General features: G+C 39.1%; 4 protein-coding genes and 16 non-coding genes across 21 annotated transcripts; 7 read left to right on the top strand and 13 right to left on the bottom strand.

Annotated features, from left to right (window-relative positions):
- Nucleotides 1-8,142: 8,142 nt before the first annotated feature.
- Nucleotides 8,143-9,069, bottom strand: LOC136151649 (olfactory receptor 2M2-like). Its single transcript, XM_065912945.1, has one exon. The coding sequence runs from the start codon at nt 9,067-9,069 to the stop codon at nt 8,143-8,145; it is 927 nt and encodes a 308-aa protein (XP_065769017.1).
- Nucleotides 9,070-21,235: 12,166 nt separating this feature from the next.
- On the bottom strand, nt 21,236-22,180 carry LOC136151234 (olfactory receptor 2M3-like). The gene has a single exon (XM_065912180.1). The coding sequence runs from the start codon at nt 22,178-22,180 to the stop codon at nt 21,236-21,238; it is 945 nt and encodes a 314-aa protein (XP_065768252.1).
- Nucleotides 22,181-34,127: 11,947 nt separating this feature from the next.
- LOC136151637 (olfactory receptor 2M3-like) lies at nt 34,128-35,125 on the bottom strand. Its single transcript, XM_065912930.1, has one exon. It carries the CDS (start codon nt 35,123-35,125, stop codon nt 34,187-34,189), a length of 939 nt encoding a protein of 312 aa, XP_065769002.1. The 3' UTR covers nt 34,128-34,186.
- A 10,454-nt stretch (nt 35,126-45,579) lies between these two features.
- On the bottom strand, nt 45,580-58,466 carry ZNF322 (zinc finger protein 322). 2 transcript variants are annotated; one of them, XM_065912028.1, is made up of 3 exons: nt 58,172-58,466; nt 57,300-57,388; nt 45,580-49,925 (listed from the first exon to the last, which is right to left on the bottom strand). In XM_065912028.1, exon 3 carries the CDS (start codon nt 49,741-49,743, stop codon nt 48,535-48,537), a length of 1,209 nt encoding a protein of 402 aa, XP_065768100.1. In that variant the 5' UTR covers nt 49,744-49,925; nt 57,300-57,388; nt 58,172-58,466; the 3' UTR covers nt 45,580-48,534. The 2 variants fall into 2 exon arrangements, with proteins under 2 accessions (XP_065768100.1, XP_065768101.1); XM_065912029.1 differs by having other exon boundaries at nt 58,316-58,466.
- Nucleotides 58,467-64,689: 6,223 nt separating this feature from the next.
- TRNAA-AGC (transfer RNA alanine (anticodon AGC)) lies at nt 64,690-64,762 on the top strand. The gene has a single exon. It is a non-coding gene; the product is annotated as a tRNA-Ala (tRNA).
- A 566-nt stretch (nt 64,763-65,328) lies between these two features.
- TRNAA-AGC (transfer RNA alanine (anticodon AGC)) lies at nt 65,329-65,401 on the top strand. The gene has a single exon. It is a non-coding gene; the product is annotated as a tRNA-Ala (tRNA).
- A 5,760-nt stretch (nt 65,402-71,161) lies between these two features.
- Nucleotides 71,162-71,234, top strand: TRNAM-CAU (transfer RNA methionine (anticodon CAU)). The gene has a single exon. It is a non-coding gene; the product is annotated as a tRNA-Met (tRNA).
- A 1,198-nt stretch (nt 71,235-72,432) lies between these two features.
- On the bottom strand, nt 72,433-72,505 carry TRNAA-AGC (transfer RNA alanine (anticodon AGC)). Its single transcript has one exon. It is a non-coding gene; the product is annotated as a tRNA-Ala (tRNA).
- A 454-nt stretch (nt 72,506-72,959) lies between these two features.
- TRNAV-AAC (transfer RNA valine (anticodon AAC)) lies at nt 72,960-73,032 on the bottom strand. Its single transcript has one exon. It is a non-coding gene; the product is annotated as a tRNA-Val (tRNA).
- A 2,294-nt stretch (nt 73,033-75,326) lies between these two features.
- Nucleotides 75,327-75,399, bottom strand: TRNAM-CAU (transfer RNA methionine (anticodon CAU)). Its single transcript has one exon. It is a non-coding gene; the product is annotated as a tRNA-Met (tRNA).
- Nucleotides 75,400-77,396: 1,997 nt separating this feature from the next.
- Nucleotides 77,397-77,469, bottom strand: TRNAA-AGC (transfer RNA alanine (anticodon AGC)). Its single transcript has one exon. It is a non-coding gene; the product is annotated as a tRNA-Ala (tRNA).
- Nucleotides 77,470-80,062: 2,593 nt separating this feature from the next.
- On the bottom strand, nt 80,063-80,135 carry TRNAM-CAU (transfer RNA methionine (anticodon CAU)). Its single transcript has one exon. It is a non-coding gene; the product is annotated as a tRNA-Met (tRNA).
- Nucleotides 80,136-85,483: 5,348 nt separating this feature from the next.
- TRNAM-CAU (transfer RNA methionine (anticodon CAU)) lies at nt 85,484-85,556 on the bottom strand. The gene has a single exon. It is a non-coding gene; the product is annotated as a tRNA-Met (tRNA).
- Nucleotides 85,557-87,074: 1,518 nt separating this feature from the next.
- On the bottom strand, nt 87,075-87,147 carry TRNAA-AGC (transfer RNA alanine (anticodon AGC)). Its single transcript has one exon. It is a non-coding gene; the product is annotated as a tRNA-Ala (tRNA).
- A 2,372-nt stretch (nt 87,148-89,519) lies between these two features.
- Nucleotides 89,520-89,594, bottom strand: TRNAM-CAU (transfer RNA methionine (anticodon CAU)). The gene has a single exon. It is a non-coding gene; the product is annotated as a tRNA-Met (tRNA).
- Nucleotides 89,595-93,510: 3,916 nt separating this feature from the next.
- TRNAR-ACG (transfer RNA arginine (anticodon ACG)) lies at nt 93,511-93,583 on the bottom strand. The gene has a single exon. It is a non-coding gene; the product is annotated as a tRNA-Arg (tRNA).
- Nucleotides 93,584-105,038: 11,455 nt separating this feature from the next.
- Nucleotides 105,039-105,132, top strand: TRNAI-UAU (transfer RNA isoleucine (anticodon UAU)). The gene is made up of 2 exons: nt 105,039-105,076; nt 105,097-105,132. It is a non-coding gene; the product is annotated as a tRNA-Ile (tRNA).
- Nucleotides 105,133-110,671: 5,539 nt separating this feature from the next.
- TRNAS-GCU (transfer RNA serine (anticodon GCU)) lies at nt 110,672-110,753 on the top strand. The gene has a single exon. It is a non-coding gene; the product is annotated as a tRNA-Ser (tRNA).
- An 8,393-nt stretch (nt 110,754-119,146) lies between these two features.
- Nucleotides 119,147-119,218, top strand: TRNAP-CGG (transfer RNA proline (anticodon CGG)). The gene has a single exon. It is a non-coding gene; the product is annotated as a tRNA-Pro (tRNA).
- Nucleotides 119,219-125,793: 6,575 nt separating this feature from the next.
- On the top strand, nt 125,794-125,875 carry TRNAS-GCU (transfer RNA serine (anticodon GCU)). The gene has a single exon. It is a non-coding gene; the product is annotated as a tRNA-Ser (tRNA).
- Nucleotides 125,876-127,319: the final 1,444 nt, after the last annotated feature.

Genomic DNA, 127,319 nt, shown 5'->3' with positions numbered 1-127,319 from the left:
TTTTTAATTGGGTTGTTGTGATTATTAAACATACAAATCACAGCGTCTAGACAGAGCATTTGACTCATTGAGGAACATATAACCTATTATTAGATAGGATTATATCCATAAACTTATCATATGTAAATATGTAATTCTAAAACAGAGGAAGAGGAGGAAGAGAGTATTTTTAATGTCATTGCCTATATAGTATAGTAAAATAACTATAATTAATAATCTGTTGTTGCCAGGAGATATTAGCATTTGCATTTATATACTCTTATTTGTGCACCATTTTTAGTGACTAAGCAGGATTACTACGTATACAATAATATAGATGATGAAATTCCAGTTCAGAATAATTGGTAAATAATTGAAAATAATTTATACATCACAAATATTTAATTGTGAATGAGAAAGTAAAAAAAAAAAAAGACAGAATTTTAATTTATGTTTCAGCTTGAAAGGGCAGTAACTTGAGATTTCTCTATCCAGAGAAGGATTTAACTGAAGCTAAAGTCCATTAGAAGGACCTATCAGTATTTTATTCACCATTGTATATTCTTTTTTTCTTAAAGAGGGTCCCTCATGGACTTCCCTGGCAGCCCAGTGGTTAAGACCACATGCAGGGGATTGCAGGTTCAATCCCTGGTCAGGGAACTAAGATCCCACATGCCAGATGGTGCAGCCAAAAAAAAAAAGAGGGTCCCTCAGTGTTTTAGAACTTTCAAGCCCAGCCAGAATTGCCCTGTCCTTGCTCTCATCTATTTGTTGGTAGAATGCATATGCAATTCTATTATCCAGAGACTGCATCTCCTGCTTTGATGTTGGACTGTGGCAGGTGACCCATCATTGCACTGTGGGTATCATTTGCAAACAGTGTCTTTCCTGTTTTCTTCTACTGTCACTCTCCTTGCTCTGGTGATTGCATGTGCATTCTAGGTTGCCCCTCCTTTGCTATTCTGTGGTGAAATCAGCATTCGTGTGTGTGATTTGTGGGAGGAGAGGGCCATAACGTGCTTTGGTCTACTCTACTTAGACACTAATACTAATTTAGAGCCCTGATCAACTTAACCTCGGCCTAAGATTCCTCATGCCCTTTGAAGATCAAAGGTTCCGTGTGCTGCAAAATGCACATCCCCAGGTACCACCAGACCTACTGAATCAAAGCTATGTTTCAATAAGCCTGCAAGCGATTTGGATGCTGGCTAATGTTTGAGGACCACTGCTGTAGTCCATCTTCCTGCTTCAAAGAGGACCTTCTCTTAGTATTTCATATAGAGATAAGCTGGTCTCTTTTGGAAAGGTACACTACTTCTGAAAATTTCTTCTGTTTTCCCAGAAGCATCATTCAACTTTCTGTTAAGTAAGTCTATCACTTCCCATCCCCTGGGTGAAATATTCTCTGATTACTCTTTTTAATACCATTGAGTTATGTCCCTCTCCTCTTCAAAATCTTCCACAAGTTCCAAATTCTCAGAAGAACAAATAGCAACTATTTATATTGAGGCTTGGGCTACTGCACCAGAAGTTATATCCACCATCTCAGGAGGTTTCTTCTCATAATTTTTTCATCACAAACTCTGACAATTCTACATTCATCCATATTTTCTGATGTGAGGTCTCAACATACTTCCTTCATGAACAGTATGCTTCATTTTTCAAGCCACTGCAACATTTTCAGTTTGTTCCTTTATTCCACCTCTAGAATCATGGCTTCATCCCATGAACTCTATTGCATTTTGATAGACAATGTGCTCCCAACTCACTAAACTCAATCATGTGGCTCCTCCTACTGTTCTTTCCCAAAAGTAATGCACTGTGCTGATCAGGGACATCCATTCTGAGATTAGACATATCTGAGTTTCAATCACTGCTCTACTGCCAACAGTGATACTATCAAGATTTCTCTATTTTTTAAAAAGAAAATCTATAGTGAGACTAATATCTGTCTCTCAGGATTGTTGCAGAGATTACAGATTACTTCTATAAATTACTCAACATAAAGCTTTATCCAAAATATGAATTCAGAAAATAAAAGCTTCAGCTATCTCAATCATTAACACTATAATCACACTTTTGGCATTTAATCATATTATATTTGTTACACTACCATAACAAGTTATCAAAAACCAGGAGTACTAAACAATCAAAACTTACTGTCTCACAATTCTGGGCTAGAAATGTCACTTCAAGGAGTCAGCAAAACTGGTTCTTCCTGAGACCTACAAGGAAGAAACAGTTACATGCCTCTGACCTAGCTTCTGATGGTTGCTGGCAATCTTTGATACTCCCTGGCTTGTAGAAAATAACCCTGACATATTCCTTCATCTTCACATGGCAATCTCGCTGTATTTGTGTCTGTATCCATATTTCCTCTTTTTTATAAGGATTTAATCATTTGGATTAACACTCACCCTAGTGACCTCCTGTTAACTTGATTACCTCTGTAAGGACCGTATCTCCAAATAAGGTCACATTCTAAGTTATTGGGATTTCGACATATAAAATTTGAGAGACAAAATTTGATCCATAAAACAGATATTAATTTCCTTTTTAATTTTTATCCTATTATTTTGTATAATGGCTTTTTCTCTAAACTAGAGTTCAGTTCAGTTCAATTCAGTCACTCATTCATGTCTGACTCTTTGCAACCCCATGGACCACAGCATGCCAGGCCTCCCTGTCCATCACCAACTCCTGGAGTTTACTCAAACTCATGTCCACTGAGTCGTGATGCCATCCAACCATCTCATCCTCTGTCGTCCTCTTCTCCTCCTGCCCTCGATCTTTCCCAGCATCAGGGTCTTTTCAAATGAGTCAGCTCTTCACATGAGGTGGCCAAAGTATTGGAGTTTCAGCTTCAACATCAGTCCTTCCAATGAACACTCAGGACTGATCTCCCTTAGGATGGACTGATTGGATCTCCTTGCAGAGTCCAAGGGACTCTCAAGAGTCTTCTCCAACACCACAGTTCAAAAGCATCAATTCTTTGGCACTGAGCTTTCTTTATAGTCCAACTCTCACATCCATACATGACTACTGGAAAAACCATAGCTTTGACTAGACAAACCTTTGTTGGCAAGATAATGTCTCTGCTTTTTAATATACTGTCTAGGTTGGTCATAACTTTCCTTCCAAGGAGTAAGCATCTTTTAACTTTGTGGCTGCAGTCACCATCTGCTGTGATTTTGGGGCCCAGAAAAATAGTCAGCCAGCCACTGTTTCCCCATCTGTTTGCCACAAAGTGATGGGACCAGATGCCATGATCTTAGTTTTATGAATGTTGAGCTTTAAGACAACTTTTTCACTCTCCTCTTTCACTTTCATCAAGAGACTCTTAAGTTCTTCTTCACTTTCTGCCATAAGAGTGATGTCATCTGCATGTCTGAGATTATTGATATTTCTTCTGAATCTTGATTCCAGCTTGTGCTTCATCCAGCCCAGCATTTCTCATGATGTACTCTGCATATAAGTTAAATAAGCAGGGTGACAATATACAGCCTTGACGTACTCCTTTTCCCATTTGGAATCAGTCTATTGTTCCATGTCCAGTTCTAACTGTTGCTTCCTGACCTGCATACAGATTTCTCAGGAGGCAGGTCAGGCGGTCTGGTATTCCCACCTCTTTCAGAATTTTCCACAGTTTATTGTGATCCACACAGTCAAAGGCCTTGGCATAGTCAATAAAGCAGAAATAGATGTTTTTCTGGAATTCTCTTGCTTTTTCAATGATCCAGAGGATGTTGGCAGTTTGATCTCTGGTTCCTCTGCCTTTTCTAATACCAGCTTGAACATCTGGAAGTTCATGGTTCACATATTGCTGAAGCCTGGCTTGGAGAATTTTGAGCATTATTATACTAGCGTGTGAGATGAGTGCAATTGTGCGGTAGTTTGAGCATTCTTTGGCATTGCCTTTATTTGGGATTGGAATGAAAACTGACCTTCTCCAGTCTTGTGGTCACTGCTGAGTTTTCCAAATTTGCTGGCATAGTGAGTGCAGTGCTTTCACAACATCATCTTTCAGGATTTGAAATAGCTCAACTAGAATTTCATCACTTCTACTACCTTTGTTCATAGTGATGCTTCCTAAGGCCCACTTAACTTCACATTCCAGGATGTCTGGCTCTAGGTGAGTGATCACACCATCGTGATTATCTGGTCATGATCTTTTTTGTGCAGTTCTCCTGTGTATCCTCGCCACCTCTTCTTAATATCTTCTGCTTCTGTTAGGTCCATATCATTTCTGTCCTTTATTGAGCCCATCTTTGTATGAAATATTCCCTTGGTATCTCTGATTTTCTTGAAGAGATCTCTAGTCTTTCTCATTCTATTGTCTTCCCCTCTTTCTTTGCACTGATCACTGAGGAAGGCTTTCTTATCTCTCCTTGCTATTCTTTGGAACTCTGCATTCAAATAGGTATATCTTTCCTTTTCTTCTTTGCCTTTGTAATGTCTCTGCTTTTTAAAATGCTGTCTAGGTTGGTCATAGCTTTTCATCCAAGGAGCAAGCATTTTTAAATTTCATGGCTGCAGTCACCATCTGCGGTAATTTTGGAGCCCAAGAAAATATAGTCTGTCATTGTTTTCATTGTTTCTCCATCTATATGCCACTGTTCTCTATTTCATGGCAAAACTTGTTCAATAAGCTTTTTTAGTTCCTCATATTTTTTTTTTGTCAGTTGACACTTTTAGGTTAAGATACTAATAAGCCCAGAATATGCTTGTTCTTCATTAAATAGCTTTCACATGATGCATAGGCTTGCTGCCAGAGATATTTTGCTTTACTATAGCTAAGAAAAGGAGCAGAATTATTTGCTAACTCATAAGCATATAACCTGAGAGGATTAATGAGATAATGAAGGGCTTTCCTGTTTGTACCACTTTATTACTATTATTTTGGGGGAAGTATTTCAAACATTCAAGTGAAAGAATTAGTCGCTCAGTCATGTCCAACTGTTTGTGTCCACGTGGACTGTAGCCTGCCAGGCTCCTCCGTCCATGGAATGCTCCAGGCAAGAATACTAGGGTGGGTAGCCATTCCCTTCTCCACAGTATCTTCTCAACCCAGGGATCAAACCTGCGTTTCCTGCACTGCAGGCAGATTCTTTACCATTTGAGCCACCAAGGAAGCCCCCAAATGGCCACACATTGTCTTAAAATAGACATCACTAGTCACTATTGATCTATCTCTCCTTATGCAGTAGTGATTCAAACATTCAGTTTCACTCAACAATCATTAAGTTCTTATTTGTCTCTCTGGTCCACTTCCCCTAAAAGTTCCTGCCTGACCCTAGTCTTTGAAACTCAGATTCAAATGCCTGATAATAATCATCAATTGAACAGTTTGGGGAGATGTGTTAGTTCCTCCAATCACCAGGAAATGTGAAATCATATATTATTTCCTTGAGAAGGATCTATGGGAGGAGTCTCCCAGTAAATACTCAGAAGCTCCAATAGCACTATAAATAAGAATAGTTGGACAGTTCCTCCCTATAAGTGACAAATGAGGGGTAGGTGGAGGCTTACTAAAATTCTTCCTATTCATTTCATCTCAGTCCCCAAGTACATTAAGCTCCTTTGTAGCTAATTCAGAATATTGAGCAAGTTGCTTTGTAACTGGGCTTTGTGATACCTGATCCACTGGTGCATAAAGGATCTATGTTGATGATCTGCAGATCCTCTGTCAATTCTATGGAAAGAATATTTGAGAAGCTCCTCATGCTTTACTAGGCTTTGTAGACTTAATTCTACACAATGGAACACAAAAAATCGCCATGGGATCTGAGCTTCTGCTTATTGGATATTATCTGACCACTATTCATAAAATCATGCCTGGTCAGTAGAGTCCTTTGTCCATGGAAATATCTCCCACTGTTATTTCTAATCTTCAGAGAGTGGATACCAGAAAGCCTTTGAATTCATTGTAATTGTTATTTGTAATGATGTAGAATGTATATCAACCCAAATATCCATCAATAGGAGCATGCAGAAATAAGTTGATATTATATTTATCCAGTGGGATATTCTACAAGTGTTTAAAAATTCACATGAGTGAACTTGATTCAACATGCAAGTTGAAGAATTATGTGTAGAGTATAATAACTAATGTATCAAGTATAAATATCATCTAAATCACATTGTATAAGTTTTATGAATATGTTCAGCAAAATATAATATCATTGCTGGAAATATTTAACCACAAATTCAAGTCTGTGATTATGGCAGGGAAGGTAAGAAGTGAATGGTATGATTGTGCGGAATTACACACAGGGCATCGACTCTAGCTGAAATCTAGTGTCATTAAAAATAAGAAAAGAAATAAAGTCATCAGGTTAAGATAAAATATCTTCTGTGTGGGATATCTGCATATTTATTTTATCATTCCTTTTTTTACCATGTATAATTAAAATATTTTAAAATGCAAAACACTTTTCAAAATAATAAATTAATGCTATGAGTAACAATATATTTCAATACTACTATTTGCTATTTTAGTTATTTAGTGCCTTTGAAGCTTGATTAGCTGTTTCGTGAGAATTATATAGAGTTGCTTTCTCATCTTTTTTTTTTTTTTTTTTTTTAGTTGGAGGTCATCTTTTTTTTTTTTTTACATTACTATTTATTTATTTTGCTGTGCTGGGTCTTAATTGTTGTGCACAGGCTCAGTAGTTGTGGGATACTAGTTCCCAGACCAGGGATATAACCCATGCCCTCTGCGTTAACAGGCAGGTTCTTAACCACTGGATGACCAGGGAAGTCCCTACTGATTAGTTTTTAAAAAGAGAAACATCCTAGTCTGACTCAACATATTCAATGACATTTATTGTAAAATCAGTTGATGGAATAAATGATCTCTTATGATCTAACTGTGCAGATGATTATTAGATTATTTCCTATGTGAAATAATCTAGATTCATCAGAATAAAATATTTTTAATTCCAAATGCACATATATTTGTAGTGATATGATTTCAAATTTACACAGTTAGATTAGGCTCATATGAGGCAACATTTGTGTCACAACAGCCCTAGTACATGCCCTGCTATTGTATTAATTAGCATGGAATGCTTACATGTTAACTGGTTTTCCAAGCATATTTATTATCCTTAGACTTATTTCTCTGTCAAAAGTCACCAAAGTAATCAAAAAACTTTCTCATTTTGAGCTTGCTAATCATGATAATTTCTACCTTTCACTAGTTGGCACTTTGCCCTTTGGTCCCAAGAAACCATGTAAAGTTTTATACCTTGCCAATTAGGTAGTTACTTAACTAGACTGCCTGGATCTTCAACTTTGCCACGCTCATTAAAACTTTTCAGTCCCCACAAGACACCACATTTAATGAGTCCCTGAACACTTTTTTTTTCTAAAGTAATAGTACCTATCTCCTGAGCTTGAAGCAGAGACCAAAGTTACCTGTAATCACCTGTCTGAAATGGTGGTCACCCCAGATGATGTCAGAGAACATCAGAGAACTCAGAATTAATTTTGGATTATAACCAGGCATCATGAAACTTACAAGACTTATAATATATACAAAGTGATGATACTGTATTATCTGCCAAAACTCTGGAATATAAGTGGTTCCACTGTAAGAATTATTCAGATGTACAAATGCTCAGTGTATCAGGGAAGTCAAACAAAAGAAAAAAGCCTTCTCTGTCAAAATAAGTAATATTTATTATAGGACAACCTTTTTTTTTTGGTAAATGAACAAATATGTGTGCCTCTCTGGTTAGCCTATATTTTGAAAGAGCTAATAACAAAATGAAACAGGCAAATGCGGTAGCTAACTCAGTGCATAAGTCATTATAGAAGCATTTCAATAAGATTTTGGATTTTGAAAATAAGGAAAATCATTTAGGACAATTTTGTTTATTATTTAGTTCTAGAAAGGGGAGTGAAACTTTATTAACTTAATTACTCACTTCTCAAGAATTTCATTGAGTACACTTAAAACCAAAATGAATACACAGTGAAAGCAAAATATATCAATTCATTGAATGTATACCCAGAGCCTATCAAGTCTGATGCCTAATTTAGGAAAATAGTTTATACACTTTTTGCTGAATTGCTTTTTTAAATAAATGAATTTAAAGAGAGAAGAGTTAAGACAGAAAAAAATTTCCATAAACCACTAATCCATTTTATTTCTCTAGATTACCTCTTTCCTAGTACCTTACTGAATGCTTTGGCCACATCTTTGTTCCGGAGACTGTATATAAGGGGATTCAGCGTTGGAGTGAGGATGGTGTAGAAGGCTGACACTATCTTGTCCTGAGTTGGGGATCTATTAGAAGTGGGTCTCATATATATGAACATAGCTGCTCCATAATACATCCCCACAACAATAAGATGTGAAGTACAGGTGGTGAAAGCCTTGTGTCGACCCTCCCCAGAACTCATGCGACTGGCGGTGATGATTACACGTGTGTAGGAGATGATGATGAGTGACAAAGGGACGAGGAGCATTACTACAAAACAGATGAAAATAAGTGTTTCGAATGTGGAAGTATCCGTGCATGAGAGATGTAGGAGTGCTGGGACATCACAGAAGAACTGAGCTATTTCTCGGGATCCACAATAGGAGAAAGACAAAGTAGCAGCTACATCAACAATGCCATCAAAGGCACCAAGGAACCATGAAGAGGCAGCCATGAGCCCACAGAGTTTCCAGTTCATGAGAGTGAAATACTGAAGAGGGTGGCAAATGGCAGCATAGCGGTCATAGGCCATGACAGCCAACAGGAAGCACTCTGCACCAAATAGGGACACATAGAAAAAGATCTGGGCTTCACATCCTGCTAGAGAAATGGACTTCGTGCCAGACAGGTAGCTGTGGGCCATCTTGGGTACAGTGGTGCAGATGAGCATGAGGTCCATGAGGGAGAGCTGGCTGAGGAGGAAGTACATGGGGGTGTGGAGCCGCGTGTCCATGTAGATGAGGAGAACCATGAGAGTGTTTGCCAAGAGCGCCATTGTGAAGATGCCCAGGACCAGAGAGAAGAGAAAGATGTGAGTGGGCGTGTACCTAAAAATTCCCATCAAGATGAAGTCAGGGTTGAATGTCTGATTCTCCCATTCCATGATGAATATTTTCTGTATCTAGAACCACAAGAAGTTATAAACATTAAATATCTGAACAATTATTTATATACTGTCTACTCTATGTGCAGCACTCTGGGAAACCAACATACATGATTTGTCAAGACTGGGAAAGACTGAGCAGAGACTTTTGCAGTCAGGTGGAGTTAACCACACCCAACCTCCACCATCCTGCTCTGACAGGTTATTTCTATATCTTCTTATTTTTCCTTTACATAGTATAAATAACTTTTTAAAAATAATTTAAAAAAATTATTAATGATTTATGACCGCCCTGGGTCTTTGTTGCTGCATCAAGGCTTGCTCTAATTGTGGCGAGCCAGACGTGCACTTCGCTGCAGTGAATGGCCTTCTCATTGCAGTGGTTTCTCCTGTCTCAGAGCAGGGGTTCTAGGGTGCACAGGCTTTAGTAGTTGCAGTGCATGGGCTCAGTAGTTGGGGCTCATGGTCTTTGTTGCCCTGTGGTATGTGGAATCTTCCCGGATCAGGGATAGAACCCATGTCTCCTGCAATGAGAATGTGGATTCTCAACTATTGACCTCCAGGGAAGTCCCAGGAAGAGAGCATTTTTAATGCCATTGCTTATATAGTAAAGTAAGATAACTACAGCTAATAACCTATTATTAGTTGTAGAGATGTTACATTTGCATTTATGTAATTTTATTTGTGCACCAAACTTAGAGCACAAATAGGATTACTGGTTATACAATTATACAAAAGATGACCCTCCAGTGCAGAATAATTAGTAAATAATTTCAAGGAATCTCTGCATTATGAATAGGCAACTTAGTTGCAGATGAGGAAATGAAAAGTCAAAATCATCATTTATGAAGAAAGCAAGATGGGTGGAAGGTAGAGGTAAAACAAGCATTTATGTCTCAGTTTGAGACAGGTAGTATCTTAAGACTACTTTTCACATTCACCAAAATGAAGAAAATTTTAGAAGCTATATAAGAAGGTTCAGAAATTATATAACCTGTGAGTCTGCCAAATTCTTAAATCAGTATCTAATGGGGCAAAAGAAACAACCAAATGTCTTATATGTCTATCAGTGTCAGAGTGAGCCGAGACCAGTTTGTTGTGTTTAGGGAAAAGAGGAATTGTTTTACAGAAGATTAGACAAAAGCAAAGTAAACAGCGACAGCTTTTTATGTTGTTGAAACATCAAGGAAGAGGTTCCATGCCAACCTCATGACATAATTATTTTGTCATTAAAGGAAAGGTCTTCTCTCACGCTGCCCACTGCTGCCTCAACCCAACTGTGTTTAAAAATTGGACAGGTTTCATGCTTTTACTCCCAAATGCTGCTGAAGCCAATTTTTCAGGCAAAGAGGTAACACATTTTTAAACCTCCTCATTCTCATATCTCTTTTATGTATTTTCATCCTTACCCAGAAGAGGATTTAACTGAAGCTTAAGTCCAACACAGGGACCTAGCAGTTCTTTATTCAACATTGTGTATCCTTTATCTCTTAAGGCACTCACTGTTTTAGATATTTCAAACCCAACCAGAACTGGCCTTCCTTTGCTCTCAACCCTTCATTGGTGAAAGGCCTGTGCAAAATTCTTTCATTCAGAGACTGCTTTTCTTGTATTATCTCCTTAAGTTGTAAAATATTAAAATTCTATTTCTCTTTTTATTGTATTCATAAGAAATATGAGCATCTAATACCTCTCATTGTGTTACTTCACCATCATTTCCATAGAAACATTGTCTCTGCTGATACCATTTATTAGAATATATTTTCAAAAGATTGTACTGATTGTCTATCAATTTAAATATTATAACACCAGTACAACTTTTGTAATTTTAAGCCTATGCAAATCTTAGGAGCACTATTACTCTCTTTTTGTAGAGAGAGGACTGATTTTCTATAGACCTCTGTGCTGAAGGGGTAACTGAATTGTGAAAGCTGGTTACATAAGTGGAGCCTGCAAATGAGAAAATTAGATGCAGACATTGTAAGTGGAGAGTTAACCATTAAGATGGACTTACAAATGTAAGAACTTGTGATCAAAAACTAACCTTTAAAATTTGCTAGGGAGCTTTAAGAAATAACTGATTAAAACATCTCTGCATGGTCACACCTGCAAAACTAATCTTGCAGTAATATTAGTGGCCAAAGAAATTGTGGTTCAATAATTTTCAAGAATATCGTAGGCTGTCTTCAATTATATGAATAGTAACATATATTAGTACATAAAATCTAATACACTCAAAATTTTAAGTTGTCTTAGCTCAATCTTTTGTAAATTATTTTGCTTTCTTTCTCACAAAAGAAAATTCTTACCAAACGCTCACAAAATGCTTTCTGCTATGTAATTCTGAATTAAGGGCCCATGTGTCAATGATCATCAACAACACTATCATTAAACACTACATGGCTATGCATAATTACTTCATTAGAGTACAGAATTAGACTGAACTTAGCTATATTCCTACTTATAAGAGGAGGATGCTTTCAAAAATAAATTAAACACGTGTATATGTAAAAGGAAGTAACAGAGAGGAGGAACAGAAAGTATCTTCCTCTGCTGAGGAAGATGACTGGATTAGTTTAAGTGAAAGTGAAAGTGAAGTCGCTCAGTCGTGTCCGACTCTTTGTGACCCAGTGGACTGTAGCCCACCAGGCTCCTCAGTCCATGGGATTTTCCAGGCAAGAGTACTGGAGTGGGTTGTCATTTCCTTCTCCAGGGGATCTTCCCAACCCAGAGATCAAACCTAGGTCTCCCGCATTGCAGGCGTACGCTTTAACCTCTGTGCTACCTCTGAGCAAAAATTGACACTTGTGAGGAAGAACAGAGGCGAGGCCACATGGAGAGCACAGATAAAAATTTAGACACAATCAGGGCATACCAAGTATGAACAGGTCAATTCCTCTGTGGATGCCAGACTAACTTGTATTTTCCCTTAGTTACAACCCAGCTACACCATCCTCCAGTGGAACACACCAATAAGCCTGCCACAAGATAGGTGGATTTTCATGGCACATAAGCATAATGTAAAGATGGTTAGAAAGTACTCATTTAACACAGTGAATCTCACAGTGTGATCCCCTCACCAAGTACTAGCATCACTATCACCTGGGAACTTGTGGGAAATTCACATTCCCAGGTACCACTCCAGACCTACTGAATCAGAAATATGTCTCAATAAGCCTCCAGGTGATCTGGATGCTGGCTAATGTTTGAGATCCACTGCTGTAGTCTATCTTCCTGCTTCAACAATGACCTTTGTATGGTATTCCATATACAGAAAAGCTAGTAAATGTTGGAAGACAAACTTCTATGTCTGAAAATTTCCTCTGCCTCTCCCAGTATCATTAAATTTCTAATAAAGTAAATCCTTTATTTTCCACCCTGTGGATACAATATCCCTGATTATTCTAATAACTTTCTGGCACACTTCTTATCAGAGACTTCCATAGGTTCCAAACTGTGAGAAAATCCAGTGATACCTATTTATTTTGGGATTCAGGATACTGCAAAATAGGTTTCCTCTCGTTTTTTAACACAATCCCAAGAATTCTACTCTCTTATCCCCAGACATTTCTAATGTGAGATCTTTGCTTAGGTTACTTCTCTCTAGAAAAATAAGCTTTGTTCTCCAAGCCATTTCCAGCTTTTTCAATTTACTCCTTTATTCTAACTCTAGAACAACCGCATCATCCTCATTAAGTCTACTTCATTTTAATAGATAATCTGCTCCCCATTCACTGAACTCAGTCGTATGGTCTCTTTTACTGCTCTTAGAGCAAAGAGCTGAACTGGGACTCTGAGACCAGACAGAATGTTTGCTCTACTGCCAATAGTGATATTATCAGCAACCTTCTATTTTTTTTAAACAAAATTCTATAGTAACTAATGTCATTTCTCAGGATTGTTGCAAAGATAATAAAAGATAACACAACATAATGCTTAATTAAAATACACGCGCTCATAAAGTATAATATCTTAATCATTCAAATATCTTAATCATTACCATTGTTATACTTTGGGTATTTAATATCTTGGTGTTAGTCTGTTAGACTACCATAGCAAGGTGCCAAAAACTAGGAGGACTAAACAATCAAAACTTACTGTCTCACAATTCTGAAAGCTAGAATTGTCAGATCAAGGAGTCAGCAAAACTCCTTCAGTTCTTCTGAAAGTTGCAAGGAAGGATCAGTTCAACGCTTCTCACCCAACTTCTGGTGGTTGCTGGCTATCTTTGGTATTCCCTGACTTATAGAAAATAACTCTGATGTGTCCTTCATCTTCACATGGCAATCTCACTGTGTCTGTATCCAAGTTTCCTCTTTTTGTAAGGACACAAGTTATTTGAATTAATACTCAGGCTAGTGAACTCCTGTTAACTTGGTTACCTCTGTAAGGACCATATCTTCAAGGTCACATTGTGAAGTACAGAGAGTTCAACATATAAATTTTGAGGCAATTCAGCCCTTAAAATATATATTAATTTCCATCTTTAATTTTATACTATCATTTTGTATAATGATTTATTCTCTAAACTGGAGTATAGGCCTCCAAAATGTATTGTCTTACATTTAAAAAGTACTATTTTAATCAAACAGAATTGTGCTTTATACAGAGTTGAATATGTGCTTCTTAGAGGGAAAAAAAGTGCTTCATTAGTGAAACAGATTCATGAAACGATTCTCTGAATGAATTTTAACCTAGTATACATGATAGAACAGTCAAATTATAACAATGCCTGTGTTCACCTAACACCCTTTAAAAAGAACCCAAGACATAGTCAAAACTAATATTACTCAAGTTTTAATATGGGATGAATTAAGATAAGATGGAAATATACCTATTGCTTTGGAAGTATCTAACACAGTATAGATTTTCATCCATTTCTGCTTCATTGAAACCCAGGAAGTGCTAGAAATTTTGTGATTTAAACTGTTTTCCAACCTTACCTTCTGGTGTTTCCCAGGAAAATACAAGAACACTGACTGAGTAAATAAAAAGGCTTAAATCCTAGGGTTTTTTTTTTTCCAAGTTAAATTTCTTTGTCCACAGGGACTCAGTCCCTTGCCTTTAATTACATTGATGATGTTATTTGCAATTTTTCTGAGGTTCTCAATGTAATTTTTCCTGTTTCCAAGATAAGCTTTGTTTCTTTTTATACCAGGTAGTAGGGGGTGATCTGTTTCTTTCATCATCATTAATGTAGATTGCTTGAAATATTCACCTATCTAATGTCCGGCTTTTAAAATCCTAACAATTTCTCATGTCTCTATCCAAGTGGTTCTCAAATTTAGATACTTATTAGAATCTTTTGAAGAGATTCGAAAATGTTATCTAGACCAGACTTTTCTAAATTAGAATCTAATTAAATTAGAATCTCTTTCGAAGAAGCCAGGCATTGTTATTTTCTGAATCTCCCCAGTTGATTCTATTGTGCAGGCTCTACCTTTCGCAAAGTTAACAATGCCATCTTGGTCCTTGGAATTCCACTGTTCTCTATTCCATGGCAAAGCTTGTTCAATAAACTTTTTTAGTCCCTCATATTTTTTTGGTCAGTTGACACTTTTAGATTAAACTGCTAATAAGCCCAAAACATGCTTATTCTTCTTTAAACAACATCCATATAATGCATAGGCTTGCGGCCAGAGATATTTTACTTTATTATGGCTAAGAAAAGGAGTAGAATTATTTCTTAACCCATCAGCATAGAGCTTGAGATAATTTACAAAATAATGAAGGATTTTCCCTTTTTGTACCATTTTATCATTATTATTTTTTGAGGGAATATTTCAAATGATCAAGAATGACTGCACATTGTCTTAAAATAGACATCACCTGTCACTATTGATCTCTTTTTTCCTTTTGGCAGTAGTTCTTATTTCTCTCTATTTATGACTCTCCCTAAAATTTCCTGCTTGACACTAGTCTTTAAAAGCTCCAATGCCTGACTTATCATCAATTGGACAGTTTGGGAAAATGTGTTAGTCCCTCCAATCACCAGGAAATGTGGAGTTGTCTCATTTCTTTGAGAAGGACCCATAGAAGGAGCAGTCCAGTAAACACCCAGAAGCCCAAGTAACACTATGAGTAAGGATAGTTGGAGAGCCTCTCCGTACAAGTGACAAATGCAGGCTTACCAAAATTCCACCTACCTTATTTTATTCCCCCCCCCCCAACATGATTAAGCTACTTCATAGCTGATTCAGAGTATTGAGCAATTTGCTCTGTCACTGGGCTTTGTGATACCAGGTCCAATGGTGCATACAGGGTCTGTGTTAAATGGAGATGCTCTATGGAGCTTCTCTCCATTTTCAGGGGAAGAATACTTGAAGAGAAGCTCCTTACTCTTTACTGGATTTATAGAGACTTAATGTTGCACAATGGAACACAAAAAAATGCCCCTGTGACCTGAGTTACCCTTTAACTGCTGAGTATCCTCTGTCCCACTATCCATAAAATCATGCCTGCTCAGTAGATTCATTTGTCCATGAAACTATCTCCTACTGTTATTTCTAGTTTTCCGAGAATGGACACCAGAGAGTCTTTGAATTCATTGCAATTATTATTTTATAATGACATAGAACATATAGCAACCCAAATATCCATCAATAGAAGTAGGCATGAATACGTTGATGGTATATTTATTCAGTGGGATATTGTATAAGTATTTAAAAATTCATGTGAATAGACTCGACATATCAAAGTAAGCTAATTTTAGAAAACAATGTGTGAAACATACAAGTTGAAGAATTATGTGTAGAGTATAATATCTGTTGTATCACATTATGTAATTTTTATGAAGACATATACATTCAGCAAAATATAGTACCATTGCTGGTACTATAGTTTTTTCATCAAAAACTCAAGTCTGTGATTATGGCAGGAAATGTAAGAGGTGCATGGTATGATGGTGAGGAGTTACACAAAGAACATCAACTCTAGCTGGAATCTCATTTCATTAAAAACAGGAAAAGGAATAAATTCATCAGGTTAAGATAAACTCTCGTATGGGAATCTGTCCATACTTCTTATATCATTTTTTTTGTACTATGCCTCATTAAAATATTTTAAAATAATAAAGCACTTTTTAAAAATAATAAATTAATGCCAAGAATAACAATATATTTCAGTTTTATTGATATTTGCTAATTTGTTATTTAGAGAGTTATGAAGCTTGATTAGATGATTCAGTTGGTTACTGAGAATTATACAGTGCTGCTATTACTGGCTTTTAAAAAGAGAAATATTCTTATCTGACTCAGTGCATTCAAAGAAGTCTAATGTAAAATCAGTTGATGAAATAAATAATCTCTTATGGTCTAGTGATTAAGATGATTATTATTTTCTATGTAAAATATTCTAGATTCATAAGGAAAAAAGCACTTTCAATTACAAATGTACGTAAATTTGTAGTGATATGATTTTCACTTTACACAGTGACACAGTACAAGGCAACATTTATGTCACAACAGCCCTAGCACTTGCTCTACCATTATATTAATTAGCATGGAATGTTTATATGCTAACTGGTTTCTTAAGTGTATTTATTACCCTTAGATTTATTTCTCTGTCAAATATCACCAAAGTAACCAAACAATTCTGTCCTTTTGAGTTTGCTACTCAGGACAGCTTCTACCTTTCATTAGTTGGCACTTTGCTCTTTGGTCCAAGGAACCACATAAGGCTTTATACTTTTCCAATTAGGGAGCTATTTAGTTGGGGTCTTCAACTTTGCATGCTCATTAAAACTTTTCAGCCCCCACAAGACACCTCATTTAGTGAGTCCCCGAATAATTTCTTTTCCTAAGAATAGTACCTCTCTCTTGAACTTGAAGCAGAGAGCCGAAGTTGCTAGTGATCACCTGTCTGAAATGGTGTTGCACTCCAAATGATATCAGAGAATAGCAGAACACTCAGAATAAATTTTAGATTATATGGAAACATCTTGAAACCTACAAGATTTGTCATATATGTTACAAATCTGATTACGAACTATATAGCTGGAAATGACTCTGCACAACCTCATTTAATAGACAGGTAAATTTACAAGTTCAAAGAGGAATCTTTAAGCAATATTATATTGGATCAGAATAAGAGTGACCCCTATAGAAACAACCAAGTTTAATTATGTTAGACTGTGTTGACGTTCTCTCTAACTTTGAATACTGGTGTGGTAAGTTTCCTAAATTTTCAACCTATCTTTGATGTGTTTATGTAATCATCATAAATCTGTGACTTTGATGATAACCATTTCATATCTCTGGACCTCGACAACTACACCTGTTTAGTGATGGGATATAGAGGTCTTTTTCAGCTTCACTATGTCATAGTGAAGAAATAGTCACTTTAAAGTTATCTTAATGGATTCTGAAAATTCTAACACTTGCATATTTGTTTAACCTCAATGGAGATGACAGTATTTATGCCAATCCTCAAGATCACAGGTGAACAGTGCAGACAGGGCCTACCACCACCCACCCTCAGATCAGAGTAGCCTGGAAGAAATCTTTTCAGAAGCCACTGTGAAATAAATACACAATTATGACTTTCATAATATGAGCCCCTCCATTATCTCAATTTAATTGCCATGGAGTTGGATTAAAGTGCACTGGGAAGACCCAGAGGGATGCGATGGAGAGGGAGGTGGGAGGGGGGATCGGGATGGGGAACACATGTAAATCCATGGCTGATTCATGTCAATGTATTGCAAGAACCACTACAATATTGTAAAGTAATTAGCCTCCAACTAATAAAAATAAATAGAAAAAAAATCGAAAAAAATAAATAAATTAAATAAATACTCTCAAATAAAAAAAATAAATAAATAAAGTGCATGCTAGGAAAAAACTGTCATATAACATAATAGCTGGCCAAGGGATCTCTCTGCCCTTTGCTATGTTCATGGATAACTTCAGCCCTGTACACTTACCTCTCCTGGTGAGGAATCCCTATAAGACAGAAGAGGAGGAGAGAGAAAGCAAAAATTTTCCCTGAAAATTTAGAGGCACACTTGGTCTAAACCGTTCACCTAACATCCTCTCTAGGAAGAACTGTTTACTGGCAGAATTTATTGTCCCTCACTAAAATTACTGAAAAGGAGATGTTTAGCCCTCTCCTCATTCACACTAAGGTTCTCTGTAGTCTCACCGTAGCCCAGCACTTGTCCTTATTAGTGACCCACTAGTACCAGCACTCCTGCCCAGGGAGTGGAACAGAGAAAAGCAGGTAAGTAGGGATTGAGCTACTCTAGGGGCAAATATCCTCCCATGTTTAATCCTTTTTCTTGGAAACCTGGATATATTTACTTTCTGGGTCTGTAACTATCCAGATGCTTGACTTCACATAAGTTTTCAGGGGAACAGTGGTGGCCCTCAGCGTATTCCTTATGGGTTCCACTGCCCGCACCCAGCAGAGTATCCGTACCTTTTGGTACAAATAAATGTTCGTTTCGAATCTGCGACGCAGGAGACCTGGGTTGGATCCCTGGGTCTGGAAGATCCCCTGGAGGGATCACAAAGAGGAGACTGAGCATGACAGCCTGCTCCAGTGTGCTTGGTGGGAAATTCTCACGGTGATTCAGCATGATGCATGATTAGAATCTGCGATGTCAGTCAGAGTTTCTTTTTGATGACAGAGATGAAGCAGTAAGTCCTGAAACTGATTAGTGGACCAGAAACGCACTTAATGAAGTCCTTCTTGGGGTCCATTTTTCTCATCATGAAGGGTGGTCAGTGAGTTTGTACAACTCAGCTCATCACTCATCATTATAATATGTACCAGATAGAGTTTCACTCAAACAATGTTAGCTATCATTATGTGAAATTAGATATGAAATAAATAGTGCCATCACCCTCTTCTCCATTTATTCTTCTTAAGATATGGATTCCAATAACTCTTGCAGAGTACTGAGTGCCTTTAGTATATGCAACCAGGCCAACTTCCATTTGAATATAGATAGCTGCTTTAGCATCTCACTGATACCTAATTTAAACCTTTGTTTACATGTATACAAGGTCCAAATATTTCTGTGGTTTTCAGAAATTAAGAGTATGATAACATTGTGCTCACATAAATAAAATTTACAGGTTGTAGCAGCCACTTCACATATAAGCAGTAATTAATTGTATATGATACTTTTTCTCAGGCAAAGGCCATGAAGTCAATATAAAAAAAATTAAAACTATAGTATGTTTTTCATTAATAATATATGATATCTCAGAAAGTTATATATTAAAAAAGAGAAACAGATGAAAGATAGAAGAAGGTTTAAAAGACTTATTTTGATCATGTGACCTTATAGTCTCAATCAGAAAAGATCTCATGTCAAGAATTCTATTTTGGCATTGTCCTTTTTGGTATCTTGGGAAAAAATTCTACAATTCCTTAAATATTAGGGAAAGAACTGTGAAATATTTATATCTTTCAAAATTAAAAAATATTTAAGAATATTTCATGTAGGTGTCATCATTTCTGTAAGGATACACTCTCAACGATACTCATCACATTCTTGGAAAACTCAACAATCCCCTTTTCCATTTACTTGTCTGTTTCATATGTTAAGGTGGTCAACGAAGGGCTGTAATAAGAGTACATATCTAATCATAATACTCTCAACTCCACCCACATGTAAATGAAGCCATGACTTTTTTCCCCCCTGTTTTTAAAGTAAATTAATACCAGTGTCTTATTTTTAAATATGTCTTTTTATAGCAACTCCAACTATTAGGTGTAGATTAAAGAAATATATGCAAGTTCCATGAATGAAATCCCAGTCTTTATATGGTTTATTCAATTTCCTAGGTAGAACCAATGTTATAGAAATCTGGTCTTCTATGGACACAAAAGTGTTTCACTTTGAGTGTTGTTACCTGTCCCAAGATGAGGAGTTTCTACTGGATTTGTGTATATTCCTTTGGGAAGACCATGTAGACTGTCTCAGAGTGGGAGATGGGGTTTCCACCAAGGCTATCAGAGAGACCAGTCAACATTTTCATTCAGTTAACATCATGTTCATCAGGAAAACAAAGAAAAAAGTAGGCAGCTTCTGTGACAATAATATTATTACACCTTTACTGCAATAACTACTAAATTCATGGAAACATTTCTACATGCATTCAAAGGGTAATGTTCTGATATGAGGAATAACAATATTCCCATCATGTTTCAGTACATAAATATGATATAGATCATAACTTCTGGGTAAGACTCACAGCCCTGGGATTTCATTATACTATAGTGGATTTTTAAGATACCAAAAAAAAAAAAAAAAAAAGGAAAAACCCTATAAAATATAGGTTGATGATACTGCATCATCTGTCAAAACTCTGGAAATAAGTGGTTCTGCTATAAGAAATCTTCAGATATACAAATTGCTCAGTGTATTAGAGAAGTCAAACAAAAGAAAAAAGTCTTTTTGGCTAAAATAAGTAGTATTTATTATAGAATAATATTTTTGGTAAATGAGCAAATATCCATGACTTTTTGGCCAAAATAAGTAATATTTATTATAGAATAAGATTTTTGGTAAATGAGCAAATATCTGTGACTCTCTAGTTAGGCTATATTTTGAAAAAACTAATGACAGAAGCTCCAGTGGTGCAATCGGTTAGCACTCGGTACTTATATGAAAGAACTAATGACAAAATGAAACAGACAAGTGTGGTATTTAACTCAGTACATAAATCATTGAATAAGAATTTCAATAAGAATCTGGTTTGTGAAAATAAAGGAAAGCACTTAAAACAGTTTCATTTATTATTTAGTTCTAAATAATTTATTTCAGATTTATTTCATCTGTTTATAGATATACTCCTATTAATAGAACTGTTATTCACTTATAAATTATTATAAATATAAAATAATATATTTTATATTATTATAAATTATAAAAATTATTATAAATTATAAAAATACAAATAATTATAAACTTAATTATTCACTTCTCAAGAATTTCATTGAGTATATTTAAAACAAAAATGAATATTCAATGAATGCAAAATATATCAGTAAACTAAATGTGTACCCAGAGTTTATCAACTGTGATGACTATTTTAGAAAAATTACACATTTATGCATTTGCTGCTAAATCTTGTTATTTTTAAATGAATGAACTTGCCAGAAAGAGAGAGACAGGAGTTATGAAAGAAAAAAATCCCTGCAGCCATTATCCAATTTATTCTCTAGATTTCCTCTTCCTCTTCCCTAGTACCTTACTGAATGCTTTGGCCACATCTTTGTTCCGAAGGCTGTATATAAGGGGATTCAGCATGGGAGTGAAAATAGTGTAGAAGGTCGATACCATTTTATCCTGGGTTGGGGAACGATTAGAATTGGGTCTCATATATATGAACATAGCTGCTCCATAATACATCCCCACAACAATAAGATGTGAAGTACAGGTGGTGAAAGCCTTGTGCCGACCCTCCCCAGAACTCATGCGAATGATGGTGATAATTACACGTGTGTAGGAGATGATGATGAGTGACAAAGGGAGGAGGAGCATTACTACACAACAGATGAAAATAAGTGTTTCGAATGTGGAAGTATCCGTGCATGAGAGATGTAGGAGTGCTGGGACATCACAGAAGAACTGAGCTATTTCTCGGGATCCACAATAGGAGAAAGACAAAGTAGCAGCTAACTCAACAATGCCATCAAAGGCACCAAGGAACCATGAAGAGGCAGCCATGAGTCCACAGAGTTTCCAGTTCATGAGATTGAAATACTGAAGAGGGTAGCAAATGGCAGCATAGCGGTCATAGGCCATGACAGCCAACAGGAAGCACTCTGCACCAAGGAGAGACACATAGAGGAATATTTGGGCTTCACATCCTGCTACAGAAATGGACTTCCTGCCAGACAGGTAGCTGTGGGCCATCTTGGGTACAGTGGTGCAGATGAGCATGAGGTCCATGAGGGAGAGCTGGCTGAGGAGGAAGTACATGGGGGTGTGGAGCCGCCTATCCAGGTAGATGAGGAGAACCATGAGAGTGTTTGCCAAGAGCGCCATTGTGAAGATGCCCAGGACCAGAGAGAAGAGAAAGATGTGAGTGGGCGTGTACCTAAAAATTCCCATCAAGATGAAGTCAGAGTTGAATGTCTGATTGTCCCATTCCATGATGAATATTTTCTGTATCTAGAACCACAAGAAGTTATAAACATTAAATATCTGAACAATTATTCATATACTGTCTACTCTGTGTGAAGCACTCTGGGAAACCAACATACATGATTTGTCAGGACTGGGAAAGACTGAGCAGAGACTTCTGCAGTCAGGTGGAGTTAACCACACTCAACCTCCACCATCCTGCTCTGACAGGTTATTTCTATATCTTCTTATTTTTCCTTTACATAGTATAAATAACTTTTTAAAAATAATTAAAAACAATTATTAATGATTTATGACCGCCCTGGGTCTTTGTTGCTGCATCAAGGCTTGCTCTAATTGTGGCGAGCCAGAGGTGCACTTCGCTGCAGTGAATGGCCTTCTCATTGCAGTGGTTTCTCCTGTCTCAGAGCAGGGGTTCTAGGGTGCACAGGCTTTAGTAGTTGCAGTGCATGGGCTCAGTAGTTGGGGCTCATGGTCTTTGTTGCCCTGTGGTATGTGGAATCTTCCCGCATCAGGGATAGAACCCATGTCTCCTGCAATGAGAATGTGGATTCTCAACTACTGACCTCCAGGGAAGTACCAGGAAGAGAGCATTTTTAATGCCATTGCTTATATAGTAAAGTAAGATAACTACAACTAATAGCCTGTTATTAGAGATGTTACATTTGCATTTATGTAATTTTATTTGTACACCAAACTTAGAGCACCAATAAGACTACTGGTTATACAATTATACAAAAGATGACCCTCCAGTGCAGAATAATTGGTAAATAATTTCAAGGAATCTATGCATTATGAATAGGCAACTTAGTTGCAGATGAGGAAATGAAAAGTCAAAATCATCATTTATGAAGAAAGCAAGATGGGTGGAAGGTAGAGGTAAAACAAGCATTTATGTCTCAGTTTGAGACAGGTAGTATCTTAAGACAAGTTTTCACATTCACCAAAATGAAGAAAATTTAAGAAGGTATATAAGAAGGTTCAGAAATTATATAACCTGTGAGTCTGCCAAATTCTTAAATCAGTATCTAATGGGGCAAAAGAAACAAACAAATGTCTTATATGTCTATCAGTGTCAGAGTGAGCCGAGACCAGTTTGTTGTGTTTAGGGAAAAGAGGAATTGTTTTACAGAAGATTAGACAAAAGCAAAGTAAACAGCGACAGCTTTTTATGTTGTTGAAACATCAAGGAAGAGGTTCCACGCCAGCCTCATGACATAATTATTTTGTCTTTAAAGGAAAGGTCTTCTCTCACGCTGCCCACTGCTGCCTCAACCCAACTGTGTTTAAAAATTGGACAGGTTTCATGCTTTTACTCCCAAATGCTGCTGAAGCCAATTTTTCAGGCAAAGAGGTAACACATTTTTAAACCTCCTCATTCTCATATCTCTTTTATGTATTTTCATCCTTACCCAGAAGAGGATTTAACTGAAGCTTAAGTCCAACACAGGGACCTAGCAGTTCTTTATTCAACATTGTGTATCCTTTTTCTCTTAAGGCACTCAATGTTTTAGATATTTCAAACCCAACCAGAACTGGCCTTCCTTTGTTCTCAACCCTTCATTGGTGAAAGGCCTGTGCAAAATTCTTTCATTCAGAGACTGCTTTTCTTGTATTATCTCCTTAAGTTGTAAAATATTAAAATTCTATTTCTCTTTTTATTGTATTCATAAGAAATATGAGCATCTAATACCTCTCATTGTGTTACTTCACCATCATTTCCATAGAAACATTGTCTCTGCTGATACCATTTATTAGAATATATTTTCAAAAGATTGTACTGATTGTCTATCAATTTAAATATTATAACACCAGTACAACTTTTGTAATTTTAAGCCTATGCAAATCTTAGGAGCACTATTACTCTCTTTTTGTAGAGAGAGGACTGATTTTCTATAGACCTCTGTGCTGAAGGGGTAACTGAATTGTGAAAGCTGGTTACATAAGTGGAGCCTGCAAATGAGAAAATTAGATGCAGACATTGTAAGTGGAGAGTTAACCATTAAGATGGACTTACAAATGTAAGAACTTGTGATCAAAAACTAACCTTTAAAATTTGCTAGGGAGCTTTAAGAAATAACTGATTAAAACATCTCTGCATGGTCACACCTGCAAAACTAATCTTGCAGTAATATTAGTGGCCAAAGAAATTGTGGTTCAATAATTTTCAAGAATATCGTAGGCTGTCTTCAATTATACGAATAGTAACATATATTAGTACATAAAATCTAATACACTCAAAATTTTAAGTTGTCTTAGCTCAATCTTTTGTAAATTATTTTGCTTTCTTTCTCACAAAAGAAAATTCTTATCCACACGCTCACAAAATGCTTTCTGCTATGTAATTCTGAATTAAGGGCCCATGTGTCAATGATCATCAACAACACTATCATTAAACACTACATGGCTATGCATAATTACTTCATTAGAATACAGAATTAGACTGAATTACCTATATTCCTACTTATAAGAGGAAGATGCTTTCAAAAATAAATTAAACACGTATATATGTAAAAGGAAGTAACAGAGAGGAGGAACAGAAAGTATCTTCCTCTGCTGAGGAAGATGACTGGATTAGTTTAAGTGAAAGTGAAAGTGAAGTCGCTCAGTCGTGTCCGACTCTTTGTGACCCAGTGGACTGTAGCCCACCAGGCTCCTAAGTCCATGGGATTTTCCAGGCAAGAGTACTGGAGTGGGTTGTCATTTCCTTCTCCAGGGGATCTTCCCAATCCAGAGATCAAACCTAGGTCTCCCGCATTGCAGGCGTACGCTTTAACCTCTGTGCTACCTCTGAGCAAAAATCGACACTTGTGAGGAAGAACAGAGGCGAGGCCACATGGAGAGCACAGATAAAAATTTAGACACAATCAGGGCATACCAAGTATGAACAGGTCAATTCCTCTGTGGATGCCAGACTAACTTGTATTTTCCCTTAGTTACAACCCAGCTACACCATCCTCCAGTGGAACACACCAATAAGCCTGCCACAAGATAGGTGGATTTTCATGGCACATAAGCATAATGTAAAGATGGTTAGAAAGTACTCATTTAACGCAGTGAATCTCAAGGTGTGATCCCCTCACCAAGTACTAGCATCACTATCACCTGGGAACTTGTGGGAAATTCACATTCCCAGGTACCACTCCAGACCTACTGAATCAGAAACATGTCTCAATAAGCCTCCAGGTGATCTGGATGCTGGCTAATGTTTGAGATCCACTGCTGTAGTCTATCTTCCTGCTTCAACAATGACCTTTGTATGGTATTCCATATACAGAAAAGCTAGTAAATGTTGGAAGACAAACTTCTATGTCTGAAAATTTCCTCTGACTCTCCCAGTATCATTAAATTTCTAATGAAGTAAATCCTTTATTTTCCACCCTGTGGATACAAAATCCCTGATTATTCTAGTACCTTTCTGGCACACTTCTTATCAGAGACTTCCATAGGTTCCAAACTGTGAGAAAATCCAGTGATACCTATTTATTTTGGGATTCAGGATACTGCAAAATAGGTTTCCTCTCGTTTTTTAACACAATCCCAAGAATTCTACTCTCTTATCCCCAGACATTTCTAATGTGAGATCTTTGCTTAGGTTACTTCTCTCTAGAAAAATAAGCTTTGTTCTCCAAGCCATTTCCAGCTTTTTCAATTTACTCCTTGATTCTAACTCTAGAACAACCACATCATCCTCATTAAGTCTACTTCATTTTAATAGATAATCTGCTCCCCATTCACTGAACTCAGTCGTATGGTCTCTTTTACTGCTCTTAGAGCAAAGAGCTGAACTGGGACTCTGAGATCAGACAGAATCTTTGCTCTACTGCCAATAGTGATATTATCAGCAACCTTCTATTTTTTTTAAACAAAATTCTATAGTAACTAATGTCATTTCTCAGGATTGTTGCAAAGATAATAAAAGATAACACAACATAATGCTTAATTAAAATACACGCACTCAGAAAATATAATATCTTAATCATTCAAATATCTTAATCATTACCATTGTTATACTTTGGGTATTTAATATCTTGGTGTTAGTCTGTTAGACTACCATAGCAAGGTGCCAAAAACTAGGAGGACTAAACAATCAAAACTTACTGTCTCACAATTCTGAAAGCTAGAATTGTCAGACCAAGGAGTCAGCAAAACTCCTTCAGTTCTTCTGAAAGTTGCAAGGAAGGATCAGTTCAACGCTTCTCACCCAACTTCTGCTGGTTGCTGGCAATCTTTGGTATTCCCTGACTTATAGAAAATAACTCTGATGTGTCCTTCATCTTCACATGGCAATCTCACTGTGTCTGTATCCAAGTTTCCTCTTTTTGTAAGGACACAAGTTATTTGAATTAATACTCAGGCTAGTGAACTCCTGTTAACTTGGTTACCTCTGTAAGGACCATATCTTCAAGGTCACATTGTGAAGTACAGAGAGTTCAACATATAAATTTTGAGGCAATTCAGCTCCTAAAATATATATTAATTTCCATCTTTAATTTTATACTATCATTTTTTATAATGATTTATTCTCTAAACTGGAGTATAGGCCTCCAAAATGTATTGTCTTACATTTAAAAAGTACTATTTTAATCAAACAGAATTGTGCTTTATACAGAATTGAATATGTGCTTCTTAGAGGGAAAAAAAGTGCTTCATTAGTGAAACAGCTTCATGAAAAGATTCTCTGAATGAATTTTAACCTAGTATACATGATAGAACAGTCAAATTATAACAACGCCTATGTTCACCTAACACCCTTTAAAAAGAACCCAAGACATAGTCAAAACTAATATTACTCAAGTTTTAATATGGGATGAATTAAGATAAGATGGAAATATACCTATTGCTTTGGAAGTATCTAACACAGTATAGATTTTCATCCATTTCTGCTTCATTGAAACCCAGGAAGTACTAGAAATTTTGTGATTTAAACTGTTTTCCAACCTTACCTTCTGGTGTTTCCCAGGAAAATACAAGAACACCGACTGAGTAAATAAAAAGGCTTAAATCCTAGGGTTTTTTTTTCCAAGTTAAATTTCTTTGTCCACAGGGACTCAGTCCCTTGCCTTTAATTACATTGATGATGTTATTTGCAATTTTTCTGAGGTTCTCAAAGTAATTTTTCCTGTTTCCAAGATAAGCTTTGTTTCTTTTTATACCAGGTAGTAGGGGGTGATCTGTTCCTTTCATCATCATTAATGTAGATTGCTTGAAATATTCACCTATCTAATGTCCGGCTTTTAAAATCTTAACAATTTCTCATGCCTCTATCCAAGTGGTTCTCAAATTTAGATCTTTATTAGAATCTTTTGAAGAGATTCGAAAATGTTATCTAGACCAGACTTTTCTAAACTCATTAAATTAGAATCTCTTTGGAAGAAGCCAGGCATTGTTATTTTCTGAATCTCCCCAGTTGATTCTATTGTGCAGTTTCTACCTTTCGCAAAGTTAACAATGCCATCTTGGTCCTTGGAATTCCACTGTTCTCTATTCCATGGCAAAACTTGTTCAATAAACTTTTTTAGTCCCTCATATTTTTTTGGTCAGTTGGCACTTTTAGATTAAACTACTAATAAGCCCAAAACATGCTTATTCTTCTTTAAACAGCATCCATATAATGCATAGGCTTGCTGCCAGAGATATTTTACTTTATTATGGCTAAGAAAAGGAGTAGAATTATTTCTTAACCCATCAGCATAGAGCTTGAGATAATTTACAAAATAATGAAGGATTTTCCCTTTTTGTACCACTTTATCATTATTATTTTTTGAGGGAATATTTCAAATGATCAAGAATGACCACACATTGTCTTAAAATAGACATCACCAGTCACTATTGATCTCTACTTCCTTTTGGCAGTAGTTCTTATTTCTCTTTCTTTATGACCCTCCCTAAAATTTCCTGCTTGACACTAGTCTTTAAAAGTTCCAATGCCTGACTTATCATCAATTGGACAGTTTGGGAAAATGTGTTAGTCCCTCCAATCACCAGGAAATGTGGAGTTGTCTCATTTCTTTGAGAAGGACCCATAGAGGGAGCAGTCCAGTAAACACCCAGAAGCCCAAGTAACACTATGAGTAAGGATAGTTGGAGAGCCTCTCCCTACAAGTGACAAATGAAGGATAGATGGAGGCTTACCAAAATTCCACCTACCTTATTTTATTCCCCACCCCCCAACCTGATTAAGTTACTTCATAGCTGATTCAGAGTATTGAGCAATTTGCTCTGTCACTGGGCTTTGTGATACCAGGTCCAATGGTGCATACAGGGTCTGTGTTAAATGGAGATGCTCTATGGAGCTTCTCTCCATTTCCAGGGGAAGAATACTTGAAAAGAAGCTCCTTACTCTTTACTGGATTTGTAGAGACTTAATGTTGCACAATGGAACACAATAAACGCCCCTGTGACCTGAGTTACCCTTTAAGTACTGGGTATCCTCTGTCCCACTATCCATAAAATCATGCCTGCTCAGTAGATTCATTTGTGCATGGAACTATCTCCTATTGTTATTTCTAGTTTTTCGAGAATGGACACCAGAGAGTCTTTGAATTCATTGTAATTTTTATTTTATAATGACATAGAACATATAGCAACCCAAATATCCATCAGTAGAAGTAGGCATGAATAAGTTGATGGTATATTTATTCAGTGGGATATTGTATAAGTATTTAAAAATTCATGTGAATAGACTCGACATATCAAAGTAAGCTAAATTTAGAAAACATAATGTGTGAAACATGCAAGTTGAAGAATTATGTGTAGAGTATAATATCTGTTGTATCATATTATGTAATTTTTATGAAGACATACACATTCAGCAAAATATAGTACCATTGCTGGTACTATAGTTTTTTCATCAAAAACTCAAGTCTGTGATTATGGCAGGAAATGTAAGAGGTGCATGGTATGATGGTGAGGAGTTACACAAAGAACATCAACTCTAGCTGGAATCTCATTTCATTAAAAACAGGAAAAGGAATAAATTCATCAGGTTAAGATAAACTCTCGTATGGGAATCTATCCATACTTCTTATATCATTTTTTTTGTACTATGCCTCATTAAAATATTTTAAAATAATAAAGCACTTTTTTAAAATAATAAATTAATGCCAAGAATAACAATATATTTCAGTTTTATTGATATTTGCTAATTTGTTATTTAGAGAGTTATGAAGCTTGATTAGATGATTCAGTTGGTTACTGAGAATTATACAGTGCTGCTATTACTGGCTTTTAAAAAGAGAAATATTGTTATCTGACTCAGTGCATTCAAAGAAGTCTAATGTAAAATCAGTTGATGAAATAAATAATCTCTTATGGTCTAGTGATTAAGATGATTATTATTTTCTATGTAAAATATTCTAGATTCACAAGGAAAAAGCACTTTCAATTACAAATGTACGTAAATTTGTAGTGATATGATTTTCACTTTACACAGTGACACAGTACAAGGCAACATTTATGTCACAACAGCCCTAGCACTTGCTCTACCATTATATTAATTAGCATGGGATGTTTATATGCTAACTGGTTTCTCAAGTGTATTTATTACCCTTAGATTTATTTCTCTGTCAAATGTCACCAAAGTAACCAAACAATTCTGTCCTTTTGAGTTTGCTAATCAGGACAGCTTCTACCTTTCACTAGTTGGCACTTTGCTCTTCGGTCCAAGGAACCACGTAAGGCTTTATACTTTTCCAATTAGATAACTATTTAGTTGGGGTCTTCAACTTTGCATGCTCACTAAAACTTTTCAGGCCCCACAAGACACCTCATTTAGTGAGTCCCCGAATAATTTCTTTTCCTAAGAATAGTACCTCTCTCTTGAACTTGAAGCAGAGAGCAGAAGTTGCTAGTGATCACCTGTCTGAAATGGTGTTCCACTCCAAATGATATCAGAGAATAGCAGAACACTCAGAATAAATTTTAGATTATATGGAAACATCTTGAAACCTACAAGATTTGTCATATATGTTACAAATCTGATTATGAACTATATAGCTGGAAATGACTCTGCACAACCTCATTCAATAGACAGGTAAATTTACAAGTTCAAATAGGAATCTTTAAGCAATATTATATTGGATCAGAAAAAAGTGACCCCTATAGAAACAACCAAGTTTAACTATGTTAGACTGTGTTGACATTCTCTCTAACTTTGCATACTGATGTGGTAAGTTTCCTAAATTTTCAACCTATCTTTGATATGTTTATGTAATCATCATAAATCTGTGACTTTGATGATAACCATTTCATATCTCTGGACCTCGACAACTACACCTGATTAGTGATGGGATATAGAGGTCTTTTTCAGCTTTACTATGTCATAGTGAAGAAATAGTCACTTTAAAGTTATCTTAATGGATTCTGAAAATTCTAACACTTGCATATTTGTTTAACCTCAGTGGAGATGACAGTATTTATGCCAACCCTCAAGATCACAGGTGAACAGTGCAGGAAGGGCCTACCACCACCCACCCTCAGATCAGAGTAGCCTGGAAGAAATTTTTTCAGAAGCCACTGTGAAATAAATACACATTTATGGCTTTCATAATATGAGCCCCCTCCATCATCTCAATTTAATTGCCATGGAGTTGGATTAAAGTGCACTGGGAAGACCCAGAGGGATGGGATGGAGAGCGAGGTGGGAGGGGGGATCAGGATAGGAAACACATGTAAATCCATGGATGATTCATGTCAATGTATGGCAAAAACCTCTACAATATTGTAAAGTAATTAGCCTACAACTAATAAAAATAAATAGAAAAACTTTTTAAAAAATAAATTAAATAAATACTCTCAAAGACAAAATAAATAAATAAAGTGCATGCTAGGAAAAAACTGTCATATAACATAATAGCTGGGCAAGGGGTCTCTCTGCCCTTTCCTTTGTTCATGGATAACTTCAGCCCTGTACACTTACCTCTCCTGGTGAGGAATCCCTATAAGACAGAGGAGGAGGAGAGAGAAAGCAAACATTTTCCCTGAAAATTTAGAGGCACACTTGGTCTAAACCGTTCACCTAACATCCTCTCTAGGAAGAACTGTTTACTGGCAGAATTTATTGTCCCTCACTAAAATTACTGAAAAGCAGATGTTTAGCCCTCTCCTCATTCACACTAAGGTTCTCTGTAGTCTCACCATAGCCCAGCACTTGTCCTTATTAGTGACCCACTAGTACCAGCACTCCTGCCCAGGGAGTGGAACAGAGAAAAGCAGGCAAGTAGGGATTGAGCTACTCTAGGGGCAAATATCCTCCCATGTTTAATCCTTTTTCTTGGAAACCTGGATATATATACTTTCTGGGTCTGTAACTATCCAGATGCTTGACTTCACATAAGTTTTCAGGGGAACAGTGGTGGCCCTCAGCTTAGTCCTTATGGGTTCCACTGCCCGCACCCAGCAGAGTATCCGTACCTTTTGGTACAAATAAATGTTCGTTTCGAATCTGCGACGCAGGAGACCTGGGTTGGATCTCTGGGTCTGGAAGATCCCCTGGGGGGATCACAAGAGGACGACTGAGCATGACAGCCTGCTCCAGTATGCTTGGTGGGAAATTCTCACGGTGATTCAGCATGATGCATGATTAGAATCTGCGATGTCAGTCAGTTTCTTTTTGATGACAGAGATGAAGCAGTAAGTCCTGAAACTGATTAGTGGACCAGAAACGCGCTTAATGAAGTCCTTCTTAGGGTCCATTTTTCTCATCATGAAGGGTGGTCAGTGAGTTTGTACAACTCAGCTCATCACTCATCATTATAATATGTACCAGATAGAGTTTCACTCAAACAATGTTAGCTATCATTATGTGAAATTAGATATGAAATAAATAGTGCCACCACCCTCTTCTCCATTTATTCTTCTTAAGATATGGATTCCAATAACTCTTGCAGAGTACTGAGTGCCTTTAGTATATGCAGCCAGGCCAACTTCCATTTGAATATGCATAGCTGCTTTAGCATCTCACTGATACCTAATTTAAACCTTTGTTTACATGTATACAAGGTCCAAATATTTCTGTGGTTTTCAGAAATTAAGAGTATGATAACATTGTGCTCACATAAATAAAATTTACAGGTTGTAGTAGCCACTTCACATATAAGCAGTAATTAATTATTTATGATACTTTTTCTCAGGCAAAGGCCATGAAGTCAATATAAAAAAAATTAAAACTATAGTATGTTTTTCATTAATAATATATGATATCTCAGAAAGTTATATATTAAAAAAGAGAAACAGATGAAAGTAAGAAGAAAGTTTAAAAGACTTATTTTGATCATGTGATCTTATAGCCTCAATCAGAAAAGATCTCATGTCAAGAATTCTATTTTGGCATTGTCCTTTTTGGTATCTTGGGAAAAAATTCTACAATTCCTTAAATATTAGGGAAAGAACTGTGAAATATTTATATCTTTCAAAATTAAAAAATAAGAATATTTCATGTAGGTGTCATCATTTCTGTAAGGATCCACTCTCAATAATACTCATCACATTCTTGGAAAACTCAACAGTCCCCTTTTCCATTTACTTGTCAGTTTCATATGTTAAGGTGGTTAACGAAGGGCTGTAATAAGAGTACATATCTAATCATAATACTCTCAACTCCACCCACATGTAAATGAAGCCATGACTTTTTTTCCCCCTATTTTTAAAGTAAATTAATATCAGTGTTTTATTTTTAAATATATCTTTTTATAGCAATTCCAACTATCAGGTGTAGATTAAAGAAATATATGCAAGTTCCATGAATGAAATCCCAGTCTTTATAAGGTTTATCCAATTTCCTAGGTAGAACCAATGTTATAGAAATCTGGTCTTCTATGGACACAAAAGTGTTTCACTTTGAGTGCTGTTACCTGTCCCAAGATGAGGAGTTTCTACTGGATTTGCGTATATTCCTTTGGGAAGATCATGTAGATTGTCTCAGAGTGGGAGATGGGGTTTCCACCAAGGCTATCAGAGAGACCAGTCAACATTTTCATTCAGTTACCATCCATGTTCATCAGGAAAACAAAGAAAAAACTATGCAGCTTCTGTGACAATAATATTATTACACCATTACTGCAATAACTACTAAATTCATGGAAACATTTCTACATCCATTCAAAGGGTAATGTTCTGATATGAAGAATAACAATATTCCCGTCATGTTTCAGTACATAAATATGATATAGATCATAACTTCTGGGTAGACTCACAGCCCTGGGATATCATCATACCATAGTGGATTTTTAAGATAGCAAAAAAAAAAAGGAAAACCCTATAAAATATAGGTTGATGATACTGCATCATCTGTCAAAGCTCTGGAAATAAGTGGTTCCGCTATAAGAAATCTTCAGATATACAAATTGCCGAGTGTATTAGAGAAGTCAAACAAAAGAAAAAAGTCTTTTTGGCCAAAATAAGTAGTATTTATTATAGAATAAGATTTTTGGTAAATGAACAAATATCCATGACTTTTTGGCCAAAATAAGTAATATTTATTATAGAATAAGATTTTTGGTAAATGAGCAAATATCCGTGACTCTCTGGTTAGGCTATATTTTGAAAAAACTAATGACAGAAGCTCCAGTGGCACAATCGGTTAGCACGTGGTACTTATACGAAAGAACTAATGACAAAATGAAATAGACAAGTGTGGTATTTAACTCAGTACATAACTCATCGATTAAGAATTTCAATAAGAATCTGGTTGGTGAAAATAAAGGAAAGCATTTAAAACAGTTTCATTTATTATTTAGTTCTATAAATAGGAGTATATCTGTTTATTGACTTAATTATTCACTTCTCAAGAACTTCATTGAGTATATTTAAAACCAAAATGAATATTCAATGAATGTAAAATATATCAGTAAACTAAATGTGTACCCAGGGTTTATCAACTGTGATGACTATTTTAGAAAAATTACACATTTATGCATTTGCTGCTAAATCTTGTTATTTTTAAATAAATGAACTTGCCAGAAAGAGAGAGACAGGAGTTATGAAAGAAAAAAATCCCTGCAGCCATTATCCAATTTATTCTCTAGATTTCCCCTTCCCTAGTACCTTACTGAATGCTTTGGCCACATCTTTGTTCCGAAGGCTGTATATAAGGGGATTCAGCATGGGAGTGAGGATGGTGTAGAAGGTCGATACCATTTTATCCTGGGTTGGGGAACGATTAGAATTGGGTCTCATATATATGAACATAGCTGCTCCATAATACATCCCCACAACAATAAGATGTGAAGTACAGGTGGTGAAAGCCTTGTGCCGACCCTCCCCAGAACTCATGCGAATGACGGTGATAATTACACGTGTGTAGGAGATGATGATGAGTGACAAAGGGAGGAGGAGCATTACTACACAACAGATGAAAATAAGTGTTTCGAATGTGGAAGTATCCGTGCATGAGAGATGTAGGAGTGCTGGGACATTACAGAAGAACTGAGCTATTTCTCGGGATCCACAATAGGAGAAAGACAAAGTAGCAGCTAACTCAACTATGCCATCAAAGGCACCAAGGAACCATGAAGAGGCAGCCATGAGTCCACAGAGTTTCCAGTTCATGAGATTGAAATACTGAAGAGGATAGCAAATGGCAGCATAGCGGTCATAGGCCATGACAGCCAACAGGAAGCACTCTGCACCAAGGAGAGACACATAGAAAAAGATCTGGGCTTCACATCCTGCTACAGAAATGGACTTCCTGCCAGACAGGTAGCTGTGGGCCATCTTGGGTACAGTGGTGCAGATGAGCATGAGGTCCATGAGGGAGAGCTGGCTGAGGAGGAAGTACATGGGGGTGTGGAGTCGTGTGTCCAGGTAGATGAGGAGAACCATGAGGGTGTTTGCCAAGAGCGCCATTGTGAAGATGCCCAGGACCAGAGAGAAGAGAAAGATGTGAGTGGGCGTGTAACTAAAAATTCCCATCAAGATAAAGTCAGGGTTGAATGTCTGATTCTCCCACTGCATAATAAATGTCTTCTTTATCGAGAAGCAGAAGAAGTCACAAACGTTGACTACCCGGGTTATTATTTATTCATCATCCTCTCTATGTGTGGTACGCTGGTAAACCAACATACATGATATGGTCAGGCTTGAAAAAGAATGAGCAGAGATTTTGCAATCAGGTGGCATTAATCACACTCAAGCTCCACCACTGCCAACCTACATGTCCTCTGACGAGTTACTTCTCTGTGCTTTATTTTACTTCCTTTACAAGGCAGAAATAACTTCTTAATTGAGTTGCTGTAATTATTAAATAAGATATCAATGCAAACCACAGCATCCAGACAGAGCGTATGACTCCTCAAGAAATAAGCATTTTGAATGCCATTGCCTATATAGTAAGGCAACTAATAATCTGTTACTTCTAACAGATATCAACATTTGCATTTATATAACTTTGTGCACCAGACTTAAAGATCAAACAGGACTGCTAGTTAAACAATTGTACAGAAGATGAACCTCCAGTGTAGAATAATTGGTAAATCATTTGAAGTAGCTGATGCATCATGATTAGGTGACTTAGTTGTAAATGAAGCAGTAAAAAAATAAAAGTTATCATTTATGAAAAACAATAATATAGGTGGAGAGAGGGGGGAAATTTATCATTTATGTCTCAATTTGAGAAAGGTAGCATGTTGAGATTTCCTTTCACATTCACAAAAATGAGGAAGCTTTAAGAAGGTGTATGAAGGTACCCAAACTCCATAACTTGTGGTTATGCTAAATTTCATTAATTAGTATTTAATGACACAAAAGGAAGAAAGAAATGTCTTGATATATGTCTATCAGTGTGAGTGAGCCAAGACCAACTTGTGTTTAGAGGAAAATGGAACTATTTTACAAAGGATTAGACAAAAGCAAAGTAAACAGAGACAGCTTTTTATGTTGTTGAACCATCAAGGAAGAGGAACCCAGGCAACCTCGTGACATGATTTATTTCATCATTAAAGGGAAGGTGTTCTCTCAGGCTGTCCACCATTGACTCAACCCAACCATGTTTAAAGATTGGATGGGTTTTGTGCTTTTACTCCCAAATGCTGCTGAAGCCAATTTTCACTGGTCCTGGTCTAAATGTCTCTGGCTTCTCTAGTGCATCTCCAGCCCAAGAAATTTTTCAAGCGAAGAAGCAGGATATTTTTAAAACCCTTTATTCTCACTTTACTTTGTTTCTTCATCCCTACCTAGAGGAGGATTTAACTGCAGCTTAGGTCCAGTTCGAGGACCTAGCCGCTCTTTATTCATCACTGTGTATCCTTTTTTTCTTAAAGTGGGCCCCTCAACATTTCAGATATTTCAAGTCCAGCCAGAAATATGAGTATCTATTATGTCTCACTGTATTACTTCACCATCCCTTCCATTGGGCAAATATTGTCCCTGCTGCAACATTTACTGGAATATCTTTTCAAAAGATTGTACTGATTGTCTATGAATTTAAATAGTATAACACCAATACAACTCTTGTAATTTTAAGTCTATGCACTATTACTCTCTTTCTGTAAAGATAGGACTGATTTCCTACAATCTTCACCCTGAAGCGGTAGCTGAATTGTGAAAGCTGGTTTGTTAAGTGGAGCCTACAAATGAGAAAATTGGATGTGAGCATTGTTAATGGAGAGTTAACCGTTAAGATGGACTTGGTGTACACCTAAACGAGGAGAGCTTTATGTAGGAGTGCCAACACCCGAGGAGAAGCCTTAATCTTCTGAGTCAATTTGATTGTTGTCTTAGAGAGAAGTACCAGTTTAATTTTTTGGCTTCCAGGTATGCCCTTGGCTGCCAATTTCTCTGCATGATGAGTAGGGGTGGGAGAGAATGGTGGTGGGGCTGATTAGAATGGCGTTCTTTAAACAGATCTTCAGTTAATGTCTTTTCACAGGGGATCTTTGAGTATGATTCAGGACTGCCTCAGTTTCTGGTTTGTTTTGTTCATCAGATATCCATGTGTTTTGATCCTTCCATGTATTCCTTGTAATATTTAGCTTGCTGATCATCTCTTCCTCCTTAATCATTGTCCTCACTTATTTTTTCTTTTCTTTTTAATTAGTTTTTATTGGAGTATAGTTGCTTTACAATGTTGTGTTCATTTCTGCCTTACAAGAAAATGAATCAGCCTGACATGACATATATGCCCTCCTTTTTTGACTTCCTACCCATTCGGTTCACCACCCGTTCAGTTAAGTAGTGTTTCCTGCGTTATACAGTATGTTCTCATTTGTTATCAATTTTATACATAGTATCGATAGTATACATGTGTCAACCCCAATCTCCCCGTTCCTCTCACCCTACTTTTCCCTTTGTATCCACTCATTAGTTCTCTGCAGCTGGGTCTGTTTTTTTGCTTTTCAAATAGGATCATCTATACCATTTTTCTAGATGCTTATTGCTACATACACTCCTTAGTATTTTGGGCTGGAAAACTCCTAGCACTTTCTCAACACAGTTCTACAATATCATTTATCAAATTGCATTGTTATAATTATTATATATGTATCTTTGGATACAAAGGTATATGCACATGTAAGTTCTCATCTGGGGGAGACATACATACATTGTTGCCAGTGTCCTTATCCATTTCTTTATTCTATTTTCTGAAAATATTTATAACCACAGTCTTCCTTCATTCTTTAACTGTACATCTAATCATAAAAAGCAATTTTAGGTTTTTCTCTTTTTTTTATTCCCAAAGAATCAGTCACATAGTCATACAAATTTGTTATTAAACTTACTCTCTCAGTGACTTCCCTATTGGGTCAATGATTAAGACTCCCCGCTCACAATGCAGAGGCCATGAATTCTGTCCCTTGGTCCAGGAACTAAGATCCCACCTGTCCCTGGCTGATGCGGCTACTGAACCTACGTGCTCTGGAGTTCATGCGCCACAACTAGAGAGAAGCCAGGACATTGCAATGAACAATCCAGAACGCCACAACTAAGACCCAGCGCAGCCAAAACAATAATTAATTAACAAGAAAAAGCAGCTCTCTCATTCATACAAAAGCATCTGTTCTTATAGTCATAATCCAAATCCTAATTATCACATGTTAATAGCTATTGTACAAGCTAATTAATCTTTATTCTTTTTTTTTAATTTTTAATTTTTTATTTTTCAGTGGGTTTTGTCATACATAATCTTTATTCTTGAAGATTCTTGAGTTTCCAGCTCATCCTGCACATAGATATTAGTGGCCATTATTGTACTTCACAAACTCCAGAAACTTCAACTTAACATTCAGAGTGTTTAAGGATGTACTCTATTAACTAAATAAAATTTAAATTTCCACAGAAAATTTGTACTTAGTTCAAGCCAGCATATTACTGGTAATTATATATTTTAAGCAACAGTATTGAAAACATAAAATATGGCAAAAAGGCAGTTGGCATTGTTTTTCAATATTATACCAAGGCATTGTTTAACAAACTCTGCCAAGAATTTAATTCAAGAATGAACCCATGTTTGTATATGTGTCACTATTCCTAGGAACATATAGTGTTTCTTCATCCTTTACAAATAAAAGAATTTGTGATCAAAAACTCATCTTTAAAATTTGTTGGGAGCTTTAAAAAAGCAGATTAAAACATACTCTTTGTGGTCACACCTGAAAAACTACATCTTGCAGCAACCCAAAAAACTGTTGTTGAGTAATTTTCAGGAACATACTAGACTGTCTTTAGTGATACAAATAGCATTACAAAGGGTTTTCTATGGTGTGTGTTAATCACTCAGTCGAGTTCAACTCTTTGTGACCCCAGGGACTGCAGCCTGCCAGGCTTCTCTGTCCATGGGATTTCCCAGGCAAGAACACTGGAGTGGGTTGCCATTTCCTTCTCCAGGGGATCTTCCCAATCCAGGGTAGTGCACTCAATAATCTTAAATTATGTTAGTTCAATGTTTTGAAAAGTAGTTTACTTTCTTTCTCACAAAATAAAATCCACTTTCAGATGCTCACAAAATGCTTTCTGCTATGTAATCCTGAATTAAGGGCCCAAGTGTCATTGATCATTACAAACACTGCATCATTAAACACTACATGGCTATACCTAATTACTTCCTTAAAGTACAGATTAGACTGACTTACCTGTATTCTTACTTAAAAGAGGAGGATGCTTCCAAATATAAATTAAATACATATATATGTAAAAAGAAAACTGTAGGAGGAACAGTGAAAAACCTCTGCTGAAGAAGATGACTAAATTAGTTTAAATTTTGAGCAAATATAGATACTTGTGAAGAGGAGAGACCACATGGATAGCACAGATAAAAACAACATGATCAGGGCATACCAAGTAAGAAGCGGTTGATTCCCCTTGGGTGCCAAGGGTAAGTTGTATTTTCCCTTAGTTATAACCCAGCAACACCATCCGGCAGAACGCATAAAAAAGCCTGTCCCAGTACAGGTGGATTTTCATGGCATGTAAGAATGACTTAAGATGGTTAGAAAGTCCTCACTAAGTGCGGTGACTCTCACAACTTGATCCCCCAACCAAGTACTAGCATCAACATCACCTAGAAACTTGCAGGAAATTTACATTTCAAGGCACCACCCCAGTCCTACTGAACCAGAAATATGTTTCAATAAGCCTCCAGGTGATTTGGATGCTGGTTAACCCCTGGTGGTTCAGTCGGTAAAGAATCCGCCTGCAATGTGGGAGACCTGGGTTCGATCCCTGGGTTGGGAAGATCCCCTGGAGAAGGACATGGCAACCCACTCCAGTATTCTTGCCTGGAGAATCCCCATGGACAGAGGAGCCTGGCAGGCTACCTACAGTCCATAGGGTCGCAGAGTCTGACACGACTGAGCACATAATGTTTGAGAACCACTGCTGTAGTCCATTTTTCTGCCTTCAACGATGACCTTCTCATGGTATTCCACACAGAGAAAAGATAGTACATGTTGGAAGACAGACTGCTATGTCTGAAAATTTCCTCTCCCAGTAGCAACATTAAATTTCCAAGAAAGTAAATCCTTTAATTCCCATGCTCAGTCACATCCAACTCTCAGTGACCTCATGGATGGTAACCTGCCAGGGTCCTCTGTCCATGGGATTCTCTAGGCAAGAATACTGGGAGTGGGTTGCCATGTCCCCCTCCAGGAGATCTCCCTGACCCAGGGGTCAAACCCAAGTCTCCTGGGTCTTCTGCACTGCAGTCAGGTTCTTTACCCACTGAGCCATCTAGGAAGCCCACCTTTTTCAGTATCATTGAGTTATGTCACTCTCCTCATCAGAGACCTCCACAGGTTCCAAACTGACAGAAAATCTAATGACAACTCTTTCTTTTGGGGTTCAGGATACTGTGCAAGAGGTTACTTTCACCATCTCAAGAAGTTTATTCTCATTGTTTTTTTTTTTTTTTTTTAAAATACTATTTTAAAAAAACAATCCCTGAGAATTCTACTCTTTCATCCCCAAGTATTTCCAATGTGAGATTTTGGCTCAGGTTACTATGCTCATGAAGAATAAGCTTTGTTCTCCAAGTTGCCCCTAAGTTTTCAGTTCATTCCAAACTCTAGAACAACTACATCATCCTCATGAAGTCTATTTCATTAATAGACAATGCTCCCCACTCACTACACTCAGTCATATGGTCTCTTCTACTGCTTTTAGAGCAGAGAGCTGAACTGGGACTTTAAGATCCCACAGATCTGTGGTTGAATCACTGCTCTACTGCCGACAGCACTATTATAAGGAATTGTCTCTAAAAACAATTCTATAGTGAGACTAATATCATCTCTCAGGGTGACCATCTTAATCATTACCATTATTACATTTATGGAATTTAATCATATTGTATTTGCTTGCTACACATCCGTAACAAAGTACCAAAAACTAGGAGGATTAAACAATCAAAACTTACTGTCTCACAGTTCTGAAGGCTAGGCATGTCAGATCCAGGTGTCAGCAAAACTGATTCTTCTGAAGACTGCAAAAGAGTCAGTTTCATGGCATTCACCTCGCTTCTGGTGGTTGCTGACAATCTCTGCTCTTCCCTGGCTTGTAGAAAATAACCCTGACGTATTCCTTCATCTTCACATGGCAATCTCACTGTGTTTGTGTTTTTTTCCTAATTTCCTCTTTTTACAAGGATACTAGTCATTTCCATTAACACTCACCCTAGTGACCTTATTTTAACTACATTACCTTTGTTAGGACCACATCTCCAAATAAGGTCACATTCTGAGGAACTGGGACTTCAATATATAAATTTTGAAGAACACAATTCAATCATTGTGTTAATTATTTGATGTTAACATAAATTAATTCGTGTTAATTATAATGAAATTAAAATATATTAATTTTCATCTTTATTTGTATCCTATTATTTTGTATAACTAAACTAGTTTTAGGCCATCAAAATGTCTTAAGTTTTAAAAATACTATTTTCAAATTATTTTTAAATACTATTTTAATCAAACAGAACTGCACTTTACATGGGGTTTAATATGTCCTTTCTTAGGGGAAAATGTCTTGAATTAATTAAATAGTTCCATGAAGAGATTCTCTGAATGAGTTTTAAAATAGTGTTCATTAGATAACAAGAATGCCTTATATACATCATATCCTTTAAAAAGAACCCAAGGCCTAGCCAAGACTAATATTATTTAAATTTTAAATATGGGATGAATTAAGGTAGGCTAAGTTAAGAAGAAAATATGTCTACTGATTTGAAAGTATCTAACATAGTATAGGTTTCCATCTATTTCTACCTCACTGAAACCAAAAAGGTGTTAGAAATTTTGTAATTTAAACTTCTTTTTCCAATCTTACCTTCTAGTGATCCCCAAGAAGATACAATAGCTCTGACTGAATAAATAAAAAGGCTTACATTTCTAAGTTTTTTTTTTTTCCCCTAGTTAAATTTCTTAGTCCACGGGGATTTTGTCCCTTGCCTTTAATTACATTGATGAAGTTATCTTCATTTTTTTCCAAGGTCTTCCAGGTAATTATTCCGGTTTCCAGCATAAGCATTGTTTTTTACACCAGGTAGTGGAGAATGATCTCTTTCTTTCATCATTAATAATATAAACTGCTTGAAATATTCACCTAATGTCTGACTTTAAAAATCTTAACAATTTCTCATGCCTGTATGTCAGTGGTTCTTAACCTTAGATACTTATTACAGTCTTTTGAGGAGATTCAAAAAAATGTTTTCTAGGATCAGACCTTTCTGGATTCATTGAATCAGTGTCTCTTTGGAAGAAGTCAGGCCTTGCTATTTACAAAATCTTCCCTGTTGATTCTACTGTGAAGACTCTATTTTTCCCATTTAACAATGTCATCTTGGTCTTTGGATTTTGTTCTCTATTCCACAGCAAAACCTGTTTAATAATCTTTTCTCAAGTATTCTATTTCCTTTGTCAGTTGACATTTCTAGATTGAGCTACTAAAAAACCCCAAACATGCTCGTTCTTCATTAAACAGCTTTCATATAATGCATAGGCATGCTGCCAGAGATAATTTACTTTACTATGGCTAAGAAAAGGAGCAGAATTATTTGCTAACTCATCAGCATAGAGCTTGAGATGACTGCTGAGACGATGAGGGATTTTCCTTTTTGTACCTCTTTTTAAATTATTATTTCTTGGGGAATATTCTAAATGTTCAAGATGGCCACACATTGTCTTAAAATAGACATCATCAATCACTGTTGGTCTCTTTTCCTTTAATAGCAATGATTTAGATATTGGGCCCTCACTCATCAGTCATTACATTCTTAGTTCTTTCTTTGTACATCTCCCCCTAAAATTTCCTGCCTGACCCTAATAGAAATCTTCAAAAGTTCTGATTCAAATGCCTAATATTCATCCTCAATTGGGCAGTTTGGGGAGATGTGTTAGTTCCTCTGATCACCAGGAAACATGGAGGCATATCATTTCCCTGAGAAGAACCCAAGGAGTCAAATAAGCACTCAGAAGCCCCAGTAACACAATGTGTAAGAACAGTTGAAGACCTCTTCCCTGTAAATGACAAATGAAGGATACATGGAGGCTTACCAAGATTCTACCTACTTCATTTCATCTAAGTCCATGAAGTTACTTTGTAGCTGATTTAGATTATTGAGCAAGTTGCTCTGAAACTGGGCTTTATGATACCAGATTCAATGGTGCATAAAGTATCCATGTTCAGTAAAGATGCTCTATTGAGACTCTCAGTTCTCAGGGAAAGAATATTGGGAAAAACTTCCTCACTCTTAACTGATCTGTATAAAGACTTCATGCTGCACAATGGAACACAAAGAATGGCCATTTGAAAACTGCACTTCCCTTTAAATATTGGTTATCATTGGCCCACATTCCACAAAATTGTGCCTGCCCAGTAGACTGCTTTATCCATGGATATCTTCCACAGTCACTTCTGATCATCAGAGAATAAATACTAGTGAGGCTAGTGATGGGAAATGAATACTTAGAAATGGAGGCAGTATAGATTTTAAGCTGATGAATTCTGGAATGGGGGAAAAAGGAGAGAAAAACTAGCATATTAAGGGCAACCTAAACTTAAAAAAAAAAGACAGGGAATAAAAGGACATCTGCATTTTTTTGATGATGTGAGGGGAAAATGTTAATGAAAGAAATAAGTGAAAAATCCAGAGAGAGGTAAACAAGGAAGGTTCCAGAGGTTATTGGAGAGAATGCGCTTGGCATGTTAAATGAGCCAGGATATTTATTGCTTCAGGAGAAGAAAGGCAGGAGAGAGAGATTTGAAGTGGTCAGGAGGGCTCTGACTACCGGAGGTTTTTCTCCGTGTAGTCGACGACCTTATGGGGATGGTGGTGGTGGCTGAATAGGGATGGAGAATGAGGCCTGAGAGTGTGGGCTTATGACATTGACAGAGAAGCCAGGTCACGGCAGCAGTGACAGTTCCATACAACTCCTTTATCAGGCCCCTGCCCAGTCAGAACAACTGATCTGGTTTAAACAGCCTGTTGGCAAACCACGATATGGCCCTACTGCCCCCAAACAAACTGTCCTCATGTGTTCCAAAGCAGCACCAACTTCTCCACCTGGGAGACAGACTCCTCATTTAGAAGAGGTGTGGGATTCAACAGTGAGGAGGTCCACTTAGAATTCTGTATAAAAGACTTCGCTTTCTCAGGGGTATTAATGCAACTTTTCGAGCCAGAAAATCAAGACCAAGATTCTCGGGTCCAAGGGGGTTGCAGAGAATTTGAAAGTGGGTATAAAAGATAAAACACCAGGAGCTACTCCACGAGCCTTCTCTTCTCTGCATTAATTACCAGTTATTTGATGTAATCAGTCACTACTGATAGTAGGATCTCTATATCTCTATTTTTAGTGTCCTCTGCTGGGTGGAAAAGGATTCTTTCTGCAAGGGTTAACAGCCTTGCAGGCTCCCTCACTTTTAAGTTCAAGTCTCCATTTGGGTAGAGTAAGGACACAAGCTAACGTTCGGGGCGTGAAACAAGCAAGCTTCAGTTGCGTTACAAATCCACCCCACCCCCGTCATCCCGGAAGCAATGTGAACTATTTCAACTCCAGTGGCACGTGTGTGTCCTGGGAAGCACCTTTCCCTTCTGCTACCCCAGAGACAGTGGGGCACCATCCCTCCTCTACTTACTTGTAAGGGATATGACTAGTTTTTTCCAGAAATATTTCTCACCACAGCCCAGCATCACTTTAAGTGGGGGGGAATAAGCATGAAGGCCACAGGCCTTGAAACTTTAACCATTGTCCCTTCCCCTTTTCACCAATCCAAACTTCAGACAACCCAAACTGTCTTAACTCTTCTCCTTTTCCCACAGTGAGAACCCCTTAAAACGCTAGGACCTATTCTGTGACAGAGCAAATAGATGTAAACTGGAGCAAACTTTATAATGGGAGGTACACCAATGCCATCATTTTTACCATCTTCCACAAATGAGAAGACAAGGTGGGAGAAGGTAGAACTGGAGTCATATGTGGATTCTACTTACTGGGTATTTAAAGTTCAAAAATTGTCCTTTTGAGGGTGTAGCTTACTCCCCTAGGCAGTTTTGCTGGTTTCTGAGTTTTAGCCCCACATATGTTTAGTTTAAGCTATTACTCCTCCCCGCACTTGGTATGTAATGCAGTGGGGAGGCTCCAATAGAATCCAAAGGCTACAGCAAAGACAGTAATCCCTTCCAGGTTTCCATTCACTCTCTTAACATCAAAAATTCCCAGGATCCTATTTTTTAAAAATTCCTGGAATTCAAATAATGGTCCAATGGCTAGTGTCACCAGCAGGCCTAAGGGTCACATGAATATCCACTTTATTCTTTTTCCCTGGCTTTATTGAGTTGTAATTGACAAATAAAATGTAAGGTATTTAAAGTATACATGATGATGGTTTAATATATGTACACACGGTAAGGACTCCTGAACATCTGCTTGACTGTAACACAAATGTAGAGGAAACGCTTTTTCTTAGTACAGTGGAGGCAAAGATGGAGTTTTCAGAACAATGTTTTTATTTAAGAATTAAGGGAAAACAAAAACATTAAAGCATAGGAATACACTGACTGAATACAAGTGTCTTGTTTGGTCTGAAATCTTGGTAAAGTTCCTCTAACTACTTACCTGAGGTAGATTTAGGTTGGCACTGTCTCAAGAGAACCTCCCTCTGTTCCAGAAGTTACCTTCTAGTTTTGGTTACAGGCTCCCAAGTGGTCCTCTCCAACCTCAGGTTATTCTATATGAGTAACACCAACACCCTTTTACCCCCATGGTTAAAAGCCCTCAGACCTATTTCATACCCTCAAAGTTTTGGCTGAGGGATGGTCCATCCTTAATTTACTTAAAGACTAGAGACAATTACCAGTAAGATTAGTTGAAAGGGGCAGGTCATTGCCCCACCAGAGTTACAACTGTGCCCTTCTCCAAGTTCTAATGACTAACAAGTAGCCTTAAGGACTAATTTTTATCACCACCAAGCCATACATCCAATACTATTTTAAGAATTACAACTGTCAAACATATACTAGTGATAGGCATGATTTTCATCGAAGAGAAACAAATATATCTTGTGTGTTTTATCACACTGAGCAAGTTTTTATGGTGTAAGAGCTAATGAAAATTACCAAAACACATCAGATCAAATAAACTTCCAGGATTTGTTTTCTAAAAGAAAGAAAAAACAGCCTAGAGTCAGATTCCTTATCACTATGAGTTATTCCTCTGACCCTAAGATTATCCAGGTCACCAACCTGTCATTAAGATCAAACCTTGGAGCCATACACAAGGGGCCGTGTAGCAGCTGGCCACCCCCATGAGTCCAATCACCAATGCTGCCTAGGGTTCAGGATCTGCTAAGATAAATCAGAGTATTTATTCACCATTCTACAGTCCCAAATACTGGAGGACTCTTAAGTATTTATATTAAATGTCTTTTAACCCGAGGGAAGGGGAAAAAAAAAACCTCACAAGCATGCATTTATAGATCCCTGGATTAGAGTATTTCTGGAGAATGTTAATCATACTAAATTGGAGATAAGTGCTTATCCTGAAACCTCTGATGAATTTGCCAACTCCCTTTCCCTTCTAGCATTTAGAACCCTACTTTACAAGCCAAATGTACACCTTATATTGTGGTGACTTGTCTTTCCCCAGAAATAAAAAAGTATTCTATTTCCTTGGCAGAACCAAAATAAATGAAAGGTATATCATGAGGCTTGGATTTGCTGTAAACAGGATGTTGGGGGGGGGGGGGGGACACCAGCTCTTCAGTCAGGATTCTTAAAATCAGTCATTTCTCCATTAACAATGTATCAGTATGTGTTTTACTCTGTGCGACTCAGACTTGAGTCTTTCTGTCAGCGTTCCCTTAAACATTTTGCAAGGAGTTGACTGATTGTCTCTTACCATTGAAAGAAAAGTGATAAATGAAGTCACAAAAATATGGCAACAAGCAAAATCATAATGATCATCCTGGAATTTGCAGTTCTGTGTTGATAACAAACAAATCTCTAAAGCTGAAATTGCAAATACCATTAATAATCTGAAAGATATTTTAGGGCGAGGACTGAGGGCATGCCTCAATTCACACCAAGTGAAATGCTGAGCATTCTGCCTTATTGTGAGGCTGGTCCTCCAAAGGGGAAATTCTGGGGAGTGTTTTGATTTAGGATAACTACTCCCTAGCTGTTTGGTTCTTTTCACAAGTAGCAGAAGGTTCCCATGCTGGTATCAATACACTAGTCCCCGCTCTACCCAAGAATTAGAAAATCAACAGAGGTAAAGTCAATGTACTTCTTTTCCCAACAGTAACACATGCCACACTTTCTATCTCAATTACAGTCCTTTCTTTTATTGGAGTTCCAAATTTTAAAAACTGAAAGTAAAGCAATCATTCAGTGGTTCAGATAAAAGAAAAGCATCTTTACCTGAGTAACCCATCAGGCCTACTCTGACCTGCCCTAGCTCTTCCCAGAACAAGTTTCTGGGTATCTAAACAAAACTGTTTGCATGTCGACTCCATTAAAAGTCATCTCTACTACAGGGGTCAACTAACTATGAGAATAGTTCTTCTCATACCTGTTAAATGTACACAGTTCACAGTTAGACCTCTATAGAGGTCTACAAAATGCTCTCCAGAGTAGTTTCTTTGGGGCCCAATAAGGTAGAGATTTCCTGCAAGGATTTTTTTTTTCTCCCCCAGACTTAGGGTTATTTATAGGGTCTTTCACTTATACAAGTTCCCTGGTTACAAGAACTGATCATTGACAGAAGTTTTCTCATTCAGAGAATTCATAAGGTCCTTCATCAGATTTTCTTTTTTTGGGGGAAGGGGGGGTTGCAAACCCAAGAAGGCTCTTCACTTAATGCTTTTGCCATATTCAAGGCAAATACACAAATTATCACCTGTATGGCTTCTCTGATAGGTAATAAAGTCACAGTTATGTTAAGAGGCTTTTTTCACAACTGCTGGGGTTTCTTTCCAGTGGGGCTTTCTGATGTCCAATGAGGCGTGCATACTGTCTGAAGCACTGTTTCACAGGGCATTAAAAAAATATCGTCCTCTGATCTGAATTCTCTTGGAATGAGGAGAGGTGGGCATTGCCAGAGAGCTTTCTCACATTCACCGAATTTGTAAGTTTCCCACCTGTATAAATTCTCTTGTGGTGATCAGGCATGAGGTTGGACTGAAGGTTTTCAAAAAACTCAGGGCATTTGTAAGGTTTCTCACTGGAGTGATTGATACGGTTCTGTAAAGACAGCTCTCTGGTCAAACCATTTCTCAAGTTCCTATAACTGCAGATTTTCTGGTCCCCAATAAAGTCTGAGCTCTGAGGAAAATCTGAGATTTGCTTTGAGTTCTCCATTTTAAATGAGTTATCTTACATTGTAAATACATCTTTTTTTGTTTGTTTGTTTATGGTATAATAACTTCTTGTCTGGTCAAGACATCTGTGAGGCTTCTGATACATGGGGAGGGCTGAGCTCAAGATCTTTCTCAGCCACATTACAGATATATGGTTTTTCACCGATGTGGATTGTCTGATGTTGAAAAAGGGCTGAGCTCTGGTGAAAGCTTTTATCACAGACACTGTATTTATAATGCAGCTCCTCTGTCTGAGTTCTCATTTTCTGTTGGGCAACGAAGTCCATGCCTAGGAGGAAGCCACTCTCACATGCAGACCACTGATGTGGTTTCTCTTCCATGTGAATTCTTTGATGTACAATAAGGTCTGAACTACAGCTGAAACTCTTCTCATATTCAAGGCATTTAAAAGTGTGAGTGTGAGTTGCCTGGTGCCTGATGAGGTTGGCACTCCGGGTAAAACTTCTCATACATTCCAAGCATTTATACGGCTTCTCACCTGTGTGGACTCTCTGGTGTACAATAAGGTCTGATTTCTGGCCAAAGCATTTCTCACAGGCACCACACTTATAGGGCTTCTCCCCAGTATGTACTCTTTTATGAACAATGAAGGCTGACCGGTGTCGGTAACTTTTCTCACACTTATTACATTTGTAGGGTCTTTCACCAGTATGAGTTCTCTGGTGGCTAATAAGATCGGATTTCCCACTAAAAGCTTTTTCACACTCCAGACACTTAAACGGTTTCTCACCCGTGTGAGTTCTTCGGTGCCTTATGAGGTTTGTACTTCGGCTAAAGCATTTATCACACTCACTACACAGATACGGTTTCTCGCCTGTATGGCTTCGCTGGTGGACAAGCAGATCAGAGCTCTGACCAAAATTCTTGCCACAGATATCACATGTATAGAATTTTTTACCTGCATGCGTTCTCTGGTGTCCTGAAAGGGCTAAGTGGTGCCAAAAGCTCTTCTCACATTTGCTACATTTATAAGGTTTCTCATAACTGTGGATCCTCTGATGTGAAATAAGATCTGAGCTTTGGACGAAGGTTTTCTCACACATATCACATCTATAAGGTTTCTCCCCAGTGTGGGTTCTCTCACACATAATAAGAGCTAAGTTTTCACAAAAGTTTTGCTCACGTTCAAGGCACTGGTATATCTGATCATCTATTTGAGTAATCTCATGCACATGAATAAAAATCTTTTTACCCTTCTGAGGGCATACATGATATATTTTCCTTTTTTGAGTTCTCTGATTCTCTCTCTCTTCTGAAGTGTACATTTTCTATGGCTCTCTCCTAGGGAGTTTTCCACTGGTCTTCCTGACCCATCATTTTCTTCATAGCCATTTTCTCGATAAGAACTCGAAAGATACATCTGTTTTAAGCCTTTCAGTCATGAGTAGTTCCTCTCTACAAGTTTCCAGCATCACATGCACTTATTCTTTATGTGGTATTTACAACCCTGTGAGACAAAGAAGAAATATTATTTATATTTCCATAACTAAAATGCTCAAAATTAAAATTGCTGTAGAAAAGACAGAATTTCTGCATTAAATTCCACAAGTGCTCTATGTTTTACAGGGGTTGAAAGCAGCAAGTTTTTCTCTAACTAAAACAAATCAGCAACACATACATGGAAAGTACCAGGAAGAACTGTTCTTTAATCAATTCAAGTGATCTCAAAATCAGGATTCCTCCTCTTCCCTTGGTTCAACTGAATAATCAAGACATCTAATAATTAATATGCCTGCTCTTGAGGAAAACCACCCAAAAGGGACTATGAATACCTGTGCAGTCCTTTCTGTAGAACGTTTGGAAGGAAATGGTAAATGATTATTAGAATTTTCAGTGTAAAGAGAGAGAAAAGTCTCTTTTACTATCACCCTAGCTGTGTGATGTCTGGCAAGTTTTTTTTTTTTTTTCCTGGTAGAACATTATTTTTACTCTATTTTTTTTTTCATCTTTGCCATGTTTATTTTTTTTTTTTGATCCTTCTTTTTTTTAAATTTTTTTTAATTTTTTAAATTTTTCAGTGGGTTTTGTCATACATTGATATGAATTAGCCATAGAGTTACACGTATTCCCCATCCCGATCCCCCCTCCCACCTCCCTCTCCACCCAATTCCTCTGGGTCTTCCCAGCCCACCAGGCAAGTTTCTTAATCACCCTGTAGCTAGTTTTTTCATTTATAAAATGGATGAATGATGGGAGTTACCTCACATCATTGAATTGAATAATAAGTTAATCAGTATTTCATGGTAAGCATTCTGTGTTAGCTCTTATAATAACTATTATTATGACAAAGGGATCTAAGATTCTGTTTTGATATGATCATAAGAGCACAAACCTTGCTCAAAAAGAAAAATGACTGTAGCTAAAAGCCTGGGCTTCACACCTGTCTTTAATGTCAGGCTTTTCTTTGTACAGTGAAGGGATATGAAACAGGTTTTCTTGTTTTTAGAGGGATGCACATGTACTGAAATACCCAAAGACTAAGCATCTTAAAGAAGTCCTTATACACAGAAAGATCACAATTATATAATTCTCCTTTACAACATTATTGAAAAGGGCCCTGTGCTCACAGTCCAACCACTCTACTCCTCCTCCACAGTAAGACAGACAATCACATCTTCAAATGACTGGGAGATTAAAAAGGAGAGACAGAAAGAAGAGAGACATTGAGGTCTTTCTGCTGTTGTCTTTTAGTTGCTAAGTCGTGTCCAACTCTTTTGCAACCCCATGGACTGTAGCCTACCAGGCTCCTCTGTCCATGCAATTTCTCAGGCAAGAATACTGGAGTGGGTTGCTATTTGCTTCTCCAGGGGATCTTCCTGACCCAGGGATTGAACCCTTGTCTTCTGCATTAGCAGGCAGATTCTTTATCACTGAGCCACCTGGGAAGCCTGAGGTCTTTCTACTCAGGCCCTATCTTCTGTACGGCTACACCAGTAGATAAGTTAAAGATTCAAGCCCAACAGGAAATACAGGAATATAGACTAACACTAAGGAAAAACAATGGGCTGATTCAAGGGAGAAAAAGATAAATGTAATAAACGATTGTATTTATCAACTGTCAATAATATACTAAAGAAGAAACATGAGAAACAGGGGAAGAAACCCCATTTTCCATATCCTTCACACTTACTTTTTTCAATGATCATTTCATGTTTGACCTTCTCATACATTCAAACCCCCTCCTCTGTCACCTAAGGAACAAAAACTGATGACTGTGCTTTCTATTTTACTGAGAAAATCAAAGGAAGGCAAAAAACAATAACATAAAAAATACTTGCACATGCTCCCACCACAACAACCAACCTCTTGCAAGTGTGGTCATGCACTCCATCTTTCCTTCTGTTACCATGGATGACAAACTGCCCCTGCTCACTCTAAGGACAATCTGTTGGTCGGGGTACTGGATTCCACCCCTTTTTCACAAGGAACATCACTCCTGCAATTCTATCCTCTCTCTTCTGCAATACCAATTTGTTCTTTTTCCACTGAGTCATACTAATCAGCAAACTAGCCGTTCCCTCTCCTAAAACAACGGCACCAAAAAGAAACTTCTCTCAACCACTTCATCCTCAAGCTACTCTCACTGCTTTCTCTTTACAGCAAAATTCCTCAAAAGAATCCCTCTCCTAAAACAACAGCACCAAAAAGAAACTTCTCTCAACCACTTCATCCTCAAGCTACTCTCACTTCTTTCTCTTTACCGCAAAATTCCTCAAAAGAAATCAATCTGTTCACTGTCTTTAATTCTTATCTTAAATCTTATCAAGGTTTCTGGAACATACTCCAAATACTCACTTTCACTGCTCCAACAAAACTGCTCCTATTAGAACCTACAAGCCCCTAAGAAATCTGACTCCTAGCTGTCCCTCTGACACACTTCCCTGCTCTTCTCATTTGTACTGCATGCCTGTCATCTTGCTCTCCTTGCTTTTGTTCAAACAACCCAGGTTCACTTCCATTTCAAGGTCTTTATCCTTGTAAGTCTCTCCCTGCTAAAGTGCTCATCTTCAAGGCTCCCTTTCTCATCTCACTCTAATCTTTGATAAATTGTCATATTCTCAGTAAGGCCATAACTGACCATCCTATTTTAAATTGTGACACATCTCCATCCCAGATGACCTACATATGTTAACACCTTTCCTCTCGTTTCATGTCTTACTTTTCTCCATAGAACGTAAGCCCCTTAAAGGACAAGGATTTTAGTTCATTTCATTTGTTACTCTTTCTCTAGCACCTGTGACAGTGTCTGGCACGGAGCAGGTATGTTCACATATAATGAGGTACTCTGTAGCTGTGAAACAGGATGAAGGTGACTTTTCTGAACTGATGTGGAGCAGTTTTCAGGATAAACTGTAAATTTTAGAAAGCACTGGTGTAAAAAAGTATGCTACATTTTTGTAAGAATGAAGTAGAAATTTAAAAAACTACACATGGATCTATTCATTTGGTCAAAAAGAAACTTAGGAAAGAGAGTCATACTCTTCTTTAGTATATGTCTTTGTGAAACACACATTTTAACTTTTTAAACTGTTACATTTCACATATTCAATAAATAAATAAACAGAAAAGCTAGGGGAGAAAATAAAATAGAATTCAAATAAAAACAAAGAAGTCTGTATTTCAAATTAATAATAAAACTACCCAGGAGGGGGAAAATAACTCAAAAAATTCTGTAATACAGTATTAGAATTATATAAACTTAAAGATAAAAAGAACTATAAACAATTACTGAACTGTAATTAGTAGGAGTTTTCCCCCATGTTGGTAAAGGTTCACTACTTAATGCATAGACTAGGAATGACAAAATAAGTAAATATAAAGGCAACCAGATGTCTCACTGTCAGATGAGGGAGTCAGAAACAGAAAAGAGAAAGGCTAGAATGAACTCTATATCTACAGTGTTTAACTGGAATTAGAAGTATTAGTAGGAAGTCAAGGTTTTGAAGTATACACAGAAAAAATAGAAATGTTAAAGTTTTTTTTTTTTTGGTCTCCTAATGTCTGTTGAGAGATCACAGAAACAATGAAATCCCAGTAGTAAGTAACGAGCATACCAAGCACTCAGATTTTGGTTTCTAAACACCATTTCCCACTCAAAGGAACCAGGGCTCACTGGGGAAATGGCTACTTTCATGGTTTAGAAAGTACAAGATGAACCTGGAACATCTTGTTGTTCCAGAAAACAAGGAAGTGCTCAAAAAGTGGTGATAATATGCTAAGAGGACCAGAAGCCTCACTGAAGGGGCTGCCACTACACAAATCTGGAACAAACGACATCAAAATAAATACAGACAGTAATAAATTAGAAATACAGTAAGAATGGATGAATCCATACTCATTTTAAAAGTGAATAAATAGTAAGGGAGAGGGGAAAGTTTCTTCCTTTATTAAAGCAGCCAACAATTAAATGTAGAAGAAATGATGGAATTAAAAACATCACATGTCTAATCAAAAGAAGAGTAATAATTGTTTCAGGCAAAAATACAGTGGATGAAAAGTTTTATGAGAATCAGGATAGTTACACAATCAGAATATATCTCCCCACTAGACATTTAATAATTACAAAGACACAAAAAAAGTAATTTCACAGAAACCTGGAAGATGCCATCTTAACTAATGATCAGTTAACATCATCAATAACAAGATATAAAATTGTCTCCTAATATGACACAAAGAGATGAACAGAACATTAAACATTGTACCTGGAATCTCATTAGGAGGAAACACTAGACAAAGCCAAATTGAAGAAAATTCTGCTAAATAAATGGCTTAAACTTAAAAAAAACAGTCAAAGTTATGGAAGACAAAATCTGAGCATATGTTCCACAATAAAGACATGACAATTAAATGAAATGGGTGATGGTGGATTGGATCTTGGACAACAAAAATAACTTGTTTTTCTTTTCCTAAAATGACACTAGTGGAACAACTGGCTAAACTCGAATACTGTCTTGAGATCAGATAACAGTATTATATGAAAGTTAATTTCCTAACTTTGATAACTGTAATGATAATAAAAGAGAATAGACTTGTTTTTAGGGAATAAAAAATTAAGTATTTAGGGCAGACTTTTTCAACTAGCATTCTATGAAAGAATGAAGCCCTATGGAAAATGATTTGAGTAACTATTTTTTCAATTCTCCCAAAGATGCATTTAGCTAGTAGCACTACATGGGAGAGAAGTTAATTCATTAAATATCTATGACTTTAGGATTCAATTCTCTTAGGCTTAGCATGTCTTAGGACTTTAGGGCTTAATTCTCTCATCATTTGAGATGAGGCATTATGTCTGTACTTTCAAAAGGTTCAGAAAAAAAATGTACACAAAGGTACATGTATGTACAGAGAAGTAAGTAGACAGGCTCATATAACAATTACAGTAAAATGTTAACATTCAGGGACTGTGGGTGAAGGGTATATGAGCATTCTTATATTATTTTATAACTTTTTGTAAATATGAAATTATTTCAAAATTTAAATGTATCTTATCTTGTGTTTTAAAAACATCTGAGCTGAGAGTTGGTATATTATGCTAGCTGAAGTTGAATGTTCAAACCCTGGAATCAGATTTTGGTTCGAATTCCCACTATGTTCTTTTATAGCTATGAGAACTTGGGTTAAGTTACTTCCTTCAGCTTTTATTTCCCTTTTGATAAAATAAGAAAGATACTATTACATGTCTTAAGGAGTTGCCATGAGAACTAGGATACTGTCAATAAAGGACCTGGCTCAGGACCTGGATGCTCAATTAACAGATGCTCAGTAAATGGCAGATCCTATTATTTTCTTAATTCCATCTTCAGGGTCACAAAAACCCTAATATTTCTTGAGGTCATCCTCTGTGCCTGTCTCTTACGCAAAGCCTTGTTCAAAATGCATTAAAATAATTAACTAAATAATAAATAATGAAATAACTCAATCAGTTAATGATTAATATGAGGATTATGCAAAAATGAGAAAAAAACATTTACAGAGAAATGTTAGAAGGAAAAGGAAGACTTCAGAATCACAGCTAAGTAATACTCTGCAGTCATGTCAACAGCTACTATAACATAGTGGTTTTCCAGGAGTTCTCTTATTAAAATGTGTACTACTGTTAAGGTCAATAGGAGAGTTAGAGTATAAACATACAATTCTGAGCATGGTCATAGCCTGGGAAATGAATTATAATATTCCCTGATTTTATCAGTTCAGGGTGTCATATGTGCCCTAAATAGCCAATAATTTGTAGGGCACCAAGGAAAAAAATTAAAAATAAGGAAACCATCTTCTTATTCATATTTGAGTCTTTGAAATGGATGTCAGCACCTAGAAAATAATATACAGTCTGGCTGTCAAAATTTAAAGTAAATCATGATACTTTCCTAGTGAAAAATACTGTAACTGTTTCTACCACATTAACAATAAAACCTAAGGTTCTCACTGCACCACCTAATGTACTTTTTCTGCCTCCCATAACACATCAGAATCTTTACACTTGCTCTTTACACTTTACTCCTTGCTTTTCACCCAAGGGGTTTGCTCCTTTGACTCAAGTCTATGACAGAAAATTATTTCCTCAAAAAGAGGCCCATCTTGGCAACTTTAACTAAAATAGCTATGTCCCCTTAGCATGTATTTCTCTCCATAGCACTTATCATCCAACTTTGTGGTATTTTATATCTGTTCATTTGTTTCTCTCTCCTATTGGAATTAACTTTCATTATGGTTAGGACTTAAGTCTTTTGTTCACTGCAATATTCTTAGTGTCTAGAATATGTCTGTTGAATGAATGAAAAATATGAACGAATATCAGAACCAAAAAAGAGTCATCATCATCCTCTAAGCCTCAGTAGCAATCCAGGCTAGGCTAACAGCCCTAGCTGCTCCAAATGGCAAACCAAAAAATATCCTTCAAGTCTCAGCTTCAGAGTACCCTTTGCTAAGAGGTTTCTCTTACCTCATCCTAGGAAAAGACTGGTTCTCACTTCATGGCTAGGATTGGAGTGCACAGAACAGGCAGGCTGGCAGTAAAAGTCCAAGCCGACAGGCTGAGTGTAGAACTTCAAAGACCAGGGCCATCCTTACAGTTAAAGGATGTATGGGACAAGCAGATTAGTCAATAAAGCGCTATCTATTAATGCTTAATAGACGTCCCTGGTGGCTCAGATGGTAAAGCGTCTGTCTGCAGTGCTGGAGACCCAGGTTCAATCCCTGGGTCAGGAAGATCCCCCAGAGAAGGAAATGACAACCCACTCCAGTACTCTTGCCTGGAAAATCCCATGGACAGAGGAGCCTGGTGGACTACAGTCCATGGGGTCACAAAGAGTTGGACATGACTCAGAGACTTGACTTGAATTGATTAACGCTTACTGTATCAGGCCCCAGGTTAGGGATTATCTATTTTTCAATGATTACATGGATTATCTCATTTCATCTTTCCAAGATTGTAAAATAGGTATTAAGAGCAATGTTTGTACCTTACAGATAGAAAAATGATGCTCAGGGAAGTTAAATAACTAAGAACTCACAGCTAGTAAATAACAGAGCCAGGATGTAAATATTCATCTTCTGACTCCAGGGCCTGCACTGAGTATACTGTCTTTTGGGGGCTGCAAATCAATCATGAAGGAATAATTAAAAGCCTATGGTGAATAAGCATGTTGGAAAGGAGTAGAAAATACACTATCATTGGTAGGCAGGGTTACCTCAGGAGCTAAGAAAGAGTCATGTATCTTCTTTCCAAGTATCTTCTCCCATTCCTTCCTGTTCTCCAGTTTCCCTCACTTGTCCCTTAAAACTCCACCATTTATATAGAAACACAGTTTGCTATGCTACTTACCATAACAAGAAAAACTCAAGACTGTCTTCCTTTTGGCTCCAAAAGGTCTCCAGTCCATAGTTATTAACAATACTCAATTCTTCCCTCTCCTGAAGGAAAAGTAAAAAATGTAGAAATTTAAATTTTTTGTGAAATTTTTAATTTTTCTGGCGCTAGACATCTAAATATTGGTTCTCTTTACTTCCCAGTCTGGTCAGTATCTTTCAATCATAACTTACCTCTTCCCACTTCTCCTCACATTGTTTTCTCCCAGAGAGCTCTAAACAAAATAGAGTGTCCTTCTGGGTAATGACTAACTTCATAATAAAGCCCTGAATCCTGTTCTACTTGTTTCAATTTTTCGCCTCTGCTAAGTGTATTATCTCAACTTCTGAAGTCAACGACCCATTCTTCTACCACTATAAACCTCCAGATGCAGTTGATAAGTGCATATGACACAAAGTTGTATACAATGCCGGTTTCCAATAATACTTATGGGATGATTAAACCAGATTCTTCTGCATACAGACTGGATGAAACATGACCGACCTCTGCCTTAAAGATGGGGATGGGCGGTGGGTGGAGAACTCCATTCAACGTCCTTGTTTTTTCTTCCCCAGAGTGAAAGATACAGATCGCTTAGAAAAGTGCCCGGCAGTGTTTACTATTATTATCTCCAGGAACGATAGTACTATGCTTCTCCTTTTTTCAACTTTTCATTGACCGCCTTTCAGTCCGCCCTCAGGGGGGTTTCCAGACCCTGCACCGTCGCGAGGAACAGAGGGTGCTCCTACCAGGCAGAGGCCGAGAGGTCTCCAGTCCCGCCGAACCCCTCCACACATCCCTGGGCCTCGCAGGCCGTGCCCCTCCCAAGCCCCGCGGGCCTCGCTTACCCCGGCTGCAGCCGGCGCCGCCCCTCCGCCTGGGAGGGCACTTCCGGTTACTCTCCGGACACTCGGGGTTTGGTTTTCCCGGCGGCCGCAAGCTCCGGACGGTGAACCTAAGGGCCCACCTTCGGGAAAAGAAAGAAAGCAAACCTGGGAGGCCGACGAGAGCCAGGAGCATCCTTCTTTGCGCGGCTCGGCGAGGGTAGCTGGGGCCAGGCCATTCAGTATGCGATTTAAGGGCCAACAAGGCCAGCTAGCTTCCCGAGCCCTTTCAGCCTGGCTGGGAAGCGGCCGGCGCAGCTCCGCCCCCGAGAATCACATGATCTCCCCGGTTCCGCGACCAGGGCGCTCCATCCCCGGCCTCTGGGCCAATAGGGACCGAGCCTTTGAAATGGGGGGCGGGGCCCTGGGGCGCCTGCGCCGCAGGGCCCGTGGTGGTGTTTCGGGGCGGAGCTGAAGAGGACTCTGCTTAAGGGTGCTTTCTGACTCGGCGGAGGTGTGCGGGGTAACTAGAGGGCCCCAGTGCCAGCTTGTCTCAGAAGCAACCCTGTTTATATTACGGTTTCCGACTTCTGTTCTCTTTCCTCAAGGCTGTTGAAAGAGAACTGTAGGCCAGAGAAGCGTCACAAGAGATGGATGCCTCCGACCCTGGGGAAAACAGCCGGGAAGGATCTGAAAGAAATTGAGGCTTCCAAGACACAGTGGAAGCGTTCCGTCACCTAAGATGTGGCCAGAGAGATGGATGAAATGCTTTAAAGAGGGGTAGTGTTGGCTTTGTGTGGGTACAGTAAACTGCAGAGGAGGGTAGAACTGCTGTGATTGTAGGAGGTTTCCCAGTCCTTTATGATTGTGCTCCAGGGCTGGAATCAGTTTTAAGTAATCACATTTTCGGGTTGGAGCAGAAATGAGTTTTCTTTCAGATGGAAGTAAATGTATCTATAGCTACATCTCCCCCTGCTTTGTTGTTCAGTGAAAAAAAGTTTCCTAAAAGCCCTCAGACATCAAAGGGGAGGATGAGTACTGGGAATATAGAGAACAAAAGCCTGGATGATGTGACCAAAGACTTGAATTGGGAGCACAAAACTGAGATTAGGGAGTGGTGAGAGCATCATCAGGGTCTTAACACTCTTCAGTTCAGTTCAGTTGCTCAGTTGTGCCCCACTGTTTGCAACCCCATGGACTGCAGCACGCCAGGCTTCTCTGTCCCTCACCAACTCTGGGAGTTTACTCAAACTATATCCACTGAGTCAGTGATGCCATCCAACCCTCTCATCCTCTGTATGCCCCTTCTCCTCCTGCTTTCAATCTTCCCCAGCATCAGGGTCTTTCCCAGTGAGTCAGTTCTTCACATCAGGTGGCCAAAGTATTGGAGCTTCAGCTTCAGCATCAGTTCTTTCAATGAACACACAGGACTGATTTCCTTTAGGATTGATTGGTTGGACCTCCTTGCTGTCCAAGGGAAGCTCATGAATTTACTCCCACACCACAGTTCAAGAGCATCAATTCTTTGGTGCTCAGCTTTCTTATAGTCCAACTTTCACATCCATACATGGCTACTGGAAAAACTGTAATTTTGACTAGACAGACCTTTGTTGGCAAAGTAATGTCTCTGCTTTTTAATGTGCTGTCTAGATTGGTCATAACTTTTCTTCCAAGGAGCAAGCATCTGTTAATTTCGTGGCTGCACTCACCATCTGCAGTGATTTTGGAGTCCCCCCAAAATGAACACTGTTTGCACTGATTTCCCATCTATTTACAATGAAGTGATGGGACCAGATACCATGATTTTAGTTTTTTGAATGTTGACTTTAAAGCCAACTTTTTCACTCTCCTCTTTCACCCTCATCAAAAAAACTCTTTAGTTCTTCACTTTCTGCCATAAGGGTGGTGTCATCTGCATATCTGAGATTATTGATATTTTTCCTGGCACTGTTGATTCCAGCTTGGGCTTCATTTCTCATGATGTACTCTGTATATAAGTTAAATAAGCAGGGTGACAATATATAGCCTCGAGATACTCTTTTTCTTATTTGGAACCAGTCTGTTGTTCCACGTCCAGTTCTCACTGTTGCTTCTTGACCTTCATACAGATTTCTCAGGAGGTAGGTCAGGTGGTCTGGTATTTCCATCTCTTTAAGAATTTTCCACAGTTTGTTGTGATCCACACAAAGACTTTGGCATAGTCAATAAAGCAGAAGTAGATGTTTTTCTGGAGCTCTTGCTTTTTTGATGCTCCATCGGATGTTGGCCATTTGTTGCTAGAGCGACTTTGAGGAGGCCAAGGGCAAAATGAGAAGCCACAGCAAGACAGTAGGAGGGGCGAAATTGTGTTTAGAATCAAACCCCATACCCTCCAGAGACACTGAGAGGGCTCAAACATACAGTAACACTCATACATTCAAGGTAAACTAATTATGTTCCTAAATCTGGAATTCTTCCCCAGAGGAGCTGCAGCTTAGTTTTATGTTTGTTTATAATGAAAATTTCTAAGTAAGGCCCAAATATTCTATACAGAGCTTTTTAATATTTGAAATCATTTTTAATAACTTCAGAGTATGTGATATATTCCAGACATTGTTCTCATTTTACGTGATTTGTCTCATTATTGTGTTGAGTCACTAAATCACGTCCAACTCTCTTGCTCTCCCCATGGACTGTAGCCCGCCAGCCTCCTCTGTTCGTGGAATTTCCCAGGCAAGAATACTGGAGTGGGTTGCCATTTACTTCTCCAGGGGATCCTGCTGCACCCAGGGATAGAACCCTTGTTTCTTGCATTGTAGGCAGATTCTTTACCACTGAGCCAGCAGTACCTCCTATTATCTCTTTAACTTGTAACAAAAATTCCATAAGATGTTTGTTACTATTTTTCTTTTAGGAGGAAACTGGTGCAGGAAGAGATTGAGTAACTTGTCCAGGATCACACACTTAGTAACTAGTGAAGCTGAATTATGAACAGTCATACCAGAGCCTGTGCTTGCCAGGATTGTGTATATGGCTACATCAATAGTAGTGACTGTGTTGTGGTGAGATATTGAATTCTGTTCTCTGCATTGTGTATAGGAAGGTCTCAGTGTGTTGAGTCTCAGTGTTGATTTGAACTCTGTAGCTTTTTCTTTAAAGATACAAAGGTGCTCATTTTATTCATTGTTTCATTTACTCAACAGATGTTTATGGAACACTTCCAATTCACCAGACAGCAGACTGAATGTTAGGAATTTAAAGGTAGGAAAGACTCAGTTCCATTCCTCTGAGGCTTCACAGCACCAGGTGTCGCATGGTGTGACAAAGGTGGAAGTTACATAAAGTAGTGTGGGAACAGGGAGAAGCGCACTTATCTGAGAAAGGGTCAGAAATGACTCTGTACAACGTGGGACTTGAGGTGAAGCTTGAAGATTAGAAGGAAGGAGTTGAAGATGGGGCTGGAATGGAGGATGGGAAATAGGTCAGAGATTTTCTAATGTGATTTCCATTCATGAATTTTATCTTGTAGGAAATGGGAACCCATTCATAGAATAGTTCAGTTATTCCCAAACTTAAAATCTTTAAAAATATGATTTTGTTTTAGTTTTAAATACAGAGAGTGGCAAAACAGGAAGCCTGGAAACCAAGATAAAGAATAAGAAGGAGCAGCCAGCAAATTAGGAAAACGAACAAAAATAGGTCACGACAATCAAGGGGAAATTTCAATTAAAAGGTTGTTGAGAACAATGTCAAATATTATGAAAGATACTGGATGAGATAGCACCAAAGATTATTGGATAAGGTTTACATGATAATTACGATCCTCTAGGTGCTGTTTTAAGCACTTTATAGTATTAGTTCACTTAATCATCCAACAACCCTAAGTGTTTAAGTCCTCACAGTTAGCCCCTGTTATAAATGAGGAAGATGAGGTACAAAACTTGGGCCAAATCATGCATCTGATAAGAAGCAGAATGGGATTTAAATTCTGGGGGATCTGGCTTCTAAGTCTGTGCTTGTTACCACTACTCTATTCTTTCTCTCTAAAACGGCTCTGTGGAGTTTAGGAAAAAAGAGGTTTTCGTCTTTAGTAAGGGCAGCTTCTGTGGAGTGTGGTGGAAAGGGAAGTAGGGAATATAGGCAGTATCATCATCTTCTGAAGCATCTTTCAGAAGCTTCGCTATGAAGATGAACAAAGACCATCTCTAGCAAAGAACACAGGACTTAAACATTGGGCAGGGCCTGAGGCTGCACGGTGCAGGAGATTTTAATACGTTGTTAAAGGAAAAAAGTCAGTAGAGAGGTTGAGGATCCAGGAAAGGGGTATTTGATGTAGAGAGGCAGGAGACAGGAGAGGCTGGCAACTGCAGTACAAAGAGAAATTAGTCTTGAACAGAAGATATCAAAGATCAAAGCAGAGAAATGTATCTGTATTGCTTTGGTCTTGTTCAGAAATGATTAAATCCAAATTAAAAACCAGTAACCTGATGCTGGGAGGGATTGGGGGCAGGAGGAGAAGGGGATGACAGAGGATGAGATGGCTGGATGCCATCACCGACTCTTGGGCATGGGTTTGAGTAAACTCTGGGAGTTTGTGATGGACAGGGAGGCCTGGTGTGCTGCGATTCATGGGGTCGCAGAGTCAGACACGACTGAGCGACTGAACTGAACCTGATCTGCCTCCTGAGAAATCTGTTTGCAGGTCAAGAAGCAACAGTGAGAACTGGACATGGAACAACAGATTGGTTCCAAATAAGAAAAAGAGTACCTCAAGGCTGTATATTGTCACCCTCCTTACTTAACTTATATGTAGAGTACATCATGAGAAATGCTGGGCCGAATGAAGCCCAAGCTGGAATCAACAGTGCCAGGAGAAATATCAATAACCTCAGATATGCAGATGACACCACCCTTATGACAGAAAGCGAATAATAAGTAAAAAGCCTCTTGGTGAAAGTGAAAGAGGAGAGTGAAAGTTGGCTTTAAAGTCAACATTCAGAAAACTAAGACCATGGCATCCGGTCCCATCACTTCATGGCAAACAGATCGGGAAATAGTGAGAGACTTTATTTTGGGGGGCTCCAAAATCCCTGCAGCGTGAAATTAAAAGATGCTTGCTCCTTGGAAGAAAAGTTATGACCAACTTAGCATATTAAAAAGCAGAGACATTACTTTGCCAACAAAGGTCTGTCTGGTGAAAACTATGGTTTTTCCAGTAGTCATGTATGGATGTGGAGTTGGACTATAAAGAAAGCTCAGTGCCAAAGAATTGATGCTTTTGAACTTTGGTGTTGGAGAAGACTCTTGAGAGTCCCTTGGACAGCAAGGAGGTCCAACCAATCAATCCTAAAGGAAATCAGTCCTGAATATTCCTTTGAAGGACTGATGCTGAAGCTGAAGCTCCAATACTTTGGCCACCTGATGTGAAGAATTGACACATTGGAAAAGACCCTGATGCTGGGAAAGACTGAAGGCAAGAGGGGAAGGGGACAACAGAGGATGAGATGGTTGGATGGCATCACTGACTCAATGGACATGAGTTTGAGCAAGCTCCGGGAGTTGGTGATGGACAGGGAAGCCCGGTGTGCTACAGTCAATGCGGTCGCAAAGAGTTGGACACGACTGAGCAACTGAACTGACTGACTGACTGAACTAATGTATTTTTAGAAAATAAATCACCATGTTTTTGCTTCAACAATGTCAATAGGATAGCATTGCTGTTCTTCACCTCCTGATTTCCTAGGGTATCTCAGCTTTTTCCACTGAAGTATAACCAAACAAGAGGCGAATGAACAAATACCTCAGAATGGCTTCTCACAGTTGTAAAATTCATTTGGGTGTCTCATTTATCATTAAAATTTATGCAGTTTTCCTCTATTTGGGCACTGGAAATAGGAATTAAAAAAAAAATCGGTTCCTATCATTAATAAATCATAGTTGAAAATGAAATAGGTATTTGCTTAGTTCATGAAAAACCTGTGAGACAAATTACTAATTTCCTCCCCCACATTCATGGTACTAACACCAGTCAGTGGTGACTTTTCTTTTCCACTTTACAAAAACTTAAGCTCAGGTGTCTTACAATACCCATTGTCTGTCAGTCAGTCAGGATGGATTTTGCTTTGCTATCCCTGTACATGAGACAGTCAGTTCAGTCGCTCAGTCGTGTCCGACTCTTTGCGACCCCATGGACTGCAGCACACCAGGCTTCCCTGTCCATCACCAACTCCCGGAGCTTGCTCAAACTCATGTCCATCGAGTCAGTGATGCCATCCAGCCATGTCATCCTCTCTCGTCCCCTTCTCCTCCCACCTTCAATCTTTCCCAGCATCAGTGACTTTTCCAAGGAGTCAGTTCTTCACATCAGATGGCCAAAGTATTGGAGCTTCAGCTTCAGCATCAGTCCTTCCAACGAATATTCAGGACTGGTTTCCTTTAGGACTGACTGGTTTGATCTGCTTAAGGACCTTGAAATTTTCTGAAGTTCAGGCTGCTCAGAAGAATAAATAAAGTGGGGATGGGACTCTGAAAAGCTAGAGGATAAAAAACACAGGCATGAAGGTGGGGAATTAGCTCAAGTGGTAGAGCGCTCGCTTAGCATGTGAGAGGTAGTGGGATCGATGCCCACATTCTCCAGTTTTGACTCCTTTAACTAAGGAGCTCCAGCTGACAACCACAAATCTTGCAACCTATACAAAGAAATGAGAAAAGTAGACACACATTGCACTCTCCTCACGGCAAGGATAAGACTGGTCCTACTGCCTTTTTTGGTATGTGTATCTACTCAGTTCAGTCACTCAGTTGTGTCCGACTCTTTGTGACCCCATGGACTGCAGCACTCCAGGCTTCCCCATCCACCACCAACTCCCGGAGTTTGCTCAAACTCATGTCCATCGAGTCAGTGATGCCATCCAGCCATGTCATCCTCTCTCGTTCCCCTTCTCCTCCCACCTTCAATCTTTCCCAGCATCAGTGACTTTTCCAACGAGTCAGTTCCTCACATTAGGTGGCCAAAGTATTGGAGCTTCAGCTTCAGCATCAGTCCTTCCAACGAATATTCAGGACTGGTCTCCTTTAGGATTGACTGGTTTGATCTCCTTAAGGACCTTGAAATTTTCTGAAGTTCAGGCTGCTCAGAAGAGTAAATAAAATGGGGATGGTACTCTGAAAAGCTAGAGGATAAAAAACACAGGCATGAAGGTGGGGAATTAGCTCAAGTGGTAGAGCGCTCGCTTAGCATGTGAGAGGTAGTGGGATCGATGCCCACATTCTCCAGTTTTGACTCCTTCAGCTAAGGTGCTCCAGCTGACAACCACAAATCTTGCAACCTATACAAAGAAATGAGAAAAGTAGACACACATTGCACTCTCCTCACGGCAAGGATAAGACTGGTCCTACTGCCCTTTTGGTATGTGTATCTACTCAGTTCAGTCGCTCAGCTGTGTCCGACTCTTTGTGACCCCATGGACTGCAGCACGCCAGGCTTCCCCATCCATCACCAACTCCAGGAGCTTACTCAAACTCATGCCCATTGAGTCGGTGATGTTGTCCAACCGACTCATCCTCTGTCATCCCCTTCTCCTGCCTTCAATCTTTCCCAGCATCAGGGTCTTTTCTAATGCATCAGCTCTTCGAATCAGATGTCCAAAGTATTGGAGCTTCAGCTCCAGTCTCAGTCCTTCCAATGAATATTCAGGACTGAATTCCTTTAGGATTGATGACAAATTTAACTCAATAGGATATGAGCTAGAAAAAAATATCTGTACAAAGTTCCATAAGAATGTTGAAGGAAGTGGGTTATTCTGTCTAAAGGGATCAGAAGAGACTTGACAAAAAGAGATAGCAGCCTATGGCTGTTAGGATTGCTTTGTTCCACAAAATATTTGGGAAACCAAGTTTCTTCCAGTTCACTGTACACTATTCCTTCTTCAGGCTGAGGAATAATATCTTTAGGTTAATAAAAAGCTTTTGTGCTCTCGTTGATGTTTGTTGATGTGTTTAAGACAAGAGAAGCCTTCAAAATAAATATAGAAGAAACTTTGGAAGTGAGGATAAGAAAAAACAAAGAAAAATCAAGTAAAACATAATACAGAAGTATTAATAATTTGTGACTCAATAGATTGTTTTGTAAATTAATACATGTCTCTTCTTTTGGAGGACAATTACATATTAGCTCAACATTAGCCTACTCAATAATCTAGGTACACAACTGAGATACAGTTTCAATTTACTCATTCAATTAGTCATAACATACATGTACATAATGTACATAGCGTACATGTGGGCTAAGTCACTTCAGTCGTGTTTTATTCTTTGCGACACCATGGACTGTGTCCCACCAGGCTCCTCTCTCCATGGGATTCTCCAGGCAAGAATACTGGAGTGGGTAATCATTCCATTCTCCAAGGGATCTTCCACACCCAGGGATCAAAACCACATCTCCTGCTTTGGTAGGTGAATTATTTACCACGGAGGCACCTGGGAAGCCCCTCAGTTAATATATATCAGACACTAACTGGGAGGCTATACTTGTAAAGGTCATCATACCCTGAAGTTGCTTTGAATGAAAGAAATGGCAGTTTCAAGACAGATATGACTGTAGACTCCTTTGTATTCCCTGAAAGAGGTGTGAATCAGTTCTTTATGGTCCCTGTAACAAAGCCACTGGGCTGAAGAATTCACCTGCCAATGCAGGAGACAGGGGTGTGATCCCTCGGTGCAGAAGATCCCCTGGAGAAGGAAATGGCAACCCACTCCAGTGTTCTTGCCTGGAAAATCCCATAGACAGAGGAGCCTGGTGGGCTACAGTCCATGGGGTTGCAAAAGAAATGGACATGACTTAGTGACTAAATGATAACAATAAACAAATTACCACATACTTTGCCAACAAAGGTCCATCTAGCAAAGCTATGGTTTTTCCAGTAGTCATGTATGGATGTGAGAGTTTGACTATAAAGAAAGCTGAGTGCTGAAGAATTGATGCTTTTGAACTGTGGTGTTGGAGAAGACTCTTGAGAGTTCCTTGGACTGCAAGGAGATCCAACCAGTCCATCCTAAAGGAAATCAGTCCTGAATATTCATTGGAAGGACTGATGCTGAAGCTGAAACTCCAATACTTTGGCCACCTAATGTGAGGAACTGACTCATTGGAAAAGACCCTGATTCTGGGAAAGATTGAAGGTGGGAGGAGAAGGGGATGACAGAGGATGAGATGGTTGGATGGCATCACTGACTTGAGGGACATGAGTTTGAGCAAGCTCCAGGAGTTGGTGATGGACAGGGAAGCCTGGCGTGCTGCAGTCTGTGGGGTTGCAAAGAGTTGGACACAACTGAACGACTAAACTGAACTGAACTAGTGGATTAAACAATACAAGTTTATTGTTTTTCAGTTCTGTAGTTCAGAAGTCTAATTCAGGGCACACTTGGTTAAAATCAAGATGTTGACATTGTTGTGTTCCTTTCTGAAGAATTTGCTTCCTGCAGCTCTTGGCTCATAGACTTCTTCCTCCATCTCCAAAGCCTGCAATGAAGGACCATTTTCTTCGCATGTCACATCTCTCCAAGCCTTATGTCATTGCATAACTAAGACTATAGCTGGAAACCTTCTCTACTCTTAAGGACTCATAGGATTATATTGGGCTCACCAGTGTATTCCCTCATCTCAAGGTTGTGACCTTGATCACATCCACAAAATCCTTTTTGCCATTAAGGTTTACATAAGATACACATATATAAGGTATATATATATATAATAAATTCACAGGTTGACTGTACAGATCACTGATGTCAGGGGAGGACTCTGACTGCTTGGAGGGAAACAAAGATCATCATTATTGCCAATCACCAGAAATAGAAGTCCAGTCTGCTCACTGCACCCTGCTATCAGAGTCACCATGGAAAATGCAACAACACAATCAAGCATAGGATAGAATAAAACTTTACTTCCATAGAGAAGAGACAGAGAAAGGTCAGCTTTAGTATGTCTGTCAGCTCCCCATGTCTAGCAGGTCCCCACAGCAGCTATGCACACCCCTCTCATGCCACAGTAGGACCACAAGCCCTTCCTGGGGAGTCTGAAATGCTGGAAGCTGTAAGCAGGCCTGAGGGTCATTGATGAACACGTAAGCTTAAGAAAAGAATACATATTAACTATGTAACAGGGAAATAGATTCTCACATAGGGCTATAACCCCGACATAGGCTATGTGGGCTGTTTATCACTTGGTCAGGATGTGTTTCAGGCAGAAGGCCCATTCTTATCTGACCAAATAGGGACTAAAAGACTGCACAGAAGACTGCCTTTCTCATCGCCCCTCCATTCTACTGAAACAATAGATAAAGCATGTCCAATCTGGTAGGACCCTTGTTATTGTTTAGACACAAAGTGTTGTCCAACTCCTTTGTGACCCCATGGACTATAGCTCACCAGGCTCCTATGTCCATGGGATTTCCCAGGCAAGAATACTACAGTGAGTAGCCATTTCCTTATACAGAAGATCTTCTCAACCCAGAGACTGAATCTGCGTCTCCTACATTGGCAGGCAGGTTCTTTGCTTAAGCCACTAGGGAAGCCAGGTAGGAACCTAGCCTACCTCAAGGTTGGAAGGTAGTCTACCTCATAAGTTGGGTCCAGTGGGTTCCCGAAACAATCTGGCAGTTCACTGGCAGAGACTTTCTGTCGTTTTGAGAGAGCACATTACCAGGATCACCAAGAGAAATAGATGCAGGATTATGGCCAGTCCCCCCTGGAGCCTGTTACTCAACTATGAACCCCAACTGCCAGGGCTGAGGCAGCTAGAGAGGCCAAAGAATGACATGGCCTTTAGGTATGACATCTAAAGCTCAAGACAAAACAGCAAAAGTAAACCATACAGAATTCGAACCTGCCACTTCACACACCCATAAGAATATTCAATGAAATAAATGTCTATATGTGGGGGAAAAAGAGCTAGGGCAAGGTTGAAGATAAGGTTCATTTCCTACGTGAGGTCACTCCTTCAAGATTTGGAAAGCTCTGTTTTATCTAGAACATAGAAAAAACACAGAGGAATAAAATGAGGAAACAGGGAATATGTTCTAAAGGAGAAAACAAGATAAAACCTCTGGGGGTGGATGGTTGTAACAGTAAGATGGAGATAAGTAATTTACTTGATAAAGGGTTTAAAGCAACGGGTCGTAAAAATGGTCACCAAACTTGGGCGAATGGATGAGCACAATGAAAACCTCAACAAAGAGATAGGAAATATAAGAAAGTACCAAACAGAAGTCACAGAGCTAAAGAAAACAAATTTGAAGTGAAAAACGCACTAGAGGCTTCCATAGCTGGTTCTTTTCCCGGAGCGTATAGTCTCTTGCTCCCTCTTGTGTTTATCGATGGTATTGCAGGCTCTGTGGTGCGGCCTCAAGCTGTCAAACTCTCCTTTGTTCTCAGGGTCCCCCAAGCATCCAAAGTATGAGAGTTTGGTATGAGCGCTTCTAGTCAAGTGAGAAAGAAGCCAGTCCCTTGGGCAGACTGCCCCCAACCCCTGAAAACCCAGAATGTTTGGCATATGTTACATTCTTCCCTTTCCGTCCGAAGAGTCTGATCTCGCTGAGTTTTGTCAACTTGGAGGAAAATCTGCAGTGGGTAGAAGGCCATAGTTTTGTTTTTCCGTTTCAATGTAGCTGTTCTGGCTCTGCACTACTTGGAGGGTACTGCGACTTCCTAACTGGTTTCTGGAGAGCTCATAAAAGCTTTTTGAACCATATACTGATGTTAAATTGGTGTCTCTGTCAGGGAACAAGTTCTGTGGCTTTCTATTTTGCCATCTTGCTGATGGTCGTCCCTTCTCAGCAGTATAATTTAAAGCTCTAGAATTTATACATATTCATTTTAGGAAGCTTCCTCTGATGGTAATAAAATATGGCGAGGTTTTGTTACTATCTTCTATATGGATTTAATTCTAAGCAATAAGTTAAAGTTCTATTTAATATTCAAACATTTTCAACACTTGGCTATACCTCCATCAATTTCTTTCTACTGACTATCAGGGATGGTCATCTGACTGAACACTGGCTTGTTTAGTGACAATTGTGATAATTTCTATCTACAGGAGAAGAGATTGGGTAGGAGACCCATGATTTAAAAAATGAATGCATAAATACATGAGAATTTTTTACCTATAACTTCAAGATTTATAGAAAAGATTCAGGAAGTCCTATTCACCAAAAGCTGGGACTATAAAAAGAAATCCATAGCCAGTTACATCACAGTGAAACTGTAAAAGAAGAGGAGAAAAAGGAGAGGAAGAAGAGGGGCAAGAGCACCAAGATGACACTAATGACTAACAACAATTCTCAAAAAATAGAAGAGATTGCCTGCAAACGTGACACTGTTAGCTAGAAAATAGCTAAGGTAATTTTCAGATTGAAGAAATAAAATAACTTTTCAACTAAAATCACACTTAGTGACTCCATTTTTGAAGAATGATAGTGATATAAAGATAGCATGAGACAAAAGAAAATTTGAGAGTTTATCCCACAGAGACCCTCAATAAAGGAAATCTCAAGAATATACTATAAAAGGAAGGAAATTTTCATAGATATATTCCTCCCTAAATATTTTCAGAGACATTGCTCTAGACTTTTTGGACAAATCAGTAAACAAAAAAGACAAAGAATTTGCATTCTATTAGACTTACAGTGCAAATCATGGTGAGAAAATGCGTAGACAAAAACATAGGTAAATCCAAACAAACATTAACTTCTTGAAAAATAATCCCAAGTTGTACTTTGGAAAATATGGTAGAACTAAAATACTGAGCAAAAAAAATTACATCCATGTTTCAAGGTGTGAAACTTTTTCTGTACATTCACCCAATTACTATTTGGTGAGAGTCTATTATTTCAGAGAGAAGACTCTGGACGGTGAAAATGTGGCTGTTAACTCTGAGGGACCGATGATCCAGATGAACAGAAAACAAGAACAGCACCAGCCAGAGGGCAAGCACTGGCTTAGATAGTTTCTTTACAGTCTGGCAAAGAGGTTGCGTTCAACGCCTTCTTAGCGCAGTGGGCAGCGCGTCAGTCTCATAATCTGAAGGTCCTGAGTTCGAGCCTCAGAGAGGGCATGGCTTTTGTTTGCTTTTCCTTAGGCGTGTTCATTTTCCTTGAGTCTGTTTTTGCATTCATTTGTCTCTGGGATGCAGTTTGCTCTGCTGTGAAGTATCAAGGCGTGAGATTGTGTCAGAGTTTTCTCACGATATCCGTTTCGGGTCCCCATTTAGACGAGCACTCCCGCAATGTCTGTTTCTCCGGAAGTTCTAGAGATGCTCCGCCTTGACGGCAGTCACACTTAAGTCTTCAGATTAGTCCCGAAAAACCAAGGAGGGCATAAAACTTCTAGTGCTGAAATAACCACGAGCTGAAAATAGACTGTCGCGGCGAATTGTACTCCACTAACTTCACTGACCGGTGCCTGCCGGGTCTATGCCGGCATTCTCCGCCTGCGCGTCTCCTTGGGCCCTTGGTCGGCAACCGCAATTTCCCAGTTGACTACAGCTCAATACAGATGTAGAACACATTGACTTTTGGAGGGGCAGGGAGAGTCTTTAATTTTTTTTTTTTTTTATGAGCCCGAAGAAGACAGAGAAATATTGGACATTGAAATATTGGACGTGTGATAAATCGGATCTTTCTGATTCCCCACCACCCCTTGTATGGTTTCACACATGTCAGAGCTGGAGATATCTTAAGTGACAAGCCAACTTTGTAGCCAGTGGAGGAAAATAGTGGAAGAGAGATGAGGGGTCTCGAGCAGGCCGAGATGCTCAGAGGAAGGAAGTCTGTGGGAGGCTGAGCTGGTCATTTTCCATCTTAGCAACTCGAGGTTGGTTGTTGTTCAGGATCAGAGCCACTCATTCACAGCTCGTGGCTGCATCCAGAAGTTAACTAATAACTTCACGTATTTGCTTCCTATAGGGTCTTTCCCGAGATTTTTGGTTACTTGGGGCACTCGGTTTCAGCCCCTGACAAGAAAGTTGAGGCTTTATTGACCCTGCCCTGCCCTGCGCTTCTCAGGATTGGGCCGCCTTGCGGCCAAGTGCATGAAGAAACGGAGGGGAAAAAAGAGGAATTGGGGACATCCCTTGAGATGACCCAGCTATTCTGTAGCAGAACACAAGTCATACGTTGGTAGCAGATGTACGAACCAGTAGAGCCATCGCTATCTTGTCTTGTCCTTTCCCTAAGAAGAGTCTAAAGTGTCTAATTTCTAGAGATTTCTTTCTGGAGATTGGAAGATTGGAGCGCCTCTGTTGAGAGTAAAACTGGAAGATGTGGGCATCGATCCCACTACCTCTCGCATGCTAAGCGAGCGCTCTACCACTTGAGCTAATCCCCCACCGTGAAACTCTCTGTTTCGCTTCTCCCCCCACCCTCCAGTTTATCAGCACACCCTCTCCATTATTCCTTCTTCTGGGTGGTCCAAACTTCAAGAAATGTCAAGCCCATTAATGAGAGTTAGAATTTGGGCCAAGGGCACACCGTCTCAGAGATGCCCCGAGGGAAGAGCGCAATTGGTACCTATTTCTCTGCCAGGAAAGGAGAAAGTAGCCATAGGATGTTTGGCACTCCAAAGGTTCCCGTTTCAGATTTTCTGGGACAGAAGAGAACACGTCCCAGTTGGGAGCAGTCATCCAGAACAGTCAGCTAATGCGACGAGATTATCTCAGGATGATTATCTGTTTCTTAAAAATAGGGCCCAAACAACAAAAAGAAGTGGGTTGATAACTCGTTCCTTTTAGGGGAGGCGGTGAGTTGACGTTTTCCTGGATGACTGAAAGTAAAATAGTCATTGTTTCCGCCCGGTTTCGAACCGGGGACCTCTCGCGTGTTAGGCGAGCGTGATAACCACTACACTACGGAAACTCACATCATAGCCCGATTTTGAGATAAGCAGTTCATGCTAAGGCGGCTCATGAAAGGTTTCACATCTACATCATATAAGAGAATAACCAAAACAAACAAACAAACAAACCCTGTTACAAATAAGACCTATCAAAAATAAGAAGTGAGATCCTATGAAAGAGAAAAAAAAAAAAGAAAAAAAAACGAACATTGAGGTGTGAGGATAAAGAATCAACAGGGTGGAAGGAACAGTCAAGATGGTAGGAATTCCTATGTTCAGAAATATACCTGTGTAGTTGGAGTGGAGTGTGCTAGTGTGTGTGTGTGTGTGTGTGTGTGTGTGTAAAATAGACATGGAGAGAAACACTGATTGAAAAAGCCTAGACACATGAAGGTACATTGGGGAAAAAATTGGGGAGGCTTAAGAACATTTGAAAAACATGCAGGCATATGGCTTTAAAATCAAAATATTCTATGAAACTTTTTTTATTTTGAATGCCAAATAGGTAGGAAATGGAGAAAATAGAATTAGAAAGAAAAAGAAGTTGTAAGATCTTAAAGGATTGAGGTTTATTCTTTAAGCTCTGAGATTAATAATAGCAAGAGTCCTTCTGTACCTGTGGCCTAGTACACTAGCTGGCTCGGAATACATCCTTCATAAACACAGAATGGACAAAGGCATAGGTTCATGAGAGGAAAGAGAAAGATTCTGGAGAGCTGTGCGGGAAGGATCTACAGTATTTAAGCACATATCAAGATACTGGGTGTAGAGATTTGAAGGAGAAGAAAGAGTCAAAGCGTGTAGAATACTTGAATCTGCGGGGTAAACACAAGTGATTGTGAATTAATATCTGATGCATGGAAGATTAAATCCTCTCATTTGTAATAATAGTGAATTAATAAATGAATTGGTCTGGAGGAAAAGACTAAGTGCAGGGTTAAAGGAAAAGGCTACATTTTAATATAGAAAAAAAAAAAAATCAGCTTTGTGCTTCTGGTTTTGCTCCAGAGAGCCACACGAACTGAAAAAAAAGATGGTTCAACTATTTTAAGCTTCAATTTTCTCTGTAAAATGGGAATAATGATATTTGGATGAACTGCAAAGCTAAATCAAACAACTTGCATAAGATTAATAAACATGTAGTATAATTTTTAGCACCCAGTGCTGAAAAAGGAGTTTTTTTCATTTCTCTTCATTCTTTTGTATTCGGTATTCCAAGTCCCCAGTGGTGGTCATTCATCTCTCAAAGGGTCAGAGAGGCAGCAAATAGCAGTAACTAGCATGGTGCTTTTTGCAGCACCTTCCCTGAAGGTGCCTCCCTTCCTTGAACCTTTAAGTGGAAGCAACAGCAAGGTCAAATCTGCAGGAAGGAAGCTCTGGACAAGCTAACCTTCAGAAATCCAACTCTGAGTATCATCTTGGTAATGTGTATAAGAAGTAAAACAGAGTATCATTTCTCTTTCACATTTTAAAGGAAAATCAACTGGGCAAAGTTGGAATCCCACAATCCATAATCACATATGTCACCATATTGTCTCTGGTCCCCAAAGAATAAAGTAGTTTCAAGATATTTGATTATCCTGAAAAGGCTACTACACCGTCTACACTGTCAGCAGGCCGGAAGTGACCTCTGTCTCCGCTTTCTCCCTCCAGCCTCCAAGCTCACAGAATGTTAGAGATAAAGTGTAAGAACCCTCACAAACCACATTAGTTAAATCTTCAAGCTCCCTGCATCCTGCCACTCTAAAAGACGTGAAAGATGGAGGGATGTAGCTCCACAAGGAAGGAAATTTGGAGATTTTATTCACTCCTGATTCACTGCACCCAGAATAGTGGTGTAAACAAGAATTATTTGTTTCATAATTTTACATCTTCCATTCCTTAATTGCCATTGGGCGTCCTTTAGAGCACCAATGTGAAAGAGCAGTCTTCTATCAGATGGAGAAGGCACAAAAATATCATTGTGATGTGGTCTACATTACTTCATCTGTGATTTTACTGAAGTTACTGGGGAGTGCAACAGACTTGAAATCTAGTATTACACTCCTGAGCAAATAATGGATCCTTTATCAAATACTTATCTGGCAGCATTTGATCATTTTACTTCGTTGTTCAGTCCCTCAATTGTGTCTGACGCTTTGCGACGCCTTGAATTGCAGCACCCCAGGCTTCCCTGTATCTCACTAACTCCTAGGGTTATTTTATGTTGATTTTTTGTTTGTTCCTTTCGGTTTGATTTTGGTGCAGCCTGTATACGTTTTCTTTTTAGCAGAGTTAACATTAGATTAGTTCGACTGCAGAGGGAAAAACAAGCTGCCCTCTCTGAGGCTCGAACTCAGGACCTTCAGATTATGAGACTGACGCGCTGCCTACTGCGCTAAGAAGGCAGACGAGTTAATGTTTTTACATTCTCATTAAAATATGAAATGATATTTTTCCGGCACATCTATCAGTTTCCAGCTTTTAAAAAATGTAACCAATGTTCTTTGAAAACCATTCCATATAAGACAGTGCTGCACCCGGCGGATTCTACCCTCTGAAATGATGGCGTCCACACCTCTACGGTATACATACATCAGTTGGACACTCTGGCCAGCAAGACCAGGAACAATCCTGACTTTCGCGGCTCTTTTCCTCTCTTGTGTTCCAGTGACTGGCCTCTTCTCTCCCTCAGAGATCTCACTCTTGCTCTTTCTAAGTCGCTTCAGTCGTGTCCGACTCTGTGCGACCCCGGAGACGGCAGCTCACAGGCTCCCCCGTCCCTGGGATTCTCCAGGCAAGAACACTGGAGTGGGTCTCACTCTTGCACTTTCTTTATATTCAAAAGAAACTTAGGAGATACCCAGTTAATATTATTTCACTGACTGAGTGAATGAATACTTCTCAAATTTGTCTAAACTCCATATGTCCTTGTCTCACTCTACATCTCCACTTGCATGAACAGGACAGTGTTCATGCACTTTCTACAAAAACCACAGACTGGAAAAAAAACCAAAAACCAAAAAACTACAGAGAGACTTAACAGAAAAGCTCCCTGTTTTTCTTACGCCTTTTGGGCTATTAATTAGATTAAGAGATTTATGAAGATTATTTCATATATTCCAATTGAATTTTGACAACTAGGTGTCATAATTTGTATTTCCCACATATGTTGGCAACTGAGAGAAGTTAAGTAATGTGTCTGCTAAGCTGTAAAGTCTGAATTGAGAAGCAGATTATTTAATTCCAAATTATGTTATTTTTTTCTGCTCCAGCTGGTAATCTCACTGTACATTCTTCTCCACAATAGCTCATTCATACACACTGTAATTCCCAATTTCCTCTCTGCTGGCGTTTCAGGCTTAGACTTCCAAGTCAAACTTTGGCTCATTCTCTTCCTTCAAAATCCACTTCCACTGAATAATATTGGCAAATCTGAACACTATTTTGTGAAGCTCTCTTGAATCTATCACTTCCTTTCCATTCAGTCAGCTCATATTCATTGGGGAGCTGCTATGTGCCTGGCACTGCAGTAGCTTCAGGTATTTCAGAAGGAATCTGATCACCCAGACATCTGGAGCTAGAAGGATGTATATGTACAAGGGACAATCCTTTTCCAGATTCACCACTTTGAGTCTTCCTGGCATTTACAGCTAAATAATGACTTTAAAAATATATGTTCATGATGTCCCTCTGCTTCATTCTTGATTTTTTAGTTTTGATATGATCTTGCTTTTCTCTCAACTCTTTGGCTCTTCTTTCCACCCTTCTATATTGTGATTTTGCTCTATCGGGTCAATTAGATCCACTGGTGAATGGTGTAGTTTAGTTAACTACTAGATGTATCATTAATGAAAGAGAAGTTTTGACACCTATGATGATAACTGTGGGTTTCTCTATTTTTCCTTCCAAGTTTATCAGTTTCAGTTCATGAATTTTGAAGTTCAGTGATCAGGGACATATACACACAGGATAGTTTGTTTCATTGGTAAGCTAACACCTTATAATTATGTAACTTCTCACTTAATAACTGGAAATTCGAAATCTACTTTGTCTGATATTAATATATACACTTCAGCTGTTTTTTGATTAATACTCTGGGGTGTCTGTTTCCATATTGACCCTGCTCTGCCCTACGCTTCTCAGGATTAGGCAGCCTTGCAGCCAAGTTGCAGGAAGAAACAGGAATAAAGAGAACATTTGGGCATATTCCTTGAGATGACAAGCTATTCTGAACAAACAGAAAGCAGATTATAGGTTGATAGTAGATATATATACCAAAAGGACAGTAGAGCTGGTCTCGTCCTTGCCCAGAGGAGAGTGCAATGTGTGTTTTATCCTTTTTTTGTATAGGTTGCAAGATTTGTGGTTGTCAGCTGGAGCTTCTTGTTGAAGGAGCCAAAACTGGAGAATGTGGGCATCGATCCCACTACCTCTCACATGCTAAGCGAGCGCTCTACCACTTGAGCTAATTCCCCACCCTCATGATTATCGTTTTCCTCTAGCTTTTCAGAGTACCATCTCCACTTTATTTCCTCTTCTGAGCTGCCTCAACTTCAGAAAATATCAAGGTCCTTAAAGTGAAACCAGGACTGAACTAAGGGCACATCTTCTCAAAGATGCCTAAGGCAATAGTGTGATTGGTATCTATTCCTCTCCTGAGGAAAGGAGGAGAAAGTCACCATGGGAAAAAGAAGAGACAGGGGCAACATTCTGGGGTTTCACTGTTGACTGAAGAGAAACCAGAAACTAAGAACCCATGTAGAAAAAAATGGTTGAAAGAAAATACATGCAAAAGGAAATAGTCTTTTAATTTGTTCTACTTTTCACACAACTTTAAACTGTTATCCTGGAGAAGGGAATGGCCACCGACTCCAGTATTCTGCCTGGTGAATCCCATGGACAGAAGAGCCTGGTGGGTCACAGAGTCGGACACAATTGAGTGACTAACACTAAACTGCTGTCTGTTGTGACTTTTGTAACAGTAGTCCTAAATATCTGTGTTCCCTTACATCTTTTTTTGTTATTCACTAATTCAGTTCAGTTCACTAATTAGAAAGCAGAAAATTCTGTATGGGAAAATTTCAAGTTGTATAAACTGCCATTCATCAATAAAATTTAAAACATCGAGTAAGGCATAACGAAAGAGCAAAATAAATGGACAGAACCAGAGAGTAACATTTTGGAAGTTAATAAAATAATTTATTAATTTGATCTACCTATTTCCTATCCTTACCTAATACTTCCATTTCAAGGCCGAAGCCATGTTTATGCCTTAACTCCAGGCAATGAGGACACAATGATTTGAGCCTAAAGATCCTTATATTCTAGAGGAGAGGAAATTTAGTTGAAAATTCATAAGACAATTTCTAAAACACAGTGCTTATAAGGAAGGTGGCATAAGTTGATGGACAGATTGAAATCATGATAAGAGGCATTAGCTAGGGAGGGGGGAGTCTCAGAAGCAAAGGAACATTTGACTTAGGGTCTGAGTGCCAAGAAGTAGGCATATTACTAAATCTGATTCAAAATGAGAAGCTATATTAGTTAGGATCTGAGAGGTGAAGAGAAGTCCTCCGTGTGCAGTAGGGAAACCCAGACAAAGCCTAGTTACCAAATGCCCACAGAAAAGTCAAAATGTAAGAAAATTTCCAGCTCATTTCAAGACTGTGGTGCCAAAGGCCTAACCAAATGGTGGGCTTGCTGAAGGACCACCCTTTCACAGAGCCTCCAAGGGCATCATCCATAGGATTCTTTGTGTCTGAAGAAGCTTAAGATCAGGTTAAAGGAGAGGGAAGTCTTTCAGTGAAAAGCAAAGTGCAAGGGCTGTTCACAGTTCTGAATGGTAGAATCATGGTCCTCTTTAACGTTCCTTCCTGTTTTGGGACTTCATCAGGATCTGATCATTAATGCTGTTAAATATATTTCCTGTATTACCTGCTGGAATCCCTCCTGCCTCATTTAAAACATTTTAGCTGCCTGTGCAAAGAGGAAAAGTTCTATTTGGGGTTCTATATGTGGAAGTCAAATATCACCAGATTGTTTCAATTCCTGAAGATATTTCTGAAGGTGTTAATCTGGACTGTCATTACAGGTACTATGATGGTTGGGATGAAATGGATGGGTAAGAAACTTCCATAACGAAGAACTACCCAAAGACCCTACTCCTATTCTTGTTCATGAGTTTGCTCTAAGAATTCCCCTGACTTCACATCTTTTTTATTTTGTTTTTGACAGTCTGGATCTTTGTGGTTCCCTCTTAGACCCAGGCCACTCAGTCCTCAGACCCACAAGTTCTGTTGTCCATCTTGTCTCTTTAAATGTCCCTGAAGAGACTTCTCTCTTTCCCCAAGTCAATAGGTCCCATAAATGTCGATTACAAAATAGCCCTCTTTTCACCAGATTCTATTTACAAGGATGGGAGGTCCACTCTCCCACTAGCCAAAAGTCATGAATGTTGAGAAGGAAAGGCCAGCATACTCCAGTACAGACCATGCTCGCTCCCTTCACAGCACATTTTTTTTTTCCTTATTGTAGCATAATGAGAAAGTGGGTGCGTGCATGCTTAGTCACTCAGTTGAGTCCAGCTGTTTGCGACAAAGAGTATTATTGGTCAAAGACCAAGTCTGTGCTCTCTTCTGGGTGAAATAAGAAAAGAACCAGAAATTTATAAATCATCATTTTAAAAAGAAATCCAATATTTCCTGAAGTTGGGTTCAGGAAAGAACCTCTGAGGACTCAGGTCCTGTGGAGAAGGAATGATAGAGCATAACTAGTGGAAACAAGTATCTTTCCCACTAGCTCTGAGTGCAAAGAAGGCTTTGTAACATTTAACCTAATTCCCATGTTCTAACTCTCTTTTTGATCTGAGATCTTTCTGGTGAATCTAAACTTCTTCACCAATGATTTTACTGAAGTTACTGGGAATTGCAACAAACTTAAAATCTAATTTCAACCTTCTAAGCAAATATTCAGTCATTTTTCAAATGTTTTGCTGGTGCCCACCTAATTTTAGTTGCTGTTGGGTTTTTCCTGCAACATAAAACTTTAGCCAGGCCAAAAAGTATGATCTGCCCTCTCTGAGGCTCGAACTCAGGACCTTCAGATTATGAGACTGACGCGCTGCCTACTGCGCTAAGAGGGCAGATAGTGGGAATAGTACCTATTGAAAGTAGAGAGGAAATAGTATTTTCCAACCACCCACACTTTTATCAGTTCCTAGTTTTTAATAAATACTTGAAAATCGTTCCAATAAACCAATGACAAATCCAATGGATTGATTCCACGCTAGGAATGATGCAGTCCAAGCCTTTCCAGTATACACCCAAAAAATAAGATTATCTGGGCTGCATGGCTAGTGACAATTAATATGCTGTCTTCTTAGCCTTGTATTCCAAAGGTGTGCTTTTTCCTGCTCTCAGAAATTTCAGCTGATCTTACATTTTCCATGATCTTATTGGTGAAAGAAACATAGGAATTGCCTAGTTAATATTAGTTCACTGACTGAATCAATAGTCCTCAAGTCTGGACTTCTCTGTCTTACTCCACATCTCCATTCGTACCTACATGGCTAGAGACATTCTTCCTGCAAAAACCACAAACTGACAAAAAGCTACCTTGTTTTTTCAGCCTTACATACTAATTCATACGAAGAGATTTATGGAGATTATTTCATATAGTCCACTTGAATTTAGGTAATAAACCTATGTATCATATTTTGTACTTTCCAGACAAAATGATGGCTGAGAGAAGTTGAGTAATATCTCTGTTAAACAGCAAAGTATGAATTGAGAGAAATTATTAGATTCCAAATTGTGAGTTCTATCTCTACTCCAGCTCACACCCACTATCTAATTCCCAACTTCTGTGCTGGACTTTTGGGCTTAGACTTCCAAGTCCTTCAAAACCCATATCAAATGATCTGCCAAATACTAAACATTATTCTTGTGCAGCTTTTTTGAATCTATCACTTCCTTTCCATTCATTCAGCGCATTATTGTTGTGGAGCTACAGTGTTAGGCACTGTAGCAGGTTCAGGGGACTGAGAGGGAATCTGATTACTCCAGGCCTCAGGAATAGGAAGGATAAATATGGAAAAGGAATGATCCACTTCCAGTTTCACCACTTTCAGTCTCCCTGGCATTTACAACGAAATAACTCTTTCTGAAATACTACTTTTCTGCTTCTCACTGACAATTTTTGGTGTCTTTGTTTTGATATAATTTTGCTTTTCTCTCAACTCTTTGATCCTTCTTTCTACTGACTGTGCAGTTTTACTTAATAAGGTCATTTAGATTCAGTGGTGGATAGTGTTAAGTTCCGCACTGTATTTTCCAATTTGTTATCTACTAGATCTATCAATTAAAGAGAGAAGATTGTTGACATCTTCAACAATAACTGAGGACTTTTCTATATTTCTTTTCAGTTTCATTAGCTATTGCTTATGGGTTTTGAAGCTCTGTGGTCAGGGGCATACACATTTAGGATAGTTGTTTTATTAGTGAATTGACATCTTATAATTGTATAGCTTCTCAAAGCAATACCTGGAATTTTTCTCTGCTTTGAAATCCACTTAGTCTTATAGTAATATATCTACTTTATTTTTTTTATTAAATGTTTGCATGAGGTCTGTTTTCCTATTCTTTGCTTTCAATCTCCTATGTAACTTTTAATCTTGAGTACAGCTTTTCATCTCACAACTAACTGTATTTGAAGTGAATTCCTTCTAATCATCATATATATTTTTAATGTATTGTGACAAACTGATTTTATTTGATATATCTGGATTGTTAGAATGCATTAAAAATAAATTGCTGACTATAATAACTCAAATAATATTATTACTAGTAAGTTTGCTTTTAGATTTACTAAATAATTTACTAATAGCTTGTTTCCTTTGTTTCTTGTTTTTCTCTGCTCCTCTTCCTCCCTACCCTTACTTGATTCATTTAAACATTTTTAGTAGGTGGTGTATTGATTACCATATACATCCTTAATAATTCACAGTATACTTAGAATCAATAAATTACCATTCAAGTTGTGTATAGAAACCTCACCACCATTTAGTCTCTTTACCACAACCCCTTCATATAGATACAATGAAAATTCCATCAGACAATGTAATGATTTTCACTTTCAAGCATCAAACATACTTTAAAGAATTAAAGAGGAACATAAAAATCTATTATGCTTTCCCAGTTATTTCCTTCTCTTCTATGGTTCCAGTGACAAATTGAAATCATAAGGGAGTAATCACAGTTCAGGCATACAAAATTGGGGAGGATGGCCATTGAGGATCTGGCCTTGGACCAGTCCCTATATCACTGTACCAAACCCAGGGCCACCACCAGCCACAGTCGGAACAACATCCACCAGCTGCAAACTTGTAGTCTCAAGGTTCCCCCTTGTAACTAAGTAACCATTGCACACTCTAACCAATTCTTGCTTAGTAAACTTTCTTCTTGTTAGCATCAATTACAATGCTAGACAAACAACTTATGTCACTGTGTGGCCTTGCAGTTTTTTCCCTTTACTAAGCTTCCTTCATTTTGTAGTCCAATGGAACACAACTCTTGTGCTTCTTAAATCTGTGTTTCGCAGGCTGCAGTCCTAGTAAACCTCCAATATGGGCTATTTAATTTCAAACGAGTTTCTGTTTCTGAAATTTTGGTTAACTTTCTTCATTTATACTATCCTATATATTTCCTCCTAGTATCATTTTCTTGTCTCACAGCATTACTCTTTTCTAGAACTTCCATTAGTAATGGAGTCACTCAGTTAAGGTAAACTTTATGTCTGTCTGAAGGGTATTTTTGCTATATTTAGCTATCAGATTGACAGGTCTTTTCTTATTTTGTTATGGTTCTTACAGTTTCTGATGAGAAATTAACAATCATTCAGATTGCAGTTTCCATTTCATTTTCTTCTGGTACTTTTAGAGCAATTTCCTCCCCCCCCCCCCTTTCTAGTTTCAAGCAGTTTAATTGTCATCTGTCTGCCTCTGGGTTTATTTGATTTTATCCTGCTTTAGGGTTGCTGTATGTTTTTATTCTGGTTTATGTCTTTTGCCAAATTTGAGTAACCAATCCCACCCCCCATTGTTTCCCTTCTTCCTCTACTGGGTCTCCACTGATGTGAATGTAAGCACTTTGCTATTTTCCTGTTTGTCCCTGAAGTTCTGTCCATTTTTTAAAGTACACTTGCCTCTTTGTCATTTGGATTGCGTATTTGCTATTGTTCTATCTACACATTCTTTTTTCAGGTCTGAAGTTGCAATTTGGATGTATATTTTTTTGCCAGTGCTTCTTAAAAGCTGGTGAATGTGGGTATCAATCCCACTGCTTCTCGCATGCTAAGCAAGCGCTCTTCCACTTGAGCTAATTCCCCACCTTTATCAAGCTCTTTCCCCCAGTGTTTCAGAGTACCATCTCCATTATTCGCTTGAAACCAGGACTACTAAGGGCACATCTTCCCAAAGACGACCCGAAGCAAAAGTGAGATTGGTACCTATTCCTCCTCTAAGGAAAAGGGGTGAGGAGGAGCCATGGGAAACATTCACTGCCCCAAATTTCACGTTTCAGACTTTCTGAGATAGAAGTGAAAATGTCCCAATTGGGAGGACTCACCCAGAACAGCCAGCTTTACAACAGGACTACCTTAGGATGATGATCCATTTCTTAAAAATGAGATGAAAATGACAGACCAACAGGAGTGCGATGATCACTGATTCCTTTTAGGGGAGAAGGTGAACTGATTTTCCCCAGATGGTGGAAGGCAAAAAACACAGCTTTTCTGTTCGGTTTCCAGCCAAGGACCTCTCACGTGTTAGGTAAGCGTGATGACCACTACATTAGGGAAATTCATGCTTTGTTCTATTTTAAGATATTTTCCCATTGTTACTGAGGCATGTCGTGAGAAATTATATATCTACACCATATAATACAGCAATAAAAAAAGTACAAAATATTACAGATAAGAGTCATTGGAAATAAGACACAAGAGCATGTTACAGTGAAGGAAAAAATATGGGCATTGAGCAGTACAGATGAAGAGTGATGATGCTGTTAAAAGATGATGGTGTTAAAGGTGCTGCACTCAGTATGCCAGCAGATTTGGAAAACTCAGCAGTGGCCACAGGACTAGAAAAAGTCAGTTTTCATCCCAATCCCAAAGAAAGGCAATGAATGTTCAAACTACCACAGACTGTACTCATTTCACATGCTAGCAGGGTCATACTCAAAATGATCCAAGCTAAGCTTCAACAGTACCTGAACCAAGAACTTCCAGATCTACAAGCTGAATTTAGAAAAGGCAGAGGAACCAAAGATTAAATTACCAACATCCGTTGGATCATAGAAAAAGCAAGAGAGTCCCAGAAAAACGTTTACTTCTGCTTCATTGACTATGCCTTTAACTGTGTGGATCACAACAAACTGTGGGAAATTCTTAAAGAGATGGGAATACCACCTTACCTACCTCCTGAGAAACCTGTATGCAGGTGAGGAAGCAATGGCTAGAACTGGACATGGAACAACCAACTGGTTCCAAATTGGGAAAAGAATACGTCAAGGCTTTGTATTGTCACCTTGCTTATTTAACTTATGTGCAGAGTACATCATGCCAAATGCTGGGTTGGATGAAGCTCAAGCTGGAGTCAAGATTGCTGGGAGAAATATCAATAACCTCAGATATGCAGATGATACCACCCTTATGGCAGAAATTGAAGAGGAACTGAACAGCCTCTTGATGAGGGTGAAAGAGGAGAGTGAAAAAGCTGGTTTAAAATTCAATATTCAAAAACTGAAGATCATGGCATCTGGTCCCATCTCTTCATGGCAAATAGATGGGGAAACAATGGAAACAGTGAGAGACTTTATTTTCTTGGGCTCCAAAATCACTGCAGATGGTGAATGCAGCCACAAAATTAAAAGATGCTTGCTCCATGGAAGAAAAACTATGACAAACCTAGACAGAATATTACAAAGCAGAAACATTGCATTGCTGACAAAGGTCTTTCTTGTCAAAGCTATGGTTTATCCAGTAGTCATGTATGGATGTGAGAGTTGGACCATAAAGAAAGCTGAGTGCCAAAAAATTGATGCTTTTGAACTGTGGTGTTGGAGAACTCTTGAGAGTCCCTTGGGCTGCAAGGAGATCAAACTAATCAATTCTAAAGGAAATCAGTCCTGAATATTCATTGGAAGGACTGATGCTGGTGCTGAAACTTTAATATTTTGGCCACCTGATGTGAAGTACTGACTCATTGGAATAGACCCTGATGCTGGGAAAGGTTGAAGGTGGGAGAAGGGGATGATAGAGGATGAGATGGTTGGATGGCATCACCAACTCAATAGACATGAGTTTGAGCAAGCTCTGGGAGATGGTGAAAGACAGGGAAGCCTGGGAGATAGTGAAGGACAGGGAAGCCTGGAGTGCCACTGTCCATGGGGTGGCAAAGAGTTGGACAAGGCTGAGCAACAAATATAAAACACCTGCCCTCTCTGAGGATTGAACTCAGGACCTTCAGATTATGAGACTGACGCGCTGCCTACTGCGCTAAGAGGGCAGATAGTCAGGGATTCTGGCATTGAAGGTAAAATATTTAATAGTACTTTCCAGGCATGTCCATCAGGTTCCAACTTTTAAAGAATGTAACCATGCCACTTGCAAATCATTCCATTTAAACCAGTGCTGGCCCTGGAGGGTTCCACATCCAGAAATGGTGGAGTCCATACCTTTCCAGAATATACCCAACAACAGGACCCTCTGGCCCGCAGTACCATTTGCACTGGCCCAGTAACAATTGTACTGGTCTTTTGCTGCTCTTTTTCCCTCTTGTGATCTAATGATCTGCCTGTTGCCTCCTTCAGAGATCTCGGTCACTCTTACACTTTCCTTGGTATCTTATATTCGAAAGAAATTTAAGAAGTACCCAGTTAATACTATTAACAGTTCACTGACTGACTAAGTGAATGAATACTCCTCAAATTTGCCTGCACTCCATACTTCTTTGTCTCACTCATGTCTCCAGTTGAATCTACATGCCCGGAGATATTCTCCTTACAAAAAAACACAAACTGAACTTAATTCAAAACCTTCTCATTTGTTTCAGCCTTATAATTATACTAAGGGATTTGTGGAGATGATTTTATACAATCAAATTGAACTTCAGCAACAGATGTATGCATCATAATTTACGTTTTTCAGATATAATGGAGACTCAGAAAAGTTGAGGTCCCAGAGCTGCTAAGTAGCAAAGCATGAATTGAGAAACAGATTTTTAAATTCCAAATTGTGATTTTATTTTTCTGCTGCAGCTGAGGGTCTCACTGGCTGGTCTCCAAAATAACTCATTCATCCAAACTCTAATTCCTAACCTCTTCTGTGCTGGTGTTCTGGACGTAGACTTCCAAGTCAATTTTGGCTCATTCTCCATCTTCAAAATCCACACTCACTGTCCTGGCAAATACTATTTTTCTTGTGAAACGCTCTTAAATCTATCACTTCCTTTCCATTCAGTCAGCTCCCCATATTTACTGGGGAGCTGCTCTGTGCTTGACACTGCAGTAGGCCCAGTTGATTCAGAAGAAATCTGACCACCCAGACCTCTGGAGTATGTATGTTGTAAGTATGTATATTGACAAGGGACAGTCTTCTGGTTTCACTACTTCCAGTCTTCCCTGGCACTCACAACTAAATAATACTTTTAAAAATGTTTGCTTCCAAAAAAAAAAAAAAAAAAAAATGTTTGCTTCCAAAATGTCTCTTTGCTTCAATCTGACCATTCTTGATTTTTTATTTTTGATATGATCTTGCTTTTCCCTCAACTCTTTGGTAGAACTTCATTGTGATTTTGCTATATAAGGTCAGTTCGATCCATTGATGTATGGTGGTGTTTATTTTTTTGTTGATTTTTATTATCTACTAGATTTATCATTAATGAGAGATGTACATACTGAAGACCAATAGAGCCAAGGCTGTCCTATTTTGCCCTTGCCCAGGGAAGGGTCCAAAGTGTCTGATTTTTTTCCTTTCTTTCTACAATTTAGAAGATTTGCAGTTCCTCAGATGAAAGATTAAAAACTGGAGAATGTGGGCATCGATCCCACTACCTCTCACATGCTAAGCGAGCGCTCTACCACTTGAGCTAATTCCCCACATCCACATGCATTTTTTCCTTCCATTTTTCAGTGGACTGTATCCACGTCATTATTCATTTTTCCAGGCTGCCAGAACTTCAGGAAATGTCAAGGTCTTTAAGCTGGACTAAGGGTCCATCTTCTCAAGGATCCTCCAAGGCAAGAGAGCAGTTGGTACCTATTCCTCTGCCAAGGAGAAAAGAAAATCACTGTGACAAAATCTGGCCAAAAAACTATGGGTTTCAGGTTTTCCCGACAGAAGAGACCACATCCCATTTGGGAAGACTCACCCAGAACAGTGGGCTAATGCGGCCAGACTATCTCAGATTGATAACATGTTTCTTAAACATGAAACTAAAACAGCAAAGTAACAGAAGTGAGATGATCACTGGTTCCCTTTAGCAGAGGCAGAGGGCTGAGTTTTCCCAGATAGTAGAAGGTACAAGGGAGCAATTGTTTCTGTTCAGTTTTTTGAACCAAGGGCCTCCCACATGTTAGGCAAGTGTGATAACCACTACACTACTGAAACTTACACATTGCTTTATTTCTGGAATATTTATGGGATTCTTACTGAGGCAGGTCTTGAAAAGTTACATATTTACATTATATGCAAGAACAAAAAAGAAGTACATACTATCACATGCAAGAACCATCGGAAATTAGAGGTGAGATATAGAGAAAAGGAAAAATGTATGGACATTGAAGGATGTAGATGTACAGTGAACATAAGATGGAAGGAAAAGGCATGGAAGTAGGGATTCCTGTGTTCAGAAATATACCTGTTCAATTGGAGTGGGTGTATGTGCATTTGTGTGTGTAAAATAAACATGAAGGGAAACAGTGGTTGAAAAGCTTGGACACATGAAGATACACTGGGGAGCAAACTGGAGGTTTAAGAACACTTGAAAAAATTCCATGCAGACAGCTTACATAATCAGGGTAACATTTTATGATAAATTTTTAATTTTGAATGCCATATAAGTAGGAAATGGGGAAACTGGAATTAAGGAGAATGAAAAAGAAGTTATATTAAGGGATTGAGGTTTATTCTTTTAGCTTCTGAGATTAGCAGTAGCATGAGTCTTTCTGCACCTCCAGTCCAAGACACTGGCTGGCACAGAATACTTTCTCCATAAACATAGAATAGATCAAGGCATAGATGCATGAGAAAAAAGAGAAAGATTCTGGAGAGTTGTGTAGGAAGGATCTACAATATCTAAGTATGTGTCAAGACACTGGATGTAGAGATTTGAGGGAGAAGTAGTCAAGGACACTTAGAAGTCTTGAACCTGGGTGGCAGACACAGAAGTGATTTTCATTTAGTGTCTGATGAGTGGAAAAATAAATACACTCATTAAAAAAAATTTGTTCTATGCATATATGAAGGGAGGAACTGGTATTCCTTATAGACGTATGAGACTATACCTTAAATTAAAAGACAAGCTCACATCTTTTCATATAGAAAACAAACAAACAACCAGCTTTTCATGCCTGGTTTTGCTCCTTAGAGCTAACAGACTTGAGAAAAATGATTCAACTTCCCTGAAATTCAATTCCATCTTTCAAATGGGAGTGGTGATATTTGGGTTATTTGCAAGCCTAATCAAACGACTTGCATAAAATCAATAAACTTTCAGGACACTTTCTAGAATGTGGTGCAGATTAGGTCTACAGAAACTACCCCAGATCTACAGGTTAGATCTACAAAAGCTACCCTCCTCCTATATTTATGCCTTATTTCCAAAATCTTGTAATAATCACAGTTGTTTTTATAGAGACATACACAATGAGTGGGAGAGCCCCAAATTCTCAACTGCACCCAAAACAGTGCATTAACAAGAAATATTTGTTACATGATTTAAAAAATACATGATTTTACCCTTCCCCATGTCTTAACTGTGGTTGGACAATCGTTAGCGCATGAATTTGAAAGAGAAAACTTCCCTTGCTTCTTCCACCAGGAGGAGAGGAAGATCAAAAATATAGTATAGCTTTTGTTTTCTGATGTAATCTAAATTTCTTGTCCATTTCACTCAAACTGCTGAGAGGTGCAACAAACCAGAAAATTGATTCCATTTTCTTGAATGTATACTGAGTATTGGAACATCCATCCAATGCTTTGGAGAAGGAAATGGCAACCCACTCCAGTGTTCTTGCCTAGAGAATCCTGTGGACAGAGGGGCCTGGTGGGCTGCCGTCTATGGGGTCGCACAGAGTCGGACACGACTGAAGCGACTTAGCAGCAGCGGCAGCAGCAGCAGCATCCAATGCTTATCTGGCAGCATTTGCTACTTTTCTTTTGTATTGATTTCTTTAAGTGCAGATTTACACACACTTTCTTTCCTTTCAACTTGGCTTTTCACCAGGCCGACTGTGAAAAAAAGCAAGGGCCTGCCCTCTGAGGTTTGAACTCAGGACCTTCAGATTATGAGACTGACGCGCTGCCAGCTGCGCTAAGAGGGCAGACAGCTTAACACCTGAACATTGAAATTAAAATATGAAACAGCATTTTTCAAGCGTGTCTACTTCATTTATTTTCAGCTTTTAAAGAATCTACTCTATGTTATTTGAAAATCACGATGTTTAAGTCAATGCTACATGGGTAGGATTCCATATTTGTGAAAGGTAAGATCCAGTATTCAACCTAAGACAGGACCATCTATACTTCAGCAGTAAGGACAGTTCATTTTGTCTGTCTTTTGCTGGTCTTGTGTTCGAAAGACATCGTGTTTCCTGCCCTCAACCGATCTTACTTCTTTCATCATCTCTTTTGAAGAAACGTAGAAGGTGCTCAGTTAATATTATTTCTCTGACTGACTGAATCAGTATTCCTCAAATTTGTCTATAGTCCATACTTCTCTATCTTTACATCTCCACTTGCATCTGTATGACTGGAGACATTCTTCCCTACAGAAACATAAACTGAACTTAATTTTAAAAGGTCTTCCTGTTTTTTTTCTCAACTTTATATGCTATTAATTATGCTAAGAGATTTATGGCGATTATTTCATGTAGTCTAACTGAGTTTTGGCAACAAAACTATTTATCATAGGTTACTAAACCAAACTTTGGGTTGCTGGCCCCAGAGCAGCAAAGCCAGTCTGCTGCCATCAGGTTGTGATGAAGGAAGGTGAAGGATTTATTGCAGGGTGCCAAGCAAGGAGAACTAGCTCAAAAGATTCAGATACCCCAAAGTCTTTCAAGGCAGGGTTTTTTAAAGATAGTGTGAGGGTGACTGTTTCAGGGTGTATTATCAAGGGCTTCCCAGGTGGCTCAGTGGTAAAAAATCCACCTGCCAATGCAAGAGATGCAAGAGACTCAAGTTTGATCCCTGGGTGGGGAAGATCCCCTAGAGTAGAAAATGGTAATCCACTCCAGTATTCTTGCCTGGGAAATCCCATGGACAGAGGAGCCTGGCGGGCTACCATCCATGGGATCCTGAAAAGTCAGATGTGACTGAGCCCAGGACAGTGTGATAGTGTGAAGGAGACTTTCTCAGCATGTATTATGAACCAATGTGCAATTGCAATTTGCAATGTGCAATGTACAATGTGCAATTGGCTGATGGTGAGGTAACAAGGTAGTATTTTGGGTAACAATTGTCAGTTTTTGCCTCCAACCAGTCTGAGATCTACAAACTATTGGTCAGCATGCAGTCAACTTTTTCATCTGGTAGGAGTTTTAGTATCTGCAAAATAATTCAAGGATATGGCTCATAATGTTAACCATAGCCCTTGAGGAGAAACTAAAGGCTCACGGCTCTATTTTATGGTTAAACTATTGTCTTGTTTGACTGCTTTCCTTTGTTTCTGCATTTTCTCACTTCTCTGATTAAATTTGCTCTTTGAAGTTGAGGGAAGATCTCAGATGCTAAATTTTTTTTACAAACAAGAGGCAGTGGGGACACGAGGTGAGGCTGGTGTCTGTCTCTGGAGGAGGAACTTGGTGTTAATTTTGAAGTTGAATGCAACCACCTCATCCAGTAGGGTGATCAGTGAAGCTTTCCTTTCCCATTCTGAAGATACTAATGTGGGGGTTCAATGTGAATTTATTTTTCTGTGTATAGAATGTCAATCGAATCGACTTGTTTTGGGAAGAAAGGGAATCCAAATCAATAGAAATGTTAAGATAACCTATGCTTCCTTTTACAAATATCAGGTTTGGGACTGCAATCAGAAGTTAATGCAAACTTCAGGAGAACCAAAGTATTTACCTTTATGAAAAATGGCTGGAATGAAAACTGGGATTTGGACAAGAATCCAGGAGCAGAGGGACTGAATGTATGTATTTATTTGTTTGCCTTTGATCAACATGATTGTCTGGGAGAGGAAGAAGAGGAAATTTGGTTTTCCGTCAGCGAGTGTCATTCAGGCCCTATGGAGACAAGTAAAGCAGGAAGTGGGTCTAGAAACAGTGAGGGCTATGGGGGTAACAGGGTAGGTTGCATTTTAACTGAGGTCATCAGACTGAGCAGATGACATTTGAACTTTCCTACTGTCAAGTTTCAGTTACCAACATTTCGGGTTAATAATAAAGAGATGATAGTGTCTTCCTAATGAATTTGAAGGAGGGGAAAATACTGGGATGTGGTTTATTGTTCAGCTTTCTGGAAAACCCGAGAGATCTGATTAGGGTGTTAGTTTTCTCAGTTAGGTTGGTTATAGCCTGCGTTAACTTCATTACCTTGAAGAAGGAAAGGAACAGGTTGCGCTGACTGGACTGACTCCATTTTTAAAAGGAAAGGAACTCCATCTTACCCTCTCAATGAACTTTGGACTACTTATCTTGTAACCAGGGAGACAACACACCAAATGGCCAAGCAGCTTCCTCCCCCCAACCCAAGGGACAAACACCCGACCAGGCTGAACTGGCATCTAGACTCCCTGAAGCCAGGAAGAGTGTAACCAACCATTATGTAATCAATCACCTCTGTAATCTTTGTAATGCCCATTCGTGTGAGCTACTCTGCATGACTAGGTGACCTTCAGATTGTGAATTATGGCTGTAACCTGATTGTATCTCTAACATTTTCCAGAGCAGACTTAAGAAATTTGGGGATGTGGGCTTGGGTACGTACACTTTAGGTTAAAAGGTTGTTACAAAAATCGGTGGGGGTCGCTGGCTAAAGAGAAAACTCTGCCTCTGACCCGATGGTGTAAATGCACTCCACTATTCACGCTGTCCTTCTGGGTGAGTTTGCTTCCTGGAGCGTTTGGCTACAACAACTTGGTTAGTAATCTGGATAATCAAGATAGCCGTTACCTTGTTAGAAGTCCCCTGAACAAAGGGAGGCATGACTACAACGGGTGACTCGGGAGAGGGAGGGGTCGGTACTGAGGAGTATGAAAGCAGGAAGGGAACGAGAATGCAAATTCATCAAGACTGTCCTCCTGCCCGGCACACTTTGGCTCAGCAACCTGGGCAGTGGTGGTGGTGGTGTCTGTCTTTTGACTCTAGAAATGCACCTCCTATTCCAGGCTTTAAAAGAAAAAGTTTGATCTACAGTATCCTAAAAGGCCACAACGCAGCCAGGATGAAAGGAGCCATTCTTCCCACTCCTTCTTTGTTTTCATTTCTCTTCTTGTCTGTCCTCGAATTCCTTCAGCCGCCTCCAGCGCTCTTTCAGCATGGATCTCAGTAGAAAAGGATAGGAAAATCCGTCCATTTATTGCCCTTCTGTCAGCTGACCCGGCTGCTTGAGCGTCCTCGACCCTCACGAGGAGTCACTTCTGGAGGGCAGCCACCGCAGGGACTTCTCAACTTGGAGTCGCCGACCCCGGACTGAGCTTGATGCGCTTAAAGCTCGGTATTGGGTTGATGTTCTGCAGACACCTGCGGGGCAGGGAAACGTGCTGGCAGCCAGATGCCATTCTCATCCCCCAATCCTTGATAGATACGAGATCCACATCGTCCTCGTTTACTGTGTGAAGATCTGAATGCTTACGAACTGCTTTTCCTCACTCGAGGTTCTTCTAAGACCTGACCGCTGATTTCCACGCGTTCTGCCCTCCCTACTTAGGGTTCTCTCCTTTGTTGTTTATGACATCGCTGTTGCTTGTTTCGGTGTGGACTCGGACACCTGAACGTTGCAGAAATGTTAGCAGGATTCGTCGAGGATTCTGTTCTCTAGAAAGCACTATATTCTCAAGAGGCAAGTGTTCTCAAAAGGGAGAGTCTTCCATACAACAGGCGATAGTACAAAAGACATTAGTTGATGGGCAAAATTCCTGTCTTATTCTTTTGTGTATCTTTTCTAGCCCCGCCCTGGTCATCTTCCCTCCATTCTTTGTGGTGATCAAACAGGTAACAATAAAGGTTTTAAGGGTGGATTGTGAGTAAGACACCACCCTACCATCCCCCTAAAGCAGGGGGAAGTGACCTCGAGCCAGCCAGGAGTCGAACCTGGAATCTTCTGATCCGTAGTCAGATGCGTTATCCATTGCGCCACTGGCCCTATTGGTATGGATGTTCTTTAAACCATCATTAATTAGCCTTTAAGAAGTACACTCACTCTTCTTTTGGTTTGTCTGCCCTCTACTTTCCCAGATGAGAGGACATAAAGATTTATAGTCTACTTTGAAGCCTCATTATAGCAATAACTTGCCAGCCTAAAGTCCTTGACCTCATGGTGAAGGGCCTGGGAGGAGCAAATAATGGAGTTCTTAGGATTTTGCTAATGAGAACGGAAGGAAGCCATGAAACAGGGACCAGAGTAAATAAATAAAATAACAGAAATACTCGCAAACCTAATCGAGTTCTTAATTCTTCCCCCGTTTGGATGGTGTTCTTTCCTTGTACGTCTAGGGTGCAGAGCACACCCCTCTTTTCGGCATTTATCACACTGTTGTGAACAGCTGTTTGCTCAGCGGTCCTCCCCACTCAATTTTATATTCTTAAAGCCAGCATGCTCTGTATTTACAATGACTAATTTTACATTAAAAGTCTGCATACATGAATGAAGAGTTGAGAAAAATGCCTGTAAGCATCAGGAAAACAGTTTATGGTACAGGTAGGCATCATAAGTCTGTGATTCCATGCTATCTCAATCCAGATGTTTTAGTGGAAGAGCAAAGGCATGCTATGTACAGGAGCAGAATTCTAGTTTCCTGAATATATTTTGAGGCTCATGGTGGCTGTTTATGTACTCAGGGGTGGAGGCTGGGCATGTGTCCATTAATTCTGAAGCCAGCGACAATCAGACAGTAGGGCTGGGCTGGAGCTAGTGGCTGAGAAGTAGGCCTTCTAAGTGAAGAGAATGCCGAGTCTGCTGATATCAGTGAAAAAACTTAGTGAACCAAGGGCACACCAGATCAATATTTTTTAATACCATTTATGTAGCTTGTTTTGAGTTTTTCATAATGCCAGTTATCAGGAGGACTTATAACACAATTCTTACAGAACTATAAGACATCTAGCCCAAAGATTCCTCCCCAATAAAGGACACTTTCAGTAATAGCTCTACAATTATTCGAACGACAGCATTCAACTGACTTACAATGGATTTACTATCATACATGACAAGTCAAGAAGGTAGGGAGGCTATGAACTTCATTAATTCAGTGACTCTATGATGTTATTCAGAACCAAGATTTTTTGAATGACCGAGTCTTTGCATTCTGTCATTCTCACTATATGGATCTTATATACCATCTGGTTTCCTTGTAGTACCTCTGGCTCTCACAATATCAAGATAAACTCCAGGAAAATAGGCAGACTTGATTGTATCTCTTGTTGAGAACAACTTCTCTTATACATTCCTTAGTGGATTTCCCCCTCACAATGGCTAATTTGTATCACATGTTCTTACCTAATCCAAGTACTGCCAAGAATGTGACCACTGTGATCAGTTAGATTAATCATAACCTCCTGCAAAGCCAAGGCAGTATAGAAAAGGTTATGTGAACAAAGTCACGTTTCTGTTCGAGAAGAGGAATAGGGACTCTGCTGTTGGTGACTGGTGGTGGAACAAACAAGCAATGTTGCTATACCCTACACCATCCCCATATTTGAAATAAAATGAAGTAAGCATTTTTTTAAAGCATGTTCAAGACCTCCATTCCTTACCTTATTAACTCACATTGAAGTAGGAGATAGTGGGCCTCTGGGCCAGACACTTGGTGTTTGTGAAGTGGAGTAAAATGAAGCCTTTGTTCTCCACCCAGACACTCCGGACAAAGCTGAAAGTTGAGCTCTGCTAAAGAGATAAGCTGCCCACTCCTAAGGTCAAGGAAGACTTCCTTGTCTATACACACGCAGGAAGGGCTTCTTGGGGGTCGAAAAGGGAGCAGGCCCCATTTCATAATAAGTGCAGACACACACTCATAGGCCTCTGCGGTGGGATCAATCTTAGAAAAATGTTGTGCACACATCTTGGAGAGGATCCATGGACCAGTCAGATGTGAAGAAAGGAGCAAGGTAATTGGCCATAGGTAACAAAGACTCAGAAGGACTGTCCTATATAAGTGGTTTACATCACCTCCTTACTGAGCTCCTCTGCACTCAGGATGCCCGCACTCCTGTCCGGGTGTGTATCTCTGCCTAGCTTCTGAGTTAGATAGAAGCTAGTTTTCTATCTAAGTCAGTCTTCTATCTAAGCGAGTTAGGTAGAAGCTGTTTTCCTGTGTGCTCTCCCATACATTGTGCTGTGTCTCTAATAATAAACTTTGGACCTGTTTTTGCAGTTTTTGCCTCCTTGAAACCACTCTTGCTTTCAAACAGGGTCAACAGCCAGGGCTACTTTGCTTCTAACTTCTAGCCCCCAGTGGTCTAGTGGCTAGAACTTTCAATTTTCATCCAGGTTCCCCAGGTTTAATTTCTGGGCAGGAAACTAAGATCTCTTTTCAGGACTGCTCATTGCTCTCCCTCTGAGATCATTTGTTACCAAAACCTGGGAATTCAAGGCAAACTGCAGGTCCTGTCTGAACTGCTGACTGGAGACTCCCGCCTTTCACTGTCTCTCTCCCACGCTTCTGTGATTTTCTTTCACACCTTACTTAGCACAGTAAGCTTTCTCTTTTTCTTTTTCACCTAATACTTTAACACCCTCCTGGGGAAGGACTAACTGAACCCTTGTTGCTGCCAAGTCCATTATTGTCAGTGTCAACATTAGACATAAATTTCCAGAGCTAACCCTTGCAAAAAGCATCTGATATACAGCTTATATTCAGTATTTGTATTTAGAACAAGTACATTAATTGTACATGATGATATGTTGTTGTTCAGTTGCTAAGTCATGTCTGACTCTGTGACCCCCATGGACTGCAGCACGCCAGGCTTCCCTGTCCTTCATTTTTACCTGGAGTTTGTTCAAGATCATGTCCTTTGAATCACTGATGCTATCTAACCATCTCACCCTCCACAGCCCTCTTCTTTTTCCTTCAATCTTTCCCAGCATAAAGGTCTTTTCCAATGAGTTGGCTCTTCACATCAAGTGGCCAAAGTATTGGAGCTTCAGCTTCAGCATCAATCCTTCCAATGAATGTTTAGGGTTTATTTCCTTTAGGATTGACTGGTCTGATCTCTTTATAGTCCATGGGACTCTCAAGAGTCTCTCTTGATGACATATTGACTTAAAAATCAGAATTGTATAAGTGTGGTTATTAATAATGTCATACATCACAGATCTTAACATGACTGCATAGTAAAATGACACTACAGTTTTTGAATTTAAAGTGTCAGAGGCTAACAAGTGTATAATAGTGTAGAGATCTGAAGCTCAACCTTGAACAACTCCAGAGCAGGACAGGAGTCTTAAATTCCTAACTCTGGAAATCAGTAATTTATGCTACCTAAATTTGTCTATAAAAGATATAACACTCACTGATCCCCAGGTTTATTTTTGTAGCTTCTTTAACAGGTGACATTTTAAATTTATTTCTTCATCACAATCTGTTCCTTTCCAGCATAAGCATAGTTGAGAACACCTTCTGTCTTAAAATTTACTATTTTTTTGTATGTTTAAAGTTTTTTCTTTTTAATTTTTATTGGAGTATCGTTGATTTACAATGTTGTGTTTGTTTTGGGTGTACAGCAAAATGAATGTTACACATGTAAAAAAATCTACTCTTTTTTTTTTTTTTTAATGCTTTCCCCATATAGTCCACTGGAGAGTACGAGAAGAATTCTCTGTGCTACACGGCAGGTTCTTACTTTTCTCTATTCTTATTACTGTTCATGTAGAAGAAACTTGATATGGAAAAATGAGAGCAGCTTTAGAGAGAGACTCTGCCCTTTACTAGAATATGTGAATTTGGACCAATCACTTAACTTTTCAGTCACCCCATTAGTTTATCTACAAAATGGAGATGATACTTTGCAGGTTTGTGGTGAGGTTAAATTACATAAAGCAGGTCAAGTCCTGGCAACTATTTAGGTTGTCAATAAAAAGTAACCGTCAATAGTATTGTCCAACTGTTCCCAATATTCTAAAGCTTAATAACTCCAAAGGCATTTACTGAATATTCATTTACAAAGCAGAATGTGAAACTGGAAGATTCCAAGGTAAAGAATAATCTGAATTCCTCAAAGAACTAACATCAAGTCAGCGAGACAAATCTAAATTCATAATTACAACAGGAGAAGTGTTACTGCAGAAATAAAAAAGAAAATGTGCCAGCAGCCTAAAAGTATTAATCACACAGTGTGTTCAACTCTTTGTGATCCTAAGCACTGTTGCCCACAGGCTCCTCTGTCCATGGGATTCTCCAGGCAAGAACACTGGAGTGGGTTGCCGTTTCTTCCTCAAAGGGATCTTCCCAATCCAGGGATGGAAACTGGGTCTCCTGTATCACAGGCAGTTTCTTTACTAAGCCACCAGGGAATTCCCAGCAGAATGGAAGTCCAGCAATTAACTCTGAAAGGGAAGTCAGGAGAAGTTTTTCTTGCTATCACATTTGGCTTTAATCTTGAAGGAGAAACAAACTTGACCTTGTAAAGGAGGAGGAAATAAAAAACCAGAGTATTCAGTATTTGTATGAGGAGAAGTTACAAAAGGTCTGTTGGAGGATAGCAGTTTCTTGAGGTAGAACTACAGTTTTAATTGGCATAGGGAAGAGGAACTGGAGGATCAGGACAAGTGACTGTAAAGACAGCTTGTTGGGGTGCACTAGAAGCTTCTAATATACTGGCAATATTATTTTTTTCTAGATATGGTGGTTCATTTCTTATCCTTCCAACTGTACATATTTTGATATTTTTTGCTTATGTGACATGTATGAGATGCATCACAATAAAAAAATTAAATGCTCCAATTTATAAATACCTTTATTTAAAATCAAGATAATCAAGATAAGAAATTTATCCTGAAGGCAGAAGAAGGCGAAATAGGTCTTCCAAGAGAACATTCTCAGCTCTGCATTTGAGGAAGATCAAATTGGGCAGTACTTGTAGAGGTAGACTGAAGCGCAGGGAGACGCCAAGTATAGACGCACCATGGTCTGGGCAGGAATGACAAAGGCCTGGTCCAGATAACTAGGTGTGAGGACGGCTCAGAGAGGGGAACGGAGGTTTGGTTGAGGTGGAAGCGGCAGGCTTTGATGATTCACTGTAAGTGACAAGCAAATGGAATTGGGGATAGTGGATCTGTGGACTTTATTTATGGATCAGGAAATTCCATTAACTTTTAATAAATAGTGGAGGAAAAAGTATCTTGAAGGAAATGAGTTCCAATTCCAGTCCCCAACATCTCTCATGTAACCCTAATTATATTAGAACTTTCTGTGAGTCTACGAGCTACCCCTGCATCTTTTCCAATATATTCATTTTATGTTGTTGTTGAGATAGTGTGGATAAGGTCTTGTTATATGCAACAACATATAGGCCTGAACAATACAAAAGGCCTGAACAATAAAGTAGTTACAAGATTCCACTCATAAAATTCCTCAGGGAAAATTTTTTTTTTAATCAAAACTAAGGCTTAACAGGAGAAAGAGTTTTGTTACTGTTTAAAAAAAAAAATCTACTTCTATGAGACCAGGAATACCAGTGAGAGGATTGGGAGGTGGATGCCTAGGGAATCTTCAAGGTGAGGAGAAGTTTTTTCACTTCAAGTCCCCAGAGCCGAACACGCTCAGCCATCCCCACATCCCAGCTGTGTCTTCTCTCTAGTGAAAGATCTGAGTTCCTGGAATCTTAATCCATATCTGAATAATGATTAGTAACAAGTCAATTCTTTCTAGTCTTAGTAATTAAACAAGAGTGTGTACATAGCTGTGAAGTCTTGAGTTACAGGGTAGACATGATTTTTCTTCAGAAATTAGCCTTCTCACCATCACTGACGTTAGGCTAGCCATCTCTCCCCGGTATCCCTTCTGTGACTGAGTTCCCATTGTCCACCGATATTTGCATGGGTTTCACTTGGATTGGTTGCACTAAGACACACTGGAGCCAACAATGATGGGTGCTGCACAAGCAGAGAATTCCTGAGGAAAGAGTGATCACGTTGAAGATGAAAATGACTATAACTTGATACATACTATGAAATTTAGCTTTTAAACATGATTAACAAATGACAGTATGGTCTAGGACCTAAAGTACCAATCTGTCAATACCAATCTTCACCCCACCCTCCCTTCACTCTACTACAATCTTTCTTATAATTTCTCTCTCAATCTCCAAGACATGGTTTTTACAGTATAGGGGAGAAATGGATTTTGTGTCTTCTATAAAGGCAACATTCTAACACTGTAGAGCAGGAGGAGCTGCAATGAGCAAATGAGATATCATTGCACCAAATCCATGTCCGAAAATAAGCAATACTCAAAGGAAATACTTGAAACCCATAAATATAATTGTTCTGAATTCAGTACCTACCCCCACAAACTCCCTAAGCCCAAAGAACACTCACCAGATAAGAAAAACAGTATGGTGCTGAATATAAGGAGGAAAGAGGGGTAGAGAAAGGTGATTTTCATGTCCTTATAAAGGCTAGTTGTTTTCAAAATATACAGATAATGCAGTAGTAGTGCAAGGAACACACAGATACCTGTTATGCAGAAAAAAAAGGAAAGGCGGGCGGACAACAAGCCATTTGGTTAGTTTAATCTATGGCCTTAGGACTAATTTCCAAGACTTAAGTTGTTGCTTTAACTCCCCATACTCTATATTTCTTTCCTTTTGTTGTCATTCCACTTGTTGTCATTGTATTACCTTTGCCCTTAACAGTCCCTCAAGTTTCTAAGAGGTTATGCCCAATGGAGCACCACCCCAGCCCAGAACCAGAATGATTGAAGGAGTCCTCTTCATTTCATCCCTTACCTATGATGAAGAAGGTGGCTGTGAAGATGAAGTACTGTTTCCGGGTATCAGGAAGGGAATGCGGGAAGACCAGGAGTATAAAGCTCAGGAAGAAGGAGAGAAGAAGGGCGCTGATCATGAAAATTTGACCAAATATGTAGTAGTCTGAATTAGGGAGGGAGAGGGGAGAAAGGCCAGGAGCTCCCTCTAGGGCCCCCTTCCTTCTGGGTCTGAATCCCCAGAATACTAAAGAAGCAGTGCAGAGACTTTAAGGTAGGAACCAATGGCAACTGGTGGGAAGCTTAGGGATGGAGGGAGAAGTAAGCTGCCAAAAGATCTAAAATAGTTATTCTAACTGGGCTGGTATCCCTTGAGAGGCCTGGTCCCCTGGCTCATTAGCCAGTGTTACTGGTGGGCTTATAATTGCTTCTTTCAGGTATGCTGGGGCAGGAAAGGAGGTTGAAAATTCTGGGAAGGGACAGGGCTGAAGCAGGGCCCTCCCTTTCAAGGCCAGAACTTACTTGATTTTGATGGTAGAGTCCAACATTTGATCTCACCACTGCATATTGCAAAGAGAGCACTGAACAAGGATTGGTGTGAGTTTTCTATCTTCACCCAGGTTGAGAGGTTCAAGGCCCACCACAGAAGGGCAGAACCAGTGAAACTGCAGATGAGGATAAGAACTCGGTATGGTTTAACTATCCCACATTTCACACAAAAGGGTGCTGACTGAAAAAAAGGGCAGGGGGAGGCGAATGAGTCAGATGCCCTCAGTTCCTTTGGGATTTCTCTCCATTCTGAAACACCCATACAAGCTCATATAAGTCCAACCTCCTTGCCTTTCATATTCAGGCTTGCAGAGCTCCCCTTCTCATCTCTTAACCAAATCCTCCCCAGGTCACAGACTGACCCTATGTCCCTCACCAGCAAGAACTGACATCTTTCTCCTTTTTTCTATATATCATGTCTAAACCACTTGGAATCAACCATCCACAACTCTGTTTTGTTACTCTGCTTTCTGGGTGTCTGGGTATTGTGTCTCACCACCTACACTAGAAGTCCCTGGAGAACCACGGCCCTGAATTCTTAATTTCCCATCATGTTTAGCATAATGCTTTACATGTAGCAGGATCTCAGTGAATATCTGTTAACAGAAAGGAAAAAAAAATGTACACACCAAATACATTCCCTAGTGATGTCAAGGGAAGTAAAAATTTTCCTAAGCTCTGCAGTCTCAAGATTGCCTTCCATCATCACTCCCTTCAAATCACAGCCCCTTTCCCTTCTTCTCTTACTGTTAAAGATTCGAGGTTACCTTTTCTCTTATTTCTTCTTTTAATATTTCTGTTTCAGTTTTCATCTTTTGATTACATTTTGTTTTCTGTAGTACTTTTTAACACTGAGGCCCATCCTAGCCTTCTCTTCAAGAGTAGAACCTTGTGGTCCCTTCCTGTCTCCTCATTGGCAGAAATGTTTAGTGACATCATAAGTATGTGAACTCTACATCCCAACAAAAATGTGAGATCCTATCCTGCTGGCCCTGTTTTTTTGTTTTTTTTTTAAATATGTCATTTCCCACCCCCTCCACCCAGCAATGTCTTGGTTTTCTTTGGTACATGTGTGCCTCAGAAGTTATGGCTTATGCCCTTAGTTCTGACTTCTAATATGGAATAGGCAGGAACACTATATCTCTGCACAAGATTAAAGAATGCTTGATAGAAAATAGGATAATCAGGGAAATAACTGAAAGATGTAAGTGGAAACCAGTTTTGTGTTAAGGGTACAGTGGTTCACACTACACCCTTCAATTCCTTCACCTGAATAATATTAAGACATGCAATACTTTCTGATCTCAACCTTGTTGTCTAACATACCACTTGGCAATGATGGACACTGTGTGTTTTTTGATAAACAGATTAACAAATAAATGGATACATGAAAGACAAAACAGAGGGCTACTAAGAATCTCTGTTTAAAATTTTCTTAAATGGAAGCTCTGAGAAGGCAATGATTTTGTCTATTCTATTCACTTATGGATTCTGGCACAAGGCAGGTGTAAAGTAAATATTTGTTGAATGAATGACTAATCTAGGAACAAAAGGATCATCTTTAGGACAGGAGGTTGGTATATCTGTCAGTTTCTCTCAGTTGAATTTTTGTTGTATGTGTACTACACATTTCTAGAATAAACTAGGATGTTAGAGTGTGCAGCAGTAATATATTTCCAGCTTAGAATTATAGGTTTATGTGTCAATCAGTAGAACTATTAAAAGAACATAGCATGATAATGCTATTGGTTGAAAAAAGAAGGATTATTCATGAAATCAGAGGAAACAGAGTGAAGATTGCTTTAGACAATCACATGCATGTGGAAATCCAGCCCTGAGACCTAGGAAAAGTAGTTATTGCGAGACAATATCTTTAAGTCTCAAGGTTGGTAGAAGGCCCCATTGAGAAGAGTGCCATATTTTATCCTGAGCTTTGAACTGACCCCAGAAAACAAAGTAGATGGGTAAACAGATTTCTGTTAATGTCAGAAAAGGAGTAAAGAGAAACTATAAATATATTTATCAAGTAAATTGTTTACTCTAAACAGGTGTCATTTCCTCTCTCCCTTATAGACAACCTCTCAGTCTAAATATTTTAAAAAATTGTTAATTACTCCACATTCACTTGAAGGCACACACTCCCTTAAAGAAGACAACTCTTTGTTTAAAATGGTTTGGAAAAGGAATCAAGTACGAGAAGCTAGAGCCAGAGAAAAGTATTAATGGCTTAGTTGTATTCAACTCTTCCTGACAGCATGGACTATAGCCCACCAGGCTTTTCTGTCCATGGAATTCCCCAGCAAGAATACTGGAGTGGGTACACAGGATCAAACCCAGGTCTCCCACATTAGAGGCAGATTCTTTATCATTTTAGTCACCAGGGAAGCCCCAAGGGCAGAGAACCTGGATTCAAATCTTAGTTTTGCCACTTACTTTTTTGGCCAAGTCACTTCTTTTAGTAAGAGATTACTGCCAAAGTTGCTGAATGTGATAAAGATATTGCACATACATTAAAAAAAGGAAAAGTGGAATAAAATAAAAAGAATTCTTATCTTGAAGATGTACAGACTGAAGAAGTTAGGGTGAGATGATATGTCTAGGTTTTACTTTAAAATACTTCCACTCCCACCTTCAATCACCTACCCCTGACTCCCCAACAAAAATGGTAGTGGAAAGATAAAGGGAACAAGATTAGTAAAATGTGGATGACTGTAAAATCAATTGCATGTGAGTTCATTACCTAATTATGTCAACTTCATTATGTTTGAAAATTTCCATAAGTTTACAAATAGAAATCTGACATCTCAGTCACCTAAAGGGTTAGAAGCTAATTCCTTTTTCTTTAGTAAACAATCTGCTCATATGAGTGAAAATGCTGTCTGCTCTCTATTATATTCAAGTGTATTCACTAATACATTTTAATTTAATTAATAATTTTTAATTTTTATTTTTTAAATTTTAATTTAATTAATAATTTAATTAATAATTTTTAATTCTGAGTTTCTTATGTATAAACTCCACAAGAGATTGACTGTTTTGTTCATTTATACTTATTCTTTTTTAATCACAGTAAATGATTAAAGAATATCATTTATATATTACTTCAATAAAAAAATCTACCTCTGTAGGATTGCTATAGAACTAGATTGAGAAAGTAAATATAAAAGTACTTTAAAAAAAGAAGTCCTATATAAATTCTACTTCAAACCATCATCATAGTTACTACTGGAAATCTGAATCCTTTGCTCCATCTTTAAACATCATACTAAAATTTGATATTAAGTATTGCTCCATGGAGATCCCTATTAGCTTATTAAGAAAAATAAAGTAAAATGAAACAGTTTTAAAAAATTTTAGGACAGTATAAAAATTTACATACCAAGTGGTTTGTATTCTTGCCAAAATTTAAAATCTAGCAGCACACAGGCTAGAATGAGTTATCATTGCTTGAAACTATATACTTGAATTCATAACATTTAAAGTCAACTGGGTCACAGCTGACTGATAATACAGATACGTTTTAGGGTCAAATACTGTATTCTTAAGTTACCCAAATATTGCATTTTTAAAAAGTCAAAGACTTTCAACAAGAGGTATACCTTGGGGGTAAACCGTCTTCCAACTCGTGAAAGAAGATTGCCACCTAACTAAAGAGGACTTAGTAAGCGTGCCCTGGAAGCCCACAGGAATTCTGGATGCTCACACACTCTGAGATAGCCTGTAACGGCTCAGGCTCAGAAGCCCCCTCCCCAGGCTCAGACAGGAAACCCTCGACGCCCCAAGGAAAAGCATCCCGGAGAGAGGCAAATGGAAAGACTCCGGGACCCACGCAGCAGCAGAAGACTCGCCAGCCCTTTCAGCCCCCCGAAGGTCCTCCTCGGAATGCTCGGGACAGTCAGAGTCTCCCGAGTGTCTGCACTTTTCGCAGTTGTGTTCAAAGTATCCACCCTCGTTTCCGCTAGCAGAGCACCCTCTGCCCTTCAGGACTGGCGGCTGGGTGGGGTCTGCAGCTGAACTTTTGCTTTTCTGCTCAGGATGCAGTTGCAGGACTCGGAGACGGTGGTGGTGGAGATGCAGGGACTGGGGTGCATAGGCCGTGTAATGCGTGACCGGAAGCAAGACGCAAGAGCTCCAGTGGCGCAATCGGTTAGCGCGCGGTACTTATACGGCAGTATGTGTGCGGGTGATGCCGAGGTTGTGAGTTCGATCCTCACCTGGAGCACTGTTTTGCCAGCATCTCTGAGACGCTTTCCGCTCTCCTTTCCTACTACACCATCTTTGATGTGTTTGACTTTGTCCTATAGAGTTTATTCTTACCTGCCCCTTAGCACTGTTCGAACCAAGCAACGACTTTGTTGTGGTGCAGTGGGCTAGCTTCTGTAATTCTTTATCCCCCACCTTGTATTGTAAAGTGAAAGTCACTTAATCGTGTCTGACTCTTTGCGACACCAAGGACTGTAGTCCATGGAATTCTCTAGGCCAGAGACTCGAATGGGTAGTCTTTCCCTTATCCAGGGGGTCTTTCCAACCCAGGGGTCGAACCCAGGTCTCCCGCACTGCAGGCGGATTGCCACAAGGAAAGCCCCCTTGTCCCGTAAGCTGATTTCTAATAAAGAACATGCGCCCCCACCTTTGGTCTTGTAACCGTCATTCTTCAGGTAACTCTGGCAGGTACTTAGAAATCGCTAAATTGTGATCACTCACCTAGAGCCAGACATCCTGGAATGAGAAGTCAAGTGAGTATTAGGAAGCATCACTATTGAATAAAGCTAGCAGACGTTATGAAATTCCAGTTGAGCTATTTCAAATCTTAAAAGATGATGCTGTGAAAGTGCTGCACTCAATATGCCAGCAAATTTGGACATCTCAGCAGTGGCCACAGGACTGGAAAAGGTCAGTTTTCATTCCAATCCCAAAGAGAGGCAATCCCAAAGAATGCTCAAACTACCGCACAGTTGCACTCATCTCACATGCTAGCAAAGCAATGCTCAAAAGTTTCCAAACCAGGCTTCAACAGGACGCGAACCGAGAACTTTTAGATGTTAAAACTGGATTTAGAAAAGGCAGAGGAACCAGAGATCAAATTGCCAACATCCATTGGGTCAGCAAGAGAGTTCCAGAAAAACATCTGCTTCTGGTTTATTGACTACACCAAAGCCTTTGACTGTGTGGATCACAACAAACTGGAAAAGTCTTAAAGAGATAGGAATACCAGACCATCTGACCTGCCTCCTGAGAAATCTGTATGCAGCTCAAGAAGCAACATTTAGAACTGGACATGGGACAACAGATTGGTTCCAAATTGGGAAAGGAGTACGTCAAGGCTGTATATTGTCACCCTGCTTATTTAACTTATATGCAGAATACATCATGTGAAATGCCAGGCTGGATGAAGAACAAGCTGGAATCAAGATTGCTGAGAGCAAAATCAATAACCTCAGATAAGCAGATGACACCACCCTTATGGGAGAAAGTGAAGAAGAACTAAAGAACCTCTTGATGAAAGTGAAAAAGGAGAGTGAAAAAAGTTGGCTTAAAGCTCAACATTCAGAAAACTAAGATCATGGCATCCATTCACATCACTTCATGGCAAATAGATGGGGAAACAATGGAAACAGTGACAGACTTTATTTTCCTGGGCTCCAAAATTAGTGCAGATGGTGACTGCAGCCATGAAATTAAAAGATCCTTGCTCCTTGGAAGAAAAGTTATGACCAACCTAGACAGCATATTAAAAAGCAGAGACATTACTTTGCCAACAAAGGTTCATCCAGTCAAAGCTGTGGTTTTTCCAGTAGTCATGTATGGACGTGAGACTTGGATTATAAAGAAAGCTGAGCACTGAAGAATTGATGCTTTTGACCTGTAGTGTTGGAGAAGACTCCTGAGAGCCCCTTGGACTTCAAGGAGATCCAGTCATCCTAAAGGAAATCAGTTCTGAATATTCATTGGAAGGACTGATATTGAAGCTGAAACTCCAATACTTTGGCCACTTGATGCGAAGAACTGACTCATTGGAAAAGACCCAGATTCTGGGAAAGATTGAAGGTGGGAGAAGAAGGGGATGACAGAGGATGAGATGGTTGGATGGCATCACCGACTCAATGGACATGAGTTTGAGTAACCTCCGGGAGTTGGTGATGGATAGGGAAGCTTGGCGTGCTGCAGTCCATGGGGTCACAAAGAGTTGGACATGACTGAACAAACTGAACTGAACTGAACTGAACTGAACTGAACTGAATTGAACTGAAAATAACTTCCCAGAGGTGAAATAGCAAAATGAATCAGTTGCATTCTGGGCTGTTGTTTTTTAATGAAGACACTGCCCTCATTAGCTAATCATCTCCCAAAGTCCCTGCCTCCTAATACCATCGCCCTGATCATTACATTTTCAACATGTGAATTTTAGAGGGACAGAAGTATTCAGACCATAGCATATAGAAAACAAAATAAATCTACTAATATATATTTTCAAATACATTTTTTTTAAAAAATGTATTTGAAAATATATATTAGTAAAAAAATGTAGTCAGAGCATAATGTAGTCAGAAAATAATGAAAAAGAAATATCAGCCTAAAGTTTATATGATTCTGTCAAGACTCCACTTAGGTTTCAGTTCTAATTCTTAAAAGCTTTTATGATTACAGAGAATAAAATAAATTACACAAGGAATGTTTTTCCACAGCCTTCTTTTTTTCCTCATTAAATGTCATCACTTGCTCTGGATTTGTTCCCCACACTGTGCTCCTGTCTTGGGTGCTGTAGAATGGTAAGCAACCTAACAGAAAAAAATGAACGTTTTAACGACCTCCCTTAACATACCCAGTTATTCCTGGCTTTGATCTGCCTCATAAGTGGTTTACCCAAAACTGGAGAAGGCAGGCATTGATCCCACTACCCCTCTCTCAGGCAAAGCTAGTGTTCTGCCATTTGAGCCAATTCTGTCTTCAGCCACTGACAGCAGTTGTCAATTTCATCTCTATATCCATTTTTTTTTTTCAGACTCTTCAGGATCCATTGGTGACTATATGCTCACCAAGGCCAAATTGTATGGATTGGAATTGAGACAGTTCATAAGCAGCCTTGGGCAAGCATCCTGGACCACCAAGCAAAGGAAAGTGAAAAACAGCTAGGCCTGGAAGGTTACTCTGGAAAAGCTCTAGCTTTGTGGTACTTTAACTTCTTGGACTTCTCCGCAGAGGAAGAATAGGCCCCGTGCAGGACAACTGGGTTCATTATTTAGGTCTCTCTGATTGCTCTGTGGTTCTCTTTTGTAATGAGAGCCAGGCCATCACTGAATAGAACAGTTTAGAAACTTCTGCAGATATAAAGACAAGCAATGCTCAAGTACAGTCTCACAGTCCAGGCTTTTCCATATGTGGCTTGTGAAAAAATAAGAACTACTCTCACATATTTTCCCCAAAGAAGATACTTTGATTTTCCTCAAATACATTGTTACCAAATAGAGAATGCAGCCCAAGTATGACTGGAAGAGGGCAGAGGAGGCTGGTGAGAGAGGGTAGAGGTCTGTCACCAGGAGGTAGGTGGTTGATAGTTCTTAAAGAGTTTTAAGCAGGCTTTATAGTATGCTCAGGATCCGGGTTTACAGTCCTTGATGTTTGGGTAGACAGTGGGCTGGAGCAGGCACGCTGGTTACTTAAGCAGAAGACCTCTGACATCCAGGGAGCATGGCCAGAGAATGAGATAACTCAGTTCGAGGTATTTGAGAGCTAAATCACCATGAGAAGCCTAGTATTGGATACCTAAAGAGGGAAGAAGAGATAAGTGAAAGCGATGAGGAGCAATTATAGACTGAATCTTGATGTTTAAATGCTGGAGAAGAGAGTGATAGAGCAGACTGTTAGGAAGGTAGTAGTCTTGAACTTGCAAACTTATGCTACTCAAGACTTGCACTTTTGTAGAAATTCACTGAGAATAATTTTGCTTCTTGTTTTAAGCACCAACCATATTATTTTAAACAGTTAAATCTAGAATCATTTCTACTTTGTAGAGTTTTAATGACAGTAGAAAATAAATAGAAACATAGGTAATAGCATCATAAACAAACAAAAACTGTTGTCCTCTCCCCACTGTTGTTCCTGAAAACAGTGGCAGAATTGGCTGAGTGAAAATGATTTATTCAACAAATTATACTCTAGAAGTTTTGAAATGAACACTAATAAATATTCTAATAAGTATTTTTATTGAACAAATGAAAGGATATACAAAATAATACACTGCCTGAGATAAACTTTGCAATAATATGGAAAACCAGTTTAACAACATGTTGATAATTGTTAAAGCATGTGTCAGGCATGCTTGAGACACTTAACTCTTTCCTATTTTCTTAACTTCTTTTGAGACTTTAATTAGATATATGCTAGAACTTCTCTCCTAACCTTAATGTTTCTTATCCCTCTTCCTTCATTTCCAACTATTTGTATCAGTGGATAGTATTTTACATAGTTCCCTCAAATCTTACTTTCAGTTTCCTAATTCTCTCTTCTGCTCTATCTAATAAATCTGTTTATGTATATGTTTTCAGTGTTTTAAGTTTCAAATTCCTCTTTAATAATTTCAAATACGTGAGTTAATGTATTAATTTCCCAATGATTCACCACTACTTCCTGAAAAAGCACTATGTATTTTTGACATTTGTTGTTGTTGTTAATTATACTGTCCTTCCTTGTGAGAAGAATATAACTCCTTTATCCTTTGCTATCAGAATTGACAACAGGATGAGTCATGTGATTGCCTTGCACGCCTCCTTGCCTTTGCTCAGGCCCTTTCCTCTCAGCCTGCGACAACCACATTCTTCGCGCCCACTAGAAAACTTGTTGGTCGAGACTCGCCTTCAATATTACCTTCTTTCCCCAGGCATTTATGATCAATCTGATTAGTCAGAATTACTTCCTGTTCTTGTTCGTTCATCTATCTGTCGTGTTTATTCTTATGAAACAAGGAAGTGGATGGAGCTGAATACTCCCCCGCTAACCCCCTGCCCCGCCTTTCTTTCTTTGAATTATTTCTCGCTAGTGTTGAGTTTCTTGTTTTCGATACCAGAACGCCTGGAAAACCTAGTGAAAGTTGGACAAACTCTCCTTAGAAAACACTCAGGTAGTGGAGTGGGGAGGATCAGAATTCGTGGTTCCTCTGATGAGGATGACCGGGGAGAAGAGCCCCGAGAAGCTAATGATTCTTCTCTATGCATTTTCACCCTAAGCTTTTGAACAACTGTCAATAACACTGAACAGAAATTGAGTCCTACTCAGATCCATCGTCTAATTTCCCAGACTGTTTTATTAACCACAAATTAGGAGTCCAAATTCGCCAGCTCCGCCGAGGTCGACTCCAGTGGACCCGGCTCCGGGAATCTTTGCCCCGGGGGACTTCCAGCAGCGCGCTCGAACCCGGGACCAGGCTCCCCTGACAGCAAACTGTGGTTCAGCCCAGGTTCAGTCCCTGCCGGGAACGAGACAGCCCCAGAAAGGGAGTGAAAGCCCAGGCAACTGTGTTTCTACCACGTCCCCACCACTTTTAATAAGACTCCTGTGAAAGCTAAGCCTGGTTTTCTGTTTTTTTTTTCCCCCCGTCGCAGCTTTTGCAATTCGGCGCTTTGTCCATTCGCGTGGAAGCCAACCGCCTCCACGTCTCCCAGACGTCTCCAAACCATCTCTTTCCTGAATATCATTCTATCTAGGGTAGACGGTTCCCAAGTATAAACTCTGAAATAAAGCACGCTAAGGCTTGTGTGCACGACGACGAGGTGGCCGAGTGGTTAAGGCGATGGACTGCTAATCCATTGTGCTTTGCACGCGTGGGTTCGAATCCCACCTTCGTCGGAGGTGCACCTTTGATATAAGCAACCGTGGGTGTGTTTTTGAAAGCTTCCTAGCATTTCCAGTTGGGTCACTCTCTCTTCAAGTATTTGCTCAGTATTCCGAGTTTGGGCTGATAAAGGCTACCTCCCTCTCCATTTTCTATGAACTCTGTCATATTTCCCTCCCCTCATAAAGTGTGAGAGTTCCTACATTTAAGGCGCGGACTACTTAGAACAGGTTTTGAAGATTATTCCTCAGTTTTAACCAATCCAACATATTGTTCTCTTGACATTTAGCAGACTCTTTGAAGGAGCTTTTGTTTTCAACCAGTTCATAATTAGGAGAATTAATTGGCTAAGGGTTTTGAACTCTATATAGGCTCAGACGGTAAAAAAATCCCGGTTCGATCGCTGGGGCCAGAAGATCCCCTGGAGAAGGGAATGACAACCCACTCCAGTATTCTTGCTTTAGAAATCCCACCGATGGAGGAGCTGGGAGGGCTGTGGGGTCTCAAAGAGTCGGGTACAACTGAGTGACCAACACTTCGAACTCTATGTATCTTTTTAACCAGTAACCAATTTTGTTTCCAAATTTATTGTTTATTATTTTCTTCCAGTGCTGCCATTCATACTTGAGTAAGCCAGTTTCTTTCATACAAAGGACAATCTAGTTCCACAGTGATTTCAATATATTTATACAACATTAGAGTACAGGGTTCAGTTCAGTCACTCAGTCGTGTCTAACTCTTTGCAACCCCATGGATTGCAGCATGCCAGACTTTCTTGTCCATCACCAACTCCTGGAGCTTGCTCAAACTCATATTCATCGAGTTGGTGATGCCATCTAACCATCTCATCCTCTGTCGTCTCCTTCTCCTCCTGCCTTCAATCTTGCCCAGCATCGGGGTCTTTTCCAGTGAGTCAGTTCTTTGCATCTGGTGACCAAAGTATTGGAGCATCAACTTCAACATCAGTCCTTCCAATGAATATTCAGAACTGATTTTCTTTAGGATTGACTGGTTTGATCTTCTTGCTGTCCAAGAGGTTCTCAAGAGTCTTCTCCAACACCACAGTTCAAAAGAATCAATTCTTCAGCGCTCAGTTTTCTTTAAGGTCCAACTCTCCCATCCATACATGAGCACTGGAAAAACCATAGCTTTGACTAGACAGACCTTTGCTGGTAAGGTAATGTCTCTGCTTTTTAATATGCTGTCTAGGTTGGTCATAACTTCTCTTCCAAGAAGCAAGCATCTTTTAATTTCGTGGCTGCAGTCACTATCTGCAGTGATTTTGGAGCTCAAGTATAGGGTATGTCTACATAAATGTTTCAAGTCTATCCAGTTAGGAGAATGATTGGAGGTTTTTTCCCTCTTGAAATTTCAAATGGGTTTTTCCTATTACATTATCTTCTCTTTTCAGATTATTATCTTTTTTTCAAATTATTATCTTTAACATTATTTAGTAAAAATATTTTTTCTAAACTCTTCCTTTTTGGGAAAAAAAGTAAAAGTAAAAGCATTTTATTGTGGCAATTTTAAAACACATTGAAAATTAGACATAATATTTTAAAATATCCACAAACTCAACTCATCTCAGATCTTCAAATAATCCCCTCTACTGCCTGGCCCATAGGTCTCCTCCTGGTTTGCTTCTCTGAATTCCTGTCTTTGGAAAACTAAAAAATCATCAGGAAACTGAAACTTCGTAGCAACTTCTCCATATCCCCTCCCTCCCCTGCAGCCTGCAGTTCCCCCCCTACCCCCAACCCCATGCCCCCAGTGATTACCAGCTACAAACTTCATTAAGCTTGCTTGAAAACATTTAACATTTAGAGTCTTTGGCTATTTATGAAGAAGAGAAAAAGCAACTGCATTAACAGGAAAGGTAATCTATGGATCTTTGAAGCACCAGTGACCTCTTTTGCTGTCTTCTAGACACTGCCTGGAGAATCCCAGGGACAGAGGAGCCTGGTGGGCTGCCGTCTATGGGGTCTCACAGAGTCGGAGACGATTGAGGCGACTTAGCAGCAGCAGCAGCAGCAGACACTGTCTTGGAGATGGAAATGGCAACCCACTCCAGTATTCTTGCCTAGAGAATCCTGTAGATGGAAAAGCCTGGTGGGCTGCTGTCCATAGGCTTGCACAGAGTTGGACACGACTGAAGCGACTTAGCATGCATGCATGCATTGGAGAAGGAAATGGCAACCCACTCCAGTATTCTTCCCTGGAGAATCCCAGGGACAGAGGAGCCTGGTGGACTGCCATCTATGGGGTCTCACAGAGTCGGAGACGACTGAGGCGACTTAGCAGCAGCAGTAGACACTGTCTATCATGGAGATCCAGTATCCTTCTTCAAACACTGAATGATTTTTCATTATCGATGAATATGGTAGTTTTAAATAATTTTTAAGATAGCCACTTTACGTTCTCAGATGTTTCTTCCAAATTGTTCCTGGCTTTTGTGGTGAATGGAAGGTGTGACAGGAGACTGCATGAGTGCTAAGACTCTTCAGCTGTGTCTGATTTTGTGCGACCCTATGGACCATAGCCAGCCAGGCTCCTCTGTCCATGGACTTCTCTAGGCAAGAATACTGGAGTGGGTTGCCATTTCCTTCTCCAACAACAAAAATAGGAAACCTCAATCTCTTGGGGAGCTGTGCTGTGGCAATTGCTCATCATCACAGTGACTCCTACTCATTATTAACCCTTTACTATACTTGACTTTGGAATGTTTCCGGGCTCAGCAAATTATGCATTAGGTAGAGGAGAGAAATATTCTTTGGGGCTAAGGAGCCGTGTGTGTGTGTGTGTGTGTGTGTGTGTGTGTGTGTGTGTGTGTGTTGCTTAGTCATGTCCTACTCTTTGCAACCCCATGGACTGTATTCTACCAGGCTCCCCCATCCATGAGATTTTCCAGGCAAGAGAACTGGAGTGCCTTGCCATTTCCTTCTCCAATGAGCCCTTTACCCCTGTTGAAGTCAAAGCTTAGAATGTTAACATCTTGACAACAGTGAGAGTTAGGCTCTGAATACTGGGGCTTGGGGAAATAGAAACAGGATTTGGCTGCTGCTGCTCTGCCAGAACACCGCCTAATGCTGCACAGAGCTACCAAGGTGAGTATACCTAACAACTATGGATGGGACTGCCTTTGGTTTTGGAAGGGAGGCTATTTGGGGCAGGGCTGGTGAGGAACAGAGAGAAGAGTCTGAGCTCTTTTGTCACTTACGGGAGATGAAGGTGCCAGATTCAGGTGAAGAACAGCTGATCAATTCCCAGCTGCCATCCAGAAATATCTGCTTTTTTCTGGTCCATGAGGGAGTTGATCCGCTAGATTTAGATTCTTCAAGGCAGTATCTGAGTTTAACCCATTTTGAAAGTCTCAAACAAGAAAAATGCTTACTAGTGACATATATAGATATAGATATAGATATAGATATAGATATAGATATAGATATAGATATACGGGTGCATGCATGCTCAGTTGCTTCAATTGTGTCCAGCTCTGTGCGACCCTATGGACCATAGCCAGCCAGGCTCCTCTGTCCATGGCACTCTCCAGGTAAGAATACTGGAGTGGGTTGCCAGGGGATCTTTCCGACCCAGTAATTGAACTCAGATATATAGATGGTGATGAATGAAGTCTTTAGGTCAGAATCAGAAGTAAGGCATTACATTACCAAGATTAAGTATTTACAACTTCTGGCAACTCTCTTCTTGATGTTGAATCCATGTTCCTTCATTACAGACTTGAAAAATAATCTCACTAGTGAAGACTTAAACATCACTAGGCTGCCTGGACAGATATCTCACTGAACTTTGGGGTTATGTTGGTTCTCATACAGCAAGGCTCTGCCAAAAAACTTCAGGAGGAGTAAACCATGTTCGCAGATTGCCTTTAGTTGATCCTTAAATGCTAGCTGTAAAAACCTTGCAAAGGTTTTTGTTTGTTCTTTTAAGAAATATATGTATCTTCTCATCTCTCCCAGCAACCAGAGTAGACATAAAAGTATCACCTGCCCAGTTCATCTTGTTGTAAATAGCAAACAAAAAATCCTCATTCTGAAAACTGCTATGGGTGTCTCGGAGTGGGGTGCCTGTCAAGTAACTACTTAATCAGAAACAGAGAAAGAGGAAATGTAAGTTTTTCAGAGTTTATTGTGTTTCTTGAAGCTTTATTGTGTCTTATTGGAGCTGATAACATTAACGGTAACCTTGAAATTCAAATCCACCCATTTATCTTAGGAGATACTGAGGTCCTTAATAAAGATATCATTCAACATGTGTTGACTTGAATTCTCAGGTCATCAGCTTTTTAAATTCATAGAGAAGAAGAATCTCCTCAAATGTCCCTCCTAATTGTCCCCTAACTTCTTCTGCGTCATTAACACGCACTTGTTTTTTTTTTTTTCATTTGTTTTTATTAGTTGGAGGCTAATTACTTTACAATATTGTAGTGGGTTTTGTCATACATTGACATGAATCAGCCATGGAGTTACATGTATTCCCCATCCCGATCCCCCCTCCCACCTCCCTCTCCACCCGACTCCTCTGGGTCCTCCCAGCCCACCAGGTCCAAGCACTTGTCTCATGCATCCCACCTGGGCTGGTGATCTGTTTCACTATAGATAATATACATGCTGTTCTCTCGAAACATCCCACCCTCGCCTTCTCCCACAGAGTCCAGAAGTCTGTTCTGTACATCTGTGTCTCTTTTTCTGTTTTGCATATAGGGTTATCATTACCATCTTTCTAAATTCCATATATATGATCTTTGTCTTTCTGGCTTACTTCACTCTGTATAATGGGCTCCAGTTTCATCCATCTCATTAGAACTGATTCAAATGAATTCTTTTTAGTGGCTGAGTAATATTTCATTGTGTATATGTACCACAGCTTCCTAATCCATTCGTCTGCTGATGGGCATCTAGGTTGCTTCCATGTCCTGGCTATTATAAACAGTGCTGTGATGAGCACTGGGGTGCACATGTCTCTTTCAGATCTGGTTTCCTCGGTGTGTATGCCCAGAAATGGTATTGCTTGGTCATATGGCAGTTCTATTTCCAGTTTTTTAAGAAATCTCCACACTGTTCACCATAGTGGCTGTACTACTTTGCATTCCCACCAACAGTAACACGCACTTTCACAATGATAATTCCATGCTTCATTTGATTACTTATTTATAAACTGTTTAACATTATTTTACAGGCACAAAGCCTGGTGATTTAGATAATAGGCGGTGAGTAAGTTACCCATGTAGTTTTTATACCCAGGCCTCACACTTAAGTGGAGAGTGAAAATCAAGAAGCAACGGCATCACAGTTCAATGAGTTCAGTGAGAGCTTATTACGCAAAGGAAGTCTAAGCTTGTGGTTTATTCTGTTCAGGCAGCTATAAAAGAATATCATAGACTGGGTAGTTTAAATCACATGTGTGTGGTCATGTGAAACATTCAGAAGGTAATGGTCACAGAATCAGGTGGATTGTGTAATGTGGGAGAGAAATAATGTGGTGGACATGTAGATATGGGGGTCACCACCTTCTATAAATCAATTGAGAGAGCAGAAAAATAACATGACAAACAGAAAGGGCATGAATTGAAAAGAATGCATAAATAGAACCATGTACTTTTACCCTTCAGTGATCCAGCTGTTCCTTTCCTTTTTAGTAAACCAGAAAGAAGCCACAGACATGAAATACATCATCCTTATATATTTGTTTTTTTCAAAAGGTTTTCCCTGGGACTGTCCATGAAATCAGAAGATGATTTGGAGTGATCTCATCCAGGGAATAATCTTCCTATTACTGTATCTGGCATTGGAGGGAACTTCTTTTTGTTTGTGGCCATGAATATGTGTCTGTTACAGGAAGAGAGGAAAAAACCCATAGGCCTTATTCTTATTCACCTGCCTTTTGCTAACACAATGACATTTTGTACCAAAGGAATCTCGGATATAATGTCAGCTTTTCATTTCAGTAACTGTCCATGTGGTGGTGGTTGTAGAGCTGCGGTGTATCTGGTGAGAGTGGCATGTGGTCTTTCAGTCTGTACCATTTGTCTCCCAGCGTGATTCAAGTCATCACCAGTCATCCTAGGACTACTTTATGGAGAAAGCTCAAACCACTGACTGCATGGCAAATTCTTCCCTATCTCCCCCTCTTCTGGATCCTTAATTTCCTGATAAGCTCTAACTTGCTCTAACTAACATCACAACAGGCAATAGTATGAACAAATCTGGAAATAAACCATATGTTGAGTATTGTTATATGCTACCATCTAGGCAAATAATTTGGTGGCTTTTCCTCACTATCATGTCTCTGCAGGACATCTTCTTCCAGGTTCTCATGGGCTGGAGCAATGGGTACATGGCTTTTCATCTGTACAAGCAGCATAAGTATTTTCTAATTTCAGAAAATTAGCTCTAATTTCAGAGCTCCAGGTTTCCAAAACACTCCACCCCAGAAATCAGAGCTACTGAAAGTGTTCTCATTCTCATGATGTTTCCTTTTCTTGTGTTGGGCAGATTCCATTTTTTCCCTCCTATTTAGGTTTATTCTTGATTAAATAATAATGTATTATCAAATATTAAAATATTTCTAACATTTGGCTTTGCTAGTCTCAGCCTCTTCGTGTTGATCAGCAGGAATGTCTACCTAGCTAACTGCTGGCATACTGGAAATCTGGGGAAACTACTTTTTATATTGATTCCTCTAGTAACTAAAGGAAGATTATTTAGTCACTTTTATTTTGCCCAGAAAAAATTCTGCCCAGCATAAATTAGAGGCTAAGACTTGTAATTAAGATACAGGACACAGTTTTGTGATGTTAGGTTCATTAACAGGACGGCTCAATCCATTATTTTAAAGTATTTAAGTTCTGAAAAAGCCTTAAAATATGCATCTGGGAGGTTTGAATTTTTCCTTTTTACCTCTCACTTTTTATCACCCAATTTTGAAGCTGTGACCTAACACAGTAGGCTGGGGAGAAGAAAAAATTGGGTGCATTTCTTAAAGGATAACCAAAATAAAAATCAAGAAATGCAGAGTGAGAGTGAGGGTGGAAAATAAACCACTTCCTTGTAGTTTCATCCTATTGTAGTCACTGCCTGTCCCAAGGAATTCATGAAAACTTCAGAGGTGGAAAAAAAATTCAGAGTTGTAATCTAGGTGCCTACTTTGCAGACTAGGACTTGAATCCTATATCCTCAGTTTAAAACGTTGATGTACTCTCGACCAAACTACAGAAACTCTAAAGTATCTTAGAATTAAAAGATAATAGAATCTGTAACTGCCATGTGAGTTATTTCATGTCCTTTTGAGGATTAATTCAGGCACTCTCTGATTACACACAAAACACCAGCCTTTAATGTGCACTTTGTGTAAAATCCCAATTTTTATGCCTTTCAAATATATATTCCATCTTTGCTGATCAAAAGTTTCCTCATACACGGTGTTATGGGGAAAGTAGAAAAACATTGGTAGGAAACTTTATTTAAAAATTAATTGAGTTGATGAACCAGCTTTCAAAGGAGCTGGCACTTCAAATTCCTTTCTCTGAATCCTTACTGAAGTGCCAAAACTTTCTTCTAAAGCTAAAGATACATACAAGAGGCAGCCAAACTAAGCATTCATCTGCCAGCATTGCCTTTTTTCCAGCGAAGTCTTATGAGAAACTCAGAAAGCAGGGATGCCAATCTATAAAAAATTTGAAAGCAGCTGCTTGCACCGAAGAGAAGATCTTTGGGAATCTTTTTCTAAAGTGTTAAATCTTTGAAGGATTCTGTTCTTAGTTCTAACAGAATATAGAGGTTTCAAAGTCATAAAACAGATGCAAAAACAATGACCTGTGCTTGGGGTACAATACTGGCTAAGGGGTCCACATATTGAAATAACATCTTGACAAAAATGCTTACTTATGACTAAGCAAGTTTTCAGGGGACTTGTCAAAGAAAATGTCAATTTCCTCTATGAAAGTAAAGTATAGAAAACTAATATGAATGTTACTCAAATTATTTGTCACACCATGAAATACATAATGAAACCTGGAATAAATACTTCTTTAGACAAATATGAATCAAATGTGAAACTAACAATATTGTGGGTCAATTATATTTCAATTTTTAAAATATGGTTCAAAAACAGAGTACTTTCTTAATGTGACTTTTATGATATAATCTTGTCAGTTAAGTCATAGATTAGTATACAGGTGGAACTCACTTTGTAGTGGTTACTGTATAACTGACAGGAGGAAGGATGAAAACCTTAGTAACTTGGGCCTAAATTAAAAGGTCATCATAAGACTCCCAAATGTATATTAGTTGTTATTTAAATATAGGGGGCTCATACTTGACTTCGTGTGGGGGGCAAGAAAATTGATTCTAGTTCTTATATTAAACATGGGCAGAGGGGTCACGTAAGTGGCTCGTTGGTCTAGGGGTATGATTCTCGCTTCGGGTGCGAGAGGTCCCGGGTTCAAATCCCGGACGAGCCCACTTCCTTTTCCAATAAATAGTGAGAAAAAGTATTTTCTCTACTTTCTTGCCAAAAAGATGGGATTGCATTGCATTGACAAAGGGATTGTCTTCCGAGCAGCTGGGTACTTAATTCCAGATCTCCTTGAATGGGAGAAGTGTTGATGCTAGTTCGCAGACGCTCCCCCACCAGTTCCTGTTCCCCTGTGCATCTCTTTCCAAAAGTAAAGAACGAAGGCCTTGGGGACCTAGTTTTTGCCTACGTGTGTACGTGCCTACGTACGTACGTACGTGTGCGTACTTGACTGGGTGGGGCGGAGCGGGGAAGTGTGAATTACGGTCCACCAGTACCTGCCTTCCTCTGGTAGAGATGTGGATTTGCATATCCACTGCTATCTCCGACTTGAGTGATCATTCTCCCACTGGCAGCAGTTACTGGTACCGCACTGACTAAAGTAAAAGGCACTCCTAGTTGCTTGCCGCCGCCGCCACTCCCACTGTAATCAACGCTTAGGATGTAAACCTCTTTCTTTTCCTGCGTTGCACCTTGGAGCTGCACTCCCTGGTCAGAGTTTATTTACCTATTCATTCAACGAATGAATATTCAGTGAATACTACGTGTCAGCCTCTGCTAGATCCCAGAGATGCGGTGAGGGACCAGGAATAAAAAATTTTTTTAAAAACCAGTTTTTGTTTCTATGGGATTTAATACCGCAAGTAACTAAGTTTTGCAATTACCTTGAGTCCTAAGAGGAAGTGTAGAATTCCCAGAGCACAACTATCCAGAGCCCACCTGTAGATTTCCAGGGAATGTTGCCGGCCACAGTTTGTCCACCGGGAGAGAAAAACCACGAAGAGAAATCGCTAACACTTGGAAGTTCCAGGGTTTCCCTACCCCAAAACTGGAAACTTGCCATAACTTCTCCTTGACCCCAGGAAAACCTCTCAATTTGAAATTGTTGAAAACGTTCAGATGAATTGATCAATGAAATTTGGAAGATGAAGAAATAAAATGGAGAGGAAAGGTATTAATCCAGTTACTTTGCTCATGCTAGCTAAATTAAGATATATCCTCAGGATAACCGTCTTAATGTGGTTGAAACTTAGAGTGAACACACACACAAACCACCACAGTTTCTTCCTTGCTTCTTGATAGCCTAGAGACTCACCTGGCCCTGCTCAACTTGGTATTCTGAAATATTATCTCTTTTTTACCTTTCCTTGTTATTTTTTGTCTTTCTTTGATTAATTTTGGGAACCCAATAACTATGAAGATACACGTTTGGAGAAGGATTTCATCCAACCTCTGTCCTTTAAGAATTTTCTCAGAATTTAAGAAGTCAGTTTTACATCATCTAAGCAGATTTAATAATCCTTTTTCAAGGGATTTTACTATCCCAAGAAGAATGAGTTAAAGATATTGCCTGATAGTAAATGGCACAGGTAGATCACTTTACAAGTGAAGCCCACAGTCAATAAACTAGACTCATAATCTCATTTTCAGTCATTTTTAGGGCCTAATTATATCTGCAGACCAGCAATCAAAGATCACTAGACATCTAAAGTGAATGTCTGACATGAAAGACAGAGATGAACATGAACTAAAAAAACAGAGGAAAATATTATGCAGAGAGGAGAAAGAAAATCTCAGGCGTGTTATTACATCTATTCTTGTTTTAAAAGAGGCTGCTGTTCAACAAGGTAACTCTTAAGTACAGAAGTCTCAAAGTTGAAATTGTGGGAGTAGACATGAAAAACTTAATAGAATAGTTGAAATAAAATGTAAAGGACTTTTTCCAGAATGTAGAGTAATAATATACGGGCACACTCCTGCAGTCATGCTCCTTCACATTTACCCAAATGAGCTGAAAATCTGCGTCCACAAAAAAACCTGCACATGAATGTTTAAAGCAACTTTATTCATAACTGTCAATACTTGAAAGCAACCAAAATGCCCTTCAATAAATTAATGGATAAACAAACTGGGGTACATCCATACAATGGAATATTAGTAATAAGAAGAACTAAACTATCAAGTCACAAAAAGACATGCAGGAAACTTAAAAAACACATTACTAAGTGAAAGAAGCCAATTTGAAAAGGTTGCATACTGTGTGATTCCAACTATATGACTTTCTGGGAAAAGTAAAGATATAGCAACAGTAAAAATACCAGTAGTTCTAGGGGATGTATGGATGAAGAAGATGTGGAACACAGGGCAATATAACTATTCTGTGCGGTACTGTAATGATGGATCCATGTCATTATACATTTGTCAAACCCAAAGAATGTCTAAAGTGAAGAGTAAACCCTAACATGAAGAATGTTAATAATAATATATTAATATTGGTTCATCAGTTGTAACAAATGAACCAAATAATATAAGACATAAATCATAGGAAGTATGTGTGGACTCTGTACTTTTGTGTTAATTTTTCTGTACACCTAAAACTGCCTTAAAAATAGAGTCTATTAAAAAATATAAACAGATTGTAACTAGGAGAGAATAATACTTTTTGGAAAGTAGAGGAAACATCCCAGAGGTTTAAAGTCCAAGTATATAATATTCTAGGGAAAAAAAGGTAAAGCAAGAGAATACAGAACACATAAGTGAGAAAATTGACAAAAAAGTAAAGTTAATTTCTCAAACTGAAATAGATGATTTTTCCAAATTTAATGATGTAGTAGAGCTCCCAGAACAGTGAATGAAAATAGATACACACAAAGGCATATCTTTCAGACATTTGAGTACATTGAAGACAAAGAAATCATCTTGAAAGAGAAAAAAAACTAATTACAAATGAAACATAGTAATTAGAATGACTCTGTAATTCTCAAAAGCAATACTGAAGTCTAGAAGAAAATGGAGAACTCTTTCAAAATCCTGAAAGAAAATATTCCCTAGCATTCCATACCCAACCAAATATTTAAGCAAGTGTCAGAGAATTATAAAACATATTTTCCAACACCAAAATAGTAAAAAATCTTATCTCCATTGAAATCTTTCTCAAGAAGACATCAGGATGAAAACTGTATAGCTAGTACAGAAAACACCCAATTTCTTTTTTTGTCAAAGCTTTTATAGTTATTTGTGGTAATTTGAGAAAAAGCTTTAACGTTCAGGAAACAAAGATATCATGAGAGACCAGTAAATGGTATTTTCCAATCATAATATATGAACAGTGATACTAATTCAACAAATATTATGATATAAGTAAATTCAGAAGAAAAATCAATAGTAAGGGTATCTGTATATGGTGTTATTTAAGGCAAGAAAAGAGAAATGAATCTTCCTTTTATTTAAGAAGTAATCAATAGAAAATACTAAACTGAAAAAAATTTGAAAGTAGAAATAAAAGCATCTGTATTAATTAAGACACAATTTGGTCTCTGTAACAAAGACCCCAGTGAATTGTACATTAAAGGAAGAAGAAAGATAGCATTAAGTCATGTCCGACACCTGCAATCCCATGAACTGTAGCCTGTCAGTCCCCTCTGTCCATGGGATTCTCCAGGCAAGAATACTGAAGTGGGTTGCATTTCCTTCTCCAGGGGATCCTCCCGACCCAGGAATTGAATCCAGATCTCCCACACTGCTTTTTTCAACTGAGCTACACAGAAAGCCTTCATGATCTCTCATGTAACAGTCTGAAGGTATAATCAATCCCAGAGTGATACTTTGGCTCTAAGGTGTTGGTTCTAATCTTCTATCTCATGGTTCCTGCCTTCCTATGGGTTACTGTTTCCAATCTCTTTATATTTCATGACACCTTCATTCTTATAATGCTGCCTTTTCCAGCAAGCAGATACAGTCGGGAGACAGAAATGAATGGTATTTCTTTCCTCTTCTGAACATAACTTGAAAGCTTTACATCCACTTTATCTCTAATGCCCTGGTTTAGAAATTGGCCAAATGGCCACACATCAGGGAAAGTTGTGCACTGTAATTTTTTCATGGATGTCTATGAACGCTACCAAATTTCTGTTTCTTGGAAGGAAAGAACAAATACCAACGGTAACTAGCCGTCTCTGCCATAGCATGATATTTGGAAACATGCTGGTAAAACAAAAACAACACAAACAAAAAGCCAAATGACTGAAAATCTTTGCCTCTACCAAAGGGGGAAGAGAACCACTTTCTAATACACACATATTTCTGAAGTACTTGAGATTTTGAAACATATAGTTAATTTTAAACATTTTAATTAAAAAAAAAAAAGCTTTAAGCTGAGAACCAAGAGTGGATAAAAACATTTATCCAGGTTAAAATGAAAAAGGGCAAGAGCACTCCATGAGGGAAAATGTCTTGTTGGAAGAAAGGGGAAATAAATTTTTCTTAATACAATATCGTGAATTGAACTGAGCATGAAAAATAAGGTGGAGGGACATGGGTTAAATTGAGGTGAAGATCCAGGCAGAACAATGCAGCCTATATTAAAATATAAGGATTTTTCCAAAAATATTTTAAATTTATTTATTTCTAAACGAAGCATAGTTGTTTTGCAATACTGTGTTGGTTTCTGCCATACTTCAGTATGATTCAGCCATAGGTAAACATATGTCCCCTACCTCTTGACCCTCCCTCCCACCCCCACTCCCCAATTTTTTTTTTTAAAGGACTTTTCCAAGCAGGAAGAGAGATTGATTCTCTGGGACAAGTTAAGGATGGTTTTTCACTGAAGAAAATGTTAGAGCAGCCTAAGGTAGTGTCCTCATGAAATGGAGTAGTACTGTATGATTGTTGCCCCACACCCCCCATGTCTTTTGCCTGCCTTTTGTGTGTGAAAACTTAGTCAAAGAATAAGTTTAATCAGAGAAGTGAGAAATGCTGAAACAAAGGAAAACAAGCAAAGGAAACGAAATACTAACATTGCAGTCATTAAGCACAGTTAAGGGCCTTTCTCAAAGGCTATAGATAATATTCTGAGCCATATCCTGTGAGCTGTCTTATAGATTCCAAAACACCAGGTGGAAAAGTTAACTACAGGATGACCAGACTGTACCCAGGATATGAACTACCACAATTCTTGAGAGCTGACCGCAAAGAAATAGGAACAAGTGCACCCTGGAACTGAGGATTAACTGTACCTAAAACAACCAAGATGATGCTGGTCAGACCACCGATGACCAGTTTGAAGATAACTGTTAGAGATGACTGTGCTGCTTCTGCATGTAGCCCCTCCACCAAGGACTCATTCTATAAATGCTTTCAATCCCTGCTTTTTGGGGGTGGGGAGAGAGCGGGGAGTCGGCCTTTGGACAGATGTCTGCCACCCCTACGCTCAGTTGCTAGCAACTGAAATAAAGCAAACTTTCCTTTCCACCAACCTGGTCTGTTTACTGGCTTTTGAGCAGTGAGCAGTCAGACCCCCTCCCCATGCACCTTTAGGTAACACTCACACTAAGAGTGTGAAAATGAAGCAGGAATCTGTTCCTAAAGGATTTCTTCCATGTTTGCTGTTGTTCATCCTGTGATTGATTTACTTAATCTTCACAAGAAAAATTTTCATGACCAGGTTCCATTCTCAGATTTATTGGTGTTTCCTGACCAGCCTCTCACATGCTTCAGCACAACAGCCACAGTGATTTCCAACAGTTTTCTAGATATCAGTCAGCTTTGAGCACACCCTTTCCTCAGTCTGGGACACCTTCATTTTTCTCACCTCTAGAAAATGTGCTCAAGGCTCAGCTTCAGTATTACCATCTTTTCTCAGGCATTTATGATTCATTATAATTAGAGTTAGTCTGTACTCATGTTCATTCATGTGCATGTTATTCATTCCATGAAACAATCAAACCAATCAAAGTTCCCAAAAGACAGCTAAAATAGGTTTTTTCACTCTTTCCCAGAAACATTTTTTCAACTCATTTAAAAAAATGAGTCACTTAACATTTTTAGCACTGCTGCCCTTGTTAAGAGCTAATGAAAGTTGGGAAACATTTTCTCTAGAAAACCATTCAAGAAACACACGGGTATTTGGAAGGAAAACGGAGTTCATGGTTCCTCTGATGCGGATGATCCGAGAGGAGAACCCCAAGAATTAAGGATTCTTTTCTACACAATTCACCGTAAAGTACTGCAAAAGGGGCAATAACATTGAATAGAAATTGAGCCCTATTCAAATTCATCGTTTAATTTTCAAAATTATTTTATTAACTCCGAGTTAGGAGTCCACATTCGTCAGCTTCCCTGACAACGACTCCAGGGGGACTGTTTTTGGGAACCTCTGCTCCCTGCGGTTTTTTCGGCTGCGCTCTGGGGGCGCTGGACCAGGCTCCCCGAACGCGAGAGGGTGACAGCAAACTCGGACTTGATTCTGAGGTGCCCCCTGCCCGCAGCGGGAGAAAAGGAATGAAGGACCACGCAAATGTGTTTCTACCAAGTCTCCTGTGAGAGTTAAGCTTGGTTTTTTGTTTTTTTTTTTCCCCCGTCGCAGCTTTTCCAATCCAGTTCTTTGTCCATTCGTGTGAAAACGGGCCACCTCCACGTTTCCCAGACGTCTCCAAGCCGTCTCCTAACCGTCTTTCTTTCTGAAATAGTGGGTTCCCGAGTATGAACTCTGAAATAAACCTTGCCAAACATCTAAGATATGAAGACGAGGTGGCCGAGTGGTTAAGGCGATGGACTGCTAATCCATTGTGCTCTGCACGCGTGGGTTCGAATCCCACCTTCGTCGACCTGGCATTTTTAGTAAGGAGAGGGGAAGATCACCTACCCAGATCTAAACTTTGAATTCATCTACGAGAAAGCTGCTCTTACTTCCCTACTCACAATTGTTACAGTGGTATGTGTGGATTTCCCTAGTTTCGGTTGATAATTGATTTGGCAACTGTCATTTGATGAAGTTCCTTCAGGGAGGTGGAGGAAGAGATAAGCGAAAGACAAAGCTGGTAGAAACTGGAATCTGGTCTCTCCAGTCCCTCATTTTAGAAGTCATTACTCCAATGAGCAATAAAATAAATTCATCAACAGATATAGTCAGCAGAACAGACAGACCAAGGCAGAATTTGAATTAGATTCTCAAGAACCAATCTACTGACCAAAATTGAAGAAAGGTATAGCACTGAAGAGATGAGTACATGAGTTTTTAAAAGATCAAGGAATTTGGAGGTAACTTAGTTTCAGATGACAACCACACAAACCTCTTTCCTAAGAGGCCACATTCAGTATTCTGCTTGAGGGTGGAACCAAGAATCTGTTGCTGAAGAGTGATTGGATTGGTGTTTCCAAATTGTGCCCCTGAGAACTTGAAAATGAAGACACCCTGTGTAAAGGCCACATGAAAAGAAGCATCATTTAGAGACTGTCAGAATCCCAGGATTTGGTAGGGGAGATGGTTGGGAAAGTCTGGGTAGAGTGACTTGCAGGACTCCATCTGAGACTTTCAGTGAAGTGAAGGTTGTATCATAAAGCAACAATAAAGTCATATTTTACCCCATTGGGAGATTAAAATTTGTTCTTTGTGGTAATAGACATGATGCACATGTTTCTTCACTCTACCACATTGCAGCTAAAGTACCCCAAACTGAAAGAAAGGGTGTCCTTTTTCCCTGAGCTATTCATATTTAATCTACTTGGCCTGCTAGGAAATGATATCCTTGACTATGCGTAAGGTGAGACTCTCAAAAGCCACAGACTAGATATCAGACAAAATTTCCTGGGCACTTCCCAGGCTCTAATTCATTTCCACTGGTGAATTACAGTTCTTGTTCCTTACTTGTAGGCTTTTCATAACTAACTTTAAAAAGGTATACTGCAGTTTTGCTTTTTCCTATTGTATTTTAATTTGGCCCAAGAACTGAATTTTTACTTTTACTTTAAAAATAGCTTTATTAAAGTATAACTGGTATATGATGAACTGCATATATTTACGGGGTACATTTTAATGAATTTTGACATATGTATACACATAGCATGACCCCAATCAAGATAGTGAACTTATCTGTTGTCCCTGAAGCCTCACTGTCCCTTTTGGTACTTCTTTTCTCTTGCCTCCCCTGTGCTGAGTTTTGAATTAAATTTCTTTAGCTGTGTCAGAAAGATTACAAAATGGTGTAACTAGAGGTGCAGAAACCAGAGTTATTCAAACATGGAAGGGTCCCAGATGCCAGACTATGTAC

Source organism: Muntiacus reevesi, chromosome 20 (genome assembly GCF_963930625.1).
Source record: "Muntiacus reevesi chromosome 20, mMunRee1.1, whole genome shotgun sequence".
NCBI lineage: Eukaryota > Metazoa > Chordata > Mammalia > Artiodactyla > Cervidae > Muntiacus > Muntiacus reevesi.
This window is presented reverse-complemented; position numbering and strand designations above follow the sequence as displayed.

What these genes read in the sequence shown, in the direction of transcription:
- ZNF322 (XM_065912028.1), bottom strand. Translation starts at nt 49,743, where the DNA reads ATGTACACTTCAGAAGAGAGAGAGAATCAGAGAACTCAAAAAAGGAAA.
- LOC136151234 (XM_065912180.1), bottom strand. Translation starts at nt 22,180, where the DNA reads ATGGAATGGGACAATCAGACATTCAACTCTGACTTCATCTTGATGGGA.
- LOC136151637 (XM_065912930.1), bottom strand. Translation starts at nt 35,125, where the DNA reads ATGCAGTGGGAGAATCAGACATTCAACCCTGACTTTATCTTGATGGGA.
- LOC136151649 (XM_065912945.1), bottom strand. Translation starts at nt 9,069, where the DNA reads ATGGAATGGGAGAATCAGACATTCAACCCTGACTTCATCTTGATGGGA.